The 144179-nt window shown below is 40.7% G+C and overlaps 3 protein-coding genes, 1 long non-coding RNA gene, 1 other non-coding gene and 4 pseudogenes across 9 annotated transcripts in view; 4 read left to right on the forward strand and 5 right to left on the reverse strand.

Moving 5' to 3' along the window:
- Positions 1-19040: 19040 nt before the first annotated feature.
- On the reverse strand, positions 19041-66300 carry KLHDC10 (kelch domain containing 10). Of its 2 annotated transcripts, XM_039860848.1 has the most exons (10): positions 65999-66300; positions 41484-41570; positions 28610-28831; positions 27020-27174; positions 25732-25880; positions 24054-24138; positions 23170-23236; positions 22573-22620; positions 20597-20736; positions 19041-20023 (listed from the first exon to the last, which is right to left on the reverse strand). In XM_039860848.1, the coding sequence occupies exons 1-10, from the start codon at positions 66168-66170 to the stop codon at positions 19814-19816; spliced, it is 1335 nt and encodes a 444-aa protein (XP_039716782.1). In that variant the 5' UTR covers positions 66171-66300; the 3' UTR covers positions 19041-19813. The 2 variants fall into 2 exon arrangements, with proteins under 2 accessions (XP_039716782.1, XP_039716784.1); XM_039860850.1 differs by lacking the exon at positions 41484-41570 and having other exon boundaries at positions 65999-66279.
- Positions 38797-38915, forward strand: LOC120601271 (5S ribosomal RNA). Its single transcript, XR_005652415.1, has one exon. It is a non-coding gene; the product is annotated as a 5S ribosomal RNA (ribosomal RNA).
- On the forward strand, positions 49226-49344 carry LOC120601441 (uncharacterized; annotated as a pseudogene).
- A 1431-nt stretch (positions 66301-67731) lies between the features above and the next one.
- Positions 67732-67850, reverse strand: LOC120601352 (uncharacterized; annotated as a pseudogene).
- A 6023-nt stretch (positions 67851-73873) lies between these two features.
- LOC120601164 (60S ribosomal protein L32-like) lies at positions 73874-81033 on the reverse strand (annotated as a pseudogene).
- Positions 81034-81073: 40 nt separating this feature from the next.
- ZC3HC1 (zinc finger C3HC-type containing 1) lies at positions 81074-94477 on the forward strand. Of its 2 annotated transcripts, none has more exons than XM_039860846.1 (10): positions 81074-81260; positions 83017-83128; positions 84437-84587; positions 85123-85206; positions 88454-88581; positions 89582-89736; positions 90487-90730; positions 91087-91299; positions 91728-91934; positions 94046-94477. In XM_039860846.1, the coding sequence occupies exons 1-10, from the start codon at positions 81115-81117 to the stop codon at positions 94112-94114; spliced, it is 1509 nt and encodes a 502-aa protein (XP_039716780.1). In that variant the 5' UTR covers positions 81074-81114; the 3' UTR covers positions 94115-94477. The 2 variants fall into 2 exon arrangements, with proteins under 2 accessions (XP_039716780.1, XP_039716781.1); XM_039860847.1 differs by having other exon boundaries at positions 84437-84452.
- A 5847-nt stretch (positions 94478-100324) lies between these two features.
- On the reverse strand, positions 100325-100443 carry LOC120601300 (uncharacterized; annotated as a pseudogene).
- Positions 100444-123222: 22779 nt separating this feature from the next.
- On the reverse strand, positions 123223-127922 carry LOC120601138 (uncharacterized). Of its 2 annotated transcripts, none has more exons than XR_005652369.1 (3): positions 127848-127922; positions 127290-127490; positions 123223-123494 (listed from the first exon to the last, which is right to left on the reverse strand). It is a non-coding gene; the product is annotated as an uncharacterized LOC120601138 (long non-coding RNA). The 2 variants fall into 2 exon arrangements; XR_005652368.1 differs by having other exon boundaries at positions 127698-127906.
- Positions 127923-131062: 3140 nt separating this feature from the next.
- UBE2H (ubiquitin conjugating enzyme E2 H) overlaps positions 131063-144179 on the forward strand; it is a 90603-nt gene continuing 77486 nt past the window's right edge. Inside the window, exon 1 of one of the 2 annotated variants that reach the window (XM_039860866.1) lies at positions 131063-131565. In XM_039860866.1, coding sequence (XP_039716800.1) covers positions 131513-131565 — 53 coding nt within the window. In that variant the 5' untranslated portion in view covers positions 131063-131512. The remainder of the gene's footprint in view (positions 131566-144179) is intronic. The other variant, XM_039860865.1, reaches the window with a different exon arrangement.

The raw sequence follows: 144179 nt of genomic DNA on the forward strand, positions 1-144179 counted from the left end.
TCAGGCTGGCTCTGGGGTGCCAGCTCAGGGGCATCCTTGACACTCCTGGGACCTCTCATTACCTACTTGGGTTAGTCTCTTCTTCCAGCCTCTGGTCAAAGCAGAGACAAAACCAGGAGCCACCCTGTTCTTGGCCACTGGTCTTGGAAAGGCCGAATGGCGGCCTGATCAGAGAGCACTTGGCCACTGTGCTCTGATACTCCGCCTCCACAGACACCTCCAGTCCATGCCCGTCAATGTGGAGGTGAGCGGGAGGGAGGACTGCTGGACACACAGCCTGCCTGCTAGGTGCCGAGCTCACGCTGACAGCGCTGGATGGGGCGGGGAACAGGCACAAGGGGACAGTCGTCCTGGTGGCGGTACTGGAGCAGGAGACAGCGGGGACGGGGAGGAGTGGGTGGGAGGCTACACAGAGCAGGGGCAGCAGCAAGCAAGGACAGACGAATGTGTCACAGGGAGCAGGCAGGCGAGGTGTCAGATGGGCACGCTTTTCTCCCGGGGAAGGAAGGCTGTGCGAGATGCCAGGCGGAGGAGAGGGGAGTGATTAGCAAGCAGAGAGTGAGTCATGCATCCAGTCCCCTGGGCAGCCTGTGCGCCACGGGCTCTCCTGGGTGCTGGACTTGATGCCAGCCTACGCAGCTGGCGTTGGGAGAGGTGCCAGATTTCCTGCAGGGGCCTCACGAGGTAGGGGCTGGGAGCCTGGGATCTAATGGCCACCTGCTCCTGGCCTGAATCCAGAGGCCGCTGGCATGTCTGCCTCTGGGCCTTCCTACCTCAGATATCTTCCAGGCAGGCCCTGACTTAGCAGGCCTGACTCCTCCCCTGGTCCCCTCAGTCCCTTACCTGTCCCGATCCCCCTCCTCCTCCATTCCCCGCATCACGCACCGAAGAATTCAGGTTTCCAAAGAGCTTCGAGCTGTGAGAAAAGCAGAAGCAGCCAGGGTGTACCCTTCTCTCCCTGTCTCCCTCCCAGCACTGGGGGGTGGCCTTTAGCCGGTAGACAAACCTGGGCCCCCATGGGCACAGAAATTCAAGCACCTTTAGGTTGTTCCCAGCAATCCAGAGGAGCTCTCAGCTGTGACAGCTGCTGTTCCTGCCTCTCCATGACTTCTAGGCTGGTGACCACTACTTTCCGGTGACATGGGGAGTTGTCGGCAAAAGAAACTCAACTGTTTTTCGCCCTCTACTGTAGTAGGCTCAAGAGTTGTGAGTGTGTTTTCCCCTCTCCTGCCAGAAGCTTCTCTGAGGAGCATGGGGGACACTGACAAGTGTCCAAGAAGCTGGAGGCCACTCCTCGTTTTGACCAGCCCTGGGAGAGGAAAGGGCCGGACCAGTCTTGCCCTGACCTCTGTCCCCTGTCTGACCACCACTCAGGGCCTCGGAAGAAGGGGTCTGGCTACAACCCTTCTGTGCTAATTTCCTCCTCCTCCATCCATCAGCGAACTCATCGAATCCTTAACACGCTCAGGGCCTAGCTGCTTTCAAGCCTTTGGCTAATCACTTTCCTTCCCTGTATCTATTTTCTCCATCTGCACAGTGAGATCAATAAAACTCAGCACTGAGGTGAGAGAGCTGGTGAAGGAACAATAGCCAGGGGCTGTCACCTTCCTGCGCAGCAGCCATGGCCAGCATGAGGCAATGACACAGCTTGTCTCTAATGGTAGAAGTGTGCAGTGAGCCATCGTCCCTCACCTGCTCGCTGCCTCGCTGCCTTACAGCACGGATTATAGGTCCCTTCCATGAATCCTGGCCCAAGACAGGGGTGAATGGGCCCCTGTACGTGTGTGTGTGTGTGTGTGTGTGGTGTGGGGGTTTGTGTGGCTCGTCTGTGTGCTGCGGTGTGGTGTGTATATGTGGTGTGTTGTGGGGGTGGTACTGGGGGTGAAGGGTGCTGCCCTGCGGAGGAATCTTCAACAGTGAAAACTCCCCTCCTTAATGTTCCCTTCCTGAGGTTTACACGGAAGGGCCTTGGTTTGAGCTCCTGAAAGTGTGGGTCACTCCAAAGTGTGGGGGCGGAGCAGCTCTTACAGCAGAACCGACTGTGGATCTTACTGAAAAATGCAGATTTGGGCTCATCCCAGTTTACTGAAGCAGAGCCTCTAGGGTTAGAGCCTCATAATCTGTAATTTTAAACAAGTCCACAGATAATTCTGCACACTCGAGTCTGAGAGCCCCTGATCTGGCCAGGTGCGTATACCCCAATACCCCACCCGTAGGGAGTGCTGTGTGCTCAGGCTTCCTTCATACTTGCTGAGGGCCCTGGAAGGGGTGGCCCATCTTTAGCTTAGTAGCAAATATCTCCCTGGGTCACAGTCATCCCTTGCGTGCTAGTGTCCTTGAACTTTTAACGTCACCTCTGCTTAGCTTTGTCTGCCCCATCTTTTGAAACCTCTTGGTTTATGCACCATAAATATGCACTGTCGCTAGGCTGGTTTTGTTCTGAGGTCATTTTGTGGGTAGATTCCTGTTTCCTGACCATTTTAGAATATCCATGAGAGCTGACATGTTTCCTGTTTCCTTTGTTTCCTTTTGGCTCCCCAGGGTCTCATGCGGGTTTCTGTGCATAGCTGGTGCTGAACTGCTTGCTAAATGAAACGGGGACAACTTAGAGACTCTGAGAGGCCCCATGGGAGGTACTGGAGTTGTGGCGGGCCCCTCTTTTCAAAGCCCACATACCTGCGGCTGCCTCCTCAGCACCCACACCCGCCTGGAGTGACCTGCCTGGCCCGGCCCACCCTCCCTCGCCCCCTTCACTAGATGGCGTGAGAACGAGGCAACTCCTAGCAGACCCAGAGCAGATGTGGGTGCAGCTGAGGTGCTGCAGTAGGAGGCCATCCCAAGTCCGCTTGGCTGAGAGCAGGTAGGGCGGGGCAGGCCGATCCAGCCATTAGAACCGGGAGGGCCCCTCCGCTGTTAGGCTGCTCAAAGCTCCTTCTCGGGGAGCAGGACCTGAAGCTGCACCTCATCATTATTCCCCAGGCAGCAGGGCCCAGGGGAGGGCGCAGCACATCTTCAGGGCCCCTCCTACACTCATGAGGGCCCCTCCTACACTCATGAGCCTCACAGTCCTCCGGTGGAGCAGGAGGACTTGGGGACTTTCAGGGTCAAATGTCTCGACAGGCCTCTTAGCCGCCCCACCCCACAAGCTAGGTCAAATTTTTAATGGAAGCCTGTGGAGTGCAAAGTCCTACAGAAACCATTACGAGAGTCTTCTGGAAAATAGGGACTGACGACACTCCCTGCAGGGAAGAGAATGGAAGTAATTCAAGGGTCACCAAGCCCTCTGGTCAACCGGTACCCAGCTGGGCTTCCCATCTCTGTGGTATCTGAGACCTCTCTCAATCCTGATCTCACTAAAAAGACACCAAAAAGGCTATATTATTTGGCTTCTTTCTGGCCTCTGGAGATTTAAGGACTTTAATCAGTAGAATGGTAAAGAATAAAATAACTCTACAATAACAAGGAAGCTGCCAGCTGGCCCTTCCAGTGACCTCGCCACAGTGCATGGGACCATCTGGGTGTGACTTCCCTCCGAGGGAAGAGTGAGAGATTATACCATTTTAGGAATCAAGTTTACAAAAACTTTACTTCCCAGATTCATAAAAGTCGTGCCCCGAAACAGCTTATATCTAAAATATTCACTTCCTGCATCCCACTGCCCCACCCCAAACGGGCCCTCCTCTGTTCCCTACTCCCAATCAAAAATCCCAACATGGAATTGGAGGGCTCCCGGTGAAGAAATGTGGAAAAGCCTAAAAGCAGGAACTAAATTACACTGGTCAAAAAGACGAGAAAAGTGGTCAAATTCCTTCTTCAAACTCAAGCCTAGGATTTACCAGCCCTCTTCCTGGGGCCATCTTGCTCTCACGAGGGGAGATCCTAATCTCAGTCTGCAAAAGGCAGATGGAGAGCAGGCAAACTGCTCAGCGGGCGACAGTGGAGGAGGGAGGGGAGAGGAACGTGGGTGGGTCATGGCGACCTTCTTGTTTTCCAGGAGCCACTGAGAAGGAGCCTGAGCAGGCAACATCTACATTCCCACACACCCTCCTCTGGCCCCAGCCCCACCTGCTGTGTCCCTGGAAAAGGAGGCGGGACCGAAGCCGGAGCTGGGGCGAGGAGGGGGCTGGGGCTCTTCTTCCCTAAGAAGGATGGGAGGAAGAGGCAGTCTGAAGTGAGCCTCCCACTGAAGGATCCACTAGTGACCGTGAGCCACTCGGCTGGCTCCCCCTCTCACCTCCCTGGCCCTTCTCAGACTCCTTCTCCTCAGCCCGTGGAAGTCTGTAGAAGCGTCGCCCCCTTGTACTGGTCAGGCATCAGTGTCTTGGCCGTTGGTGCCCTTTCTGAAGGCACCAGCTGTTATCCTCCCAGAGGACACCCCAGTCTACAAAGGTGGGGGGAAGCAGACCCCAGAGAGAGACCCTCATAAAGTCAGCAAGGGTTTGAGGTGGGAAGCGGGCGGGTGGGTGGCACGCGGGCGGGTGGCGTAGCTCCCATCGCTAGGGCTGCAGCTTCCCTCAGGCTCTTGAATGTGGCATCAATCGCCCAGGGAGCCTATAACCAGACACCTACCAATGTTCTGGCATGTTCCAGGTCACCCGATTTTCTTCTCGTGCTTGATCCTCTCATCCTTTCAAGAGCCGGTTTTCTCATTTCAGAGAGGAGGATGGCAAGGCCCAGAAGATCACATTCTAAGAATTGCAGAGCCCCAAAGCCATGTATTGTTTAAAGCTCACGTAACCAAAACACCTGGCCAGCTGGGTCCAGGTGCGCACACAGCACCAGAGCCCCTCGGCTGCTGACTCGTCCTCTTCAGGGCAGGCTCTCCCCACGCAGGGGCCACACGGCCCCGGCCAGCTCCAGCCTCAGAGCTCATCTAGTCAGCAGCCCTAGGAGGAAGCAGCTCAGTCTTTTAATTCTTTACAAGAATGTGTGGAGAATGCTCTTTTACTTACCACCCAGATTTGTCATATCTTTACATCTGTCCTGAGCCCGTAAAAAAAAAAAAAAAAGTTTTTTTTTTAAAGAAAATAATATCGAAAACTGAAAAAAAAAGAGAAAAAAAAAGAAATGGATAAACTGTGGTACATCTGGGCAATGGAATGTTATTCTTCACTAAAGAGAAATGAGCTATGAAACCGTGAAAAGACATGGAGGGAACTTAAATGCATATTATTAGTAAGCGAAAGAAGCCAACCTGAAAAGGCAACATACTATACGATCCCAACTGTAGGACATTCTGGAAAAGGCCCAACTAGTGGTCGCCAGAATTAGAGGGAGGGGAGATGAATAGAGAGATGAACAGAGGAATTTTAGGGCCGTGAAAATATGCCGTATGATACCAGAATGGTGGATACATACCCTTATATATTTGTCCAGCCCCATACGATGTATGACACCAAGAGTGGCCCCTAGTGTAAACTATGGACGCTGGGTGATGATAATGTGTCAATGCAACAAATGTACCACTCTGGTGCGGGACGTTGATGGTGGGGCAGGCTCTGTGTGTGTGTGTGTGTGTCGTGAGGGGGGCGGGCAGGGAGGATCATGGAGGCAGGGAAATCTCAATTTTCTGTGAACCTAAAACTGCTCTAAAACAGATGAAGTCTTTAAAAAAAACACACACACGCAACCACAGGAACATTATAAACAAGGACCCCCAAGTCTCAGTGACACCCAGTGCCTCACTGAATTAGTTTCCTAAGTCATCCATAACAAAGTACCATAAACCAGGTGGCTTAAAGCAGCGGTCCCCAACCTTTTTGGCACCAGGAACCAGTACTCCTATGAGAACCTAATGCCTGATGATCTGAGGTGCAGCCGAGGCCGTGATGGTGGTGCTGGGGAGCGGCTGCAAAAACAGATGAAGCTTCACTCACTGGCCCACTGCTCACCTCCTGCTGTGCAGCCCGGTTCCCAACAGGCCACAGACCAGTACCGGTCCACAGCCTGGGGGTTGGGGAATCCTTGGCTTAAACAACAGAAATTTATCGTCACACAGTTCCGGAGGCTAAAAGTCAGAGATCAAGGTGTAGGCAGGGTTGGTTCCTTTTGAGGGCTCTGAGGAGAACCTGTTCCACCTTGGAACAGCTCTGGTAGTTGGCTGGCAATCTTTGGTGTTCCTTGGCTTGGAGGAGCATCAACCCGATCTCTACCTTCATGTTCACCTCCCTGTGGGGGGCATGCGAATCTCCCCATTCTCTAAGGACACCAGTCATATTGAATTAGGCGTCATCCTAATGACCACATTTTAATTTGATTACCTCTGTAGAGACCCTATCTTTAAATAAGGTCACATTCTGAAGTGCTGGGGCTTATGACCACAACATATCTTTTTTCGGGGGGGGGGTGACACAACACAACTCATAACACCCACCGAGGACACAGCCTTGCCCCAACAAGGCTGAGGGCTACGTCGCTATGGAACCCTTCAGACTGCTTATAACCAGCCCCGGCCGAGCTGATTTTATTCCATCTCGGAGCTCTCACAGGTAATTTCACAAGCGCGCTGCACCTCACACCTGGCTCTCCCATCAGAGCCGCCTGTCAGCACGCAGCGCGGTTAGACACATTTTCCAGGTGTGGAAGGACAATTCAACACGTGGCAAGTCAGCCTTCACTCAGCGGGTGCAGGCAAGCCTCCGCCCGTCACATCCAAAGTGTCTCTGAGAAACGTGGGCGCTCCTGGAGCTTTTCATTTTCTTATTATTGTGTCTGTGCCACAGAACCCACGCCAGACATTCCACCGGGGTAATTCCAACAAGAATTCTCTCAAGATCTATTGCCCAAAACACACTTATTGTCTGACACAGCCATTTTTATACCTTTTAAGAGTCCCTTTTTGTATTGCTGACTCCAAGAAAGCTAATTAATTATTTTAGACACAGCTATTAAATTGACACAGTGATTAATCTGATAATCCTTTTTATGAAATTACCTCTGAAATGCTAACTTTTCATCTTTTGAAACTCACTGTGTAAATTACTCTGAAGATTACATTGTACTAGCTTTTGGCTCTGTAAATCTTAATGGCAGTTTTTTGCCAAAAGCAATAAAAGCTGTCCTGAATTTATCAGGACAATCAGGAAAGAGGCAGGCAGGCAGGAAATTGAAGGTGACTCACGCTGCAAGTGGGAGTTTTGACTGACTGACAGATTGTTAGAACTTGCTGTTGCGGTTAGCTACGGGGGACTTTATGCCAATGAGAGGAACGGTGGTAGCCTCATGAAGCAGAGGGACATGTGGAGCCCCTGGCTGCAGGTGTCAAGGCTCCCTGTCTGAGAAAAGAGCCAGTGTGGTTTTAAGAGGTCATCCCTGCCCCCTCCCCTCTCCTCCTCCCCACGACCATCCTGGCATCTAGCTGAGTGTCTCTGCGGCAGAGACCTCCCAGTAAGTCCCATCTGGGTTCAAAGCCCACTGAGTGCTGCCCCATAATCACCCACCGTGGGGAATCCCCAAAGTCCTTGGCATGGGGTAAGGGCAGGAGCACACCTTGGCTATTGCCCTCTATGCTGTTTTACCTGGATAAAACGGGGTGACTTTGGCAGGCTCCTGGCCCTCAGGGTGACTTTAGTTACTCTATTCAGGCTGTCCGTGCTGTTGCACAGAAGAAATCTTAAAGCCTGATGGAGCTACCAAACCTGGGAGAAATAGCAGTGTCCATAGTCGTTGTCTTTTTATTAAGCTAGTTTTTTTTTTTTTCTTTTTAGTAGTAAGTCTTGTGCATCCCATGTGTGCCTTACCAGGATAGTATGAGATCGCTTTGACAGCCTCTTCTAAGGCTGCAGAACACCTCTCATTTGTTTTGAGAACAGGTTAAGGACAAAATCTATTGAACCCATGGTCTCATTTATCCATGCATCCATCCATCCATCCATCCATCCATCCATCCATCCACAAATCCATCCATCTGCCCATCCAACCATCTACCTATCCATCCATTCAACAGTGTCTATTGAGCACCTAATATGTACCATGCTCTCTTCTAGGCTCTGGGGAAAACAGACAAAACAAGAACATAACAGATGATTCCTGCCCTCATGGTACCTCCATTCTAATAGAGGAAGTCAGACCAAAAAAAAAAAAAAAAAACAAGATAAATACTGAGATGGTGTTCCCTTGTTCCCTTCTTTGGCAAGAGAACAGGGAGCACGGGAAAGGGGAAAGGTGGAGTATACAATTTTAAATAAAGGGATCGGGGCAGGTCACATTGATCCACTGACATTACCCTAGCCCTGGTTCTGCCTCATTAAGAAGGTGACATTCGAATAAAGAACTGAAAGAGGTGAGAGATTGAGCCATATGGATACTGGACAAATAGCCTTCCAGACAGAGGGAACAGCCAGTCTGACGTGGGAGTATGCCTGACTGGTGGAGGAACAGCCAGGAGGTCCTGTGGCTGGAATAGAGCGAGCAAAGGAACAGTAGCAGGAGTAAGGGTGAGAGACGCTTGGAATCCAGGGTCTCTGGAAATAAATGAGTAAACTTGGCATTTCTGAGTGTTCTGCAAGGGAAAATTTGGTCTGTTTGCGTTGGTCCTGTCTTCCCCTGGCATGCCTTCCCATCCCTCAGTCCTGTTCTAAAGATGTTTCCCAGGACCACAGCACCTAAGGGCCCATGTGGAGAAGGGTGTGAGATGGAGATGTGTGATCCAACGTCTCCTGGGCCCTGAAGCCCCTCCCTCCTGCCAGGATTCTAAGGTCTGGGGAAACTGAGGTTCAAGGGCACCTCCTGCTTCCCTTGTAGTGTCACTGCTGCTGCTTCTCTGGGATGAAGCTGCCCAGGTTCTTCCTGTTTCGCTGAGGCAGGAAGCTTACCATCTCCTACCTCCCTCTGTCCAGAGTTTTCTCCCATCCCTGTGCACATAGGTGACAGGCAAACGGTAAATGGCCAGAGAAAGGCCCCTCCTAGGGGCTGCTGGGCTGATTCTTGTTGGGGAATGAGTTTCTAATGAAGCTTTGAAACCAGCGGAGGTTTCTGATACCCTCTCTGTTGCTCCTGAGAGAAGACCCCAGTGCGTGGGAGGTTTCTGGTCAGCAGGTGGAGAATGACAAGGTAAAAAAAAAAAAGACTGTCCTTGTCCTCTGGAGGGGTGAGGGGGCACGCCTTTGTCCTCCATACCCATAATCCAGTGCAGAAGTTATTGTTATTCCGTCACACTCACCCCTTCAGCAAAAGGGTCACAGTCATGTCACATTGAGGTGTCAGCCTTCCAGGAATCTAAAGAAGGGACAGAGAGAACCCAGGGGGCCTCAGAAGGGAGCACAGAAGAGGCAGCAGTGTCCCTAGTTCAGTGTCCCACAGCTGGAGACCAGTGGGCTTCTCGGTTTCAGACAAAACCTGTCTTTGGCCCTGGGGCTCTGGATCCATCCTCTGTGGCTGCCCCTGGGCTGAGCTGCCCCCTGGACGGATGTGCTGGAAAGGGAGAGCCAGGTGTGAGTTTGGGGAAGCCGAGAGCTCTGGTCTGTTTTCGCCTCCCTGGGTGTGAGGATTGAGCGACAAGTCGACAGTTCTCATAATAGCAGCGGCAGTTGCATTTTTGGTGTGTCCTGGGCCCTCCTGCTCATCTGCCATTCCACTGGGGGTGCCTGATTCCTCTCCGCCCCTCCCCCCCAATCCAGGCCCACAGCATGTTCCAGAACAACCCCCACCGTGTGCATGGTGAAGTGGCCTTCCTCCCTGTTGTTTTTCTAGTGAGCCTTTTCTTCTCCCCTGAAGTCACACTGACATTCGAGAACATATCGGCTGCCCTCAGGGTTACCATGGAAACCGAGCATTCTTTCCTCCTCCCTCCTCTCTGTTTACCTTGGTCAGGGACTGCGGCAAAAACCAGCCAGTCGCTGAGGAAGGGAGGGCGGTGGGAGGGGGAGAGGGAGGAAGGAAAGCCAGCCGCTCTAAACCAGATCATTCCTGTTCAGAGTGGCTCTCCGCCGCCCCCCCCCCACCCCATCCTGAGAGCCTCTCAAGCTAGGCGTGGAGGGCTGCGGAGAGAGACTCTGGCCAGCCCCTCTTCCCACACCAGCCTCCCCCTTTCTCCCTGCCAATGCGGGGTGTGAGCAAAGCTTTTGTGGTGCTACCCCAGGTTGCCCGGCCTCTGATCGGAATTGGGCAGTCGTCCACTACACAAGGGAGCCCTGCTGAGGGTGGGGAGTGATGGGAGCTGAAATCCAGCCCTGCTGTGTGCCTGGGCCCAAGGCGCCCTCACCCTGCCTGGTCCACCGAACCCTAACGGAGAGGCCGCTTCTCTTGCGCCCTCCCTGCGGCAGCCGGAGGGATCGCTTTGCGTTCTCTCTGGCTTCCAGCTCTCCCCACTGCCCTTAGAATAAACGCCAAACCGTCTGCCAGCTCTTCGTGATCTGGTAGGCCTGCCTCTCCGCCCGGCCGCCAGGCTGCTTTCCCCGGGCTCGCCTTGCTCCTGCCACATGGCTCCTTTCCCTTCCAGACCACACCAGGAGTTTTTGGAAGGCTTTGGTCCCTGATGTAATAACATTCTCCCTCGAGCGCCTTCTAGCTCCTCGTGCCCATTCACTGGGTCCTCAGAAAGGCTTTCCTTAGCTCGTCTTGGTAAAAGCGGCTCCTGGTTACTCCGGTCTCCTTCCCGGTGAGTTGGCTCCCCTGCTCCCCATCAGACGGAAGCTTCCTGAAGGCAGGGCCGCAACCTGCCACGTCCCCAGCACCCGCCGCGGCCCTGGGGCGCACCAGATGCCCGGTTACTGACTGGCCCCGAGGGCTGAGCGCCAGCCTTGGGCTTCCCAGCAGGCCCCCCACTTCTTCTCCAGGACAGGCGCAGCCCCGCGGGGGGTCGGCAACCCGGGACCCGGACGCAGTCGCCCCCTCCAGGCGGAGCTCGGTCGGCCCCACTACCCGCTAGGGGGAGGCAGAGAAGCCACCCGGCCGGCTGCACGCGTGGACACCTGGATGCATGCACCAGGCCATCTTGCTGCAGTCGAACAAAATCGACCCTGCCCGCCCAGCCCTGTGTGCAGCGGGCGTCTCGCCCGGGCCCAGTGGGGCCAACGGCGGGGCGGAGGGCAGAGCGCAGTGAGGTGCTCCCGGAGGGGAGCCGACGCTTCGGAAACGCTGCATCTCTGCAACTGTAGCCCCAGCGCTCCCCACACCCCACTGCACCCCAACCTCTGTCATGTGCTCCCAGCGCGGCCTTCCAGTCCCATTCTAGGGCGTCACAGCCCTAACCCCGCACCCCAGGGGCCAGAGTGGATGCGGTTCTCCAGATGGCCTTGGAGCTCTTCTGTCTCTTCTGTCGTTAACGGCCGGCCGCCTGCAGTCAGGCCCCGACCGGAGGGCGATGCGAGGGAAACCTCTCAAAACTGCCCGCGGGGCCACCCTTCTGTGGGCTTTGCAGATCTGGGTAACCACCTTGGCAAACCGCTTGGCTTGGCTTGGCTTGGCCTACCAACCTGTGAAATGGGGGTAAGACCTCCAGGCTTACACTCTACCACCAAGGTTTGCTAAGGAGAAAATGAACCATGCTTGTAGACACACAGGGAAGCAGAGACTGGCCTCTGCAGTTAGTTATGGGGAGGTCAAGCAGGGCTGGAGTTCCAGTCCTGATGCCCCAGTGTAACTGTTAGGTACCTGGCACTCTGAGCAACCTCCAAGACTGGCATTCTTATGGGTCGCATCTCTGTGGGTGGCCAGTCTGGCCTCCTACTTGCAAGGGAGTCTGGGCAGTGCGTGGGGGAGCAACGGGCAAGATGCTGTCATCCTGAACCGTGATCTGATCCTGGCTGTTTCCGTTCGCACGCTCTCTTTTCCTCCAGGGTGAGGCTTAGGAAATAAATAAGACCCCAGATGCCTAGATGTATTCCTTTGCAGTTGGCAGGGCAAGTTAGTTCCCTTAGAGTGGATGCGGGAGATTTTGAAAACACCCTTGGAGAGTCACGGGTACAGCCACCTCGTTTCCAAGAGCCAGGCAGTTTTAGGTAGAAGGTTCAAGAAGGATGAACTGACCAGTCTTTCTAAGGTGACACAGACTGAATGACAGTTGCTCCCTCTACTTTTCACAAGTGCCATTTGCAATACTGCTCTAGAGCTCCTGAAATAGTAAGTGGCCAGCGCCCCCACCCATCTCTGTCCTTCTCCCTAGCCCTGGCGTGGGCCTGGCGGGTGACTGCCATCCCTGAGTGAGCAGGGCTTGGCACCTCCCTTCCTACGCGAGCTGCTGAGGCCTTCCTGTTGAGCTGACTGCTGAAGAGGCCCTTGGACCACTCTGTACTTGAGAATCTGAGAAAAGTGTCTCACTTCTGCATGTGTGACTTTGAGGCCAGGTCCGAGGCCTGTGCGGGATGGTTAGATTTGTGGGGTGTGCTTTGTATGTCACTAAAAAACCCTCTATACCCTCTCGCCTCGCAGTGGAGTTTATAAAATAAAAGTCTGCCCTAGAATAATTTTCTTGCTTGATTTTATGAACGGACTGGATAGTGAGGAACAGGCTCTGGGTGACAGGATAAAACCACACTTAAACCTTGAGAGATTGTGTATTTTTAAAAAATTCCCTCTCTCCCTCTACTTTTCCCTCTATTAGCTTCCAATATTGGCTTTTAAATCGCAGATTCCCAAATCCCAGTCAGGCTACAGCTGAATCAATGAAGAACTTAAAAAATTCGAATCTAATCCTCCAGCTCCACCCTTTGAATCACCCAATCATTTACAACCTGACTTGTTCAGAAGGGACCCAGATGTACAGTATCCTGAAGAGGAGCTAAACTGAAAGAGCCATAAGGGGGGGGGGTATGCTTTATAAAGGAAGAAAAGGGGGCAAAAACAAATAAAACCAAGGAACATACTTAAAAAAACACAACAGTCCCTGATGCAGCCCTTGTCATCTCCCTGCCTGTGTCACTACTGTTAGCTATTGAGGCGAGTGTTTTTTTTTGGATACCTTCCTTTACATCTCTAATTAATACGCTTTCCTGATTAGTGCTTCAATTCGAGACATTCTATGTATTACCTGCCTGCTACGGAAGATGAGGATTTAGCTCACGTCGATCTACCTCCCCTGCCTCATCTTCTTATGTTTAAATTCTTTATTGGTTAACTCTGTGATTTCAAGTAAATTCTTTATTTCTTGTTCCATCCACTGTAGAGGGCAATAATAATAAATACCCAATAACGCTTACGACATGCCAGGCATCGTTCCAAGCACTTTACACGTATCTACTCATTTAAGCCACACAATAATTTCAAGAGACTGGTTACTATTATTAGCCCCACTGTAGGGAAAAGACCACGGCGGACATTTTACTATTAGTGGTTCTCCAAGAGGGAGGTAAATGTGGCTGGCTAGTCTGCCATCTTCACACTGAGTACTGACAGAACAAGGATTGGGGAGCGTTCATTCATTTGGGCCTCTGCTCTATTTCCCTGCTGGGCAATTAAGTGTGACAATGACAACTAAGGTAGTGAGGTCTCTAGGTGATCTCGGCCAGCACCAGGCAGTTAGCTTAGATGCAGGGCTTGGATTCCCATATGCTGCAAACCAGCTAAATTGGAATAAACTGAGGAGTTTGTTAAATAACTCACCTACTGAAACAGGATCTTTGGGATTTGGGCCCAGGAATCTGTATTTTTAAGAAGCATGGCTGATGCCTCATGGTTTGGAAACTAGTTGGGTCACAGGCGGGCCTGTGCTCAGGAGCCAGTGGCTACCACATATTAGACAGCGAAATTACAGAACATTTCCGTTACTGCAGAAAACTCTATGGCGTAGCGCTTGTCTGGAACCTGGGCCTTGCTCTGAAGGTAGTATGGGAACTGGGTGGTTTTATCAATGTCCTCTCCCTTCAAACAATGACCACAGAAGAATAACTGGAAGAGAACGTGGTTCTACTGTTGTAATAGCTTAGTATTAGCATTTGGACAAATGCGTCTCATACACGAACTGGAAGAACAAAACCACCCAAATCTACTAAGGCACTGAAACCCCTCCCCCCAGCTAAGATAGGCCGTAAGACCCAAATCAAAAACAAAGCTCTGGCTGGTCCAAAGTCTTAAAGGTGTAGGGTCCATTCCCTTTTCCTGGTACGTCTGAGGAGAGTATACTTTAGAAGAAGTAAGAGAAATAAACCAAAGGAAATAAAACCACTCTGCATCCTAAATGTATTAACTGTTAGTGGGGCTGAGAAGCCTTATAAATTAAATAGGAATTGTATCTTTTCCTCCTTGTAGATTTATCTTATAATATCTAAGATGATTTGTCCTGGGAAGATGTATTTGATCCAATAGTTAATGGAAACACTTAAAAATAAGAGTGCACGTGTGCATTTCTGGACAGGAGACCTTAAAAATGACCAGACTTGGAGTGTCCCCACCTATTACAGACTTTAGAGACTGAGAAAAGGTACTGCTGGGAGAAGGGATTCTCCTAGAGGGTGAAGTGACACAAAGCAGAGGTTTCGGAGAAGGAAGCATCTGGAAAACCAAGGCCAGAACTAGGAGCTGTGGCTTTATCCCCAGAGGGCCCCTGTGAAGGGCTCGGCTCCTCCTGGGGCTTTTCCCTTGAATCATGAGAGTCGTGACTCTGTATGAAAAGGTTCACATTTTCCCTCTGAATTCCCTGTAGCTCCTCCAACCCTTCAGAAAAGCGCTGACACATTCAGAGAAACTCGTCTAGTGGTAGTCTGGGGAATACGTGAGACGGGGCAGTAAAGGGGAGTGTGGCCTGCACCACAGTCACGCCTTTGCTGACGTCCTGGAGTGAGCGGCGTTCTGCTGAGGTGGCTATTGTGTGTGTCCCGGAGTTCCAGACGGCAAGCCGAGAGAAGGAGTGGATGGTGGATGACCCACAGATTAGGTACAGAGAAGAGTCGACCCTGCTGGGTGGTGGGACTGACGGTTAGGTCATATAGGTGCTCACATACACACAAATTACCATCAGACAATCAAGGTGGCCTTGAACCAAATAGATCTGGATAAGATTTATTGATCGGATTGTTTTAGAAAACCAACAACAAAACACTGACAAGGTACATAAATACAGATTGGACATTTTAGGGTAAATTCACTATATTTCCTACCTGCTTGTAGGAAACCAGGTAAGGTGGAAAAGCTGTCCTGATCACACGGCATGCACACCAGACTGCAAAAGGACTTCCACACTACTTAACAGGACTGTGGCGATAGCTTTATAGTAAGGCAAGCATCGTGTGTGGCCTTTGCACACCCTGCGCGGAGTCCAGGCCCGCCCTCAGAGACTACGCGTGAGAGAGGTTTCCCTTTCTTGCCGAGGTTCTTCCAGTAAAATCCTCATCGGCAGGGGCCTTTACAGGGAGAGGCCTGGCGCTGTCCCTGCTCAGACTATGTACAGGAAATGGCGTTAGAGAAAGCCCACCGGTGTGTTTCTGATGCCTCCTTTGTAGTTTAAATGTGCAACTAGTACAACAGCAATTACTAAGCTTGGTGAAACTGCCTCTGACTCACCCTGTACACTGACTAAGCAGGGCCTTTAAAAATCTTCTAAAAAGTGGAAAAAAAAAAAAAAAAAGACATGAAAAGTAGACTAAAAAGATGGCACCATTTTTGAAGCACAACTAAGAACCTCTCTTCGAAACACCGGACAGGGGAGGAGGTCGCTTTCCGCCAAATCTAAAGACCGCAGAGCGGGAATACCACTTCCGGGCAAGATCCCACGGTGATGCACGACACACGGGGAGGTTAGGGATTCCAGGGAGCCTCCCTCAGGCCTTGCCAACACTCCCGGAGTCCCAGGGTATTTGGGAACAAAGCAATTCAAGCTAGTGGTGACTAGTTTTGGGAGCTTATGATCATGAGACCATAAGCCCCCATCCATCCTGGAGCTCAATGCCAGAACGATGAAGAATAAGGAAAATGGCTTTTTGTGCTACATCAGAGTGCTGGCAGGTAGGCAATTCTGTGACCTGTGCCACTTTCTAAACATCTGTAAGACCACCTAAAAACAAAATGGTTTTACAGAATTAAGACCAATGTAGTCGTAGAGGATAATTCAACTTTTCCTACTTGCCAAGCTATATGGCTGGAAAAGGCATCTCCAAAGGAAAAAATGAGGCTCCTGCAAGAACAGCAAGTATCTGTCAAGAGCCAGAGAAATGTGTTCAAATGATGGGCTTCCCTCTGCATCCTACTCTGCTTTTCCTTCCCACAGGTGCTAAGAGTTCTTTGGTGGTTAGAGGACAGACAGCCTAGAACTCAGGGCAGGAAATTACGCCAAAGCAGAGGAGTGAAGAGTAACATCTAAACTCAAGATTACCACCCCTGGGTCCTAATGTAAGCATTCAACAGCTGTCAGCAGGTTGACCAGTTACAGCTAACCGGGCTGCTTATACGTCGCTGGTTTCTAGCTCCCCGTGATCCTTCCTTTATCATTTCTAATTGCTCATTAGCCTCACTCCATTAAAAAGGAGGTGCTTGTGGGAAAGGGGTAGGGAGGAAGAACTAAATATGAATCAGTTGTTTGACAGAAAATTGAAACACTGATTATCTATGGATTTCAATTATCTGTGCTTTACTCTTGCTATTCTGGGTAACCAAAGGTCACTGTTAATATACCTTCTTCTTAGAAATGTTAATGTTCATTATTATATTTTTAAAATCTAGCTATGTAATAGACATGAAGAGTTTAGAGCAAGTTTTTACATCATGTCACTAGGGCCCTGAAAAAAGAAGATTCTGCCAGTGGAAAAAGGTTCAGCTTGGCCCCTGAATTACAGTTAAAATTTCAATCTATTCTATATTGGTTTATAGATTTTCCAGGATGTGGAAAACACTTTATTAAATGAAGAAAGCATGATTTTCTTTATTTAATAAAGTATGACATTCACAGATAAATTAGTATATACATGGGAGAACTGATAGTATTAAATATTAGGTTTTAATTCTCCATTTAGGAAACTCTCACAGATAGACTTCCTTGTTCCTGGGCAAAGAAATGTAGAAAGATATGCGGACATGAGATCGTACGAAGATGACGGGAAAGTCTCAACTCTAAGAAACCCAAGGAACAAGAAATGGAGCAAGAAAACACGGACTTGAAAATCCAGCTCTACCAAGAGTTGGCTTAATTCAGCCGGTCACATCTCAAATTCTTGATATAGTCTGTCTCTAAAGTAATGAGCCGGCTTCCCCAAGACAGATACAAAAAAGTAGTCTCCCTGCTTTATAGTCACACCCTATATATAAATCTGTATATATCCATATGTGTTTCTATATATTGCACTTAAATTTACGGGACTGCAGTAAGATGGCTGGGAGTACCTCGAAGAGGCAGAGAAGCAGCAGGCATAAACTTTCCTAAATCAAGTAACAGTGTCAGGAATTCAGTTAAAGTTCAAGAATAACTTTAAAAGCTGGTTAGATACTAAAATGCCTGGTGACCCCTTATGAAAAATCCTAGTCATCTACATTTAAGTCATCATACATACAGTCTCATTTGGCATCCAGAACATGCGCATAATGTGTAGTTCTAAGCACTCACAGCTGGTCACACTACATCATCTTCACTAGTGTTAGATTAAAAGAAGACACTTCTGACTTGCGTATGAAAACGTCACACACAAGGTCTTGGATGTCAGGCCTCCAAAGTCTACCTCAAAGATGATCACCCTCAGAAGGCTTTAAAAAGGATGCTAGTGAGTGCAGATTGAACCAGCTCTCTTGTGACACAGAGCTAGAGACCTGCTTATATCCCAAGAACCATGGAAGGAGAAGCATGGAGGCTGAGCATTCAGTCTTTGGTCCCTGTGTAAGTCCACAATGAAAATCCCTTTGCCACCCTCGACAGCATGACTTGTTCAATTCTGGGTATACTTCCCCCAGTAATCCAGAGACCAGGCTGGAATCACGCAGCAAAGCTTTGTTTCGAACTAACAGGGCTGCTCATGCTGACTTGCTCTGGAGAGAGGTCCTCACCGGAGCAAGCCTGGCGGTGGGTAGTGAATAGTAAATGCCAGGTGGACCAGTCATGGCCAGATGGGGTGGGACCTCTAGAGGAGCTGCTCCTTTTCCTCTTCTCCTCCAAACCCCTCACTCTCCCCGCAAAGACCCAGACTCACGGATGAGTGGTTATTCTAAGACCTTACTGAATACAGCTCCGCGAACTGAGCCCGACATGGATGGGATGTTATGATGAGGCCTGGAAGTTGGGGGGTCCGAGTCTAGAGGCCACAGTTTTCTCTTCCCAGAACTAAGCACTGGATGGCAATTTTTTTTTAGCATAACTCAAAAGTGATTTTAAATCCCCACATGAGAAAAAGGAGAGTAACTTTAAAAGCTAAGTGAAAAAGAGGCACTTAAAGGAAAAATGTGTCCTAAACCTCCCATCAGAGTTGCCTGTTGTGAGGGGACCAATGGGACAATCAGCATTGTGTCCTCTTGGATGCCTTTAGCACCTTCTGTACAGCTAAGGCCTTCCAAATGCTCAGGTCTCAGAGACTTGCTGACCTACTCTAGCAGCCTGAAGGCAAAGCAAGTGACAATTTAGGTATTTCTCTTTTAGAATTAAAAAACAACACGAAACAAACCAGAACTAAAATTTCACGCCAGAATGATCCTCAGTTTCGTTCCTTCCTCATGCTAATTTTTAAAATGGTACTTAGTTCTTCAGGAAGGAGGACCTGTGACTTTTCCCCCCAAGACCTTTTATCCATTTACTACGCAGTTACAGCACCATGCACACTGAAGCAGAAAGAGAAGGAGGCAATAAGCTAAGAGAAAAATCAAGGGCCAATTGGCTTTCTAGAGATAAAACCCGTCACCTAAGAAAATGGCAGGTGTGTGGCCCAGAGTTAGAAAAGACACGAGCTCTGAAAGGAAACGGTCAACGTGACAGGCACAGCTCACACACGGCCCAGAGCAGAAGCCCTCCCCGCCCTGCTCCTCTCGGGCCTCTCAGGGGCTTACGTTTAAGTCCCATGGCATCTGTGCCATGTACTTAGGGTCTACAGTCCCCATGAAGAAGTAAGAAGTCAAAGAGATACTTGAAACCACTAACAGGCATGGGAGAATTTCAAAACTGCTCAGAACGAAGGACTCTGACCACCAAAAGTTTCTTGATTTGAAACGTTCTTGGTGTCATAATTTCTAAAAGCAACAATAAATAGCACAACTACGACACGCACATACGTCTTTTGACAAGCCAATTCTAACCACTGCTGGCACCATAAGGATGAGAACAGAAATCGCTAATTTAATTAAGAGTTGCTGAGCTGCTTAACTTTTTTGACTAAAGTCAAAAATCAGGTTTGTGTATCTATGCAGCAAGACGTCAATCACTGCTGCCATTAGATCCAGCGACTCGATTAGGTGTGTCTTTGAACACAGTTAAGTTAAACGTCTAGCTTTACATATAACCTGCAGGGTTCTCAAGGTTAGCCTTCTTGTCCTATCCCCAAACGTCTTGTTGGTGTGGGACTGAAACTTTTGTTTCTAATTTGGTTTTTGTTTCCATGGATGGTGTTGCTGTAATTTATAGAGCACTGGCTGACATGGTCATATGTTGAGTTCTTTCAAAAAATTCTTTATCTTGATCCATGACATTAGAGTGCTTTCAGACTTTCCCTCAACTCCATCGAGGAAGAGGGAGTATGTGAGCATGTGTGTGGGGTGGGGTGGGGCGGGTGGGAGAGAAGCAGAAAAAGAAGCACAAGGGAAAGTGAGATTCCATAAACTTAAAACCAGAGTACAGAAAGGCATCTGATGTATTTTCTGAATAAGGCCTTGAGCAGGGTAACCAATCCTCTCTGTGGCACATTCTACACTGCCCATAAATAAAGGAGTCTCTTTAAATTAACATTTCCAGTATCAATGAACAGTCTAGAAATCCTCATTTCAAGCGCTCGATGAGTCCCTGTGTGAGTCCAAGGTGCAGAAGCTGTGTTCGGGAGAGGTTGGCTAGGTTAGGGAAGGCCGCAAGCAGCTTCTCCCACGCCAGTTCCAGCAGGCTAGGTACCACCAGCCAGATCTTAAACAGTGACCCAGTCCGTTTGTTTTCGTGGATGTTCACCACTCCTCCGTGAATGTACATGCAACCAGCCTATGGACAAATGGCAGTCAAAGAGGATAAATTCAAATGGCTGAAGATTCGGCAAAAAAAATCCACAGTATGCTGAACCGAGATGAGGCGAGACAAAACTTCTCACCAATCCCAACACAGCACCTGGATCAAGACTGGTTTAAATAACTAGAAATGTTTTCTTATTTCAACAACTTAACAAACATTAGACTATTAAACTAAGTATCCATTGTGCCCCAAACTAGGAATACAGACATGAAAAATCAAGGTCTTTGCATTCCGAAAACTAGCAGGATCTTCAATGATGTAGCATCATGGGGTAGAACTGTTCTGCCACCCCAGGAAAGCCCCCTGGCATTGCCATTCGGGCCTGAATGCCATGCACAGCATTTCTTTTCCATTTATGCTTATAAAGTTGTATATGATGTTTTTTCTGTTCTCTTCACAAGAACTAGCTTTGGAAGAAAGTTTTAAAAACACATTCATAATGCAAGGTTTGCTAATTTCAGAATCATTTTTTCTTGCTAATGTCTCTAAAAAGATCTCCTTTATCATCTGCAACTGCATAAGGAAGATAGAAAAATAAAAACTTACTGGTGTAACAGCTGCACAGTGAAAATAAACGGGCTCTGGCATGGTAGCCGGGAGCTTTACCCACTGAAAAGTCTGCAGATTCAACTTCCAGATATCTCCCAGGATCACTTCTCCATTGTAGCCCCCACAAATAAACACATCTATCAAAAGAAAAGAAAGTCAAGATCACATGAAGGAAATGAGCCACAGCTACAGCACGTGTCGTAGGAGACCACATGGCTAGCTGACCTGGGACCAGTCATTTCCCCATGCCACAGACGACTTCAGCTGGGTGGGCCTCTCTTGCTGCCATCTTATCCCACAGTAGAGTTTGGACACTATTAGCTAGGAGTAAGAACACAAGCCTCTAGAGAGGCTTTACGCCCAAGTTCTCAAATTCAAACCCCTATAGTTGCCAGGCACAGAGAATGAATGATTGAGAAGGTCCAGGGAAAAGAAACAAACGGGCGGTCCAGGGAATACGCAGCAGTGCATGGGCCGGCCGAGAAGGGGGAGACGGCCATGCAGCCCTGGCCGATCGATGTCACTCAGGACTTAAGGTCAGCAACTGCCAGATCTTGCAATTTTTAAAGAGACGGTGGAAATCTGGATTTCTTTAAAAATGAAACATTTTGATTTTTAAATGTTAGCCACTAATTCAGAAATTTTTAACACACATATGAGCTCAACAAAACACATCTGCAGGCCACCAGTTTACAAACTCGTCTTTTAAATAATGTCCTGGAAAGCACAGACATTTATCTGCCCACAGAGACAAATGTTCTCCATGTAGACATTTCACCTGAGGAGAAACATTCGCTGCAACGTTCAGCCTGGAGGCACGAAAGACACTCTTCCAAGCTTTCTTCAGCCCAAAGAGGACAACTTGAAGCCCCATTTGATCTGTATGGCTATTTTTGTCAGGAATAAAACCTTTCCAAAATCAAAGGTTTTTGTTGTTGTTGTTTTTTGTTTTTGTTTTTTTCATCAATTAGTTATAAGTAATTAGAAAACTTGCAACAAAGGCTATGTGGATCTTCAAACTAAATGCCCAGAACTAAGGCTAAATTCCATTAGTATGGTGCCTGGCCTCAAAGAATCGAATGACTAGATAGAGGTCTTAATTCAGGTCTAGATCAAGTTCAAGTCAATACTTAATTAAACCATAAAATACACTGGAAAGCTTTTTGGCTAGGATTCAAAAAAAGTACTGCTCTATTCTTAGAGAGGCAAAGCTGAACAATGAATGCCACTATCTATAAATCTTATCCAAAAAGTAGAAGCATAATAAAAAGAACCTCTGTACTAGAAGCGGCAGCATAATCCTAGTAAAATCTGAACTGAGCTGCTGAAAGGATACAGGCTATCAAACTCATTTACACACAACTTCCTCCCGGAAAAAGATTTAAGGTACTCTATCAAACTATAAAATAAACTGTAAATTAAAAGACACAAAAGTTACCCAAAGAGGAGCCATTTATCACACTTAGATAAAGTAGCTGCAGCTGCTTTCTGAAGCCATACAAGTGCCTTTGTTGTAATATGGTCAAACAAAGAGCTAAGAGCTCCATTTGGTATCAGACAGAGAACAGAATAAACTATAAAATAACACGCTGAAGGAGTTAGTACAATTTTAGTGGTCACAGTACAATGTCCACTGAGGTCTCTATTATATGTCAAGATTATCAGTGTTCGCCACCATAACCACAAACATCTGTGGAGGTGGGGTGCTGAAAGATCAGGTGGTACAAGGAAAGCTTGTTTATCGCTGATTTTCGAGTTCTCTCCTAACCAAGGGAACCCAAACACCATACCAGTTTACTTTATGGAAACTGCTGGAAGAAGCATAACCTCATGAATTTCCTTCTAAGTTTAAACTCCTAGAAATAAACTCTTCCCAAAGTTATGTGTCTTTTAAAGAGCTATTATTAAGAAATAAGACATCCTCAGCATGTAACTTCCAAAAATGAAGCGAGAAAGTTATTCAGAATCCTTACCATTTTTTATTTGAACACAGCTGTGACATCTTCGGGCTGCAGGAAAACCTGCCAAACACATAAACACAGAAATTTCATTATTCACAGACAGACTGAAAATAACATTAAAGTGACATAGCAAAGACATACTATGAGTAACTCACTTAAAACAGTCCCTTTGTTGCATTAAGCAAACACTGAATAGTCCTTCCAATCCTCCCTTATTTTGCACTAGCAAAAAGCCAGCAGAAGCCATATCATAATGGTACCACGTTAAGGCGGCATAGAAACAAAGTGGGGTGGGCAGGGCAGGGGTTACTGTTGACTTTCCCAAGCCCCACTAGGAAAAAGGCAGATCTTGATTTCAGTGCCTACTTTTACCACCCGCCCTCCTCCCCCTTCATATTTCCCCACTTCCACGGAATTAAGCAATTCCCATTAATAGTCTCTGCTCAGTTGCTGAGGAACAATAATAATTGGGCTAAGGAATAAAAGTAGTTTCTAATACCAGTTCAAAAGATATTTTACTTGTTATATAACTCAATAAAATTAATTTTTCCCTTCCAAAACAAATATAAAATATATTTGTTAAAGATAAACAAATCGATATAAATTTACCTATTTTTTCGTGGGGTTTTGTTGCAATTTCCTCCCATGCATTTGTTTCAAGGTTGTATGCATGGATCTTGGAGAGAGAAGAAAATGAGATACACACAAATAATGTTAGCTGGCCAGAAAACTATATTTTTAACAACAGCCTGTACAAATATATATTCTTTGTTTTAAAGTCTTTTTTTCCTTTGCTTTTCTGCGATCCTTGCTAATTCTAATATAAGACAAAACATTAAATGAAGCAGTTGAAAATTAAGCATATACATGATCTCAATATTTAAAAATCACAGAGAAAAATGAAAAAAGTTGGGATTCTGCAACTTCCACATTGTCTACAATGAACATGTCTCACCTTTATAACAGAAAAAAGCAAGTGTTGGTCAGAGAACATGGGCATACAGTTTTGACAAAACTTGAAAAGCCCACTGAGGTTCCAGAGCAGACCAGGAGCTGCGCAGCCCCCTCTAACTTCCCCCGGACTGTGCACGTGGAGATGCCACAGGGGTGGATGAATAAGGGCCCCTCTGAGCCCAGCTTCCTGAAGTTAGTGATGTGTAGCTCTAAAAATGCCTGTCCTGACGAGAGGGACGAGACATTTTGAGAATCCTTGTTCCAATTCGAATTAGTCTCTCCATTCAAGCTACTATAGCTTCCTTTTAGTCACTTTCCTCATCCAGAGAAAGGGGATAATTCTTATAAAGTATTTTCGGTGTGTGACAATACAGCTGTCAACTGGAGAGTGTACCGGGGGCACAGAGTTCAGCCTTATATTATACAGAGCATTTAACATATAATGGATGTGGATGAAAAACCTTTTCAAAATTAAAGTACGTACAGTAACAGAATTATCTTGCTTGTCTCTATTCTCTCTCTCTCTTTTTAAAATATACCTTGTTTAAAGAATAAGCTGTCCAGGAAGTACCACCTCCTAAGATGTAAATCCTCTGCCCATCATGTGCAATTTCATGTCTGTATCTGAAATACACAATAAAATATGTTTATAATTAAGTGAAACATCATCTACCTAAGATTTAGCCACAAGGCTTTTTATTGCATCATTATTATAATAAATGATCAAAAATAACCTAAGTGTTTAATAATAGTGAATTGGTTAAATTACAGAATATACATTAAATGGATTATATGCAACCAGTAAGAATGTAGGCACAGAGAATGATTAATATATTGAGAACGTGGCTTCATGTCATTAACTGAAAGAAAAAACTGTTCTATAAAAGCAGATGGGCTACAGCCCCATTAAAAATGTACAGTTTCACAAACATGTGAAAAAAAATGACCATAAGGTTATATCCGAAATTTTAACCCTGGTTATTACTGAGTTTAGATTTTGTTTATTTTCCTCATTTTGCTTATTTGTATTTTCTACATTTGCTATAATCTTTTTGTGATAACTCTGTTATAAGGGGAGAAGTTAATAGAGATTTAAAAAGTGATCTGCCTACATTTAATTAGAAACCCTAGACTGTGGGCGGTCAAATTAAGATACTTATTTAACAGATACAAAGGTATCAGAAAAATTATGCTGCATAGAACTGTGAATACAATGTAAAACGCCTACCAGAACTTTTATCCAAGCAGTCTAGCTACAAGCTGGAACAATTTATAACATGTCCATAAAACGATTCAAAGAAGGCAACCATGTGAAAATGCTTTGAAAACTTAATCTATTTCCTCCCTTCCCTGAAGGCCCTGGTGCTGATAAAATAAATTACATCAAAATTATTCCAGTAACAGTCCATCTCCCTAGTCCCCTCACGGTAGCTCTGCAATAGTCAGCCAACTAACATATCATAATAAAGATAAATTCTTCCTTAGCACTTATATGCCATTTTGTTTAAAGGCAACGAAGAGATACTGGATAGTCTAAACAGAATGAATAAAAAACTATTTACTACTTTTGCTTTTAAACTAGAGAACAAAAGATGTCTTTAAGTTTTCCAGTGAATTTAATTCTAAGAAGAGAGAACTGCTATTAGGAAAGATCTAGAACTGCTACTAAAAGACAACTACAGAGAATCATGATATTTGGTTATTTAATAGAGCATTTATAAGGAAGGACTCACTCACCATGCTCCCTCCCTCCCTCTTTCCTTCCATCAGTCCATTCATCCATCTACCCAATCAACATTCACTGAGGACCACTACGGACAAGGCACTGAGCCCTGTACTGGAGATGCAGCTGTGAGCAAATGAGGCAGAGAGTCCTAATATGCAAGTTAAAAAGGGAAATAAAAAAATAACTAGAAAGTAATTGTTTTGCCTGTAATATGAAATTTTGTTAACGACTGTTACCATTGGTTTTCTCTTCAAAGTGTTACTATCTTCCTATTATAGGATAACTAAAGTATGAGAAGAATAACATGAAAAAAACTCTGTAGTTCAGAGGGAAAAATCATTCCCTTATTACGATGATGATGATGAACTGGAATCTAACAGGCAGTCAACTATTTTAACTGGGCCAAAGAGTTTTCTTTAAACCATATCACCAATGAAAAAAGTCAAATCGTAGTAAGAAAGAATAAACATGCTTTACTCCTAAAACCTCACCTCTCTTCCGGTAGATCACAGGACAAGTTGTTTGGTTTCAGTTGTGTCCACTCTCTGGTATTAAGGTCTAATTTGTGCAGGTCTGTGCTGTAGATATAGCCAGTTGTCCCTCCAAAGACATAAAGGGAGCCATTGATGATAGCCATGGCCTGGATAATGAAGAAAGGTGAATAAGACTGACTCATTAACACTTGATTAAAGACCATAAACTTATTAGATACCCCAAAATCAGGTTTTATGAAATTTTCTAGTTTTTTTTTTAACCTTCTAAAACACCACACACACCCTTAAAGGACTAAAGATTTTAGAGAACACGGAAACTGTTTTTAGAAAAGTAAACCTTTGCTCAACTGGAAAGCAAGCTCTAACTAGATAGGCAAGGGGTTTGGGTCTGTAGGGGTCCTGGCCAAGGAAGGAATTTATAGATCATGGACATGGGCATTCCCACTGAAAGCTCCTTCTCTTCTAAGCAGTCTGAAGAAAAATGCTCTCAGGAAGAAGGAGCAGACATGAAAATAAGCCACTGGAATCCCTCGGGTAAGATGTGGAGTTCGCAGTCCCCAAAACTTGATGTTTTCTACCAGACTCTTCTTTAGAGTAAGTGAGGCTAGTGTTATGGTCATTTCTTAGAGTTTACATGTATCTTGTGGTGGCATATAGAATTATCCAGCATGTACCTCTACACATAACTTAGAAGCGGTCAGTACTGATGCCAGCTAGTTGAGAAAGCAGCCAAAGAGTGTTTAAGCTTAGCCCATTACTCTCAAAGGGTCTCTGATACATGGTGAGTTGTACCCTATCTTTCTGGATATAACTTTTCAAATCTAGGTTTGAAGCACTGGAACCTAACTGGAAACTAATCTCTATGTAATCTGTGTTTCACCTCTTAACCAAGTGCAGGGGTCATCTACTTTGCTACTTAGGTCAAAAAGCTCTTCAAAGAATCATATCACTCTAAACTCAAGATTCAGACCCAGACCATATGTAGCCCAATATCTTTTGGGGAGTGGGAGCGGAGGTGGGGTAGGGTCCTGACATTTAAAGAACCTTTCACACATGTCTAGATCATAAACCTAAGCTGGATTAGAAATAGGGGGAGAAAAAGGAAAGCAGAAGGCAAGCAACCAGATTTACAAATTACAATTTCACACCAGAGCTGAAAAATCGTATGTTAACCACAGTGAATTTATTCTCCATTTAAAAAACTGATAGTAACATAAAGATTCTGTCCCCAGAACTAGAAAAATCAAAACAAGGAAATCCACCATGACCGGCCATGGATTGGTACCTGTCCGTATATACGACTGGGTTTCTTCCCCCGACAGCTGAGTAAGGCCCATCTCTTATACTTGACGTTACAGACATGGACATCATTGCCGTTGCTCTCACCAAACGGGATGCCTGTACCTCCAAAGACTAACAGGTTGTTTCCATGCAGCACGACTGGGGAAGGAGAAGCACAAATTCCATTTATGTACTAGTGACCTGAAATGTGTTCCCAGGTAAACCCAGAACATCTGGGAAACCGAAAAGTGTCTGCCTGAATGCTCTCACAGGTAGCTGACGCCACTGACATCTAACCACCACGAGTGCCGCAGGAAAAGGTCTAATTCACACTACATGGACTGTACTGCATACCTTGATGTTTGGTATGTGACATGTATTCAGGACATATTTGTGGAATTAATGAAATACTGTGTATAACGATAGTGAATGACATGAACTATAGTACACTCCTGCCACTCAAGACAGTACAAGTACGTGACAAAGCCGAGAAAGGAGAAGCATCACCTTCACCTCAGCAAAGACCTTACAGGGACTTGAAATAAAAAGTAAAAGGATTATCCTGGTTTTGCCAGCGGAATGATCTCTACATTTTAAATTATGACTTCTGCCATCTCGATCCTCCACTAGATTAAAAGAAATACCAATATCCTGCTGGTAACTGGTATTCTCTCTCTCTCTTATGTTCCTGTCGCCACACTCACACACACACTTTCACACATATACACACAGACACTAGCACGTACCTTCTTTCCCTCTCTGATGGCAAATACTATCAAAACAGTGCTACTGTATTATCTCAATGGCTTTTTTTTTTTTAACCAATCCTTCAACTGCTATGAGTCAACGGCATGGGCTCTGGAGCCAGTGAGAGCTGAGTTGAAATTCCCATGTGACCTCAGGAAAGTTATTTAATCTCTCTAAATTAATCTTCACAATAACCCTGTGAAGTAGGAACTTTTATCGTTTTCCCCACCTTTACAGACAGTGAAATAGAAGTGGCGAGTGAGTTAAATCATTTGTTGAAGGCCTCCTAAGAAGCACCTTGCCAAGCCAGGATTCAGGCCCCGGCAGCCTGGATCCAGGACCTGCTCCCTTAGCCACAGCTCTAGGGCTTCTCTAAAGCCTCAGTTTCCTCATTTGTACAACGGCAATAAATCCTATACCTGCACTACAGGGATGTTCTGAAGATTAAATAAATACCATGTGTGAAGTAGTCTGCTCAATAACTATTACCATTGTCATACACCCCGTTTGTTGATCTTCTACTACATTCTGCCTGGCATATCTGATACTTTACGCTGAACCCTCTGAGGTATTATTAACCCCATTTTATAGCTAAGGAACTTGAAGCTAAAAATCATCTGGCAAGTAAATGGTACACAGCTAAATTCAAACTCAGGCCCGTGCAACTCCCAAGTGATACTGAATCACCATGCCATATTATTACTGTAGTAAAGAGTCTATCCATTTAACAGGATTTAATCATATTACAGTATTATTACAAATTATTAGCAAAGAACATGTGACACTTATCCAGACCTCTCAGACACTTCGTTAATGAAGTCAAAAGTTCAGGACTGCTTGCACTCACGTGACATAGATGCCAACTCCCGTGGCATGTACCCATCTGTGCCCATCTGGTGCCATACTCCTGTAGCAAAATGATACCGCCAAAGCTCCCTGAAGAGAGGGTAGTCTTCATTATCGGGCCCTCCCGATTCATCATAATCTGGGTTATAACCTCCAAACACATACAGATTGGTATTATCTGCCACACAACGATGCCCACTTCGTGCTGGTGGAGGTCTGTGGCCTAGGAGAGAAGAGGACAGGTTTCCACAGATGGCTCAGCAGATTAAAAGCACAAACAAAACTTTATAACAATCATTTTAGCTTTAAAAGGGTATCTGGGAAGGTTTACAACATGGACGTACTTTTTATTTGCTTAGGTTATTTTAGACAGTCACACACACTACTTAAGATTTTAAGGAGCTGGTCTCCATTTCTATTTCATATGACTACTTTCAGATTTTGATAACAGTAAAAAGATTTTTCCCAAGGGAGGCGAAATAGCATTATAACTTAAGAAAATGGCTGATAACTTGGAATTTTCAAGGAGGAGGGGTTTAATAATCCAAAAGCTAAAAAGACAAATTTTCTTATTTCCTTAGAGAAGAAAAAAATACAAGCCAACTAAATTAAACTGAAAATATTAGAAAACTACATAAATATAATCACAAATGTGAATGAGTCATGTATAAATAAAAATACACACACATAAAATCTATGATTTGTCCACAATATATAATTATACACTTAAAAAGAAAACTGGCTTTCAAAGAGTTATAGCAAAACGTAGAATTTAAATACAACTCCTGACATTATGGAGTTAACAAAAAGCATCCATATATCTCAAAGAGCATCTTTCATCCTATTAAGAGCTTTACACTAAGAAAAGCTATTTCTGTAACTTATATTTGAAAGCTTTCTGAACTTTAAATTACGTCAACTAGTTCACTAAAAATTATTTCAGGATTATTTTAGAGTAAAAAAAAAAAAACCCTGAAACTTTATATTATTTCTATTATCCTTACAATTTTTTATATGAACCCTACACTGACCCTTATATAGCTGCAGAACCAAAGATGCTTAAATATATGTTGAATGAAATAAGAAGCTCCTACAGTTGCCTGTTTCCCTAAAGACTTATCTACTTTTGTATATGAGTAGATACTAGTATAATGTTAATTAATGTTAATGCTGGACACCTAATAAACATCTATTATATAAATAAACATTTATCACCAATCTAACGTGTATTTTTTAAATCATAATCCCATTTCCTAGAGTTTGCTTTTAAATAAGACCTGAAAAGAAATTACTCAGATCTAGAGAAACTGAAAAACCAACCAGCCAACCATGAATCACTGAATTGCTCAAGTCCAACCTGTCAGCCTTGTCTGAGTCTTTGACAGTTCCTTACTGCTTGAGAATGGAGCCCTCGACCAGCGTCTGAGCCTTTCACCACACAGCCTCGGCCTGACCTCTCACACTCCTGCCTGTTTAAGTTCGTCCCTCTGCTTGGGAGGCAGAGTCCTTCCCTTAGACCTTGGCCTGGTCTCCTGCCCTTCGATGCCTCGTTAAGGAAATGGCTCTGAGTCCAGCCCACACAGCTCCTTCTCATCAATAAAACTCTAGGCCCTTACAGTTTAGCGCCCTACTACTCAAACGTTAGGATGCACATGTACAATTAATACGGTTATTACACAATAACCATATAAATTCATGTATAAATACATCAGGCAAACTATAATCAGGTAGGAAACTTAACTCGTGGGCTATGATTTACCTCAAGTGAAGAACTCAATTTCTCTTTCTAGGAATCTTGAAACACAGAAAGTGTGGTGTGGAAGAAAGAGCAAGGGCTCCTACAAATATCTAGATTTGAATCCAGGTTCTTCCTAACTGCCGCCTGGAGCAAGCCACTGACCCTCACTGAGTCTCAGCATCCTCTTCTCTGTAAGGGAATACTATTCCTGTACCTTACAGATTAATTAATTAATTAATTAAATATGAAGATATATACACATCAATAAATATTTTAACATAGTACATATTATTTACATATATATAAATTTCCAGACAGCTGTGAGCTATTTGCAGGAAGAAGAATGTATTCATATTTACCTTTTCCACCACCACGCCTAAGGCACATGAACACTGAACAAATTTACAAACTTAATTTTTCTCTATTCATTTTGTTAATATTTATTTTTCTTTTCCAAATACATTATAAGCTTCTCAAGGGCAAAGATCATGTATAACAATTATCCTGTATCACCCACAACACCTAAAACAGTTGGAGATATATAACAGATAGTAGAAGTTTTGTTGATTTGAACTTCAAGTCAACGTAAACAGTGACAGGGATGATCAAAACAGTGTACAGCTCTCAGTGGACTTTAATATTGTTGCGTTTAATAGATATACAATTTTACGGACAGGGGCTAGATTATTCAATGGTCTTGTCCTCAAAACACAAATGCTTCTAAGAATTAGCAAGACAAATTTAAAGACAAATAGAGCTGCTATGGTCAACAGACAGGAACTCCAAGGATCTCTGTAATGCCATTTGCTTTATTACCTGGAGCCAACAGATAATTTTTAAAACTGCTTTTCAGCAAACATGAAAAGACAAACAGTCTATTCTAGGATTTTCTCTAAATGGCTGTACAGCAGAGAAGACATTCCATGATAAGTTTATTGCCATCTATTTTTGTGACAAATGTAACACACATGGATTAAAGGTTGAGGAGTCTGTGAAAAGATGGTTTTATATTTATCCATTCATTCATTAAACCAAAAATTTTATTGGACACCTGTTATGTACCTGGTACTGTGATAGGTGCTGGGGATACAATGTTCACACCATTACTATTCCTGGAGCTTATAGTTTAGTCCAATGCAGTGCCCACTGAGCACATGTGACTACTGAGCACTTGAAATGAGGCTGGTCCCAACTGAGAGTGGCTTTAAATGTAAAATACCCACTGAATTTCCAAGATTTAGTCTCCCAAAACAAATGTAAAATTACTTACTTTTATATTAAATATATGTCGAAATGATATTTTTGATATCCTGGGTTAAATAAACATATTATTAAAGTTAATGTCATCTGTCTTTTATTTTCTTAATATAGCTACAGAATTTTTTAAATTTGTGGATCACATAATATTTGTATCAAAGAGCACTGGTGTGGCTTCTGTAAATAATTTCATTATCTATGCAAATTAAATTGCTGGGTAAAGAGCATCTGATCAATGTTTGATAAATATTAAACATCCTGTCAAGGAGTCTTATAGCTCAGAGTAAAGAGGTAATTCTTTCTCTTTAGTCAGTAACTAGAGATTTCTTTGTACATACATATTTATAGCCCTAGAGTGACTAACGTATTAGAAAGCCAAATTTTACTTTAAATTAATCATGGGCATTTGTCAGGGCTAATGCCATAGAGACTATGAATTAATTTTCATTATGTGGGATATAGTATAGGCTCATCAACCTGGACCAAAATGAAAATGGGTTTCAGATTAAGTAGTTCTCTGAATCCTCCCCTAAATTCTCCATGTGCAAATCCCACCTTCTTAAAAATTACTTGCTCCTAATAAAATCATCCACAGAATTAGGTTACTTGATTCAGGAATTCCCATTAGAAAAATGTATAAGTTGAAAATTAAAACTGAACCAGTACTCAGAGGTGAACTCTGAATATCCAGAAGGGAGACTAGAGTGTTCCTGTGATGTCTGAGCCATCTTCCCTTCCATGTGCTCACCATGTCACCAATACTTGCTCTTTACCCGAGAATAAGCAAGAGCTTATGGTAACCAGGGAAGTGGGCTTTAGTTTCTAACCCAAAGGAAGAAAGAAGCTAGCTGTCTGAGATAAGGTAACAGATGACTAGGCTGCTGTTAACATTTTCACTATTACAAATAATATTGTAACAAAGCTTCCTTTACTAGATTCATACCCAAGTGTCTGAGTATCTCTGGAAATAGAGTTTTGGGTCAAAGGAATATTCACTTAAAATTGTTACAGATGCACTACTGTTATAGAGCCATGTCGCTCCACAAAAAGACTGGAATAATTTATACTCCCAGCAATGGTGTATGGAAGTGCCTATTTCTTCATGCCCTCTTGAACCTTTTTAATTTGTGCCAATGAATTCGGTATAAACTGGTGTCAGATTGATTTGCACTTCCCTGATTTTTACTAGCTCACATGTTTATTGGCCCATTTCTATTTCTTCTCTGGGGAACTGCCTGATCATATCCCTTACCCCCTTTTCTACCTATTGTAGAAATTACTTATTATATTTCTACCTATTGTAGAAATTACTTATTATATTTCTTCCATTCTACCTGTCTTTTAATTTTGTTTATGGTATCTTTTAACATATGGAAGTTTTTGTGTAACTGAATTTCTCAATCTTTTAGGGCTCCTGGGGGGCGGGGAAGGGCACTACATTTCACTGATTTCTACACCATTATAAAATTATAAAAATACTCATTTACTTCTAGTAATTTTATAGTTCTGATTTTTATGTATAGAACCTGAATACACCCAGAATTTATTTTATTTTTGTGTTTTGTATGAGGTAAGGCTCTAATTATTTTTAAAAAAAAAATGGATAGGCTATTGTCCCAAATCACTTATGGAGAGCTGTCTCTTCTACACTAAATTGAAATGCCACCTTCATCATCTACTAAATTAACATATTACAGAGTACAATCAGAAAAAAAAACAATATCCAGGTTTAAGTCACCTTTTGCACAAAATCTACTGTTCTTTAAGAATGCACACAATCAATAGAAAGTGACACCATGGAATCTTAAACACAAAAACTTGCAAAAAAGTAGCACAACACATTTTTGCTTAATAAGTCTATTATAAGATGTAGCCACCTCTAGATTGTGCTATCAAACATTTGTGGGGAGGCTCTTTTAAAATAAAATAAAAACCTCTATTGCTAAAAGTACTAACTAGTTATAAATAGCAAATAGCCTAAAGGATAAATTGAGTTTAATTTAAATTGGTCACTTATTTCTAAATCTAAAACCCACCATGACCTCTACCTGAGAAGACAGATCTTCTGTTGTACACCTGAGAGCCTGGATAGGAAGGCCAAGGAAGACTGAGCCAGCTGGCTTTAGCCCCTGACTAGCAGGCAGAACTTTTTACTACTCCCAAGCTGCTCAGGCCAAAATAATCCATTTACACCAGCACGCACTATTACTTCTTAGTTATGTAAGCATCTCCTACCACAGAGAATCTATACCATGTATGAGATGCATATGTAAGGATTTGGCTTCTCAGAGCAGAGCAATCTTACTGTCTACCATAGCAGCAATAAAAGAAACTTGCTTTGATAGACTGAATTCTTTTCAAGTGCTGAGCAAACTATGCTTGAGATAGCTGTTACACTCGACCTAGTCATACATCGTCATGAGCTTCTGGGCTCTGTTCAGCTCCACTGTCTACTGATTCCTCTACCACTGACTGCCACACTGTTTTAATTATGATGGCTTTAGTATCTATCAACATCTAGTAGGACAAATGCCCCTTTGTGCTATTCTTTTACAAAAACTTCTTAGTTATTTTGCTCCATTTATTCTTGCAGTGAATTTTAAAATCAGTTTATTAAAATCTATAAAAAGTCCCTTGGGCCGATACCTTCTCATCCAGGTGATCAAAGCTAACATCACCAGTAATGGGACAAATCAACACTGTGTGCAAAGAGATGAACACACTATTACTTCAGTAATATTGCTGCCAAAAATGCAAGTGTCGAATATAATCACGAAAAAACATGAGACAAACCCAAACCCACAATATAACTAGACTGTACTGTTCAAAAACGTCGAGGCTAAAGATACAGGAGAACTGACTGTAACACAGGATGTGGGATTTTCTTTTACTACATAGGACATTATTGGAATAATTGGTAAAATCTGAAATAAAGTCTATAAAATAGATACTAGTGTTAACTTTATCCATTATATATGGTGTTAATTGTATTAATTCCCTGATTTTGGTGCTAGTTCTGCAGTTACATAAAAAAAAAAATCTTTCTTTTTCAGAAACAGACCTAAAGTATTTAGGGGTAAAGGGGTAATGTCTGCAGCTTACCCTCAAATGGTTCAAACAGAAAACCAATATGTATATGCATATGTATATATGTACTATGTATAGAAAGTAGGGAAGGGAAGACAGAGGAGGAGGAGCAGGATAAAGCAAAGGTGATCGAATGTTAACATTTGGGGAGTCTGGGTGAAAGATACAGGAGAACTTTTTTACCATTCTTTTTATGGCAATCATAAAACTTGCTTCCTTTTAATAGGGTTTTTATACTTAAGTATACATCCCTAAACAATAGTTTATTTTGGCCTAGTTTTGAAGTGTATTTGTATAGAATGATATAGTATGTTTTCTTTCTGGGCTTTTTCATTCATAATGTTTCTGAGAGTCATACAGTTGCTGGAAGTAGAGGTGGTCTGTTCATTTCTATTACCGAATAGTATTTCTTTGTATAAATAAATACCACAATCTATTAGTGGCTCTTCGTGCTGCTAGAAACATTTTTGAACATGTTTTCAGGTATAAAGGGGCCCACATTTGTTCGCTATAAATCAACAAATGGAATTTCTGAGTTGTCATATATGCAAATCTTTATCTTTACTAGATAAGGCCTAACTATTGTTTACAAAATACTTAGTATTGGTATTGTCAATCTTTTTAATTTAATAATTCTGGTAAGTTTGTAGACCTACCTCACTGCGGTTTTAATATGCATCTCTCGTTACTAATGAAGTTTGGTACCTTTTCGTATTTACTGACCAATTGGATTGTTCCTTTTGGGAAGTGCCTGTTCAAGCCTTTGACACATTCTTCTATTGAGATGTCTTTTTCTCACTGATTTATATAAATTTGTATATATGCTTGATATACAAACATTTGCTTTTCACCTTATATATTTCCATATGATTTGAATTTTAATAAGCACATACTACATGTATAAATTCTAAAACAAAAAAGTAAAAGATCTTCAGCAGTTTTACTTTATCCCTACCCCCAATTCTGAAATGTTAGTTACAGAATGTTAAATCATCTGAAATGTTACAAAATGTTATATACATACATACACACATACATATACATATATATATTTATGTTATTCTATATATTTAGAAATCTTTTCTTAAAGATTATACTAAGTTTCACAGCCCCTTTATTTAGATACACCTCTACGTTTTATCGGTTTCTTTGTACACTACTGCCCTTACATCCAAACCTTCCTCTTAGATCTGTTTCAGACTTTACTGGGAGTACTTCAATTAATTTTTCTCAGAAAGGGTACATGTCATAAACTTTCAGAGTTCTTATGTCTTTTGACTCCCTTCTAAACATTTAAACATTAGTGAGGCTGGGGACGGTTCTGTCTTCAAAATAATTTTCGCTCAGAACACTGAAGGAAAACTAGGCTGCAGGTGAGAAATCCAACCAGTCTGATTCTTAGTCTTGAGCTTTTCATGTAATCTGCCTTTTTATCTCAGAAATCATAAGCAGTCAATAATAGACAGATAGATGCTTTTTGTTTGTGTTTTTATTTTTTAAACTTGTTCCTCAGTGGGCCTTTTAAACTTGAAAACTCAGAGTCTCTCTTCAACGCAGGGAAATATTCTTTATTTATTTTCTCCCTTCCACTGTCTTTCCCTCTGTAACTCTATAAAATGGATACTGGATCACTTAGATCAATGCTCAAAGTATAATTTTCCTCATGTACTTTCTTCCTTGGTCTTCTTGCTTTACAGTCTGTATAATTACTTTATTTTCATAAAAAATTGGTCTTTAACCTATTATTTAAGCCTCCAAATGCATTTTGATTTCAGCGATCAAGTCATCAATATAGAACTAGTTCTTTTAATCATTTCTTTTTCCCCGTGGCAGTTGGTTTTTTATTTATGAATCCAATTCTTGACTCTGAGAAAGTCTCCTATGATCAGAACTTCCTAAAGTTCCATTCTGCTTCCTCATTATCCCCATTTCCACCACTGTAAGCTGTTCTATTTGTTCATCTTAATCATCCTCTTTCAAGCCCAGTTTCCCTCAAATGCCTAGTGGGCTCTGATCACCTATTCACAGTAATAAATGAAGGACTACACTGATTAGTAATTTTAAGAGATATGGATTTCCCCAACAGTTGTCACTCAGTCTCTAAACCCACAAACGGGAGATCTGTCTGACCGTGGGTCTCTGCAGGTAAGTCGTACACTGACAGACAGGTTTCTCTTAAAAGTGGAGAAAAAGCAGTTTCGCCTCACAACTGCCAAGATAAGGCTGAATTTTGATGGTATGGTCTGGTTCTTTAATATATCGATCCTTGATGGAGCTCCCTTTCTTTTCCTCTCCCCTGTTCTGCACCCCACACTCATGCTATTGTTAGAGCTCCATGACCTAAAGCTCTGCTTTGGCCCCCACTTGCTCTCCAATCCAAGTCCACAAGAGCATTGCTTGTTTGACCCTCTCCAGAGCGAATCCCCAACTATGCTTGAAGAGCTGTTCTCATGGCTTTATCTTGGGAACTAATACCATGACCAGAGCTCTTTATATGAAGGGAGAGAGAGAAGTAGAGGAAATAACCATTTTGGAGACAGTCCCTTAATTATCTGCCCTGATGTTCTACCTTCCTCCAAGCTGCTCTGTCCGCTGACTCCAGGCTTAGAGTTTCAGAAAAGGGGCCCTGCTAAGAAATTCTCTTGACTCCAGCATGGAGCAGGAGCATCTATTTGCGGTTGCATTTTATTGTTCTGGTTTCTCAATTATTTAATTCTGCTTTCTAAAACCCCGAAATTCCTCCAATATTTTGGTATAATAGCAATCATAATAATGGCACCTAATATTAATTGGCTAAATGTAAAATATTGGCTAAATGTAAAAACTCTTTCTAAGTGCTTTGCTCATATAAATCTCTCTTGATCCTCACAACAACCCTTGGAGGCAGGTACTATTATCAGCATCCTAATTTTATAGATGAGGAAATTGAGGCCAAAAAAAATAAGCAACTGGCTCTAAGACACAAAGTTGGTAAATGGCAGAGCCTGGATTCAGAGCTAGGTAGGTAATCTCACTTCAAAGCCTCTCTTTTCCATTTTTCAATACAATTATTTTTTTTTTCATGTCTGTTTTGTCATTTTCAGTGATATCTGAGAAGAATGGAGAGGTAAATGTGTGTGTTAGGTCCATCGTTTTGTAATGGAAACTCACTGTTTTCACTACACCAGTACTGTTTTCAAACCACACAATTTTAATTGGTAGAAATGTCTTTTAGAGAAGATGCAGAATCTAGTGAAGGACTCTAGTGGCAGAAAACAAGCCCTATGTAACTGTGTTCAATCAGCATCAGCAGAGGTAATGGGTAGGATTCCCAAAATGAGAGGCTTGAAAGTGGAAATTTCAAAAGTATAGATAAGTTTTTTTTTAATCTAAGGACACATTAAACAACAGCATTTTCATGTTCTCGGCAAATTATTAGTTTACTGTCACCACCACCTGAGAGATGTTGAGAAGGTACTAAAATTTTAGCCCATCCTATTCCCTGACAGTGGCTTATAAATAATTCAGTTCAACTTGGATGCGTATGATATACCTATCACATGTACTGTGCTGCAAACTGGAAAAAAAGATACGAAAGGAACTATCCCACTGTCCCTGCCCTTGCAGAGCTTACAGTCTATGGCAGGCACAAACAAGTAAACAACTATAATTCAGTGTGATAAGTGCTATGATACAGGCAGGTACATAGAGGGTGCCATCAGGACAAAGAGATGGGCCTTCCAAGGTGGTTCCCCCAGAAATAACTCTTAGATTGAGTGTTCAAGAATATACTATTATTGGTTCGGGGAGATTAAACTTAATTTTTCATCTCCCTCAGTCTGTTCCTCCAACCATCTACGTAACACCTGGTGATGAGCACAATGGTCCACAAAGAGAGCTGGAAGCTTTCTCGATGCCCACCCTCCACCCTCTCAATCAGCTGTCAAGTCTCATCCAGTTCCACTTCCTCAGATCTCAAATCAATTCCCCACTCTCTGTTCCCACTACAATCGCCTCAGGTGCATTTTCCATCATTTCTCTCCTTGATGATCATAACAACCTCAGAACTTGTCTTTTAAATCTCTTCACTAATTTAAAAAACAACAACAACAATGACACAAAAACCAGTCTACGGCCATGCCACCCTGAACAAGCCTGATCCCATCTGATCTCAGAAGCTAAGCAGGGTCGGGCCTGGTTAGTACTTGGATGGGAGACCACCTAGGAAGACCAGGTGCTGTAGGCATAAAAAATAAAAAATTAAGGGATTGTAAGCTGACAAGGTCCTTGCAATCTGCAAGGTCAACCAAGGGTTGCCTCACCTAAAAATAAATAAATGAATGAATGAATGAATGAATAAATAAATAAATAAATAAATAAAAACACGAAACCCAGAAAACTCCCCTTGAGTGGTGTCCCACTTGAGCTGGGTCCTCTCCAGATTCTTCTCTCCACACTCTTTCCCACTAAGCTGAACTTCCTACAGTTCTCTGAAAGACCATGCCGTTTTGCCTAGTTGCCTGTACTCAAGTGGGCTAGTCCCCGTCATTTGAGATATTCCAACCCTCCCTTGCTAACACTCACTCAGTCCTTAAGTACATCTCTTCTGAAAAGTCATCCTGATAGTCACTCCTCTCTGTCCTCTCCACGAGCTGGGCCAGGTACCTCTTCAGTATGCTCCCATACCATGCCACCTCATTAGGACACTTATCACAAAGAATTACACGCAAATTATTCTGTAATTGTTTCTTTACCTGATTCTCTATTATCTAGATCACTGAGCTAGCACAGTGCCTATTACTTAGGAGGCAATCAAGAAATACTGAAAGAATGAAAGAATGAACGAACACGAACGAACGAAGATAGTTAAGTCTGTGAAGGCTGATGAGATAACCAAGGAGATAATGGAGAGGACAGAACGTTGAGCAATACCCACCACCTTTAGTGGGTAGAAAGAAAGAAGCTAGTGAAGAAAACAGAATGAACAATCAAAGAAGTAGGAAGAAAACATCTAGGATTGTACAGTAAAGTAACCCAAAAGAAGAGGAAAATTGAAGAAGGTGCAGGTGGTCAACAGCATCAAACACTACAAAACAAGTCAAAGAAAGTGAGAACTAAGACGAGGCCACTGATCTAGAGGCAGTCGCTGGTGATGTTGACACTGCTCGCTAGTGGTGCACTTAGTCCCGCCTCGCTCTTCTCAGCACTGCCAGAGACCATCTTCTTCAGCCATGGTTTGAGGCAGCTTAGGGCTTACCAGATAACCAAAGGTTATGACTTACCTGTGCTAATCTGTTTTCCATGATTAATAAAATTGAAAAACAGAGAATATACAAAGAAAACAAAATCCCACCAGCCAGATATAATATTATTTCACTATTTCCTTTGTTTTTTTTGGGTTTATATTTGTACGAAATTGATATTATATTGAATTATATATCCTAATTAAACGATTTCTTAATTATACTTAAATTTAGTCAGCCCGAATTAGCTTCCTCATTGTTAATCAATAAATGAACACTGCAATTTATAAACAGAAAAAAAAAGATGTTACAGAATTAAATGTGCCTGTTTGGCCACATGCGCACAATTATTTTTCTGCCACATAACGCTAAAATTACCTCTTAATTTGTATCAATAAAATTATTTATTGATGCTAAAAGGTGGCACACTGCCCTAAGTATCTTATCTTGGCCCATTTAAGCTAGATTTTATTCTTTTCATGCTCTGGAGCTTGGCTGCTAAAAATAGGTTAGGTACTAGATATAGAAACGTCTATAGCAACTGCAAGATGTTTTTCCTAGTTTTTTTTTTTTTTTAATAATCTCTTCAGTCAAAATTAGATATACTGGCTTATAAATAATTTAATAAAGTCTAAATTACAACATTAAGCATGCTTGTCTGATAATTTGTTTTATCTAGAAATAGTGGGAACCAGAGTTTTCAACCCTCTTCTAAGATTTTTTTTTTCCATGTGGAGTATGTTTTGTGGGAAAAAAATAAAAAATAGAAGAAAAGCAAAATTTCTAAAAGTAAGAATTACAAGGTCAAAGGATGTGAACATTTTTAAGGCTTTTGATACATATAGCCAAATTGAATCCAAAAAAGCTGTATGAATTTACACCTTCTTCAATACATGAGCTTCATTTCCCCATAACCTTGCCAACACTGAGTATTTTTATTTCTAGTCTTTGTGAATCTAATAGGTAAAAATATCTTGTTATTTTAATTATCATGAAAATAAATATTCATATTTATTGTTCTTTTTTATAAATTGATGTGTTTTTTTACCTATTCACGTTCTTTTACCTATTTTTTTAGTGGGTATTTGTTTTTAAACTATTGATTTATAAAAGCTCTTTATATATTCATGATATTAACCATTTGTTACAAATATTTCCCTTATATCTTTTTATAATTTTTTACATAAAATTTTTTAAATTTTATAGTCATATAAATTAATCTTTATTTCTTCCTTAGAATCATACTTAGAAAACTCTTTCCCATACCCATATTTTAGAAATTATTCAAACTTCTTTTTAATATGGTTACAGAGGAATAATAATGATACTAGTGAGATGATTTAGTGCTACTATCTAATTCACATTAAGTGATTCTAACTCCCTAAAACTTAAAATTACAATTCCAGGGTGGTCAATATGAAACACAGGCCTAAAATTAAGTTCTAGACTTTGCTTACTCCAATTTTAGCTGTTTAGACAATTTTTAAAAACCAGAGTTTGAGTTTAGAAAATTCATTCAAATTTCCCTTTAACCCATATGAAGCACAGATCTCTTGCTAGTTATCACCCACCTCTCAAAAACCTGTTAGGGATCCTTATGATGGGACAGGACTGAATGAAGCGCCTCCTAACTGGGTCCCATCGTATTTTCTTCTTACCTGTTACCACAATTATCAGCAATAAGTCAGACACATACAACACATGGCAAATAATACATAGTTACTGTAGTTATAAAGACAGAAAAACAGAAAACAAAACAATACTTGAATACAGAAAGAAGTGATGCAAAGTAGCATTTAACCCTGTTTTGGGAGTCAAAACAAAATTAAATTAATATATAAGCAGTGATGAAGCTTTTCAACTCATCCCCAAAGAATACAAACGATTATGTGCACCATTTTTCGGAATTCTGGGTCAATAGAACATGCATTTAATAATCACCAATGCCATCTTGTGGCAAAAATTCACCATGAGCTTTACCAATAGATTAGAAACTAAGACATTTTTAAAAGTCAGTGAATGTTAAAAAAAGAAAGCTGTGATTAAAATTAATTTGGCATAATGTAGACTCCTGGTCTCTTCCGGGTTTGGTATCCCTTTATAAATTATATGGTTAAGAAGATAAAGCAATGGGCACCATTCTTTAAACATGAAATAACATCTTGGCACTTCATTGGCCTGGTGTTGGGGAATATGGGATTCATCTGCCTTCCCAGGAAGCAAATTAGCTCCATACTAACCTCAATTAAAACTTGTTTTCTTATAAACTAAAAGGAAAACATGAGGCATTCTAGAACTGTTAAATGGGATAATTGTTTTTCTGCTCAAAGTTTTGATATCTCCAAAGATAGCTCTTTTTGGCAATAAAATCAATTAACGTTTGTATAGAGTTTAAAGTTTACAAAGATATCCACAAATATTACCTCACTTGATCCTCACAACAATCCTGTATGGATTCAATGGCCATTTCATTAAACACCTGCTATGCCTTGAGCCCCAGGCTAGGCTCTAGGATAGTGAAAGCAAGTTATGACTCTTACCCTCAAGAGCTCACGGTCTTGTGAGGAAGGCAGATGTCTAAACAAATAATTACGTTACAATGAAGTAACTGCTATAACTGGGGCTATAAAAACACTCCGAGGAAGATATAAATATGTGACTTAATGCCAGAGTCAGGATTCAAGCCTAGGCCATCTGACTCTAAAACCTGCCTTCTTTCCACTACATCAGACTTACCCTGTCTCAGTTCCTTAGAAAGAGTATGGTTTTGGGTTTTGACAATTGAAATATATTTCAGTGTTCATTAGCAAGGCCTGGTTTGTTTACTGTAGTCCTTGTACATAGAGATACACAAATTCTGTATAATTAAAAATAGGATTACCTGCACACGAGTACTTAATATTGTGGAGAAGACAGACTTGTGGTCAAAGGAAAGAACTATTTATTTTGCAAAAAGGCAAAAGGTTTACTTTTAAATCTTCTAAATGTTTTAAATTGGTAGTTTCTAAATGTTGGTCTACAGACCACCGCTAGGCTAAGGTGAAGATCCACCAGGCCAACACAAAATGAGAAAAATATGGACAAGGCAGTGAGTTTTTTAAAAAGCTAAACTGTTCCATTTAAAAGCCTGTCCTTTTTTCAGAGATTAGAAACTTTCTGTTATTAAACATTCTTTATTTTATGAGATGAAGGTGGTAGAAAATGGTAGTTGGTTTTGTTTTTTTAAATATTCTTTCTTGGAAAAATTGAACATTTGCAAGCCTATGGGTACCACCAAAATACATATATTTTTTAATTTACAGGTTTATGACATCCAAAAGCCTATAAAAACCACAGCTTTTAAATCAATACATTCGTTGATGACTCCTAAGTCCAACACTGTAAACCACACACTGTCAAAGGATACGTAAGGTGTATAAGAAACTTCCCTTGCCCTCAAGAAGCTTATTTTCTAATTAGGGAGACAAGACAGACACATAAAACAATTATATAGCAATACAAGACAGAATATAACAAGTGATTAGCTTAAAATTTGACATTTTTATGTACCAAAAGCATTAAAATGTACATACCCTTTGACCCAGTTATTCCACTTCTAGGAATTTATTCCTAAAGAAACAATCACAGATGCATGGAAAAATGTAGGGACAAAGATACTCACTACGATATTATTTATAATGGTAAAAAATCAGAAACACTTTCAATGTCCAATGATAGGGAGATGGTTAAGTAAGTATGCTAAATAAACATACTTAAATTTGTTCATATTCTATGTAACACTAAAAAGTATATACAAGAATATTTACTAACATGGGAAAACATTCACAATATATTGCAAGTGAAAAATGCAAGGTACAAAATAGTACTAGACTATGACACCATATTAATAAAGAAAAAAGTGTATATATTTATGAAAAATACAGGAAGGATATACGTCAAATTTTAATTGTGGTTATCTTTGGGTAGTTATTATGAGTGATTTTGTTTTTTTCTCCTTAGTGCTGGTCTTTATTTTCCAGGCTTTCTCATTGGGTAGGCATTACTTTTGGACTGGAAGAAAAACAATAGCATATTACTTTAATTTTGTTTTAAAGCTATGATTAAAATAAATACTGTAAAGAAACACACCAAAGTGTTAACAGTGGTTATGACTGGGGTTGAGGGTTATCATCTCTCTTATAATATCCAAAAATTCTATGACATATATTATTTTATAATGGAAAAATATAAAACAAATTAGAATAACACTGAGGGAATAACATTAAATATTATTGAACAAAAGTTATAATCAAAAATCCTTTTTAATGTTTTCTCAGAGCTCTGTGAAACATCTTTGGCCTATTTCTCTCTCAGCAACCAACATAAGTCTGTCACAGGCATAGGCTAATGTTGACTCTATGCAGATAATTCACGCAAGGTAGGCACTGACTTCAGAACCTGCATTTTCTTCATTCACCCCAAGAGCAGGAAAAAAGAGAAACCAGCAACATCACAAATATATGCCTTTCCAAGTTCATGCAAATATGTTTCTGAACTTGTGTTCACTGAAGCTTTAATTTTTACGCATTTGAACTGCCAATCTTCATTTGTGGTTGCATCTACCCTTCAAAACAAAAACAATTTCTTCGGTCATTTCACTGATTTGTTTTTTGCTAGATTTAACTTTTTTTCTCCTTTTTATTAAATTTATTTCACTACAAATATGGCATAGTCAGTGACTAAATCAAGATGGCAGGCTAAGCACACTGCAAGCAAACTCTTCCCAAAGCCCCGCGAATACATATGCCATTTTTTAAAAATCCATAATCACAAGAAATGTCCTCTGTGGACTAAAACTGTAAGGAATCCCTGAAAGATGAAAGAAAAGCTGATAGAATCGGTTTAAAGTAGGAAACCACAATCCTATATGCCCAGAGTACAGGGCTATTATTTCAAGGGGCCCAAGTGGCCTTCGGAGTAAACTAAGCCCAGAGGTGGAAGACAGCAGGAAGGAAGGAAACATTTCACAGAATCTACAGCATAGCTAGTTGGAGGGTAGCACAGAAGTTACAAAGCAGGTCAATCTCTCCCACCCGTTGACTTCTTTTGGGTCAAATAGCAGTATTTGCTCCCAGATGAGAACTGTGGCATCAAACACGAAAGGTGTCACTCCCCAGGGAAAAACAATGAGTATAAACACTTGGATTAGAGACAAGACAGAGCCCTGGGTGTATATTAACCTCCAGGCAGTAGTGGTATACACTCCATTTCACTGCACATTCCATCTCTACCCACAACCAGTAGAGATCTGCTTCAATAAACAGATGTAACATTCATAGGAAGGCTAACTAGGGCTCTCAAATAAAGATGAATGAGCACAAAACCAAGACTCAAACGTGAAAAAGAGGCATTTGTGCGACAAACATAAGAACTCACACCCAAAGAAAGAGAGTTAATAAATTAAACAGAATAACATCCTCAGAAATATGCAAGATAACATTTATTTTAAAAGAAATCAGTTGGAACTCTTGGAAATTAAATTTTGATCACTGAACTAAAAAACCTAATTAAGGACTGAAAAAATATACTTAAAGAGCAAATTAAATTAGTAATCCAAAAGATGGAGCCAAGAACTTCACCAGAATATAGTTTAGAAGGAAAAAGAAGTGGAAAACATGTTTCAAAGTTAAATATAAAAGAGAATCGAGCAAACTCTATCAAAATTCCAACTGCTTTTCTCGCAAACGTGGACAAGCTAGTCCTAAACTTCATATGGAAATGCAAGGAACCCAGAAAAACCAAAACCTTGAAAATGAACGAAATTGGAAGACTCACATTTCCTGATTTCAAAACTTACTACAAAGATACAGTATTCAAAACAATGTAATATTAACATAAGGATGGATATATATACACATGTGTGTGTATGTGTGTGTGTGTGTGTGTGTGTGTATGGAATAGAAGAGTGCACAAATAAACCCATATATCCAAGGTCAATTTACTTTGACAAGGGTGACAAGACTATGAAATGAGGAAAGAATAGTCTTTTCAACAGATGGTCCTGGGACAACTAGATATACTTCTAAACCCAGAATTCTATATCTACTCAAACTCTCGGTGTGAGTAAAAAAATAAGGCATTTTTGAAGTACAAGGACACACAAATTTTGCTTCCCTTAGACTTCTGAAAGAATTACTCAAAGACATATATCTGGAATTTTAAAAAATTTAATACCAGAATAATAAACAAGATACAAGAAACGAGTTTAAGGAGAGAAACCAGTAAGGCCTTTGAGTTTAAGTAAACATCAATTGGAAAACACATCCATAGAAGGTTACTAACATTCAAAACTACAATCTCAGATGATATCTACAGGAATAACTGTGAGGGTAAGAAGAGAAGTTGGGAGGGAAAAAGGAAAGCAGATGATTAGTAAAGTCCTTGTCTTGTTCAGAGGGAAGATACAGAAAGAGGTTAATATAGATATCAATAGAAAATATGAATTTCAGTATTGTGTAAAAAATTAAGAATACTAGATGGCTTCACTCCAAACATTTAAGGAAGATATACCTATCCTACACAAACATTTTCAGAGACTAGAGAACTCACTTAGGAGACTAGTAGAACCCTGATATCAAAACCTGATCAAGACATTAAAAACAATTACAGGTCAATATCCCTTATAGACATAGGCACAAAAATGCTGAACAAAATACTAACAAATCAAATCAAAGGATATAAAAAGGAGAATGCGTCATGTCCAAGTGAAGTTTATTCCAAGAAAGTAAGGCTGATTTACCATTCAAAAATCAATACAGTTCACCACATTAACAGAGCAAGGAGGAAAACCATATGATCATCTCAATAAATACAGAAAAAGTATTTGATGAAATTTAATACCAAGCAAACCGGGGAAAAAAAGAAACTTAGAGTCACAGAAAAACCTGTACACAAATGTGCATAGAAGCTTCATCTGTAATAGCCAAAAACCTAGAAACAACCTTCCAACAAATGAATGGTTAAACGAACTGTGGACTGTGGCAAACTACAGCATTAATGAACTACTGATATGTACGGCAACTTGGATGGCTCTCAAGGAAAAAAGCCAATATCAAAGGTCACATGTTGTATGATTCCATACGTATAACATTCTTGAAATAACAAAATTACCGAGATGGAGAATGGATTAGTGGTTGCTGGGGGTTGTCAGGGCAGGTGGCTGTGGCTATAAAAGGGTAACACGAGGGAGGAGAGAGGGAGTCTTGTGATAGACTGTTCTACGTCTTGACTAGGTGGTCACACAAATCTACACATGTGATAAAACTGTATACGACTCAATACAAACACACACACACACACACACACACACGAATGCATATAAAACTAATGAAATCTGAGGAAGGTCAGTGGTATCAGTGTTGATTTCCTGGTTGTGTTTATTGTACAACAGTAACAAGATGCTATCATTCAAGGACACTGGATGAAGCATATATAGATCTTTTTGTATTATTTCTTACAATTGCATACAAATCTATAATATTTAAAGCAAAACATAAAAAATTAAATAAATAAAAACCAAAATGAAGAAAAAAACTGATTATGCTGATATGGGGCAGACTGCATTCAAAATGATAAATCTGAAACAACAAAAAATATTTTAATAATGAGAACTATTGCTAGAGAATACCATCTAAGAATTCTGATTTAGGTGGCTATGCCATGTGGTATAATCCTAATGCTTTATACAATTCAGTATCTATAAAGAATTTCGGAAGAGAAGCAAATTAATACTGTATTTAGAATCTGCTCAGTTGTACAGATTGCTTACTGTACAAGAGCTCCAAACCAAGTGGCTAAATTGGGGTGGGGTCTAAAATCCAGCCTGAACTCTACTCCCCGATGCAACCATAGGACTATGCCTACCTGAAAGAGGCATTTTTTAAAAATTTTGCACAATGGCATACTTAAGGTTAGCAATGACCCACTTGTTAAGTAAATGACTTTCTTTTAAACGGAGGAGAAATAACGTTTATTTAGTATTTATTCCTAGCACTTGCATATACTCATTTTTAAATGTCTGTCTTTTGCCTTTCAAAACAAGATCTGAACCCCATATCTTAGTTCTGTTGTGCTGTTTGGGTACAGAATATTCCTTAGGTGGCTTCAGTTCTATCTCAAATCCTTTCTGAAACAAAGTGGTGTATAAATCAACATAATCTAAAATATGAGTTACAGAGCTATACTGCACTATATTATGGTTTAATTAGTCATGGTGGGGTGTGTGTGTGTGTGGTGAGAGAGAGAGAGAGGGGGGAGAGAGAGAGAGAGAGGAGACAGGAGAGAGAGAGAGAGAGCGCGCTCGCGCGCGCGCGCGGGGGATGGGGGAGGGAGAAACAAGTGTATTCCTTAATAACAATACCACTCCAAGAACCCATTTAATCCTCACCACAACTTATTAGATAGATACTATAATGATTCCCAATGTACAGATGAGGAAACTAAGACACAGAGAGGTTAAGTCATTTGCTCAAGGTCACTTAGCTAAGCGAGTGAAAAATTTGGGATTCAAACCCATGCAGTTTGGATACAAATCACTCTTAACCACTTTGCAATAATACTCTTGGTCACAATTCAAGTGGGCACCTGAAAAAGTGTGTCTGATCAGGGCACTGGATAATTACTTGTTAAATGAATGAATGGATGAATGACTACAAAGACAGTGATTCTCAGCCAAAAGTACACGCCCCCAACCCTCTGAAGAAGTTGCTCTCCTCTCCCAAGATCCTGGTATTATCCCCTATTATACTATCATACTGCCACTTCATTCAGAATAAAAACCAGAGCAAGTCATTGTAACTAATGGAATAACTAACATTTCTCATCCCTTAGGTTTTTAGGAGTCAAAAAAAAATGATTAAGAACTGTGCTGAAACAGAAACAAACTCACAGATACACTGAACAAACCCGATGGGACGTGGCATGGGGGCTGGGTGAAAAAGGTGAAGGGACTAAGAAGTACAAATCGGCAGTTACATAACAGTCATGGAGATGTGAAGCACAGCATAGGGAATATAGTCAATAATGTTGTAAGAACTATGAATGGTGCCAGGTGGGTACTAGACTTATGGGGGATCACTTCCTAAGTTACATAAATGTTTAACCACTATGCTTTACACCTGAAATATAATATTGAATGTCAATTGTAACTGAGAAATAAAAAAATATTTTTTAAATAATAAATTTTAAAAATCTCAGAAACTATCACAGTCTGGAGGAGCCTAAAGAGACATGATGACTAAATGTAATTACTGTGGTATCCTAAATGGGATCCTGGGTCTACGGCCATGCCACCCTGGACGTGCCCGATCCCGTCTGATCTCAGAACCTAAGTAGGATCGGGCCTGGTTAGTACTTGGATGGGAGACCACCTAGGACGACCAGGTGCTGTAGGCGTGAAATGAATGAATGAATGAATGAATGGGATCCTGGGACAGAAAAAGGATGTTCGGTAAAAACTAAATCTGAATGTAGACCTGAATTCATAAAAGAAAAGAAAAAAAGAGAACTGTGCTGACAACTTGAACTTGCACTCTGATTCTTTTAAAGGCCTTCAAACTATGGTTTGACTACTTATTGGTTTCCACTGTACTTCCCTAATACACACACAGGAAGTATATCTTTAGGGAGTTACAACATTGAGACAAAAGCAGCTATTTGCATCCCCAGATATCAGATATGCTATATCTTGTTTTTTAGCCGTACCCCATGTTTGTTTTTTTTGTTTTAAACATTCTATTTTCATATCTGTTTATTAGCCAACTCAAATATTTTTGGCAAGAAAGGAATAAATGGTAAGGGAATGAAATTCCTGGTTCTCTCACCTTCTCTGTTGTTCAAGAAAACATGTTCATTTCCCCCACCATATTTCATGTTTGTTTTCTTTCACTTTAGTCTCTTGTCTCGACATGTGTAGCAAAGAGTAGGCTTATCATAACTTCTTTCCTTCTATAAAAGTAAAGTAATCATAGCCTATTGAGAGGCATCTTCAAATCTTAAGCTGTTCTTCACCATTTTGGTTTACATTATTAGTTATCCAAGTATTATTTTACTGAAAAAACAGGCTTGCTGGTTGAGGAGTTTCATCTTTGGAGGACAAAGGAGGCACAGGAAGAGTTGAATCAGGCTTAAACTGTTTCAAAATGTTGATATGATATTTGAAACCAGTGGTCATAAATGACAATTCTAAGCTATACTCTCCTTCCTTAGAAATAATTTTAAAAAACAGGCTAAAAATTTTAGATTATAAATTAATCAAAATGCATTATAATTCATAAACCTGTTAGATTAAAATATTAAATCTGCATCTAACAAACAGAAATCCTGGGAACACTCCTGATTTAAAATAGTATTACCACATTCTTAATGTTTATGAATGGCTGTCAAGACCCTAAAATAAACTTTTAAATAAAATCCTACCCTTCGACCAGTTTAATCTTTTGATAAGAATTAACTATAAATACACCATAAATATATGTATACCAGATGGTCTCTAAAGCTCTAAAAAATCTGTAATTCTCAATGGAATCGGAACTGTTCCAAGAATCTTAGAACTTACCTAGTGCAGTGGTTCTAGAGATGCTGGACTAGCTGGCTCACTGCAAGCTTATTAAAAATAATAATTAAAAAAATAAAAAAGCAAAAACAAAAAGCAGATTACCAAGTCCATCCCAGTACGTCAGGCATATTAACTTTGGTGGGAAATCAGGTTCCACAGAGACTAATAAAAATTATTGGGTCTCTCCTCCACAAAATACACATATACTCATAATTTTACATATGATATAATTCCCCTGGAGACCAGCCACAGATTCATGAACTGATGGACCCGGGTTAAAAAAATGAAAAAAAAGAATTTAGACCCAGAGTGGTATTACCGTTTTCAAAAGGGCAGGTAAATGGCAGAATGAATAGACTTATTCCACATTCTACCAGGAGACAAAACTAAGAGAAACTCACAGAATTCGCAGCTGAATTTATGACAACTCTTTGTAATAATGAGAGCCAACAAATAATGTGACAATTCTCTTCACAAAGTAATAGGCAGCCGATTAATCGAAGAGGTTGAAATAAGTAGACCTCTTTAAAATAGAGCTTTAAAATAAAAAGATTAGAGCTATTGTGGAAAGGATTCCCACACGATAGAAAATAGGGCAAGGTGACTTCCAAGGTCTTTTTAATGTTCACATTTTATGATTCTAAGGAGTTTTAGAAGAAAGGGAAAAGGTAAAAGATGAAAAGTGAATTTTAAAACTTTTTTTACTGCTTATAGGTTGTTTTCTATGTTTAAGATTTTTAAAAAAGACTGCCTGCATTTGTACTGTATGTGGGTCTGTGTCAATGTGCCTGTCTTACAACGTAAACTATAGCTAGAGGATCTGTTTTTCTTAATACATGATCGCCTCCTTCCTTTTTATCTCCAGTAGAACTTTATTTTTTCAAAGAATGAGTACAGAATTCATCCTACAACCCTAGAAAATAACCCAGTTTCTTTACTAACAACTAAATTTTGTATCCCAATTATACTGAAATAAAAACTTATAGTGATAACCCACTCAAGAGTCGGACTACATTTGGTCTTTTCTTGCTTCTGGATTTCTTGCACTCTAACAAGCATCCAGAGAATAACCTCTCTCCTCAAGAACATCCTTGAGAGAGAGTGAAAGAAAGAGAGAGAGAAAAAAAAAAGACTATGTACAAGGTGAACGTAGATGTAGGAGACTATTGATTTTTAAATCAATACATTTTGACAATGCCTGGTGTACTAAGTTTGCAACTTCCCCCAACCCCTTAACGAGCACCAAAGATGGGTAGCTCTACTAGAGAGAGAGACACAGAGCCCTCTCTATTTCTGCAAGTAAAACTAAGGAACTAAACAAAAGGAAATTCTCAAATTCTAATAGTTAAATGACTGTATCCAGAAATGTCACTTATTATTTTAACTATTCGTTCTGTTCCTCGATTAAAACTAGAAAAAAATTCCATTTTGAATGTGAAAACACAATTGTTCTGTATAAACTCGCTTTCCCTCTTCTCAGGTCACCATTTTCTGTTGGCAAATGCAATGTCTTCTAAGGAAATACCTATAACCAAAGGCAATAAGAGCTTGTGTTGGACTAAATATGGCAAAAAGCAATAAAATATTCACTAAATAACAAATTTTTAATGTCTGATCATTTAAAAACTTTTAAAATACCTAATATATAAAAACAAGCTATTCTGAAAATTTGATAATTCCGTTATGTAACAAGCAGAGACTGAATATCTTAAATGCAAAACTAAAACATGTCAGGTATGAATACTGCCAAAATTGACACGATTTCTAGTAAGACATCTGCATAATGCATTATATTCAGAAAGAAAAGCTATTCTTTACTCAGAAATAAAAATGTCAAAGGATAACATTTCATAAGAACATCTGCATTGAAGCATTTTTTTTCTATAAATGCAGAGATAAGTTTTGGATTTAAAATCATAATTGAGCAGAAAGAAATGTGATGCAACTTTAAGAAGTTATTTCTCTCCCTGAAAGGTTTTCTCAATATTTTGTTTTGTATATGCACATGTATTTAAAGCTAAATATACTACCTCTTTCTAAGGTACCCAGTTTGGAGTGCGCATTACAACTTCATATTCCTCCATCAGGCTTGTGTATTTGCATGTGTTTTAAGGAATTTGTTTTATGTGCCACCAAGATGATTGTGGCTAGTGTTTGATCAATTACACATCTGATTTAAATTAACTGATTTGACAGTTTGTTGAAACCATATGGCAGGAGCTACTGTGGGTAAAAAGGGAAACAAAAAAAGCACCATTCAACTACAAAGACTACTTATCTCATTTTTTGCCAGTCATCATACTTCTAATTTCACTATCTAGTTCTTATAGACAACTTAATGATCGTATCTTAGTAAAGCTTAAAGCAAACTCCCTGACGCTACAGCAAATATAAAAGGTAAGGGCATGAGATCAGGCTGGATTCTAAACGCAGCAGGAAGCCACTTTTGTCTGGGAAGCAATAACCATAGTTGTGCTTTAGAAAGATTAATCTTGTTTTAGTAGATAGGATGAAATAGAAAGGAAGTCTGGGAATGACAAAAATATTATTAATGCAGTTCAGTTTAAGGCAATGAAGGCCTGAATTACAGTAGTAACAGAAAGAACTGGGAAGGACATGAAGCAAGAGAAGAGCACAGCACAGTGGTGACAAGTATGGACTTTAGAAACAGCCTGTGTCCAAGTCGGGCTCTGTCCCTTGCTAGCCCTATGGCCTCAGAAAGTCTTATCCTCTGGGCCTCAGCGTCCTTCTCTATGTAAAGGGCACAACAACAGTACCTGCTCCTTACAGGTTTATGAGTAAATGTTTGTAAAAATGCCTAGCTAGTGATGTTATTTTGGGGATAAAACATAAGGACTTAAAGACTAGCTAGATGGGAAAGTTGAGTAAAATAAAAGGATAAATATAAGCGTGAGTTTTTAAGTTCTGTAACTTGAAGAAAACTTTAAAAACAGATATTAAAGGGTAAGCTGGAAATATTTATCACTATGTATTGCAGCAATATTTTTAGAGTGTAGGAACAATTTCAACGACTATCATTTGCATAGATAGCTAATTATTGTACTTTCATACAACATAATACTTTCAGCCATGAAGAAAAATCAAATCTAAATGTACTAATATAGAACAATCCTTCAAATATATTTTTAGTAAAATAAACAAAATGAAAAGGACAGGGGCAGAAAGAATACTTTATGTTGTACTCTAATTTGTTTAAAATTAAAGGTAATATATACCTATATGCAAATCTTTTAACAGATAATACCTCTGCGGAGAGACTAGAAAAGTAGGAATCTAGGGTAGAAGGGATATTTTGTCTCTCTTGTACACTATTTGATTTTACCATGTTTATGTAGTATTTTTCAGTTTAAAAATTAATATTAAAAATGAGGGGTAGGAAAGGATGAGTTCAATGAAAGAAAATTAAATTTACATATTTAAGCGAGCATAACTTTATGTGTTCTAAAAGCTTGCCCAGTACAGATACTGGTAAGTCTAATTATCTGGAGGGTTCAAAAACACCAAAGAATGGCCTCAAAAAATTGTTCAGGGAGAATAAAAAAAGTGAACCTTAAAAAGTACACAGGCTATTAAAAGAAGTTCGGCTGCATTTCAAAATGCTAAATTTACATGTCAGTTGTGATGTGAAATTCTGAATATATATCCTCATGTTATTTATAGTTAACAGACCCCTAGGAAGGCCTACAAAAGCCTTCTATACCCACGATTACAACCTACAGTATTGCAGTAACAGCAGTACAGAGTCCATCACTTTTTAACCTTATCTTACTCAAGTTCTCGGGCACATCTGACAAGATCTCCCTCCTTTTACAAAATATTTTCTTCTCTTGGCCTCTGTGAAACCAAGCAGTCCTAGATGTCTTATTTTACTGACCTTTTTTGCTTGCTTCTCCTTCTCACCTTCAAGAGCTGTAGTCTTCTACCCTAACTTTTATTTAACCTTCCTTTGTAATCTCATCTAGCCCATTAGCTTCGAATACCATGTGTATGCTAATAATTCTTAAATTTCTATCTCGAGCCTCCATCTCTTCCTTGAGTTTGATTTATATTGAAGACCACCTACCCAATAGCCTCTACTTAGAGGTCAAATAGGCATCTCAAGTTTAACAGAGCCAAAACAGAATTCTTGATCCATTCCCACAACCCTGCTTCTTCCAGTCTGTTCCATCTCATTTAAGGACACCACCAACCATCTAGTTGCTTAAGACAAAAATGTAGGAGTCTTCCTGATTCCTCTATTTTTTTTATACCTCACAGTAAATTCTGTTAATGCAACTTTCAAAATATATCTCGTATTTAATCCCTTCTCAGTACCAACAGCACTGTACTCTAGTCCAAGTCACCATCATCTTGTTAGATTCCCGCAAGTCTTCTAAATGGCCTTTATGCTTCACTTGTACCATTTGCCACAATCCATTCTCCATCCAGCAGCTACAGGGAGTTTCAAAAAATACAAGTCACATCACATTACTCCCCATTCCTCTGCTTATAACTATCTAATATTGCTCCCCTTCACTTTTAGAATAATGAAAGGTCACAAATTCAGTTTTAGTCATGCTGAACTTGAGGGGTATAAGGCAGTGGAGACAATGGAGAAAGCAAGTATATGGCTCTCGAGAGAGATTTGGGCATAAGTTACAAAGTGGCCTTACTTATTTGCATGTGAGTGGAAAATGAAAACCATGGATTTGGAAAAGAATACCTAAAATGATTGAAAAAGAAGGGTGGAGGCATAGGATCAAGACTTGAGAACCCTAATATTTTAACGCCTTGTTGAAGAGGAAGAGCTGACAAAGGATACTAAGTATGAGAGGCCAGATACATAAAAAAGACAACCAGACCCAATGTCAAGGAAACAAGGGAAGAAAGATGTTTTAAAATGAAGAGAGATCAAGTAAGATGGAGACTGAAAAACATCCAGTTGATCCGACAACACAGAAGTCATCTGTGACTTTAGCAAGAGCTACTTTAAAGACATGACGGGGAGTCATGGCAATGAAGACAGCAACTCTGGTCAATGCTTTCACGAACTTGGCTGTAAAAGAAAAGGGGGAGATCGAAGAACTAAAACTTGAACAAGCTCAACTGCTACAGGAATGAGTCGGTGGAGAGAATGAAGTTAAGATACAGGGCAGAGAAGTGATAATAATGTAAATTTTATGAAAAGGCAAGAGGGGATAGAATCAAGGCATGGATGGAAGGATGCTATAACTGTTTCTGATAATATTCAACATAAAATTGCATGTGGGGAAAAAAAAGTATTTGGAAAAGCCATACAAAAATTGTATGCTGTAAATTCCTAGGTAAAAAAAAAAAAATGTGTTTAGACTTACATGATGTATAATAACTTATACTCAACTCTCTTGCATAAATGACTGTAGACACTGACAATTACTAACTCATTCATAAACATTTACTAAAAGCCTGCTATAAGCTGGGCAGTGTTCTAGTGTCTGTGGAAGGTGACAGAGAATAAGACATTATTTTTGCTTTTAAGGAGCCCATAGTTAATAAGCAGATAAATTCAAAACAAACAATTGCAATTCAGCATAAGCACTGTGAAGTTGGTGGCACAAAGAAGAGGCACAATGGGCTTTGACATCTAACAGACTGGGTCTGAATCCTAACTCTGACATTTATTAGTTATACAAACTTCGAGCAAGTTATGTAACTTCTATCTAAGCCTCAGTTCCTCAGTACAGAAGGGAATGAAAAAGTTATTTACCTCAGAAAGTTATGAAGATTTAATAAGTTAATGCTTGTTAAATGCCTTAAACAAGGTCAGACACACAGTAACTACTGAGTACAAGTAAGCTATTTGTATTACATGGGAGAATAGAAAAAAGGCCTATAAAATATACTTGGATGGGTCTGAGAAGACAATTAGGTGAATGGCATTATAAGAAGAAAAAATGGTATGTACAGAATCATGACACAGTGAAGTATTGCAGGAAATTACTTTTTTTTTTTTTTTAATCTCTTCCAACCTATCTTGTTCCAAGAATTCAGGCAACTGCAAATACATCTATATCGCTGAAATATGAAATGAAAGACAAATGATGGGGTTGGAGAGGTGGAAGGAGGAAAACGGGAGAGTTGGGGGGAGGAGGAAAACTGACAAGATAAGGGGTGAGCAAAAGTAAGAAATCTAATGTGATTCCCAGGTTTCTGGCTTGAGTCACTAAATTAATGAGACAGACATTAAATCAGGATAAGAAGCACAGAAGGAAGAGCAGGTTTGGCAGGAAAGATGATGAAACTGTTTTTGGACGTGTTGAATTTAAGGTACTCATCAGTCACTTGGGGGGGCAGTGTCTAGTAGCCATTGGCAAACAACAGGAAAAGAAGTCTGAGTTGGAGACAGATTTGGGTGTTGTCAGGATATTATGACAACACAGGGAAAATATAAGAGTAGAAAAGAAAAACAAACAGATATACTCTTGGACATCAATATGAAGAGGCAGATAAAGGAAAACTAATGAGAAGAAGTTCAAGAGATAAAAGGATAACTAAGAGCTCTTTAAAAATAGAGACTGTCTAATCATTTCATATTGCTAGTCAAAATCAAAATCTAGAGAAGTTGGGTGGAATGAAGACTAAGAGACAGCCAAAGGATTTAGCAATTAGGAAGTTATCACCTTAGCAAGAGCACCTGAGTAGAACGACGGGGGCAGAAGTGAGACTGCAACAGACTGAAGAGAAAAAAAAAGAGAAGAAATGTAACAAGAGAGTCTACTTTTTCTGAAAGTTTGGCTGTGAAGAAGTAAAATAGGACAACAGCTAGGAAAAAAAAAAAAAACCTAAAAGGTTATTCATATGATAAATTGAGGAGAAACAGATTCTACCTGAAAAATAACAGAAAACATAAACCAATGTTTATAAGTAAAACAGTGAAATACAGAATAGTTTTAAGAGAATCTCAAGTTGCTACTAGTGATCCGTAATTATTTACATAGTATTAAATAAAACATAATTCACTGATAAAGAACAAAAAGGAAAGCAAATCATCAAAATGTTGATACGTTGTCTTTAAGTGGAATTACTATGGATGAGTTTCTCCTTGTTTCAAGTTTTCAATGTTTTCCAAATTTTAATCACGAGCTTATATCCTTTTAGAGTGGTGGTGGTAGGAGGTGGAAGACACAAGCTATTTAAGAGATTCTAACTCAAGGAAGATAAACAATGGAGAGAGATGAAATGTAAGTAGTCAGAGAGCAGAAAAGAAATGGAAAGAAAAAATAAAACCAAGACAGAAATGAAATCTTCACTGCAAGTAGAGCAAAGGAGTACAAACACTGCTGAAACATAGCAAAGGACATGGACGACAGGACTGAGAAAGGCAAGCAAGGTATAATAACGAACTCTAAAAATCAATACATTATTGAAAGAATTAAAGAAGATCTAAATTAATGGAAAAATATCCCATGTTCAGGGACTGAAAGACTTAACATTATTAAGATGGTAATACTCCCTAAACAGACGTACAGATTCAACACAACCCCTGTGAGAATCCCAGCTGAGTTCTTCGTACAAATAGACAAGCTGATTCTCAAATTTATATGGAATTGCAAAGGATCCCGAATAGTGAAAATAATCCTGAAAATGAATAAAGAAGGATGCACACTTTCTGAATTCAAAACTTGCTACGAAGTACTGGTAATTGAGGCAGTATGGTATTGGCACATGGACAGACATACAGAGCAATGGAATAGAAACGCGAGTCCAGAAATAAACCTATTTGTTTATGGTCAACTGATTTTTGACAAGGATACTAAGATTATTCAATGGGAAAGAACAGTCTTTTCAACAAATGATGCTGGGACAACCGGACAGCCAGTTAAGATAACCCTTATCTCACATCAAACACAAAAACTAACTAAAATGAATCAAAGACATAAATGTAAGAGCATTACAAAACTCCTAGGAAAAAATACAGGGATAGATTTTCATGATCTTGGATTTGGCAAGGGTTCCTTCGATATGACACCAAAAGCAAGAGCAACGAAAGAACAGATAAACTGAACTTCCTCAAAACTTAAAATTTTGTGTTTCAAAGAACACAATTAAGAACATGAAAAGACAAGCACAGAATAAGAAATATATTTGCATGTATCTGATAAGGGACTTGTACCTAAATATATAAAAGACTTGTAGCTAGAATGTATAAAGAACTCTTACAGTGCAACAATAAAAAGACAAATAATCCAATTAAAAATTAAAGAATCTAACAGACATTTCTCCAAAGAAGACAAACAATTAGTCAACAAGCATATGAAAAGATGTTCGATGCCAATTATACCTCAAAAAAGCTGGAAAAGAAAGGAAGAAAAGGAAGAAAGAAAGAACAAAGAGAGAAAAGATGTCTGACATCATTAGTCATCAGGGAAATGCAAATCAGAAACCACAAAAAGATGCCACTTCATACCTACTAGGATGGTTAAAATCAAAGTCAGATAACAAGTGTTGACAAGGATGTGGAGAAATCAGAACCCTCATACACTGCTGATAAAAATGTAAAATTCCTGCTTTGGAAAAGTTTGGCAGATCTTCAAATGATTCAGCATAGAGCACAGAGTTACCATATGACCTAACAATTCTATTCCTAGGCATATACCTAAGAGAAATAAAAGCATATGTCCTCACAGAAATCTGTACACAAATGTTTATAACAGCATTATTCATTATAGCCAAATAGTGAAAACAATCTAAATGTCCATCAATAAATAAATAGTTAAGCAAATGTGGCATATCTATACAATGGAATATTATTTAACCATAAAAAAGAATGAAGTACTGACACCTGCTTCGACATGGATGAACTTTGAAAACATTATACAAAGTGAAAGGCAATCACAAAAGACCACATATTAAGATTCCACTCACACGAGAAAGGCCATAAGAGGGAAATCTACAGAGACAGAAAGAAGATTAGTGGTTACTTAGGGCTAAGGTAAGGGGTGGGATGGGATAGCAGAAAGAGGATAAAGGAGTGACAGCTAAAGCATATGGGGTTTCCTCATGAGATGATAAAAATGTTCTAAAATTGACTGTGGTAATAAGTGCACATATCTAAATATGCAAAAAGCCACTGCATTGTACACTTTAAATGGTAAGTTGTCTGGTATGTGAATTATATCTCAATAAAGCTATTAAAAACATAGAAAAGGAAATGTTAAGGAAGAGTTTTAAAGGATTAACTACTCATGTACTGAAGAAAATAAATCAAAAATGGAATTACAAGATATTTAGTAAACAACTGCAACAAGTAACCTATAACCTACAGGACACGACTAAAGCAATAGACAAAAGAAATCTTAACACTTAAACACTTGGTAAAAATAAAAAGAACATTAAACATCCAACATAAGATATAAAAACAACCACAAAGTAAACCTAAGGAAAACTAAAGAAAGGATTTAAAACAATGAAAGAAAAAAATTAATAAATAAGAAAAGAGAAAATAACAGAACTGATTTTTTAAAAAATCCAAAAGCTGGTTCTAAACAAGAAAAAAAGGGCAAGGCTTCACATGTAATGAGTAAAGTGATAATGCAGTCACATACACAGAAAAAAAATTTTAATCATAAAGAGGTATCTTGTTCAACTTCACACCAATATTTTGAAAACTTAGATGAAATGGATTATTTTCGAGGATAATATAAATTATCACAGCTTCTCCCCAAAAGATATAAACTGTAAGCAGTTAAATTATCATAGAAGTAGAGATAACCGCCAAAGAGCTGCTCTCTCCCCAAAATACTCAAGGTCCAAATGATTTCACAGGTAATTCAACCAAACCTTCAACTTCATTTAACCATTTAACCAGAGAAGGAAAAAAAAAGCATAGAAAAACCAAAATTATTATGAAAATGGCATAATTCAAAAAAGATAAAACACAGAAAACAACAAAACAATCTCACTTATAAAGAGTGATTCAAATTTCTAAATAAAGTTTAGCAAACAGAACCCAGCAGCATATTTGAAATAATACACAATGACAAAGTGAGTTGATTAAGGAATGCAAGCAAGGTCCAGTAACAGTAAATCTATTAGTACAATTCACCATAATAGTAGATCAAAGGAGAAAAATTACATAATTCTCATAGAGGCTGAAAAGGCATTTGACAAAATTTACTTCCATATTAAAAACTTATTAAAATTTAAGTAACAGCTGACGACTTTCCCATGATAAAACATGCACACTTCAATCTTAAGTCAGGTCTAATCTTAATAAGAAAGCACTAACAACACCCCACCAAAGTCAGGAGTAAGACAAAGATCCACTACTATCTTATCGTTTAATATTTTTGGAAAGTACTAGACAAATCAATCTAACAAAAGAAAGAAAGAAGTATAAAATCTGTAAAGGAGATGATAAAATTACCTTTATTTGGTAATGATATGATTAACTGCAAAACTCTAAGAAATACCTATCTTTTCAAAACCAATAAAAAAACTATTCACAGATACTATTAGAATTTCAAAGGTGGCTATGGACAAAATTAATACTCAGAAATTAATAGCATTCTCATATTCAAACAAGATAAAAGATAACAGAAGTAGAAACTCCATTTTCAATAGCAACAAAAAAGAGAAAATATCAAGGTATATACATAACAAGAAATGTGAAAGGTCCATACAAAAAAACTTTTAAAATTTTACTGAGGGATGCAAAAGAAAACCTGAACAACAAGAAATGAATATATACCCTGTTCTTGAACAGAAGACTGACCCTCAAATAGATGTCAATTCTCTCCAAATCAATCTATGAATACAATGCAACACCAATAAAAATACCAACAGGATGAGGAGGGTAGCTTGAAAAACTAATTTTAAGTTTTATGGGAAAATAAACAAGCAAAAATATCTAAGAAAAGTCTGGGAAGTAGAATGAGAGCACTATAATCAAAGGATGGAGTCATTATGTATAAATAGGTAAAATGATCAATGAAACAAAAATCCAGTAAGGACCCCAATTTATATGTAGGAACTAAGTATACCTACAGACAATATTTCAGTACTGGGATAACTGGGTTGCCGCCTGGAAAAAAAAAGTAAGGTTGGATTCCTACACCTCAATAATTTAAATTTTATATGGATAAGTGCATTTAACTTGAAAATAAAATTATAAAAGTACCAGGAAAAAAACATAAGAATTTTCATTTTCATTTTCATTAGAAATAATATTGAAATAGGGAAGACCTTTCATATGATACCAAACCTAAAATCCAAAAAAGACTGACAATTACAACTACAAAATTTTTTTAAATTTCTGCTAGAAAATATACTGTAAACAAGGTCTTTAAAAGCCAAACAATAAACTGTGAAAAATATCTGCAACACATATCACACAAAGAACTAATTTCCTAAAAACAGAGAATTCCTATAAACAATATTAAACATGCCAATAGAAAAATGAACAAATAACCAGGTGAATAGAAAATACAAGCAGCTGTTATAAAGGAAACAAATATGGTTCTCGTACCTACTGAAAAGATGAAGAAAAATATACCTATTAAATTGACAATTTAAAAAAGTTTGATAATCAACTGTTACCAAGGGTGTCAGGAAGCCAGCACTCCCAACACAGATAGTAGGACATAAACTGGTACAACCTCTGTGTGGGGCAGTTTGGCAATATTTATCAAAATTTAAATAGTATATATCTTTGACCCCGCATTTGTACTTCTGTGAATTTATTTATTCTAAAGACACAGACATACTTATGTGCAATATTGTACATGTACAGGGATATTCATTGTATCATCATGTGCATTAGTACAACTGTAAACATTTTAAATGCCTATCCAAATAAAGAAATGATACCATTTCCCTCCTTCCACACTCACCCACACACATCTTTCTGGAAAGGATACACAAGAAATTTATCATTGGTTGCTTCTAGGAAGGAAGTCAATTAGCTGGGGTCAAAGGTAAAAGGAAAACTTGCCTTTTATCATACGTCCTTTTGTATCATTTAAATTTCATGAATATATACGACATTTAAAATTTTTAGGTTAGGATTCCAGTATTATTTTCACCCAGTTTTACCAACTGTTTTATTTCTCCTCCTCTTTGCCAGGTTTCCAGTTCCTACCTTAACAACAATGTTTTAACTGTTTTCCCAGTTAATACTGTACATGGTATTTAATCAAACTCACACAGTTAAATCACAATAGCAACTTGGGTTCCTTTATCCCCATGACCTCCTTGGGGGATCTGCATACCTACTCTACAAAAAGAACCATTCTCCGTTCTTTACTGCGTATGGAGATTGTGAGTTAGTAAAAATCTAGGACCAAGTAGCTAGGAATTTTTTGGCCTATGGGGCAAACAGATAATCACTGTTGTATTTTAGGAGACAGCAAAAAGGCAAGAAGCTGCTCAAACAGGGTTTCGCAAAATATCACGTGTGCTGTCTCCGTGGATGCAGAGTATAGTCCACTATTTTTATATTTAAGAATTTGATTTTATCCATTTTTCCAGACTCAATGGGGCTGTAGGGGACTGAACCACAATCAAATTCACAAGAAACGAACTGCTTACATATAATGTCAATGTATTAATGTAGAATTTAAGAATTTAAGAATATATATGCATATGTGTATAAGCAGACATATGTATATATATCTCAAGAGCATCAAATCCTGCATATCAAGGAATCACACACAAATGGCAAGTATGCCCAGGAAAACCACATGGTGCTCTGAGTGTGTATAGGGAGAAGAGAACAAAGAGAAGGTCAGAGATGGCTTTCTGAAAAAGAGTGATCAAGCTGAGAGCCAATGGAAGAGCAGCTTTAAAAAAAGACTAGAATGGGGAGTAAGAGGGTTTCTGGATGATGCAATAGCATGTGCAATGGCCCAGTGGCAGAAAGGAGCATGACATGCCGAAGGAGGTGGAAAAGCTCCAAGAACAAAACCTATGATGTAGCATTAAACTGTAGCGTTAGAGAAGAGCCAGGCCATAGAGTGCCTTTTAGGTCTGTTAAGGATTTTTGCCTTATCCTAAGAACAATGAAAAGCTTGTAAAGGGCTGTAAGCAGAGATAGGAAAGGATTTGTGCTTACAAAAAGATCAGTATGCTGTAAGAATTATGGGCAAGAGTAGAAGCAGGTACACTGCTTAGAAAGCTATTGCAGGAGACCTAAGTGAGGGATGATGGTGGCATGGACTGGAGTCAGGGAAGAAATAAAATGGGACTTTGTGATTGACTACACCTAAAACACGAGGGAGAGGAAAACGTTAAGGAGGATGGCCAAGTTTCAGGTTTGCAAGACTGCATGCATAACGATGCTATCACTGAAAGAGAGCGAGAACACTCCAGGGAGACCAGGCTGTTTTGTTTTGTTTCACTGATCACTGGAGAGAGGGTAGACGTGCAAAAAGTAAGAAAAGAATCTGGGTGTTCAGTAACTGGAAGTATTGGTAGAAAAGAATGAAAAATAGGATTAGAGTTCAAAGGAGAGAGAACATTAGCTACACAAACTTATTATTTTTTTACCTCCAGGGTCAACCATAAAATAGGCCGAGACATTTCTATCCCTCCCCATCACCTAAAATCTTTTTAAACATCTCAGAATAAAACCTTTCAATCAAAGGGGGAAGGGAAGCTTGAAACGCAATACTTAAAAAAATAAAGCACTGGTGTAAAAAAATTTCAAAGTATATATATTGAGATATGAAATGTTCCCCATTCTGAGGGTGAAGAACAGAGGCTGCCTACTTGGGGAAGGAAGAATGAAGTGCCAGTCAAGGGGAGAAGAAAGCTGAAAGAAGACGCTGATGACCCCATAGCATGAATTTTCAGTTTAAACACGTTTATCTTTATCTCTAGACAAATGGCTGTTCTTGGCCTTGTGTGCTAAAGGAATGCAGAAATAATAGGTTCAAAACGGAGCCCCTTATCAGAAATCATGGCTTCCACTGCCATCAGGTGGTGGCAGCAAGGAAGTGCACCAACCAGGTTCTTGGAGCCTGGAAATGCCTCTATCAAGCCCATGGTATAATTAATCTAAGATCAAAGACTTAAATATTGCAGAGGTAGAGGGCAAGCTGGTGATAGTCTTTGGTAAGAGATTTACCTTCTAATCTGTCAATACACAAAAATATAAGTTTTTGCTGTTAATTTGGGGTAAGAATAAAAGACTTTTTCCTTTCCATGTTTAAGATCAGATACATATTTAGCAATTCTAGAATACCTAGTTTGATACTATCATCTCAAACCCAACTCCTGGAATATTATACATTTGACCGTTTAAAACCATTTCAATGTTAATTTTAATAGTACATAAAAGTGGGTTAATTTGCATTTCTAGCACACATCAATAACCTCATCACAAATATAAGCAATTGTTCCATTGGCTGTACAAAATTCCCTTTGTTATCTTCGAATTAATCAAATAACAATTTTTGACTTCGTAGAAGTACAAGGTTCGGTAGTAAACAATTCAAAACCCATGATGTTCTCAAAACTCATCGGCTCAACAAATATATCATTGATAAAATCAACATTATCACAAAAAAACATGGTGAATGATTAACATCATTCCTGGTACTTCTCTTCATGGTAAAAACAAGCTTGCCCAATTAACATCTGACATTCTGTGCAGTATTTACTTCCCTACCTTCCTTCTACTACACTGAATATTCACTTACAAATCTCTCTCTTTCCAATCGTCTGCACACATATCGATTTGTCTTTGTTTTTTAAGGCATCTGAACCGGAGGATAGGGAATTGTAGGCCAAAACGTGAAATAATCACATTGGATACATTTTTCCAATTCTCAACCAGCTGTTTTATATAGTGGACAGAGCATAATCTTGTCACCATGTATATTCTTGATCTTCGTTTTCTCTCCTCAAAATCCAGACACACTATCCATTCTGTCTCTGGACATTCCAAAATATTATTAATTCAACTAGCTTTCCCTAGTAATCTTGGATCCGTTTCCCACCCATCTCCCAACAACCCTCCCCCTCCCCAATCCTCCTTTCTTGTTTCAGCATGCCTAACTTTTACACACTTGAGGTGTTTTTTTCACAAAAATCACTCTTTGGAATGCTCTTCCCTCTTCTCTCCTCAATTTAGTACCCTTTTAAAAATAATTTCCACGGCTAGGCGCCAATGTCTTTCTTTTACAAGATCAAACTACGGAAGAGGACGAGACTGGGAACCGAGTAAGCGAAACATTTAGGAATGTCAATGAGACGGTGGCCTCTCCTTTGAAAACGCAACTCTCAGCACAGAGATTTCAACAGAACAAAAATACTTTTTTTTTTTTCACTGTTCCTGTTCCCCCCGCCCCCGGGACCCTCAAAGACACCTTCCTTTTCTAAGCCCCCAGTTCTGAGCTGTGTGTAAATTCGTCTTCCTCCACCCAAGGAAAAGAAAGCAAGAGAGAAAAGAAAAGACAGCAGTCACCTTCCCGCCGCGCCCGCAAGCTGTCAGGACCACGTCCCACGACTCACCTGGCAGGTGCGGCCGCCCGGAGAGTTGCACGAAGCGGTTGAGCTGGCCAGTTCCCCGACCCCCGCTGCCCCCACTGCCCCCGCCAGCCCCGCTACCTCCACCGCCGCCACAACTGCCCGCGGCACCTCCTCCCCTCCGGCGGTTCCTGTCCCAGCCCTGGGCGGCCGACATGACCCGCTAACGATTGCCGCAGCCCGGTCCCGGCAGCCCCTGGCCCGGCGGCACTAGCCGAGCCTCCTTCCTGGGCTCCTCTAGAGACCCGGGAGGCAGGGGAAGGGGGAGCGCCGGGCCTTCACCGGTGACCAATGACTGGCTGACTTGGTGACAGGCAGCCAATGGCCAGTCGTCTTCTTGGCTGGTAGAGGGAGGCGGGGAGAGACGTGGTAACCATAGCTATGGCTAAAAAAAAAAGTGGCGGGGGGGGAGAGGAAGGCAGAAGCAGCCACTCCTCACTCGCATCCACCGCGCTAAGCAAGCCCGCGTCGCGGCTGCTCCTGCGGGATCAGGCGGGCCAATCGAAGGCCGAGCGGGATCGGCCACGCCTGCAGAAGGAGCCCCGGCGGCTGCCCGTACTCCGGCACGTTCGGGGTTCAGGAACTCTTCCCCGTAGACACTGAAATCTGAAGTAGGATATGCACATAATAGGCGTAGTTGGGGACAATGCAGTGTCCCGCCAGCTTTACAGACTCAGATCGCTTTCCCTGACCGTTGACAGACACAAAGGGCTCCCTTGGAGGGGGTAAAATCCAGGGGCGGAGTCAAAGCTTAAATGTAAGCAGGAGGTATTTCTGGGTTTCATTTCTCTAGTCTTTCAGTCGACAAGCTGAACTCCCCAATTCAATATAAGCTACGTCCCAAGCAAACAGTTTTAGTTAACAAACATGGAAAAATGTTCAAGCTCACGAGTAATTATAGAAACACAAGACCCCTCCCCCATGAGAAACCATTTCTGGTTCATTACGTTAGTAAAGATTTTAAAAATAACACCCAGCAGCGACTAGAGTGCCAAGAAAAAGGTATTTTCATAGGTGACTGATGGCTATGCAAAATGTTTTTGTTCAGTCAAACCCCTTTGAATCGGCCTAAAGACAGGAACAGGTACGGAAGATCGATTGAGGGAAAATGCAGTTGTACAGATTAGAAATTCCTGTTGTTCCAAAATTAAACAGAAAATTTGTCTTTGAACTTACTGGGCGCGGTGCAAAGTGGGAAAATACAGATTGTTCACTGATGTCCATGAATAATAAGGGAAAAGCATATAAATTCCGCAAGGGAAACAAAACTTTACAAGGGTCTTAGATCTGGTGGTTTTATAGGTTGTTTTTTTTTTCCCGTGATGCTTCATATGGGAGAACCTTCTGTGATGCGGAGAAAAAAGAAAATCTGCTAGAGCAGAGGATTCATACCTCAGTTCAAATTTCCTGTCGCCACTGACCCCGCCTCCTTATTTTCCTACTTCAATCCCTGTGGGCAGGTGTTCTACCCGTTAAACACTATAACGCACTGCTTACGAAAATATCTGAGACGTGAAAAAAAGTCTATGGCTCTAAAATATAAAAATCAAAATTAATAAATGTTAATTTTCTAAACAATCTGTACCACTGTGTATGTAACCAAATAGTAGATAAAGGAAATTTTCTTTCTTTTTTTTTTAGACGAGGCAACCCTTGGTTCACCTCACAGATTGCAAGGACCTTGTCAGCTGACAATCCCTTATGTTTTTATTTTTTTACCCCTACAGCACCTGGTCTTCCTAGGTGGTCTCCCATCCAAGCACTAACCAGGCCCCACCCTGCTTAGCTTTCGAGATCAGACGGGATCCCCCTCGTTCAGAGTAGCATGGCTGTAGACAGGAAATTTTCTTTTACTAGGAGTAAGCTACGTATTCCAAGTAATAAATAAAAAGTGAATGATAGAATATCACCATTTTGCAACCCTTAATGAATTCAGAGACTAATCCATTGAGCATGAACCTCTGCTAGCATCACAAAATAAAAGATGAGATATATGTGTCTCTAAAACATAAACATGACTTGAAGTAGTCTTGTAGGAAAAAACTGAATCTGAACCTCATAAGACTTCTGTATCTAACTATAAATTTATAGAAAATATAGAATACAGAGGAACATATAATACCACAGAGATGCAAATAGCAAAATCCAGACTATGGAAACTCAAAGGATAAACAACCAAGTTTCTTCAACAAATAAATTGCATAGGAAAAAGATTTGGAGAGAGAAATCTACAGATTGAAGAGACTTGTAAAGGTTCTAAACTATGAATACACAAAAAAATCATTGAATAGAAATGGTTGCACAACTTTGTTAACGTTAAAAGCACTGAAGTCTACACTTGAAAAGGGTGAATTTTATGTATGTGAATTATATCTCATTTTAAAATGTTTTAATAATACAGGAAGGGAGAAGGAGATGGGGAGCTAGATGAAATAACATTAACCATAAGCTGAAGCTAGGTTCTGAGTACATGAGAACTATTCATTATATTGTTCTGCCTACTTTTGTATGTGTTAGAAGTTCCTTATAATACAAAGGAAAAAAAAAGTCTACAAAAATAAGATACATTAACCAATCAATTGAAAACATATTATAAATATATATAATCAATTTTAAATATATAAAATCAATTTTAAATTCCAAAAACAAAATGAAAGATTTATTCTTAACTAAATTTAAAGTTATTAAATTTTAAAAGCTTTTTTAAAAGGTTATAGCCAAATTTTTTTAATGTGGAATGCAGGTACACTTTAATGGTTATTAACATAATTTGGAGAGAGACCTTCAAAATAAGTGCATGCAGACAATATGTACCTGCCAATATAATGTAATATGAAGTATACAATGTCACCTATAAAGTACTAATGCTAAAAACATTAACTTGACTCTAATCAAGATTTAAGCTATAATATCCAGTTATGGGAACTTTCAGGGGACAAAGGAACATGTGAAACAAACACATGCAGGGGACAATCTCCACGATATCTAGCCTGGTCTTGTCAATAAGTCAATGTCATGAAAAACAAAATAGGAGGTTGGTAACCCCTAATGGAATAATAGATCTAAGTAATGACAATAAATGGTTCCTAGCATAACAAAAAGGAACAACCAGACATTACGTGTCTGCTGACAAAAGTACACAAACTCATCCATGAAGGAGTCTTACCAAAAAAAATGAATCTGAATAAAGTCAAACTTGTAGCTCTAACTACCAGTTTACAGGAAATAAAAGGAACAGAGAATGTGTTAAATGATATCTTGAAGATGTAATCTGAAAAATACATAATGTGGAAAACTATAGAATAAACAGCCTATTTTCTTCAATATTATCTTTCAAAGAGAAGGAAGAGGAAAAGAAAACTGACAGATTGTTAACAGAGTTTTAAGAGACATGTCAACCAAATGCTGTGTTTAGGCCTTGTTTGCATTTTGATAGAATGAAACAACTATTTTCTTAATGGAAAAATTTGATCGGATATTGGATTATATTCAGGAATCACTGTTAATTTTTTTAGATACTGTGGATATTTTTTTTTTAAAGAGCTCTTATCTTTTAGAGAATCATACTGAAATATTTACAGGTAAAATGCTGATATCTAAGATTTGCTTCAAAATAATCCAGGCAGCGGGACATGAGAGACAGGATGAGAATGTAGATTAAACAAGGATGACGATGAGTCGATGCTCAGTATAGCTGGATGATGGGTACTTGGCGTTCACTGCACTATTCTCTCACTTCTTTCATATACATTTGAATTTTTCCCACATAAAACGTTTTTAAAAAATAGTTCTTAAAAGAACAATTCCAGATTAAAGGAAATTTACAACAGAATGTATGTGATCCTCTTGAACAAATCAAATTTAAAAAATAATTTCATGACAAAGAAAGATTATTAGAGACTATTAAAGAATTAATGTAATATGATGATATCAAGGATATATTAGAAAATCTCTATTTTTTAGAGATGCATAATAAAATATGTAAGAATGGGCTATCATAATACTTGAGACAGCAGGACCATCTCTACCCTCCTGAAGCTAACCCATAAAGATAGCATGATAAGCAGGAAGAGCTCTCAATTCACATTAACTCAGAAAACAAGTTAGTCAAAATTAGCAAGAAGTCTGCATTGAGAATATTTTCCAGGAAATCTATTTTATAAATGTCGAATACATACAATGATTCAAACAAATTTCCACAACTATTTTCCAGAACTATTTTCCAGCAGAGGTCCTATAATGACAACTTTTAATGCGGTGTGAGAATAGAGGATTGGGGAAGTGGTAAAAAGTACTCGCTATATTATGAAATCTAGTTTTATTTCTCATATTGGTGTCTGAAATTCAACACTGTGTAACCCAGTGGCTCTCAACCCTGCCTGCACATTGGACTAACCTGAAGCCATTTTGTAAAATATATCCAGCTGTTTGGATCAGAATCTCTGGAGCACAGGCATTGGCCGTATTTTTGAAGTTCCCTGCGTTATTCTAATCTACAGGCAGGGTTGAAAACACAAGTGTAATTCTCTGTATCCCAGTTTTATCACATGCAAAATGGGAGTAATATCTCTTGCTTTAGCAGCATCTCAGAGTTATTGTGAGAGATCAATGAAATTGTATACGTGAATATACATAGAAAAGAATAATATTTTATGTAAATGTAAGGTCATATTCCCATATTAGCAATCAATGCATAGCAGCCCTTTAAAAATGTTTACTTCTTGGACTGTTGGTTAGTTCGTTATATATTAAATATGATCCAGGATCATATAAATTCCTTGGTAAATAGTCAAAGGTAATTAACTGCTTGTCATCAGCCCAGATCAAATTAGCATTGATATTGAGAAGCCAAAGTAATTAGTCTTTAATTTAGTTAATTACCAAAAAAAAAATTATAATCATTTACACATATAAGCATTACACACATATGCATTATACATAAGATGTCATAGAAACACAAAATATACATTGTAGCTAGGATTAAGTTTGTCTGCCCAAAGAAAAGGAGGACAAGGGCTCACATTTATTGGCCACCTTCTGTGAACTAGACACTTTCATGTATGTTATCTTTTTTAATGGGCAGATTCACCTACCACAGTGTTTTTGAAACATTAAGTCATGAGATCAGTTTAGCGGGTCATGACTAGTACTTTCTAAATGGAATACAGTGGGAAAAGAAAAATTAAAATATAAAAGTGCAAGAAAAAACGGAGAGTACAAAAGGACCAGGAGGTCCTGAAATACCTTACCTTTACGTATTCAAGTTGGAAGGACCTGCTCTGGAGGATGGATGAGCTATAGAAACTTTAAGGTTCCCTCTTAGAGTATTCAGGCAGGCATTTGATTAACATTAGGGCTGGTAACTAATGTGTTTACACAGGCCACAGCCTGGAAGAAAATATTTACAAAAGACATATCTTATAAAGAACTGTTAACCAAAATATGCAAAGATCTCTTAAAACTCAACAATAAGTAAAAAATAACTCTATTTAAAAATGGGAAGAAGAGCTAACAGATACCTCACCAAAAAAGATATGCAGATAGTACATAAGCATATGAAAAGATGTTCAACATTATATGTCATTAGGGAATTAAAAATTAAAACAATAGTCTATGGCCATGCTACCCTGAACAAGCCCGATCCCGTCTAATCTCGGAAGCTAAGCCTGGTTAGTACTTGGATGGGAGACCACCTAAGAAGACCAGGTGCTGCAGGCATAAAAGATAAAAAATAAAAATGAAAGAAAGAAAGAAAGAAAGAAAGAAAGAAAGAAAGAAAGAAAGAAAGAGAGAGAGAGAGAGAGCGAGCGAGCGAGCGAGCGAGAAGTAAGCAAGCAAGTAAGCAAGCAAGCAAGCAAGCAAGCAAGCAAGGCTTGTAAACTGACAAGGTCCTTGCAGTCTGTGAGGTCAACCAAGGGTTGCCTCATCTAAAAAAAAAAAAAAAAATTAAAAACAATAATGGAAAACTCCTACACACATTAAAATGGTTAAAATCCAAAACACTGACAACACCGAGTGCTGACAAGGATGTGGAGCAATAGCAGTATCATTGTTGGTGAGAATGCAAAATGGTACGTCTACTTTGAAAGACAGTTTGGCAGTTTCTTACAAAATTAAACATACTCTTACCATACAATGCAGCAATCATGTTCCTTGGTATTTACTCAAAGGAGCTGAAAACTTGTGTCCACACAAAAACCTGCACGCAGATATTTATAGCAGCTTTACTCGTAATTGCCAAAACTTTGAAGCAATCGAGATGCTCTACAATATATGAATGGGTAAATAAACTGTGGTGTAGCCATACAATGGAATATTATACAGCACTAATAGGAAATGAGCTATCAAACCATGAAAAGACATAGCGAAAATTTTAAAGTGTATTACTTACGATGCAATATGTAAATATGCCTTACTGCTGAATCGTACACCTGAATCTTACTGGATTTCGTTAAACAATGTCACCATAATAAAAATAAATTTAAAAAAATAAAATAAAATAAAATCTAAAAAAATAAATAAAAATATAAAAGCATATTACTAAATGAAAGAAGCCAACCTGAAAAGGCTACATACTGTTTAATTCCAACTATGTGACGGTCTGTGAAAGGCAAAGCTACAGAGACGGTAAAAAGATCAGTAGTTGCCAGGGGTTTGGGGGGAGAGAAGGGGTAAATTAGTGGAGCACGAACGATTTTTAAGGCAGTAAAACTATTCTGTATGATACTATAAGGGTGGATACGTGTCATTAGACATTTCTCCAAACCCATACAAGGTACAGCCTTAAGAGTAAACCCTAAGATAAACTATGAACTTTGAGCGATGATACAACTCTGCTGCAGGACACTGATAATGGGGAAGACTGGGTCGGGGGAAGGGTTACATGTCAGTTATGAAAACAAACTTTCTTGCACTGGTGTTTTATAACTGAAAGGCAAACAGAATTCAACTTTGTTTTATTGTTATTTAATAAGTTTAGTTTTATACTTGACATCAGGAAAACGTCAATGTGATGCAGTGATGCCGCTTTAGTTGCAGCAGGCTAATGAGAAGAGGACAAAGGCTGCCTCTTCATAACATGTAAATATGCGCTCCTACCAAATGAAGTCTGCATGATATCACAGCAGGAAATTCAAAGTAAATTTCACAGCGGTCCTAATGTTCCAAGTCCAGTAAAAAGTAGGAACTTATTTTTTAAAAAACTGAATAATGGTCCATCACTTTTAAAGTTATGTGAATGAGTTGTTTGAGGGTTTATTTATTTCCCCCAAAAATCTAATAGAAAGTTCTGGAATAAAACTAGATGATTTTTTTCAACATCTGCAATATTGAACTTGAAGTCCAGATATGATTTCCTGTCCCAAATTCCAGCAATAATTGATTTATATTCTTATTTGATACAGATTTAGGTAACACAACTACAAGGGAACAAGACAGTTTTATGAAGACATCAAGCGACATCTCATTAAATTGACATTAGAGGAATGGCAAAGATTTGTGAAGTATCACATCCAATTATCCCAAACAAGTAAACAAAGCCTTGAAATTATTAATATCACTTTGTATTTTGGGTGTAACAAGCTTAAATGAATAGGAACTCTCTGCATGTGTTAATATTATTGAAACTAAATTAAACAAGCAGCTTTAATAAAGAATCTAAACTGAGACATATTTTTTATACCTTGGTGATAGTTTGGCAAAGCAGCATCATTCATCAGAGTAAATTAATGTCACTAATAAATATTGTTTTGATTTTATGGTTATTTATAAGATTATCATTTTATTTTTATAAGCACTATAAGGAGCTTATAAAGAATTTATGCATTTAAGTAACATTTTTGATAAATATAACTTGTCAACATTGAAGAGGAGGCTTTCTGTTTAAAACAGGATAAACAAAATTAAAAGGCGGAATGAACATCACTCAATTTTAAGAAACACTGTTCTACCAAATTTTCCTTCTTGCTTATGTTAAATTGGTTTTGTTACCTGAAGCCAATAAAGTCCTAATTAATACCCTACCTCTAGAGTTATAATAGATGCAAACCAGTAAGTATAATGCAAATGTGAGATATTTACTAAGATATTTATTACATAAAATAGATTCTTAAGATATGCTTTTTATTCACTCAGCTGGGAGAGGTGAAATAAGATAATAATATATAAGTTGTAATAGTCCCAAGATTGGCCCAATAGCAATTTAGTAACTATACTATGTCTTTAATTTTTAAAATAACAAATACATCCTTATTGTGTAATCTACCATAAATAGAAGAATATATAGAAAAAGTAAAACTCTCCCCTTCACTCTCCTCCCAGTCCTAGTCCCCACTCCAAAAGACTGTTAACAGTTTGCTGTCTATCCTTCCAGATCTTTTTCTGTGTATTTACATACACATATGTGGATCCGTACAGGTATTCTGTTTTAGTTTGTACATAAATGGGATTATACAAAGTATATTCTGTAGGTGGTTTTTGCTCTTTTATACATTATGTCTTGGATATATTACTATTTTTTAACAGGACTTCATTATTCTTTCTTTCCCTCCGAGAGAGGAAATGCCAGATGGCAGAATTTTACGGTTTTATTAACCAAAATATAATGTGCACACAAGCTGCCTGTCCATTTTCTTCGCTGCGCAGCCTGGCATCGGGATTGGTGACTCCGATGGCCAGCGGGGCTGCTCTTCCCGCAGAGGCTTTGCCGTTCCTTAAGGAGACAATGTGCACAATCTCAGCACAGTAAGATTAGTTGCACATCAGCAGCACTTCAAGCTACTTCACATCGTGGACCAGGAACTTCCAAAGGCCACTGGGCGGCACGTGCTTTGTTTTCTTGTCACTCCCATAACCACGTTGGGCATGAAGATCCGGCCTCCAACCTTCTGCGCACCCTACTGTCAGCGCCTCTGGCTTTCCGCGCGTTACACTTAATTTTGACATATTGGCCTGACTGGTGCCGAATGAACTTCTTGGTCCTGTTTTTGATGATCTTGGGCTTCAGGAGGGATCTGAGGGCAGCCGTGATGCCGAATAGGAGATGGCTGCCACCTCCCGGAGGCAGCGCCGAGGACGTGAGCTTCATCATTCTTTTTAACGTGCAGCCATTTTCTGTTATCTTCGGTGGAAACGTTGAATGAAGACCTCTCGCCCCCCAAGACAGCACATTGTCTTTTGAATTGAAATTTACAAATATGGCCAAAACCAAAAAGGTGTTAAAGAAATCCAAGGACTCCAAATAAATTCGAGCAAAGTTGGAGTTGCCTTCAGCACCTGAACAATCTTTCACTTCAAAAAAACAAAAACAAAACAAAAAAAAGGAATAGGGTTTGGGAGGGAGGAATTTCTCTAAGTGTCAAGGTCCGAGTGGATCTGGGTATACCCTTGTCCACCACACTGCATAGCAGGTTGAAAAAGCCCCACTGACTTTCATTTCCCCTGAGACTTCAAAGGACAATATTCTCGTTTCTCCATTCACATTTCACTGCTTACATCGAGGGTTATGAACCTCTGAACTGGTGAAGTCTATGGATACTTTTTCAGAAAAATATGTTGAGTGCATAAAATAAAATACATAGGATTATCTAGGCGACCAATTATAATAAAACATAGCTATCAAAATAGTAAAACAATTAACTTTGTGATGTAGTAATTCATGTACCTTTTATATTAAACACATTAACTAACAAGGTCAAGTGGGAGTTTCATAACTACTATAGTTTAAAATAAACTAGAAACAATATTTTAAGGTATTTGTAGTAACTATAATGGGATATGCAAATACCTATTTCTACTGGTGACAAAGTCACAGTATAATTATACCACTGTGGTTGTTGCCTACCTAAATAATGGAAATGCTAAATTTCAGTTAGAGGATGGTGAAATAATGGTACTTTATGCCTTATCTATACTTGTTTCCTTGGTGTATTACTTTGCTAAGGCTGCCATAACAAAATACCATATACTGAGTGGTTCAAACAAAAGAAATTTATTTTCTCACAGTTCTGAAGGCCAGAAGTCCAAGACGAAGCTAACAGCAAGGTTGGTTCCTTCTGGAGGATCTGAGGGAGACTCCGTTCCGTGCTCGTTTCTTGACTTCCGGTGGCTTCTGGCAATCCTTGGCATTCCTTGGCTTGCAGCTGCATTGTTCCAGTCTCATCACAGGATGCTCTCTCTGTGCATCTCTGTGTCCAAATTTCCCTCTTCCTAAAAGGCCACCAGTCATGTGGGCTTTAGGACCTGCCCACATCCAATATGACTTCATCTTAATTATATCTGCAAAGACCCCATTTCCAAATAAGATCAAATTCATAGGCTCTAGGTAGACATAAACTTCAGGAGGACACTATTCAAGCCAAGTTCCCAGACCCCCTGGTTTAAGTGGAATTAGTACTAAGTCCAAAAGAGAGAAATGATAAAATGCTAAGGGTTATTGTGTTGAAGAGTGAAGTTATGGATTTTTTCTTATGCTTATTTTCAGAATGTTCTAAAATATAATTATATTTAAGAATAAAAAATTAATAAAGAAATGTTGATATGCTGTTGATTTTAAGCACTGGCAACATTTTAGATAATAATTTCCCTTTAATTTAGCCTTCGATGATTTCATCAGCACAAAAGCAAAGAGATCTGGTCAAGTAAAACAGGTCAGGCTACTGGTTTTATACATCTGTGAAGTTGCAGATTAACCTGAATAATCTCTGCCAAAGAAAAATGTAGAGTCATGCTTAGCTCTTTTAGTAAAAGAGGAACGTGATCAAAAAGTCTCATAGACATAAGGCATCGTTGGATAAATACAAACTACAAATGCAATTTAACAATGAAATTTAAAAACAGTAGTCAACATACCTGATTAAAAAGAGGTTAAGAACCCATATATTTATGGGCAATGAATATCTAACAAGACTGTCAAGCACATTCAATGGAGAAAGAATAGTCTCTTCAACAAATAGTGCTGGGACAACTAGATTTCCACAGAGAAAAAAATCAAGTTGGAGCCCTACCTCAGACCATATATAAAAATTAACCCTAAATGGATCAATGACCTAAATATAAGTGCTAAGACCATAAAATTATTAAAAGAACACATAAAAGTGAATCTTAAAGATCTTGGATTTGGCAATAGAACCTTAGATATGACACCAAAAGCATGGGCAAGAAAAGACAAGACAAATTGGATTTCACCAAAATTAAAAACATTTATGCATCTAAGGACATTATCGAGGAAGTGAAAAGGCAACCAACAGAATAGGAGAACATGTTTGCAAAATATTTGAGAGTTTCTCAAGATGTTAAACATAGAGTTACCAGGTGACTCAGAAATTTTGCACCTTGATATATGCCCAAGACAACCGAAAACACGTCCACATAAAAAAATTGTATACAAATATTCATAGCAGCATCATTCATAATAGCCCAAAAGTGTAAAAAACCCAAATGTCCATCAACGAATACATAGAAAAACAAAACATGGTACAGCCATACAAAAATGAAGTACTAATACATGCTACAACATGAATAAACCTCGAAAACATTATGCTAAGTGATAGAAGCCAGATGTAAAAAGCCACATATTTTATGACTCCACTTAAATGAAGTGACCAGAATAGGCAAATCCATTGTGACCAAAAATAGGTAAGTGGTTGCCAGGGGCTGAGGGAAGGGAAGAATGAAGAACAACTGCTAATGGCGTAATGAAAAGTTTTGGGATTAGATAGTGGCGATGGTTGCACAACTCTGTGAATACAATATAAAACCACTTCATTAAAGGGTGAAATTTGTTTTGAAAGTTACATATCAATAAAAAATAGCTCATGAGAAATCAAAATGTTTGATTAATGTGTATCCATTTAAAAACCTATTGTCAAGTTTTAAAGACATTAAATTTTCCCTAAAAATACAAATTTTGCTGTTTGACACATTTTTCTACTTCATGAAAGAATTATACTAGTGAACATAGTATGTTTGACTCATTCTTAAGAGAGGTCCTACATAGCACAAAAAGTTTATATACATCAATTTTTTGTATATCTCACATTAAAGAAAAACACATTTAATAAAGACAATGACGGTTGGAGCTAATAGCAGAGCTGTCTGCTTCTCTGGGATAAACAAAACGGATAAGCTGACCCTGAGAGGGAGATTAGCATGCCAGAGGGTTTGGGGGAGAGCACCTGGGATCAACTTCATGGGAAGAAGAGGAGGAAGCAGGAGTGGGAAGGAAGAGAAGCTGGACTGTGATGATGAAGTCTCAAGGTTGGCCCCAGAGGTCCCTACAGAAAACTAAAGCCGGACGGCCCTTTAGCATTGTCCTGAGTTGGAGCAAAAGGCCTGGGCCTTTTATATCTCCATCTTGATTCGTCTCTGGATGCAGGATGCTCTGGGGAAGGTAACCGGCTGCCTTCAGTCAAGTAACTCCAAAAAGGGCTGATAGCTGAGGGCTTCCTGCTGGTGGTACTCCCAGTGGCTGTGGGAATTAGTTCTTCATTCCTGAAGGGGGACCTAGGTGGTGCATCACTGCCTCCACCACCTACACTAAAATGCTTAGGAAGAAAACTAGCACTTACCGAGATTCTACCATGTACCAACCACTTTCGTAGACATTTTCCCATTTAATTTCATAATCAGAAGTTTCTCGACCCCAAGGCCACATAGTTAGTGATAGATGTGGGAGGAATGGCCATCTCTTTCCTCCCCATCACATCTGCCAAGTGACTCTTTGAAAATAAGAAATTTCAGAAGTATTTATTGATTCATGTCTTAAAACTGACATCTTCTGAACATCTGCTATGTGCCACACACTGGGAAATTATAGAAAAGAGACAAAATGTCTTTCACACACAAACATATGCACAAATATATACATATGTATGTAAATATGTAAACATATAATGTATGTACACATACATGGATGTATACATACATAGTTGTTCAGGCCAAAATCAGAGCATCCTGCTTAAAATCTATTCTCTTGCCTGCTATATGTAACCCATTACCAAGTCCTGTTGTTTTTAGCTCTAAAATGTATCTTGAATTTTCCAGCATCCAGCTATCGCCACCCCAATCTTAGCTCATCATCATCTTCTGCAGGGGCTTCTTTAGCAACCTCCTAATGGTCACTCTATGTCCTCTCTTGGCTCTAATCCACTCCACATAGTCTTCAGGGTGATTTTTCCCAAAATGCATAATTATTCATGTTACTGTGCTGCTTAAGGTGTTTCAATGGCTGTCTTTGTCTTTCAGGATAAAGTCTAAATTCTTTAGAAGGTTTACATACATTTATTTAAAAACTATTTATTGTCTGCTTTGTCCCAGGCACTATTGTAGACACTGGGGATACAGCAATGAAAAAAGACAAAGCTCTTACTCTTGTGAAGATTATACTCTAATGGGGACAGAGAGAAAAATAAACGTAATAAGAGAAGCATATATTATTCTACAAAAAGATAAGCACTATAGAGAACAACAAAGCAGAGTAAGTGGAAGGAGAATCTTTGAGTCTGTGTGGGAAGAGGGGGAGCGGCAAGTTAATATAGAATGGTCAGGGTAAGTCTCACAGAGGAGGTGACATTTGAACAAAGAAGTCACAAAAAACTGAAGGATGTGAGGGAAGGAGCCATAGGGGGTATACGGAAAGCCTTCCAGGCAGCGGGGGAGCAGGGGACGGAGAATGCAAATGGTGAACTTTGAGAGGTCTAAGTGTGTTGTGGGGGGCTGTGCATCCTAAAATGTTTAGCAGCATCACTGGCCACCCCAGTTTTAACAACCAAAAATGTCTCTAGAAATTGTTACAAAGCAAGAAAGATTCAAGGAAATTGAGAAGATATTTAAGAGAATATATTATTTTTAGCTTATTTCGTTTATTATGATGTTATCAAACATCTCAATAGTAAAAAGACTATAATGAACCTCTGTGAGTCTATCACCCAAATCTAACAATTAAAAACATTTTGCAATCTTCTTTCATCTATTCCTCCACATATTTTCTTTTCCTTGAGCATTTTAAAGCGAATCTGAGACATCAAACTGGTTCACCCATAAATACCTCAAGATGTATCTAAGGGCTTTAAAAAACCATAATCACAATGCCATTAACATATATAACAAAACTAACAACTCTTTAATATTAACTAATTCTCAATCCATATTCAAGTTTTGAAAAGGAAAGATGATAATGACTGGCCATAAACTTAAGCTGGCTAAGGACAGTGGGAACGTGGTTAGATTATTAGGTTAGAGATCCTGGTGGGTGAGGAGTTCATAGCAAGTAAGCTGGAAGGGTGATCCCACTTCCATCTTTGCTCACTGCTCAGTCACAAGTCTTTTTCAGTTTATAATGAGACGAACTCCTTCCAATCTGGGATGTCGTAAGATTCTGGGCAGATCTCTTTCCCACGATCTTATCCGTTTTAGCTCCAGCACCAGACTGTATCAGTGGAATATGCAGACTAAATTAGGTCCTCCTTTTAGACCCTTTGTGCTTCTTCTTTGGAGCACTTACAATCATAATTTCAAAACTATAGGAAAACGCATTTGTTTGATGTCTAAGTCCTCTAAAAACTACGTCTCCTTTGTTCACTGCTGTCATTGCTAGCCCCTAGGGCAGCGTCAGGACACAATAAATATTTGTTGGACAAAGGAGTGTTCAATAATGTCAATGCCACACACTTCTAAACCCACCCGCAACAAGGTTTCTAAGGATTCAAATTATTTACTCTCAAGCGACAGGTGCCAATTCCTCACTTGTAAAAAAGATATAATTTAGGAGGGCCATATAAGTTAATTACTTGAAGACTAAATTGGGCCCCTCATCCCTGCTGAATTTGGAGAGACAGCGCTCTGAAAACCTTTATCAACCCAAATATGCTCGTGTATAAAGGAAACCATTAATTTAGGTTCAATTCTAAACACCTGAGCCCTCCCGTGGTGGTTTACCTTGTTCTACAATAGCCAAGAAGGGGTGGGCCCCGAGTTCAGATTGGGCGTGCAGACTGCGTGAGCAAACGCGCGGGTCTCTGCCTGCCGAGGAGGATCTTAACCGCCCAGAACGGAAGTTCCTGAGCCTTCAAACCCGCGGGGAAGCAACTCGGCAACGGACCAACATGGCGGCGTCCAGTGAGGGACCTGCGTTTGCCGCGGGGGTTGAAAAGAATTGGGGTGCTGTTTCTCGCTCCCCAGAAGCGACTCCACAGAAAATCCGTCAGCTTATAGATGAGGGGATTGCTCCGGAAGAGGGAGGCGCTGAAGCGTGAGTTCGCGAGTCTACCCTGGGTCCGGCACCGGCAAACTGGGAACACAGGCCTGTAGGGGATCCCCTGGGTCGGCGACTCGGGTGATAAGGCTTTGTCCTGGGATCTGAAAGAGTCTGGGGTTACTACGCTTAGTCAGCCTTAATTTCCTTGGGCTGTACTGGATTTCGTATCAATGGGCGGAATTTTGCCATAAGTCAGGTTTTGGCGGGGAAGGAAAAAAATAGGACCTGTAACTATGCGCACCTGACTGACCTCTTAGTTGGGCTTCTTAATATTTTTTGAGCCCTAGACACCTTTGGCGGCCTGGTAAAGCTCATGGACCCCTTCTCAGAATAATATTTTTAAATGTATAAAGTAAATTATGTAGGAATACAGTTATCAAGGTAGTAAGAAAAAGTGATTCAGTAACATGATTCTTTATTAAAGTTAAATAAGATCTAGTCATAGATCTATTAGCTACCATAATTTTGAAGTAGTGATAAGCATACACGGTATTTCAAAACGTGTAACAACTATAATGCGCTGACAAAATATCTGTAATTTCCATTGGTGACAAATTCACAGGTACTGCTGATGCTAATACGGTTTTATTTATTACCCATAATTGAAGGAAATGCTAAATTTCAGTTAGAGGTTAGTAAAATGTCTTTTTTTGCCATCTCAGTGTATGAATCCTCTGAATTTTTCCAAGAATTACACCTCCCTGAGGCTCTCTATAACTCTTTGAGAGAGACTGTAACACAAATTTCTTTTGAGTTGTAATAGTTGTATTCCTGTTTCCAGGCACTATTGAAATGCCTTTCACTGAAAACAAGAGAATTGTTTTTTCTGTTTTTTTCTCTTTGAATTTTTTTCATGAAATTACCTAAAGATCTTTACTTTAATTAGAATTTTCAAATTATGACTTCTTTGGGGAGGAGTGGGTATCAAGGGTTGATCCAGGTAGAACTATCAAGGTTGTTTATTCTGCTTTTAAAAGAATTACATTTCTAAGATGGTTCATATTAAATAATGCATAGAAGCTGAAGTCATATTTTGTGTTTACTAAAGTTAGGCAAAATATTGTTGGTAAGCAGTGAGTGAACTAGAGGAACAGTTTGCCCATGTAGGTTCAGTAGAGTACTGTGGAGATAGAAGTTGCTTGTAACTTAGGTATGGCCAAACTGTAAAGAGATTTGAATGCCAGACTGAAGAGTTTGGTTTCTATTTAGTAAGCTCAGTTGTCCCTCAGTACCCGAGGGGGATTGGTTCCAGGATCACGTTCAGACATCAAAGTCCTTGCTTAGGTCTCTTACATAAAATGAGGTAGTATTTGCGTATGACTTATCTTCCTATATACTTTAAATCATCTCTAGAATTCTTGTAATAGCAAATACAATGTAAACAGTTGTTATACTGAATTCTTCAAGGAATAATGACAAAAAAAGTCTACATGTTTAGTATTGTGGCAACCATCATAGGCCTAACTACATAGTTCATGCCAGCAAAAACATAACATTTTTCCTCCCGAATATTTTATATCTGCAATTCGTTGACTCCACGGATGCAGAATCCATGGATACAGGGGGTCGACTGTATCGTGAACATTGAAAATGTTAAGCAGAGGCATAACATGACAAAAATGATTTTTAGAATGGTTAAAATCCAGTGTGATGTGATTGATGACATGAAGGGCAGAGAAGCTGGATACAAAGTGTTTAGGCAGAGTGATGCCATGAAAGGATTACTAACAGCTCTGCCACTTTATTTTAGGAAGGACACATCTTCCACATTCCATTCAGTTAATGGATCACCCCAAGCAGAACAACTTCCATTGGAATCTACAAGCAAAGAAGCCTTCTTCAGTAGAGTGGAAACATTTTCTATATCCTTTTTTAGTTCTTGGCACTCAAACTTAATGTTTTTTGAGACTATACTACACTTCCTGTCTCTTTCTAGATTTTCCTCTGTATATCAGTTATCTATTACTATAGTTATTACTTACCCTAAAACTTAATGACCTAAAAACAAGAATCACGTATCTCACAGTTCCTGTGCATCTGGAATCCAGCTACAACTTAACTGAGTTCTCTGGCTCAGGGTCTCTCGCAGGCTGCAAATAAGATGTGGGCTGGGACTGCACTCATCTTGGAAGGATCCACTTCCAAGGTCACGTGGTTGTTGGCAGGATTCATTTCCTTGTGGCTGTTGGATTGAGGGTTTCAGTTCTGTACTGACCGTTGGCTAGAGCCCTCCCTATGTTACTTGCTACATGGGCTTCTCCACTGAGATAGTTCACAACATGGCAGCTAGCTCCCCCTCAGAGTGAGTAAGCAAAACAGAACCAGACAGAAGCTAACCTCTTTGTAACCTAATCTCAGAAGTGACATCCATCACTTTCGCCATTTCCTGTTCACTAGAATGATTTTTTTTTTCTAATTTAAAACAATTGTAGACTTACAGAAAGGTCACAAAGGTTACAAAGAACTTTCTGAGTACTTGAAAGTTGCCAAAGTGATACCTCATTATCCCCAGATATATCCTCCAAACAAGGACTTTCTCCTATTAAACCATAATGTAACCATCAAAATCAGGGAATTCACATAAGAAATTACTACTTTCTAACTTTCATACCCCAATTATGTCAAGATGCTCTTGATGCTTTCAGCCTATTTAAAACACAGATTACACACACACATTAGTACATAACAATCAAATTTTGGGCAGAAGGGATAATGAAGAATATTTTTATTTTTATTATTCTTTGGAAGGTAAAAAGTAGATGTGGTACAATAGGAGAACATAGATGAGTGGTGGAAAATATTTCTGCTTATCTGGCTTTCACCATGCCTTATTACTTAGGCATTCCGCTAATGTTTTTAAATCCCTAGTGTTTCATCTTAGGTGGACGTGAATAGCTTCTATATGCCATTCCACACCAATATTGAAACATATAAAATACATAGGACATACTAGAGAAAATGTTTATAACTTTTTCCCTCTGCTTATTACTCAGATGACCTTCATCATTTTGTGATATGTGCTTTAAACCTAGTTTTAACACTTTTTCTTCTTGCTTCCCCCCTCAGTTTAATGTGTTTATTCTTATATGCATAAAGAATGAGTGCAAGCTTTAATTTCTGACTTAATCATTTTAACATACTTGCAGTGTTGTTTTTCTTAACATGAATACTCTTTGAAATGGGCAGGTAAGCCGCCCGAGCTGTCTCCACTTGTCTGTGCAAAATATGGCTGGGTCACAGTTGAGTGTGATATGCTCAAGTGCTCCAGCTGTCAAGCTTTTCTCTGTGCCAGTTTACATTCAGCTTTTGATTTTGACAGGTGTAAGTATAAAGTGTAAATTATATTTTTCTCCATATTCAAAGATTACTAGTTTTTCTAAAAAGACTTATTTGATCAAAAATGTGTACTACTATATATAACAAGGTGAACTTGTGATTGTCTTCACCCTAATTATTAGCTTTAGTCATTGCCTTTTTAAAAAACCTAAGCTACTTTAGAGTGAACCTGACTTCATGTGCTCTGGGAAATTAACAGTCTGTTTATTTACTTTATGGTTCCAAAATTTACACTTAGGCAAAGAGAGAGCTTTAGTGAGAGCTCACACTTCAGAATGCCCTTCTTATAGGATGCATAGTACCCTCCTGGTTATTGATCTTAGGACCTTGATTTAGAACTTGTTATGTAGGAAATATTAAGATGATGCAATTGCTAATATTTTTATGTATTTTTTAAATTCTCTTAGTTTTTTTTTATTTTTTTATTTTTAGTTGTATCTATACTCATAAAGGCTCTTTGCCTTTGGATTTAGCATCTATATAGTCTTTTTTAAGGCATTGCTACCTTTGTGGGTTTCAGATAAGGAACGATGTGCCGAGCTGAAGAAAGCCTTGTGTGCTGCCCACGAGAAGTTCTGTTTCTGGCCAGACAGCCCCTCTCCAGGTACTCATTTCCGAGATTTCTCATTTATCCTCTCTTCTTGGTCATTGCATTTCTAATGTTTATTTCTTTGTGAAAGTCTAATCTTTGAGGTTCTTGTATTTCCTTTCTATTTGTGCTTTTCAAGAAGAACTGACTTGCATTCATTCACGTTATGTTACTGCTTAACTTTATTAAGTTCATTTGACATGCCAGAGGGTTAGCCTTGCATGCATTATCCCATTTAATCCTCACTGGAGCCCTGGGAGGTAAACATTATCAACCTAATTTTGCGGGGTGAGGAGACTAAGAATCAGAAGTCTTAAAAACAACTAGTGAGGAGCCATAACTAGGGTTTTATCTGATTTCAAACTCTCTGCTTTTTCTATCATAGCAGGCAGCCCCGTGTTCTACCCTCGCTTCCTTTGGTGCAATAATGGCACTAGTAGCAGTTAAACGGTTGCTAAAGAGTCACGGAACCTCAAATAACAGTAATTACAGATCTGCAGTTTATTACAGTAAAACGACACACTATAACAACATCTGAGTAAAGGTGTCATCGCAGTCAAAGACTGCCCCACAGTGGTCTGCATCAGCCAGACTGTACAGGGCACTCTCTTGAATCAAGAACCATTGATGTGTGCATGAAACGCTGTAGAACAAGGGAGCCGAAAATGTAGTCTCAAGTGAGATCTTTTTATATTTTGCTGGTCACATAGGGATATTCCTGCTCTGTAACCAGCCTCAGCAGCAGAGTCCTCTGCGAGGCTCACTAAGACCAGGCACAGAGCTCTTGGGGCTCATGGTTACAAAGCAACATTATCATTCCATATATTTCATGCTTGACCCCAGATCAGTGCCATGCAGGTATATTTTTTCAGTAGGACAGCTCAGGCTAGTTCCAGGGTCACTGATGCCCTGGAATATTCCATGAATGACCACTAAGAGGAAAAATTGGGTTGAAAGTGACCACAGAGCGCCATCTCCTAATAAATGTAAAGGTGATAGGAAAGAGATTATTAAGAAATAACATTTTTAAAGTGAAAATGACTGTATAACAGGATTTCCTACAGTCGGCTGAGCTATTTCATTGTGTAGTACAACAAAACTCAGTCCTATGAGGATATGAATTCATCTAGGGCCAGTGTGCTCAGCCTAAGTTTTTAAGAGTCTGCCTAGAGCTTCGTTGGTGGTTCTCAACACCACTTTCTTGACTCCGTTCATAACTGCAGCTACCACCTACTTGGAAACCTCCAACTCCTATCCAGATCTTTCTTTTGACCTTAATTTATATTTCGAACTACCTTCTACACATTTCTACTTAATATCTTGCAGGTACCTAGAACTCAACACAAAGAAAATGGAATTCTCCATCTGATACTTAAAACTTGTTTCTCTAACATTTTCTCCATCTTGGTAAATAGCGCTGACCTCCTCCAGTTATCCTAGCCAGAAACCTGGAAGTCAGCTTAGAAGTCTTTCCCTATTATCACCATCAGGTTCTATATCTTTCTGCTTTTTAAATAGATCAAATATGACCTTCCAGTTATACTATCCTTTGGTTTGGTTCTTTAACATTCAAGAGATTTGTGTGGAGAAAGGAACACTCACAAGTACTTATTAAATTTATTAAGCGTGCCTAATAAATACAATTCAAAGGTAATATTTTTCTAACATTAACCAATAATTACAAACTAAATTAAATCCCATTAAACATTTTAAATTACAATTACTAATTTACTACAACTAATTGTTTTGGCCAAATACTAAAATATACAAAATCTTCACATGTTAATTATAAAACATATTTAAACTTATGTTAAAACATTTTCATGAGTTTAATTTCTTCTCTGTGTACTCTTTTACCTGCATAAGTTTTTACTAGTACTTTCTTAAGATTGTGGCAATTAGGCCAAACTCCAAATTAGAAGATAATCAGAAAGGTGTCGGAACCTGATTTCTTCCAGGTTATGTCAAACTTGAGCCACTGGTCATCAGAACATAATTTTTTATTGTTAAACCTCACTTCGTTTTTTAAAGTCCATATCTTTCCCATTGATTTTAGATTTTTTTTTCTTTTTTTCTTTTTTTTTAGGTGAGGCAACCCTTGGTTGACCTCACAGATTGCAAAGACCTTGTCAGCTTACAATCCCTTATTTTTTATTTTATTTATTTTTCACGCCTACAGCACCTGGTCTTCCTAGGTGGTCTCCATCCAAGTACTAACCAAGCCTGACCCTGCTTAGCTTCCGAGATCAGATGGGGATTTTCGATTTTTATAACCCAACTTTTCTTGTATAATGGTGCATCTTTTTAAATTGGTGAAGTGTTTTGACATATTTGGTTGCTTGCAACAACTTTAAATAGTTTGATAATATTTAATGATATTACAGGTCAAAGTCTAGTCGCTAATGATACAATAAGTGGTAGATAAAAGTGCTGCTGTTACTGCTTTCAGGCCCCTTTTAATAACAAAAGTGGGAAAAATTTTTTAAGCAGCCTTATTGAGGTATAATTGACACAAAAATGCACATATTTAGGTATACAATGTCATAAGTTTTGACATATTTGTACACGTGAAGCCATATTTGTACTACATTTCTATTTAATATCATGAGTTTATATTCATTTTCTCTATTTAATGCTGTATATTATTCCACTCAATTTTTTTAAGGAGGTTTCATTGATAACTGAGTTTTGTGTGATCGATGCACCTAATCTCCGTCGTCATTCCGCTGGTGTTTTACAGAGATTATTACTTTATATCTCTTTAACGTCTGCCAAGCTTATTTCTTTGCATGCAGACTGACGCCTTACAGTCTCTACTCCAAACTGATGCATGTTATCTAGAATATCACTTTCTGCTTAAAAAAATTTTTTTCCAGCAGTTTCTCATCACATACATTAATAAAGTCATGGCCTGGCCGCTGCCTACACTTTGACTTGCTCTCCTGCCACTCCGCTTCCAGGCTTCCTGTGTCCCAGTCCTGTGAAACTAGAATTCCCCAAATGCACCATCCTTTGAGTCTTTGCTTTGACACTGTTGTTGATCTTTCAAATTCAGCTAAGACCTGACTGCTTCTGAGAAACCTTCCCTGAGACTCAGCTTTTTAGACATAATCACAAAAGTATCATCAAAGCCCCATCAAAAAGTCAGTAATTTCTTACTAGCATCAAATGTCTTATCAATCGCACATATCCCCTGTTGATTTAATACTTTTTTATTTAACAATTTACGCCAATATAATCTTCCAGTTTATTTTTTCCACAGATCGATTTGGGATGTTACCCTTGGATGAGCCTGCTGTTCTCATTAGCGAATTCCTAGATCGTTTTCAAAGCCTTTGTCACTTGGACCTCCAGCTTCCTTCCCTGAAGCCAGAGGACTTGAAAATTATGGTGAGTTTTTTTGACTAGCTCCTGTTATCACCAGCATTTGTATATGAAACATTTAATGACAAGAGGATGCAGATTTCTATGAAGAGAACTACTAGTTTGTCTCTCAACTGACCTTTTTCAGTTTCTGCCAGAAAGGTGACTGTTGAGGGTTTAATTTAAGGAAATGCATTGCAGTTAAACTTTCAGATATAATTCTCTAAATGGTGTAAGTTCAATTTTATCCTGATTTGTTATTTAAATATTTCACAGAAAATGCTAAAATGTCACTTCATGTGGTTTATTGCATACCATTTCCCAAAGAAGTGCTAGAGGTGAGAGTTATAAACTCCCTCTTCTTTTATGAATAGAAATTTTGAAATGCTCTGGCCCATCTGTACTTTGAGTGTTGACTGTCCCATTTCATCACCTAATAGGTACTTGTGAAAACAAGCTTTACTGTGTGAAATACAAGCTGTTATTTTGCTGCTTCAGGCCGAGAGGCAGTTATGGGTTTTAGCACCAAACTATTAACCTCTGATGCTTGTTATAAATTTCACCCGGTCCCTAGCCAAGGCAACTTTTTTTCACCCTTTCTTAGTTCTTTAATATTCTTAGATCAAAAATAAAGACTCTGGCAGGCTCTATTGTTTAATTAAAAAGTGAATTCAGTGTCAGGCCAAGATATAAACAATAACCTATTTTCATTATTTGGGTTTGAAGTTTACAATTTCAGAGAAAGTCTGCAATTGGTAAATTGAAAACAAGTTAGTACTAAGAAAAGGTATGGTAATTCCAGGAAAACTGCTACCTCTCTCAGTCAGCAGATCCAGGGCAATTCAGAAAGACTGTGTGATATCTTAGCTTAGGCCTAGAAGGAAGTGTTCTTTAATGAAGAAACTATTTTCATGCCTGTCATTTCTGTCATGATTTTTGCCTTGTATTATCTAGATACATAGGTATATATAACTTTTCTTTTCTTGGTGGTTGAAACTTTTAGCTTTTTACCTTGGTTCCTTTGTAGAGCTTGACAGAAGACAAGATCAGTCTTCTCCTGCACCTGCTTGAAGATGAACTTGATCACCAAACTGATGAAAGAAAAACTGCCACCAAATTAGGCGCAGATATTCAAGTCCACGTCACTGCCTGTATTCTCTCTGTTTGTGGCTGGGCGTGTAGGTTAGTCAGCAGATTTGCCTGGGGACATGAACTACGGTATTATACACCCATATATATTAGTCACTAATAGTATTTAGAGATCACATGGTGTTTCCTGTGAGACAAACAGAGACAAAGAGAAACTGAAGATGGAGTGTGGGCGGTAAGAATCAGTGACAAAACCAGAATTAGAACACAGGAATTCCTGAACACACTTGCACTTTGTTTCTTTTACTGTCGCTTCCTAGTTGGGAATTTGTGTTCCCATAAACAGTGAAGCCCCTTCCTATTCTCAGAAAGGAAGAAAAATCAGTTCAATTGATATAAACTACCAGAGGAAATGCCAGCTGGAGTCTTCTGGGCCCCCATGTTGGTGTTTCCATGCCAGGTGCTGGATTAGGCATAGAGCGCCTCTGAGATAGAAGGCTATCAGAACCAATCCTGATTTACTTTGTTTTTTATGGTAGATTAAGGAATAATTTTCATTTAAAAGGGAAAAAGTTTTAAGTGAGACAGGGAAATTTGTAAAATATAACCTTTGAATAGTCTTGCCACAGAAGAGCATACCAAGGCCCCTAGATATTTCTATAAAAATAAGTGACAGATGCTGAAGTTGGGGTCCTGAGATCAGAGGACAGCGTTCCTGAGAAGCTGCGGTTCCCAGTCACTGGGCTGTTGTAGAGATCTGTTTGGTGAGATAAAGCATTACACTTAGTTCCTTGGAAATGTTACCCTTTGAGAAAACGTACTTTCTTTTCTGTTCTTACCTAGTTCTTCCTTGGAGCCCATGCAGCTCTCTCTGATAACATGTTCACAGTGCATGAGGAAGGTTGGGCTCTGGGGCTTCCAGCAGCTTGAGTCATCCATGGCCGACCTGGATTCGTCCTTTGGCCTGACCAGCTCCCCCATCCCAGGCCCTGACGGGCGGCCAGAGCGCTTCCTTTTGGTGCCCGAGTCTCCTCGGAGGATGATGACTCGGAGCCAGGATGCCACGTTTTCCCCAGGCTCGGAGCAGGTATAGACTTAATTGGCTTGTTTGGAGTGGATGTTTTAAAAACCAGCATTCTTGCCAAAAGTGTTGTTGGTGGAAAAGTTGGAAACTAGCTTAGGTGGGTAGGCTTCGCTTCTAACCACATTGATCGGAATACCATGTAGTGGTTTTATTCACCAATTACAATGGAAAAGCTAAATTTATTATTTTGTATAGAAGTCTAATATTCTTTGAAGAGTTGAGTTATATAGATAGCTCAAAAACTAAATTATTAGAGTTTAAACTATGAAATACTGACTTTCACGTGCTTCTGGAACTATTTCTTCTGGCCACAGTCATTAATAACACTGCATACTTTTGTTACCTCTTCTTTCCTTCAGGCTGAGAGGAGCCCAGCTCCCATCTTCTCCCGAACCCGGAGCGGGGACTCTTCCAGTCCTGTTGACCGTCCTGAGCCAGAGGCTGCTAGTCCCACCACCAGAACCCGCCCGGTGACCCGAAGCATGGGAACAGGAGACACGGCCGGCCTGGAGGTGCCATCTAGTCCTCTCCGGAGAGCCAAACGAGCTCGCCTCTGCTCTTCCAGCAGCTCGGTGAGTCCGCCTGCACGTGTGGAAGTCACCGAGCCCACCGTGAAGGGTGGAGAAGCGGGCACGAGCCCGTCCCTGGGCCTGTGGCCATAAGTAGATTGTGTGTATAAATCTGAAGATGAGATGGTTGGGTGACCAAACGGAAAGCAGTGCAGGGTTTTGTCGTTCGTTTCTTCGGGATGGATCCTAGAGAGGCGATAAACACTTGAAGCACATAGGACAGCAATGAGATGGGAGGACAGACCTGAGAAGGTGGGGTTTGTTTGACATGAAGGGAGTGAATTTGAAAAGCAAGCAGGTAATGCATAGGCAAAGCTTAAAGGAGAGCGTAAAACTAGAAACAGGGGCGCTCTGAGTGTGGACTTGACGCCTCTCCGAAGTCACGGAGCGCCTGCCCTGCGTTAACACTCTTTCTCCCCCTCCTCCCTCAGGACACATCCTCCCGAAGCTTCTTCGATCCCACCTCTCAGCACAGAGACTGGTGCCCCTGGGTGAATATCACACTTGGCAAGGAAATCAGGGAGAATGGTGAAACTGAGGTAGCTGCCAGCACGCCTGCAGAAGCGGGCTGGAAGTCAGTGCTGAGCATCCTCTTGGCCCACAAACAGTCTAACCAGCCAGCGGAAACAGACTCCATGGTGAGATAAGCCGTCATCCTGATCGTGTGCAGCGCTTGCTGTTTATAGGATGAGGAGCAGGGCCCGGTCCTATAATTAGCGCCCTGCCTGCCCTCAGCTTTCACGAGTCAAGTTAGACTCAGTCCGATTTCATCCTAGAGAACAGGCCTGGAATTGGTTCAGTGTCTCTGCAGTTCAGCACATGACATTCCATCAAATTCTGATAAATCCTTTCTCTCTTCAACTAAAATGACTCAGAGAAAAAGGAGTAGAGAAATAGAAAGATGAATAGGCAGCTGTTCTGGCCTCATGTTGCAGAACAGCTGCTTTTTCCATCAGTTGTTGTAACTTACATTTGGAGTCTGGCCAGTTAACTGTCTGTGCTCTGACACCAACCTTACAACTTCATTCCTCACGGTGGGCTGCTCTGTGATGCAGCCCCAGACTTGTGCGTTGATCCTCAGCTAACTATTGCAGCGATGACCGCTGCTAGTTACAAATGTGGGGAAATGCCAATCCATCCTGACAGCTGAGAAAACAAGTCAAATGTTCTCTCTGTGTAAAGGCTAGAAGTGATAGGGTGAGCATTAAGGAGTCGTGAAAGCTGGGTTCTCTTTCTTTTGTTGGCTCATTCTCTAAGTTGCCTCATAGCCTGCCTGGTATAAATATAATCATTTTTGACCTCTGTTCCCTCCAAGGATAAAGTTAAAAAATACTCAACAGCAGATGTTTATAAGAAGCATTCCCAGATTCATGGAACTACAGTGATGCTAAAACCCCAAGAGTGTACATTCGTACTCTGAATAAATATATAGATAAAGGTTTTCCAAGATTTTTTGCAGAAAAAAATCTGCATTTTCCAACTTGAAAACTTGCAAATACATAAAACTATCTGAAGACAGATGTTTGACCCACCTCTCAAATTAGAGAGATTAGATCTATCTTTGCACATAAATCCTCTCTGCCTAGAGCCTCTTGAAATAGTGTACTGACAGTTTTTATTAACTCCTCTCTGTCACTGTCATCACTAACAAGAAACGCCACAGTACTTTTTTTTTTTTTTTGTAATGGGAAAAGTAGGTCTTATAATTAGCCCTGCATTCCAGGACTTTTAAAATCTTTTTTAGTAGCTTGTCTTTTAACCTTCCCACAGCTGCTATGACTGGGAAGTACAAAGCTTAATGAGGCTGTGGTAAAGGATCTTGATGTTAGAAAAAAGTTTATACTATTTTTCATCTTAAGTTTGTTTCAACTTTGTTACTTTACTAACTGAATTGCCCTCAGTCACTAGTAGGAGCTCAAATTTTTCCCTCCTGAGCCTTTATTTTATTGAGACATCCACAAAGAGGATAAGAAAACAGTGAAAATGTCGTCTTATGTCAGAAACGGAGGTAACTTAGTGAATTATCCTTTTGGATGTTATTTGTGCTCTCACTGAGACCCTGGGCTCTTTACTGTGACTCTCAAAGGCAGAGGAAACCAAGTGTTCTGACTTACTGAGAATGTTTATCTTTTAGTGAATTGTTTTGTCGCCCTGTAACACCATTTTTCAGAATCTCAGATCACTTCACAGGCATGATCAAGTGGCAGTGAGATTCTTCCTATTATTAGCTCGACTGGCTAATACATGAAGCTGAGAAGGCCAAGGTCATAATTTAAACTCTTAAGGGTCATTTAGTTTTATTTCTTGGCCTTGGATTATACTGTTAACCTCAGTGAGGCATCACATAAATGTGAGTCCTTGTTTACAAGAAATAATGAACCAGGGCCAATTCAGCATCACAGATGAGAAGCCAGCGTAAAATGTTGCCACACTATGGTGTGTCAGAAGTGTCATCCTCACATACAAAGGTAAGGACAGATACGGATACTTGGAGGGAGGACATGAGCCGGATTTTCGCGGCTCAGAGTGTACTAGCAGGAATCTAACAGTAGAACACAAGCTTCTTGATAGTTAGTCTGGCTTTAAGCATATTATGTATAGCACTATATAAAATTAACTTGTTTTACTCAATTCTAGACATATCTAGATCATTGTAGGAGAAATTTACAGACCAAGCCTTAAAGCTGTTATATATCTTTTGTCTATATAAAAGAATTTAATCTCTAATAATGAGCTTTTCTCCCTTTAGAGCCTGTCTGAGAAATCAAGGAAGGTATTCCGAATATTCCGGCAGTGGGAATCTTTATGCTCATCCTGAAGATACTTCAGCCTTTTCTGGAGAGAAGTAAAATGAGTGGCTTTGAAAAATAAAGTCCGAATTCCCTTTTGATCAGCTTATCTCCGTTCTGGCTTAATCATAAGGAGCCCCTGCGCTTTCAAAGGCAGTCAAAGGCAGTGAATGTCACCGTCTGCATCTGACAGAGGAGAAACCTGTTCCCACACAGGAATGGACAGGGTGAGACACAGCAAGCCTGGTTCTGTTAAAGGAGTGTCCGGTTATGAGACTAGACGGAGGACCAAGGACTTGAGCGCTTTTAGTGTCTTTAATGTGGAGAAGTGTTTTAAGGACTCATATCCCAGGAATATGACATGTGTTAATAAAATTTTTGTTAAAATTCTTGCTGCTGGAGAACTGTTTTCCCCCTTGCCTTCTGGGACTGAGACTGAGCAGAGACCAAGAAAACTTCAGTGGAGCAGCAGACAGTCAAAATTTTAGTTTTTCACTTGGCTACAAAGCTTAAAATTTATTTGTGTTTCTAGTCAAAGAGGTATTCCTAAGCCAGAGCCAAGATGGTGTTCATTATGTCAGCAGGAATCTTCTCATGTGTTGTAGTGAATGATAAGTTGATCATTTTCTCTCCTCACTTTGATAATAACAGAGTAAATGACTATCACAAGGGGAGGAAGGCCCTTCAGAAGAGACCCCTATCTGTGCATCGTCTAATGCACAGCTCCCCTGAGTGGGGCTCCCCTAGGCATTTGCCGCTGGTGGTGAGCATCAGTCTCCATGGTGAAGGTGACCTGACCCATCTAAACAAGACAGCCCGCTGATAAAGTGACCATGAAGGCTAGAAAGTAGTTACTCTCTGAAGTGGCATATTTTTGTAGTTGGTCGGTTTTATAACTCCATTTATACTGAACTATTTTAAAGAAAATAATAGACATAATATTCTACTCGTGCTAAACTTTAGTTTACATCTCTAAAAAATAGAACATTTTTTCTACATACTACACCCAACAAGAATTGATAATGCCTTAATATCATCTAATACCCAGTCCATGTCAAAAATGCCTGATTATTCCCAAACTGTTTTTTATATTCGATTCATCCAAACCAGGGCCCTCTTCAAGATCATGGGTTGCATAAATCTCTTCGGTCTGAAGAGTCACTTTTATTTTCACATGTCAGATTTAAAATTTTTCATTTCCAATCCTGACTTTTTAAAGGGTCGAGAGTGTTGCTCTCTCTCCTAAATCAAGCCTCTATCAGTGGATGAGGCCAGCCGAAGCTGCTTCCAGATGATTCTTCCAGAGGTTGCTCTTTTGCCTTTGGCAGTGGCAGTTGGCTTGGCTGTTCATTGCTGGTCTCCATGGTCCCTTAAGAAGTTGACTAATGGCAGTTCTCTAATGTTTACAGCGATGAGACCTTTTCAAGGATTGGGAAGCCATCTGGTGACTGAGTGAGTTTGAAGTCTGCCCTCTAGAGTTCATAGTCTCTAGTTCACAATCTTTTTAAGGGGTGGTGTAGGATCATTCACACAAGGTATTCGAATGGACTACAAGCCTAAGTTTCAGGTTATAATAATGTGGGTATGTCTTTAAGTCTTTCCACTACAATTTTTAATCTACATCTCTCCAAAAAAAAACTTCACGTTTCTTTAAAATAGGCAAAGCTCTACAAGTTTTTGTGTTTTTGTGTTTTTAAAACTATAAATGGAAGCAGATTTGGATAGACTTGCTGTAATTCAAGAAACAGTCTTCCAAAAAAAAAAAAGAAACAGTCTTCCAGATATGAGGCCCTGTGCAAGCCCTCACGCAATGCAAAGATAAGTGACCACCTGGTTTCGGCCCTCAAGAAGTTGATAGTCCAGGCTGGAAGACACAATTATACGCAAATGTTGCACAAGACAGAATGTTGAATACTCTAGGATAAAAGAAGGTAATTCTCATGTATGAGACTGGAGAGAATGTTGAGGAAGGTGTAGATATGAGCTTGGAGACATGGGAGATATGGGCTCCATGAAAACATGGACTTTCTGTCTCAACCCTTAAAACTGCCTGACACATGGTAGACACTTAATAAAAGAGAGGCATTTGGAGAGGATAGAAGTTGGGCCAGGTTGGAGTCTTGCATGTTATACTGAGGACTTTGGTCTTGATTCTGTGGGAAAAGGGAAGCTGTTGAAGAATTTTTGAGCAGGGAAATGACATTTGTGCTTAGGAAGATAATTCTGGTGTCTGTGCATAGCATGCATTGGGGAGGCTGGGAGGCTCTTAAGAGAGGTGTGATGGCAGGGAAGATAGATGATTGATAGAAATGTCAGTGACGACGTCAACATGATCTGTTTGGGCATGAGAAAGGGGAGGACTCCATGATGACCCTGAGGTTTGTGGCCTAAACAAGACAGAGAATCAGGTGGAGAATGAGGACAATAGTTATATTTTCAACACCTTGAGTTCAGTATCTGTCTAGAAGTGGAGTTCTAGAGGTCAGGAGAGGAGGAGTCAGTGTGTTGAAATCGAGGACTATTGTTTCAAATGTCAGAATCTATAGAGCCGCGTGGAGGGAACCCATCAACAATGCTGTCTTCTCGCAAGGATCTTAACGCCAGCCTGCGTAATCGCATGCCTGAGGGCTTCAGGCTGCCTGTCAGTTTCTGGTGACAGCTATGAGGCTGGACTGAGTGTACCTTCAAACAGTAATGGTGTTCTCAGATGGGGATGCCAAGGGATGCCCAGGTAGCTGGTAAACATTTTTTCTGGATGTGCCTGTAAGGGTGTTTCAGGAAGAAGTTAGCATTTGAATAGATGAACTGGGTAAAGAAGATGGCCCTCACACATGTGAGCCAGCATCACGCAATCCAATGAAGGCCTGAATAGAACAAGATGAAGGAAGTGCAAGTTTGCTCTTTGCTTGAGCTGGGATATCCGTCCTTAGACATCGGAGCTCCTGGTTCCCAGGCCTTCAGACTTGGACTGGAACTATATACCTCTAGCTTCCCTCGGACTTCAACGTGCATAAGGCAGATAATGGGACCTCTCAGACTCCAATTATGTAAGCCAATTCCCGTGATAAATCTTTCTGTGTGTCTATCCATAGTCTATTGTTCTATTTCTCTGGAGAATCCTGACACTACAGATAGGATTGAGCTCATGAACTTTGTTCCCAGCGCATCTGTTCTTTTCCACGTACTGGGACATCATTTCAGCCCTAGGCTATTATTCATTCCAAAGTTTTTGGTTTGGCCTTTCTAAGAACCCACTTTTCCTACTTTATTCTTTATTTGAAAAAAAAAAAATTGGTTTTTTTTTTGGGTCTTTTTAAAAAATGCCTAAAATTTCACTTTTGCTACTTTAGTATTCACAAAGATAGTGTTATAAATCATCACCCTAAAGAATTTTCCCACTTGCATAGGGATAAATCATCACCCTAAAGAATTTTCCCACTTGCATAGGGATATAGGGATAAAATATAACATCTGTGTTAATTCTCTCTTGCCGGTAAATAGAACTTTCAACACCTTCCTCTTTACCACCTACATCAGAATCTTCTTTTGCAGTCTCGGTCCCAGTGTCAGGGCAGGTGGTGGTATCTCGAAGACCCCTGCTCTTCAAGACTGTTAAGACTCCCTAGGCTGGCCAGTCTTCCCACCCTTCAGATTCTCCTTTTACTGTTTTTCTCTACTAAGGCCTCTGGGATTCTGTATTTTGTTTTTACAAAGGTTGCATTTTTCATCTAAGTCAATTTTGTTTTTACAGAGGGAAAGACTGAAGCTCAAAGACACTTAATAATGAGCTCCGTCACAGATAGAATGTGGCCGAGCTACACTTAATCCATGTTTCTCAGCCTTCTGGTTTTTCCATTATAATGCAGCTGGGAATATCTTTCAACGTGGTGATTCTACGATCTTCCTTTCCTAAGCACAAAGTCAAAATCTGCCTCTCACAGCAGAAATACCTTGTAGTTGCTCATGGAATACTGGTATCCAGAAATGAGTCTTTTGCCTGGCTCTTTTTAAAATGTAGCCAACTTTAATAGACTTAGCAGCTAGAATATTCTCTTTGGGGGCTTTCCTCATTTACTCATCAAATTTTCAAAACAGTTATGGCTGCCTCAGAGCCAGCTTTTAAATCCTTTCCACCCTCTTTCATCTCAGCTACAGAAACAGCTGCGTGTACAGCTTGACCAACAGCAAAAGTACAAACACTTCCTCCTCCTCAGTTTTCCTTGCTATTTTTAGTTTTATTCCTATTCTGGGTTTTCTTTGGCTTTATGTAGCTGTTATCTGGGTCGGTTGACCCATGCCCTCAGAAGTGAAGGCTTCATCTGAGCCCTTTAATTAGAGACCATTTATTCCAGCTTTATCCTCTGCTCTCTTTTCTCTCATTGCTCTTTGGCTAACGTGGTGGTGGTGGTGGTTATGACTTTCTTTCCACAGTACCTCTCTGGTTGAACCGACCATCACGTAGCTGTAGCTAATTAGGAAGAGAGGGAAAGGGGAACAAAGTTTGTACAAAGGTCTCTGGGGAGGACTGGTAGGCCATGGAGACTTGGCGCTTTCTCCAGAGATTACCCAAAGATTTAGGCCATTTTAATAAAATACTTTTCAGCTTTCAGTCCTCATTCTACCAGCTACCTATCACTACCCCAGTAGGTAGACGTGGAATAAAATGGACCGTTTCCCACAGTAGGTCAGTAACAGCCCTCAAGAGGGTATAAGTAAGAACAAAATGTCAGACTTGGAAGGAATCCCAGATTCACCAACAGGGCCCTCATCGTTCTCATGAGGAAACCAAGGTCACAGAAGCAAGACAATCATTTTTAGCCTCCATGTCCATTTCCTAGCCGGTCTTGTCCAGCCTAACTAGAACCAAAGGAGAAAGAAACACACATAAGAGGACCTGGGTGGCGGGGTGGATTTCAAGCCATTTTGAAGGGACAGTGAAGCAAAGGCTGCAGTGGGAGTCTGTCTCTTAGACATGAGGGAGAGGAGGGACAATTCTTCACAGGAGAACCCCTGAAAATTGCTTTTGCCACTACTACAAATAGCTGCCATTGCAAGTACACACTATTGACCAAGGACTATTCTAAACATTATGTATTTTACCTCACTTAAGCCTCTTGACAATCCTGTGATGTAGGTAAAATTACTATCTCTTTTACAAATGATAAAACTAAGGCCTAAGATGAATATTTTGCTCAGGGTCATGCAACTGGCACGCAAGAAGGCCAGCATTCAAAACTCAGGCCGTCTGCCTCCAAACCTGTGCTCCTAGCACTATACTGACTGCCTCCTAACTAAGAATAGAGTTCAAAAGAGGAGAAGATATACATGAAGATGTTTAATACATGGATACTTAAATCGAAAATAACCTAAACATTAACAATTGGAGAGTGATTAACGACATAGAATATAAACTAGTGGACTATAAACACTTAAAACAATAAATGTAATGATTCTGTCACATTGTGGAAAGTTGTGACATACATGAAAAACAATGTGAGGGCATAATACCTCCTCCGTGATTTACATACCTGTGACTAGAAGGAAGCAAAAAGTCGAGGTATCAATATGAGGATATATAATTTTCTTTGGAGTTTTTTATTGTCTCTACTGTTTGTGCAATGAAATTTTTAAAATTGTCTCTTTAGTCTTTATAATTCTATAACCAGTAGTCTGTGGCCTAGCAAAGTTCTGGTAACTACTTTCCTTCCATCCCCAGTATTTAAAAGTTTTATACTTCATTGTTTCTCCTACTCTTTTTGTATGCCTTTGGTGTAAGGTAAATGAGAAACGATGAAAGTAACAGCACTGAGTGACATTAAGATAGAATAATAATAAAGTTTTACCTTGAAAGTTGCCAAATAATGTATTGCCTAGTTTGGGCGAATATTTCATATGCAAACAAATATATAAGAAAACACTCTTTGTAGCTGACTAGTTCATACGGGCTATCATTTTTCACAGTTTATAGAGCCGAAGTCACTAGCCTGCTTGAGAGTCAAGAATCCGGTGTGGCCTTATTTGTGGTCAAGCAGTAATGCGGTAGTGCCTGCTAGAGCCACTAGGTGGCTGCCATGCTCCACATCTGACTTCCTTACTTTGCTGGAATTGCAGGGCCAAGACAAACCTCTCCTACTCATTTTATTTTATTTTTTTTATTTTTCAGGCAAGGCAACCCTTGGTTGACCTCACAGATTGCAAGGACCTTGTGAACTTACAATCCCTTATTTTTTTATTTTTTACGACTACAGCACCTAGTCTTCCTAGGTGGTCTCCCATCCAAGTCCTAGCCAGGCCTGACCCTGCTTAGCTTCTGAGATCAGATGAGATCGGGCTTGTTCAGGGTAGCATGGCTGCAGACCTGCCTCCTCGTTTTATACTAATCTCTAGCAGATCAACATTGGCGGACAGTACAGCACTTACTTTTTCAGGTGGTTCATTCTCATTTTCAGCATCATTATTATTTTGTCCTTATATTGTTACAGGTCTGCTCTCCCAACCAAATTTACCATTCCTTGAAGGCTGAAGCCACCTTGTTTCTACCATAGGTTCTTGAGCTAGACTGAAAGCACTGAGGCAGTCAGTAGGGAGAGAAATGGAGAGAATAGATGTTTGTTGAGGTTTCCATCAAAGGCGGAAAAAAAATAGGTCTGGGTTAGAACCCTGTGTCCGGGATCAGAGGCAAGGGTAGCAAGGACAAGAAACAGACTGAATGGGAATTCAGCTGCAAGAGGAAACCCAGGGGACAGTAAGCCATTGGCAGCCACAAGGGCACACACGTGGCAGCCCTTCTGAGGTGTCACACTCATGCTGTCACAGCACCAGTACTGGGGACTGGGTCACTCCAGAGCCAACCCACAAAGTTAGGAAGCCACTAATGAAGCTTTGAAGACATATTCACAGGGACACTCACCAGAGTGGTGTGTCATCGTGGCCACAAGTGCAACCCAGACCCAGAAGATGACTCTTCTCTTGTGAGGATTCCAAAGTCTGTGACTAATGCTAATTAACCCTGACTCACTGTAGCACGGAGCTCAGAGAGGTCATTGTTTCCGCTGAATCGAGTGGGGAAACTGAGGCGTGGAGTGGGGAAGCAGCTTTGCTCTATTAGTCAGTGGCATCAGGCCACAAGTTTATCATTGTCCTGCTCAAATGCCCATGAAACTGCCCTTGATAATCAGGCGTAAACACTTCCAACAGAGCTGCCCAGAGGAGGAGGAGAGAGGGACCCTCCCTCAGAGCTGTTTCCATGCCGGGTAGAGCCGTGGAACTAAGGACTCTCAGCTGCGAAGATACTTAACAACACCCATCTCCTTTCCCACTTCCGTAATGAGGAATCCGAAGGCCAGAATCGGAAGCAACAGCCAAGGTCGCAACAGTGCTCAGTCCTCTTGCACTACAGCGCCAATGACAGCGGAAGAGACTGTCACGTGAGAGTTACGGGCACTGGCTCCACATCTGGTAGTCTGGGTTCGGATCCTGGATTCATTGGTTACCAGCTTTGTGCTTCTGAGCCAGCAACTCCATGCTTCAGTTTCTCCATCTGTAAAATGAGGGTAATGCTAGTAAGCTATGTCATAGGAAAATTTCGGGAAGTAAATGAGATATACGAAGTGCTTGAAACAGTGTCTGGCACATAGTAAGCGCTCAGTAAATAGTGTTCTTTGGGTTTCTTTTTAATGCCTACGGCACCTGGTATTTCTAGGCTGTCATCCATCTAAGTACTAACCAGGCCCAACCAGTAAATAGATATTTTTAAAGTATTTTTTAAATTAGGCAGTCCTTAGCTGCACACCTGACCATTCAGCCACTATATTGGCTTCAGCCCAGTCATCACTGTGGCCAAGTTGTTCCAGTTTACCTGGTCTTTGGGTCTTCTGAGGGAAGGGAGCACATACCAGAGTTTCTTCCCCACATTGCCCTCACTCTGAGTTGGGCTCTTTTTAGCCCAGCAGCCTCCGTGACATCATCAGACAATGCAGGTACTGTGGGCTCGGCTCCAAGCCCAGCTCGAGAAGCATCGGGAAGCATCTCGGGCAACAAGACACAGACCAAGATAACCACATTCCTGCCAGTCTCTTCGTGCCCTGGCTCCAGGCCTGGCAAGCCCACCTTCAGAAGGTGGTGGTACAATGACGACAGAAAAGCTAATTACAGTCATCACCCTGCTGGGACGAGAATACCAGCTTGTTTGTCCAGCACGGCTTACCTGAGTCATCCGTCCTTTAGCCTGTAGCCACCGGGCCTGGAGTTGGACCAGCAGGCTGCCAGGAGTCTGGAACACCTTCTGCATGCTGGACCTGGCAAGTGGCAGCACCTCCTGCTTGTCCTCCCCTCAGAAAGCAAGTCGAGGCAGTTTGGCTCCAGAGACATAGCTCCAAAGTGAGTGAAGCCTGGCTGGAGACTGACAACAGACCCAAAGCCCCAGGTCCCATTCTGGGCTGAGCGGAACCAGAGTTGACCCTTTGGAAAATCACTTCCATGGATCAGAGATGAAATGAGGAGATAGCGAAAGGACAGAGTGGCAGCTTCCTCCCCCTCCATGCCACCTACCACACCACTAAGCTGGTTCCTGTGCCCCACTCAGGCACCATGCCCTACACCCACCCTCTTGGCACTCCCCAGGCCCACCCTGTGGTTCTGCAGTAATCCAGGCTCAACTCCCACTAGCCCAACCTGGGGGTTTTCCAAAGTAAAATAAGGAAGAAAATAGGTGCTATATTTTACAAAAAAAAAAAAAAAGACTTTTAAAATTAGAATAGAATTAGAAAACAATTTTTTTAAAGGTATAAACAATGAGAAAGTCCCCTACACCCTCTCTGACTCACTGTGTGGGAGAAACAAGAAGCATATGACAGAGGCGAAAAGCTTGGGCTCCCTCCGTGGGACCAGGCGGAATTGAGGTGATTTCCACGGTAGGGACCATCTGTGGCACAGCTGATAAAGAGGAACCTGCGAAGGCCAAATGGGGACACCTGTGGGTGGGACAGGAGACATAGGCAGGAGTATTTTAAGGCAGTAAGCCTGTAGGCCTAGGAATGCGGCTCTCTCTCTCTTCAAGAAAGAGAGCAAAAGATCCCCATAAAACAAAGGACCGGCCAAGACGCCAGCTTCCCAGGGTCTAGGGGACCTAAGAGGGGATGGCGTCAGGCCCTGCCTCCCCACAGCTGTGACCATCTCCCTCTCCCTCTCCCTCTCCCCGCTGCAGCTCCCCAAGTAATTAGAGGCTTGTAGGTGGCACCCCCTGCCATGCAATCTGTGCCCCATTAAAATTTTCAGCATTCCTGTTGCCACCCATCACCCCTCATGCTTTCAAGTTTGGCGGGAAGTGAGGCTGACGACAGACTATCCCCCGAGGAAAGGGAGAGGCAGAGGGGTGGAGGGAAACCCAGTTCTGGCCTTGCTGACTAGAATAGTGACCTCATATTCATATGACCGGCTTTCTAGTTAACCTGCCAACCTAGGGTGACTCCCAACCCTGACCTTTACACCGGCCTCGTAAAGGATATCGTGGGTCCTGGTGCACAGGGGGCAACGACGGGCTTCACACAGCAGAGGTCACCTCAGGGTGGTGACCCACTGAAGAAGACCTGTGGCTTGACTTCCCCAGGACGGGCCCTGGATCCTGTGACTCCAGAAGACTCCTTCATCGCCACACTTTCTGAGGGAAAAACTGGGACATGCTGTCTAACGAGTAGGACCAAGTTCATGAAAATGATATGAACATTTAAAAGCAAGCCTGTGCCAGAAAAGTTGGGGCACACGGTCTTCACGTGCCCAGTGCTCGGCACGCAGAGGGCACCGGGGGTGCTGACTGGGTTGGGGAGCCCGGCCATCCCAGTGCCCCAACTCTGGCCTTCACCCTGGTGACCCTGGGCAAGCCAGTCTCCATTTCATTCCCTATCTGTCCAGTTGGGATAGTAACACCTATCTTATTTGTTCACAAACAACTTACTAATGATGCCAGGAAGCCTTTGGAAAAAGTTCGAAAGTCGATCATAGACACACATACACTCACACCACATGAGGCGGACAGGTTACATAAGGACTTGATTTGGGGATTGGAGGTGTTGCTGCAGGGTGCGGGCGTTGAATAGGGGTGGTGATAGTGGTATCTGAGTCAAGAACGGGGAAAGAACAAAAGTGAGAGATGGTGGTGGAAAGTCAAGGACCAAGGAGAAAATCCTGAGAAATCAGCCTGAGATGTCCCAGGGCTGTGGTTTGGAAGAAAGTGGGGAATGAGGTGGTGACCAGGGCAGAGGACATCCTTTCTCTCAATGGCCTACGTTTCCCCTTCCAGGATGCCGGCAGGCCTGCAGTCTGTGCCCGGCCTGCCAACTGAGGAAGAGGATGTTTAGGCCCAGGGCCTGCACCCTGTTTTTGAGCTGCCGCCCGTTGAGACAGAAGCAAGCAGCAGAGGCCTACGTACTGTAGTGATGCCAGAACTGACACCAACTCTGCGGAACAGGTCACCACATCAAGGTTTTGGGCCATCTGAGGCAAGTAAGACAAGCCTTTGAGAATTCTATCTGATTTTTGCTCCCTTGACTCCCCAAACGGGAAGTTAGTGCTGCCCAGGGTCCCCAGATCTTTTGGGGAGTCCCAAAGGGGTGCTCCATACGTGTCCACGAGCCAGTCTGTCACAAGGCATCTTACATTAGGTTCTTTGTCATACTCTGGGTGCCCTGAGAAGTTGGTTTACCTGTCTATGTGAGGACAATAACCCCCTCCCCAATTCAGTGCTAAATATCGTTAGTGCACCCCAAAGCTGCAGTGCATGCTCCAAGTCTCCCAACGTCATTTGCGGATGGTTTGGTTAGCTTCTTGCCTTTACCTTCAAACCATGGGGGCCTGAACCTAGACCAAGGATCTGATAGGAAAGGGACACCTATTGGTCAGCCCTCCTCTCCTTGGAGATCGTCCCTCTGCCTTTTCCTTCGGCACCCTAAGGCCACCCTAGCTTCTTGGAGCCAGGACACATCTGGCATTTTCGTTTCCTTTCCTTAACATTGCCATATGCACAATATCAAGTTCAGTGCTCTTTCCTAAAACAAAGGAACAGGGAGCTCTTAGCTATTCTGAAGTTTTATACAGGACAAGCTTTCCGAGGAGAAGCTGCTTTGGATCATCCCCTTGGACTCTGAAAAATCTTAGGACTGAGTTTCAGCAGAGCGCAAAAGGGTATGAGGAGTAAACAAGAGGAAGTGCGCCACTGAGCACCAAAAAAAATGTGAAATCCTGGGTAAGATAACCTGTGATCTCTCAGAGCATCTCAACTGCTCCATCCACCCTCTGCTCCGTGGCTCCACCGATGGACTGTCTCTCCAGGACTCAGCACAGTGCCCGGCGCAGACAAAGCGCTCAGGAAATATCTGTTGCTCAAATGAACAAGCAGATGTTTATGGTTGGTGTAGGTGTTTGGAGGTAGAGCTCACTTTATCTTGCAACCCTGGTGTGGGGACGAGGGGTTCTGTTCTGCCACCTCGAAGAACCTACTTTGATTGAGATCTGGAGGGTGTGATTTGCCCTCCTCTTGATGAGAATAGGGCAGAGCAGTGTGGGAAGAAGAAGAGGAAATTATCTAACAGCTGAAAAGGGGAAATTTGGGGCTACGTTTAGGTTGAGAAATTGAGAGGTGGGCCGTGTGCCCCAGTAAGTATGTGAACTGACTGGTAACTTTAGGAAAGTTTTGACATAACATACCCTTCTTTAGCTCCTCTCTATCTCATTTGATAATCTCGACATGGGACGGGTAAATGAGAGCACTTACATATGTGGAAGCTCTAGAGTTTGTTTTTTATTAAAAGAGAGGTAATTAACCTTGTGAGGAGCTTTATCATAGAAAACCCTCACACGTGCATTGTCTCCTCTGATCCTATCACAACACCACAGAAGTAAATAAATAGGCATTAATCTCAACTTCCTTTTATAGATGAGAAAAGTGAGACTTGCAGAGTCAATGAATGGAGTAAAGACTTTAACTCAGGTCTTTCCAACTCTTTCTACTGTATTTTATGTGTTATCAATTGCATTACAACAGGGAATTAAAGAAAAAGATAGTTTGAAAGCACCTCATAAAACATAAACCTTTACAGCTACATAAAATATTTTTTAAATTGTGATGCAGCTTATGGGCACGGCTAGTGTTGATCCATATGAATCTTTCTAGCAGAGAGTGAGCTGTTTGTATGACGAACAACCTCTGGGGGACGGGGAACGGTAGCAACAGATTTGAAGTAACAAAATCTGGGATTTAATCCCAATTCTGCCCCTATTAGCTTTGCAACAGTAAGCATGTCCTTTTGCCTCTCTGAACTTCAGTTTTCACATGTATAAAACTTAGATATTAATTATGCTGTTACCTTTATCATAACATTATAAGATTTAGAGTGAGGTGAGATACTAATCAAATGAATATATATAAATATATAAAAATATATAATTTAGATGTATAAATTATAACTGTTATTTTGCCTTTGTTTTTATCTTGTTTTATGGTGGCGGGATGTTGGCGATGGGCATATTTCCCTAAGAGTTTCTAAGGTAGTGGACCAGTCATCATCCACCTACCCTCTTCTTTCCTAAAAGGACGTAGTTTTTCTTAGATTTGTGGGTAGGATTCTGTGTCTACTCTCCAGCATGGGAAGGTAAGAGATCTACAGCCCCATATCTGTTGAGGATATGTGTTTCCCCGTGGGCAGAAATGGATGTGAAGCCCTTGTCGGCTTCAGGATGGGGATTTTGCAGGTTAGGTATCCAAGGACCTTCGTGGTCTGGGCTTTGCTTACCCTTCATGCAACAAAGAATGACTGTCAGGGTTTGGGAATGAGCTCATAGAGAGAGGCTTCTTAGAAAACGTTTGGTATGAAAAATACAACCTGGTCCTTTTGAACTAAAGGAAAAAGGAAATTTTTGCATCCTACGTCAGGCTGGGAAGGGGCTCAGCCCTCCAAGTGGGTGGCAGCGTGAGAGTGTCAGTTTTTCTCTAGCTGAAGGCCTGCGACCCTCTGGCAGACAGGGGTCAGAGAGCCTTGGAGCCGTGAGTGGTGCTCCAAGGTGCCTCCCCCTGACAAACTCTTTTTCTTTATAAGAATATTTCTCATTTTTTCCCCTAGCCCAGACTTTTGCCCAGCTCTTCTCCCACATGACCCCAACCTCCCGGATGTTTCTATTTGGATGTCCTGCTGTCACTTCAAACTCAATTTGACCAAAAGTCACCTCTTGTCTTCTACTAGTGTCATCATAGTTACCCCAGTCACTCAGGCTGGAAACCTCATGGCCAGCTTTAATGTCTTCTTCTCTCTTGCCACCATCGATCGGTCTCCAAACCCTGTTGCCTGGAACCTCTTGCATCTCTCAGAGCCTCGTGGATTTCCTTTCCCGCTTGTACTGCCCTTTCCTGTCCCAGATCCTCTTGTCGTCCTGTCTAAATTGCTGTCCAGGATGGCTCTGCCTCCAGACTTAACTCAGTCTGACCTATCTTGCATACATTCCTGCCAGACAAATCACTCCAAAATGCTGTTTTTCCAAGCCACCGTTATTCTCAAATTCCTTCAGCGATTCCCCACTACCTGTAGAACTGGGGCCTTCCCAGTCTGATTTCAACAACCAGTGTAAATTTAAATTCCAGGAGAAGAGTCTGCTGTAGCCATGCTGGCCTATGTGTATACTTCCCGAACAAGCCCTACTCAGCCTCCGTGCGTGTGCCTTCCTTTCTCCCAGGAGTGAAATGCCCTTCCCTGCGTCTCTCTCCTTGTCCACTCACCCTTTAAGACTCAGCTCTAATTCCAGCTTCACACCAGCTCACACGATTCATTGTCCGAACCCCTGTAGTATTCACTGCCTGTAACACACACATTTATTTCTTGCTCACTTATCTTGTAACATCTTTGCTCCACTGTAGTAATTGAGAATGTTAGCTCTCGATAAAAATGAACAAATAAATAAAAAATAACGTGGGTTCTAGAGTGAGATTCCCTGAGTTGAAATCTTGATTTTGCCATTTTTTAACAGCGTGACCTCAAGTAAGTTACTTAGCTTCTCTGTGCCTCATCTGTAAGTTAAAAATGCTAATATTATTTACTTTATAAGGTTTGATGTGATGATTAAATATCTTAGTACACAAAATGTACTTTAATCATAGAATTATCATGTAATCCAGCAATACTGGGTATATGCCCCAAAGAATTAAAAGCCGGGACTTAAACGGACACTTGTACATCGGTATCCATAGCAGCATTATTTACAATGATCAAAAGGCGGTAACAACACAAATGTCCATCGACGGATGGATGGATAAACAAAACGTGGTCTATCCATGCAATGGAGTACCGTTTGGCCTTAAAAAGGAGCAAAATTCTGATGTATGAGCGTGTATACTATCACATGCTATAACATGTATGAACCTTGAAAACACAAAAAGAGAAATACCGAATGATTCCTCCTATTGCAAGTACCTGGAATAGATAGAGAATTCATAGAGATAGAAAGTAGAATAGAGGTCACCAGGGCCTGGGGGAAGGAGAAATGGGGAGTTACTGTTCAGTGGGTACGGAGTTTCTACTTGGGATGATGAGAAACTTCTGGAAGTGAATATTGCTGATAGTTGTACAACTCTGTGAATGCACTTAATGTCACTAAATCATACACTGAAAAATGATTAAAATGGTAACTTTTATGCTATGTACATTTTACCATAATTTAAGCCTCTTCCTCACCCCCAAATGCTTAGAACAATAGTTGGCATATAGTAAATATTCAATAGTTATTAGCTATTATTATCATATCTTTGTTAAAGCTTAATAGATGTCGGAAGGAGAAGGTGGCAGTGGTTTGAGATCTCTGTGATGCAATGCTAGACCACACGATATTGTCAGTGCATCTGGAGTTGACCACGCTCAGGAGAATTGACCGGTATAAGTCAAATCCCCTGGAAACTGATCAACCAGCTCTCCAAATACACATTTTTGAAAGCTTTGGAGGAACAAACTGTTGTCTAAAGTTCTCTTAGCATGAGGAATCAGAGGCCAAGGGTCAAGGGATTTTAACCGCTGCTGGCATTGGGGACTGGTCTCTTAGGGTCCCCTCACCCTCCGCAGGATGGCTTTTGCCAGCTCATACACTGCTCAAGGCACCCTCTCCCCCAGATCTCTCACACCAACTAGTTTTCGCTCTTCAACGTTTTTTCAGAATCGCAGGTAAATTTCCCCATGCCTACACCCTGATAGAACATTCTGTCTTTGGGCAAGTTACAAAAGCATTAATTCACATATAAGCCCTTTTAGTTCTAGATTTAACTGTACACCTTTGAGTGGTCTTCAGGGGGCACCCAAGCCTTCATCAGCAGCACATTTACAAACCTCTTTCAAGAGGGAATACTTTTGCATCTGGCCGAATTGTTCATTTTCATTTCTCTGGGATGGTCCCTATTTCCACCTTCTGAGGATACCCCATGGGTACACTCCACCTACAGTCCTCCTTTACTGGTCATCGCTCCTAATACTACTTGGTGTATTCACTCATTTGACAAGCATTTATTGAGTACCTACCTGGGTCAGACATCGTACTAGGGGCTGGGGAATACAACGGCGGGCAAAACCCACATCTGCCCTTCGGAGCGTACAAGCTAGTGGACCAAAGATGACCATTAGGCAGTGAGATTGATTTTCTTACAAACGTGTGGAATTAAGGCATCCAAATGAGTCCTCCCCTCTAAAAGTCACAAGGGATGATCCCCTCCCTTCCTGCCTCTAACAAAGCTGCCACTGCTTAGAGGTTTTGTATGTTTTTATTTGTTTGTTCTGGTTTTTAGCTTTTCTCATGAAATAGTTTTGAGAGCCTCTGGTGTATTCTTTGGAATAACCTCAGCGGTGGCAAAGCCGCAAGTAGTTTGTAGTAGATCTGACTTTTAAAAATAGTTAAAAGGCCTTTCAGAGTTAAGTCTGGCAAATAATTACTGTAATAAAGCTAGGCAATAACATCGTGAGTAGAAAAATAAGAAAATAAATGTGACTCTCTGGAGACTGATTCCTGTTGTGCTCAAAAAACTGTCTCTGGAAGTGACTCCAAAACTGGAGAGCCAAGAATTTTTGGAGCCACAACGGCATCACTGTTTAGCCTTCCAAAGGTGAAAAGGGCGACACGTATTTGGATGTGAAGCTCCAGAGAATGGCTGGGTTGTTACACTCCACAGCCCTTGTGTTCCTTTTAAAATGGAGAGCTCCTAGTTCTATTATTTGTATAAAAAACAATCATTATTATGAACTCCCAAGAAGAGGAAGGGGCCTTAGGCAGCATCTTCCCAGCCCCCAGTCTGTGGCCAGCCTCACTGAGGACAGTTTAGTGCCAGGGTGGCAGCCCAGCCTCAGGTGCTTGGGCCTGGATTCAAATCTCAAGTCTGTCCCTCACTAGCTGTGACCTAGGGCAAATTGTTTAGCCTCTGCCTCAGTGTCCTCATCTTTATAATAATGATAATAATAATTGTGACTACCTGGTAACCACTGCATAAGGTAGCTGTGAAAATTAAACGAGTTAGGACATTGTAAGGCTTTGAGAACAGCACTGGCATGTGATCAGGCTCAGTAAGTAAATGAGTAATTTCCAATGACATTGTTAGTTCCTCTGCATGGGGGACCAGGCACACTCTTTTGTTTCTCATGGTTCCTAGCATGGAGCTATCGACATGGTACTTACTCAATAAAAACATTCCAGAATAAAGCATCACCCCCAAGAGCTCTGTGTCCCAACACACACCTCTGCTTAAACAGACACCAGCCCCTTGCCCACTCCTTCTTGGGTACTTTCACTGTGACAATGTCTCCCCTCTGCCTTAGTTCCCAGTGGTGTGCAGTTCTCTGCTCTTTGGCAGGCAGACAGCAGTGGGGTCTGGGAAGCAGGGTGAGTCAGGGGTGGGGTAGGAGCAGGAAACAGAGGGCCCTCTATTTTAAGCACTTGCCTCAGCTGTTCCATGGGGACCATCCTATCATGATTTAAAATAGAGCCCTCCTGGTGACCAGGGCAGGCTAGCAAGGCTCACTGGGGCCCAACTGACCCAATGCAGCAGTGGGGCTGAATCCTGCAGCCTGCTGGCCTGGCTGGCTGCTCCAGAGAAGAGTGGCTTTGTTTTGGGGTCAAATGGTAGCTACCTGACTCGGTGGGAGCTGCCAAGGGCGGTGCTGAAAAGAAGGCTGTGGTTCCCACAGGGCTGCAATGCCTCAGAGGCCTCTCCATCACCCAGGAGGGCCTCAGGATCCCTAACCAGCTGGCTTCTCACTGGCTTGGTTCTATTTTTAGACACCTGTGGTAGGTTGGATTACCTCCAGTCCTGAACACACTCCCAAGCCACAAGCAGCATTTTCAGCAACTCAGGCCATGTCTGTCCCCTCCCCAGAACTGATCAGAAAGCAGAAAACATAAAAGGCACATTAAAGAGTGGAAGGTCGAATGTCCAGCTGCCTCTTGGAGGAGGCAGGTCTTGCCCCGAGGTGACTGCCTGCTCCTCATGCTTGATCTGGTCCAAACGGTTCTAGGCCTAACTGTATCTAAACAGAGAGATGCTCAGTCTCCAAGCTTTCTGCCCCTCTCCGGCCTGGCTCAAGGCCTCGCCATAGCCCTGGTTGGAGGGTGGCGGGTAATGGGGCCTGAGAGCAGCTGCATCCCTTTCCTTCCCCAGCCTTCCTCAGTCCATACTTCTTTTTCAGCAGGCCCCGGTCATGCAGGTCTCAAGACACGGGTGGCTTATTAAAATTACCTGGCTGGCCTGTTAATAATACAGATGCCTGGGCCCACTTTAAACTCATTAAATCAGAGTCTAAGCGGTGAAGCCAGGCGTCTGGATTATGTAAACAAGGATCCAGGTGATTCTGCTTCACACCAAAGTCAAAGTTGAGGCTCTCATCAGCCAGGTTCTCTTTGATCTTCACTTCCTTGTTTGATTGAAACAGGAAAGCCCTGAGGCTCAGAGGGGTGCCATACATAATTCTTCCTCTCTCAAAAGTAAAGTGCCCTTTGAGATTATGCAGACACAATGTCTCCAAAATGAGGAACTTCCTATTTGCTTAAAATTAGTGTTTCTTGCCTATCAAACTCTGCTTTTTAAGTATAAAATGTGAGGATAATGAGCAAAAGTAACAGGGTGGCCTGGTATAGTTCATTGAGGCAAGAAGCATCTCTTGAGCCGCTAGTCTAAGCCAGACATGATTCTAGTCAATAGGATACAGCACTGAATAGATCAGAGTGGGTCCCAGCCCTCAGAAAGCTGACATTCTGATGAGAGAGACAGTCAATACATGAGCAAATAAGTAAATAAGATCACTTTAGACAGTAATTGAATCAGAACATTCTCAAACACAAGTAACAAAAGATCCCAACTGAACCGACGTACATGATCAGGGTACTTCTTACTTCGCTGGTGTGAACTGAATTGTCCACACCATCCCCCAAATTTATATGTTGAAGTACTAACCCCCAGTACCTCAGAATATGACTATATTTGAAGATAGAGCCTTTAAAGAGGTGATTAGGTCGAAATGAGGTCATTAGGGTGGGCTCGGATCCAATAAGATGTCCTTATAAGAAGAGGAGTTTAGGACACAGACAAGTTCAGAGGACCATGTGAGGACAAAGGGAGGAGACCCCATCTGCAAGCTAAGGAGAGAGGCCCCAGGAGAAATCAGTCCTGCTAACACCTTGATCCCAGACTTCTAGTTCCCAGAGCTGTCAGAAAATTAATTTCTGTCGTTTAGCCACCCAGTCTGTGGGACCTGATTACGGTGGCCCTAGCAGGTGAGAACACCCAGCCAACAAGTACTCCTGTGTGCAGACAGCTCCAGATTTGATTAACTCAGGGACTCGGTGCTTCCTCAAAGACCCAAGTCCCCTTCATCCTCCCGCTCTGTCATCTTCCGCCTGGTTCTCAGCTCCTCGAGTGGCTGTAAACTGGCTCCTAACGTTCCAGGCATTGCCTTCAGACAGAACAGCAGTCTCTGGAAGGAAATAGGGACTGTTTCAGGCCATGTATCTCCTTTTCAGAAAAACAAAGCTTTTCCTAACAGCCCCCCAGTGGATTCCCCTCACATTTCATTGGCCAGAATGCCATCGCATTGGCCAGAATGCCATCGCATGCTTCAAAGCACCTGCTGGCAAGGGGATGGGGAACCCTACAATTGGCTTAGACAAATTGGGATTCACTCCTGAAATGAGGGGGTAGAGGGAACAGTAACCTGAACAAAATGGGGTTCTGTCAGCAAGGCGGAAGGGGAAATGGCCTTTGAGGAGGCACGCCAACGTTGTCTGCTACGAAGTGCTCTGCAGAAAATAAAAGTAGGCTAATGTGATAAAGACTGATGAAAGTGGGGAAGGCAGCAGTATTAGTGAGGGAGTTTGGGAACGCCATCTGCAAGGCAAGGAGAGAGGCCTCAAAGGAAACCAGCCCTGCCCACACATTGATCTTGGACTTCCGGCCTGCAGAACTGTGAGAAAATAAATTCATCTTGTTTAAGTCACTCAGCCTGATATTTTGTTATGGCAGACCTAGCAAACAAATATAGTGATGGACCATGGAATCTAAGTGGATAAGAGGGACATAAAGACATGAGGAAAGTGTGGGTTGTGACGCTGGACTATTGTTCTGAAGAGATCGACGGGTCAATGGAGTGGCAGTTCCCCAAGTAAGTGAGCCGGAAAAGAGGAAGTGATGACTAGAGTGAAGGATTCTCAGACCCTCAATGTGTCAGCTCGTCCCTCAGCTGGCTTTTTAAATGGCCTCCATGGTGGGTGACCCAGTTCCAGAGTCATAGGCAGACTCAGCAACATCTCACAAAAGAGGAGGCGTTATTTCTTCCAGTGTGTTTTAAGAATAAAGAAATCTTTTCCCAGTGGCCTGCAGTTGTCTTTCCTTCATGTCTCAGAGGTCAGAAATTGTATCACATTTCCATTCTTAAACAAGTCTCTAGCATGGAATAAAGATGATCGTGATTGTTTAGTGAAGCACATACCTGTGTGAAGGAAGATGAATTGCCCAAAGTTGGAGTTACTCTTGCTAGAAGAGAGATTCTGTGCTCAATATTCTCTGCTACCAAGGGATGGCAGCTGTCATTGGCCAATGGCTTATGCTTTGAGATGGGGGTTCTGAGGAAGGAGGAAGGAGAAGAGGTTTGGGAAATATTCTGAGGTTACCTAACCTACCTCCAGACTCTACTGTATACAGGATGTCGAATCTCTTCTCTCCTTCCTCCCTCCCTGCATTCCAGCAACATGGAACTACCAGGAGTTCACTGAACACGTTATGCTGTGCTCTGTCCAAGCATACCATTGTCTCCCCTTTAATTGTACATCTTTTTCTTCCCCAAATAACTCTTCCACCCACTCCAAATCCTGCCCTAGCCTGGCTCACTTAGCTGTTCTTAGGTCTCAGCTAAAGGGTCACCTTCTTCAGGAAGTCTTCCCTGAATTCCTCACTTTGGGGTAGGAATCCAGACTGAGCATCCCATGCATGTAGGAGGTATGAAATGTTCAACAACAATGAGGTTGCAAATGAGTTACTTTTAAAAAGATGTTCTTGGCATTAATTAGAACCACTTCAAGCCCACCCACTTGGATTGGAGAGAAGTCTCATATCAATTGTTCCAGAGATGGAGTCCATGCCCTCGGATCATCACTCAACCCTGGAGTGTTTAGAAGGGGTCCCCCAGATTCCTAATTCTCCAGCAGGAAGAGGCCCTGGTTGGCTCTGCTCTTTCTGCTCTGTGAGCCAGAATCAGGCCCAGTTCCCGACTGTTTCTCTGTCACTGCTATCCCAGGGGATCCTATAGCCTCTTGGTCCAGGGTCCTGCTCAGAGCTTGAGCATCTCCACCCGTCCTCTAAGCCCCAAGGCCTCTACCAGCCTAGTTCTTCTTCCCGGTCCTTGGATGCTCCTGGGATTTGGCTGTTGTTCCTTTCCAATCTTCTGAACAACTCTTTCTTAGACAATAAAATCTAATCTCACTGATAGGAGATTACACTAAAGACCCTCTCCATCTCCTATTATCATCTCCTGGAGGTAAAATAGGAATAAAGCCCTGTTTGCCAGACAGGGAGGGGTAAATGCCTTTCATTCCCTCCTCAGGCATCTGGAGCCACAAAAACAAACATACATTGATTCTCAATAGCAATATATACATCTACATACATCACGCTATGTGTATCATGCATTTATATCTCATCCTAACCAAGAAAAAAAAAAGAAAAAAAAAAGATTCACCTGTACTGCAATTATGTATATCTCAGTCTCCCTAATAGCCTTAAAAATATCTTGAGGACAGATCTCCCATCTTACAAATCTTGTATTTCCAAGATGCATGCGTAATAAATGATGGACGAATGAATGAATTGCCTGTGGAATTTAGAACCCTCAGTACAGTATTGTGCTTACTGGCCACTTGATCAGACTTAAATACCAAGACCCTCGTTTGGCATTCTCTTTTACCAACAGAGAGCTCCTGATTTTAGAACATGATAGCAGCTTGTCTTCCTAGACTGGGGACAAGTTTATATAAGGCAGAATATTCGTACTAGAATTTTCTATCATATTTGGCCAAATCTTTGCCAGCTTGTGAAGATCAGTTCCCTGGTCAGTCAGTAGAACTGACCTTCCTGATTCCAGGTAGTTAATAATCAAAGTGTTAATAATTTAGCAAATACAGACTTATTTGTGAAAATTTTCACCCAAGGAACACATTGGAAGACTGTGTGAATGGGCAGGGTGTTCATTTATCTGCTTAAATGTGTGTGGTGGGAGGAGGGAGGTGTTTTGTTTTGTTTTGTGTTTGCTCCATCAAAACCTTGACTTCAAGGCGTTAATAAAACTGACCAAATAATAAACAGCTGAATCAACACTGCCCAGAAACTGAGGTATCATGGGATAAAATGAAAATCATGATTAGCACGAGTAGGGGTATTCCGTTTCGAAGGCAGGTGGCCAAAGGAGGGCTCTTTGGCATAATCTTCTTAGCACTTCTGACTCGAGAGCTCCTTCCCCTCCCCTAGAAATGGAGGAAGGCTTGAGAACACACTTAGTTATCTTAACAGCAGACACATTGCTATCCCTTAGTGAGAGAAATTTAATTCCAATGATCTATGTGTGGGAGCTCAAGGGACACCAATCAAAACCCAGCAAGGTTTGAGGGAAAAATATCTCATAACCAACAAACACTTAGTTCTCCAAAACAAGTCGTACCAAACACATTTATAGATTTTTTTTTTTACCTCCCTGACTTATTACTCATCTGGTAGATAGCTGGAATGCTGTAGGGAACAAACCTTGGACTATTATCAGAAATATTCTCCCTTCGATATCAACACAGCCACGCTCAGGTTACACATGAGGTTGTCCTATCTGGGTGACTAGCGGGAAGATGAGCACCAGCAGGGGCCACGGAAGGAGCATTCGTGGTGTGGACACCGTGTATCTGACAGGCAAGGGAACGGGGCAGAAAGGGGAAGTGGAAAGCAGATGGGAACTAACATTGGTGGACTGGTGCCTCTGTGCCACAGGAATTCTCAGGAGCACCCTTAGATGGCAAGGAAGGCCGAGAGAAAATTCCCCACATAAACCTTTCTAGATAGAACTCTAGAAAGGGGCCTAGTGAAATGAAAAAGGAGGCGAGGGACTCCATCTAAACACCAATTAATATCGTTATTGATCACTTGACTGTATATGCCGGCGACTCTGGTGGGCACCAGGAATATTGTAAGAGAAGTCGGGCTTTCATTTTCATGGAGCTTCTGGCACTATGAGAAAGATGGACAGCAGTCCATTTATTCTACAAACAAAATCATGACCTTGGACATTCTTCAACGTGCCAGTCTCCTGGTACTAGCCAGGGCCTTGCCTCGGCCATACGCTGTGTCGTCCAGCCACGCCAAAGACAGATTCGGTTCTAACACAACAGAGGACATCTCCTTTCCACCCTCAACATCTCAGAAAGGCAAACTGTTAGAAATGAACAAAGTTAAGTTCATTTATGGAGAATAGGGTGTCAATGATTTTATTTAAATATTACTGCTGGTGGCTGTACGACCTTTCTGAAAAACTGAGAATCTTACAGCGTTCATATCCTTTGCCCAGAAATTCCATTTTCTTTGGAATATATCCTAAGAAAGTTTTAAAAATTAAAGTGTCGTATACAGTGTGCCATGTTAATTATAACAAGAAAAAAAGAGATGCCACAAGCGTCCATGAATCTATCAACTGTTATGTACATCATGGTACATCTATATGATGGGATAGTTCGCAATGGCTAAAAACAATGTTAGGAGCAGGTGCTCATGATTCAGTAAGGGAAAAAAGTTGACGAACTCAAATATACAATATAATTCAACTATGTAAAAAATATGTGACCATAAAAATGAAAATATGCCAAATATTAAGGAATTTTTCTCTGAGACATGGCATTATGGATGACTGTTATTTTCTTTACATGTTCTAAATTTTCCCCCTGGAAAGATATACTTTTTAAAATTGGAAAAGAATTACTACCAGTGAAAAATAATAAGTACAGGCCTACAAGCCGCTGTGGTTCAGTTTTGAATTCTAAACTTTTGTTTTCCTGCCCATCTCCCTATTCTCTTTGTTTCCATTTGAGGAACTAAAGGCCTACAAGATAGGGGTGTGCATTTGGTTCAATAAGCTTCGAGGGGCCTCCTGGCATCCTTAAAAAATAGACACTCGCCCAGCTTTGGCTACCCTCTGAAGGAGTAGCTGGCACACAGGTGAACTTCATACACGCACAGCCAGCAGAGGCCTGGCAAGAGGTGTTGGTTTGGGGCCTCAGGAGGAAGCAAATAGCTCTGAGATTAGTGGGGAGTTTGGGGGAGGGGGGCAGCTGAGCCAGGGGGAATGAAGTGTCTGCCAGGACAGGAGCAAGCTGAGGCCTCTGGGGACTTTGCCTGCCACCTTCGCTGTGCTGAAGACAGGTATTTCCAGCAGCTACTGCACCCCCTTTCCTCTCTTTCAAGGTTGGGGAGGAATATTTGAAAATTTAGAATAACCTAGAAGTCAGGAGTGTAACAAGGGAAATATCAGGGATGACAGACAAGTCCTGGCCTGGTTCCGGGCTGGGCCAAGTATTGTAACCAATAGGTCATCATCGGTAACCGGTATGTGGCCTCGGTAGGAAGAGGCCACACCAGTGGTTCTGAGCCCCTTCGTGTGTTTCAGAAGCTCCTGAGTAACAGCTGTTGAAGATTTAGCCCCTAATTTGTACACTGGTCAAAGATCCTGGGCAAGGAGATAGTTTAGATGATGGAGCACATGCTCAGATGATGGAGTGTTTCCTGTCTTTATTAGGTGCCAGCGAATACCAGAAAGAGTTTGCCTTTCGGGAGTTCCAAATTCTAGCATCCCGGGGGTGAGCAGAGCTGCAAACAAAGGCACAGTCACCTGTGCACCTGGCACAGCCCACGGCTGAGGAGGGGGAGAAAGGGGAGGAGGAGGGCCTCCAGGGGAACCCAGAGTTATCTATTTAGAGGTAGGAGGAGAAGGGACCTGGCCTCGGGAGACCGGAAAGTCTACCATTAACTTCAAGGGTGGTGGAGCCAGTCTACCTGTTACTTCTGAGGCAAGAGATACAAATAACAAAGCAAAGGAGAAAAGATCTTTTTAGGACTGGAGTGGAAAGGCCTGAGGGGAAAACTGGAGACATTCTGTTGTCCTTCTTCCTCAGGTATGTTCCAAATAGTCTCTCTACTCAGATAAATGGGGTTTATTTCCCATAAGGGACCACAGGAGGACACAGGCTGTCTTCATTTTGTTTCAATGATTCACTGATTCACTCAACAAATATCCCTCTGACTTTCTTCTTTTAGCAATAACTCCCAAACATTTTCAATTAGCAGGCTACTTCAGAGGACGCAAAATGTCCCTTCTTAAAAGCATGATTTCTATCAGTGCTTCCCAGGGCACACGTCATGGTGAACTGTAATATTTGTGTGACAAAGGATGAACTGATTGTGTAAGGCTGGAAGCAGTCACCAGCTGTGGCGTTTATCACTCCTCCGCACACCTGTAACCCACATTTGGCACACCGTTGGGTATTCCCAGTCTGACGCTTGGAGCCTAGCCACAAAAAAAAAAAAAAAAAAAATCCTTGGAATTAATAAGCGTCTTTAACAAAAGACATTTTATGAAATATCATTTTTAAATAAAAGAATTAATACATTCTTTAATAAGAGAAGGCACGTCTGTCACTGAGACAGGGGTCACCAAAGCTATAGTGTCTTAAATATTGTGAACACATTTTAAATTTGCCCAAAACCAAATGTGGACATGTTGATATGATGCTGTCAGCCCTATTGCCAGTGGTATTTCTACGAAGTCCTTGCCTGCCTGCCCGCCTGCTATGCCTGGACTGCACAGAAAGAGCCATTGGCTAGAGGCAGCCTGCTCTGGGCCAAAGAAGATTCGGTTGTCTCTGAATATCTATCCTAGCCCGTGGGGAGCATGAGGGCTCATTATCATTATTGTAATATTCAACAATATCCTCCCCAACTACCACAGGTGCTGAACTGAATGAGAACAGGGCTTAGGAATCAGTTAAATTGAGATGAAAATAGAGCTTTATTACTTAGAAAGCTGGATTGGAAAAAAATGTGGCTGGTACCTACATTCAAACAGGCTTCCTATTTTTTCCTCCCAGAATGAAACTTAGACACAGTCTTCAGCAAAGCAGCTGGATAACTGCAGGCAAACACCCCTATCCTTTCCTGCCAGGAACTGGGGGCTCACTCCACAGAGTGCAGGAGGTCAGGAAAAGGATTAAAACTATTTTTCCAGTACTGTTGCCTCCCAGAGAGGTGAGCAGAAGTTTCTATTTAATGGGGCAAGATAGGAATGCAGGGTGATGAAAATAGCCCAAAGAGCCTTTGAGGGTTTCTAAACCCTTTATCCTCAAGTAAATGCATAGTTTATCTGTCTTGGCTTCCTAGAAAACAGAGCTTGAGGCAAAGCGTAGGGGTTAATGTTTCACTGGAGACATTTGCAAGCCCAGGGCAGCAAGAGTGAGGAAAAAAGAGTAAGGGAGGCAGGGAAGGGAGGAAAGCAAATGTAAGCTAGCTAGGGCCTCACGAGAAAATCCACATGGTTGATGCTAGCTCACTTGGGATGTCTCCAAGGATTGGAAGAGTCGGTCGGGGAGAGAGAAGTTGGGTGATCAATTGGCAGCTCCTCCCAGGCCCTCCTCCGTTTTCGGTCAGTTTACCCCATGGGTGTTTCCTCCCATGTCTGGGTTGTAGGGGCCCCTCTGAGATCTGCTGCAAAGCCAGAGGCTCCTGGAGTTCAGCTGGGTTGGATTTGGGTGCTGGAGCTACTGTGCCCTCATTCCCAAGGGGAGGTTGAGACAGCGCCTGAGCAAGTTAGAGCAAGGACAGCAGCTGTGACTGCAGGGCCACAGAAAGAAGCGGGTGCTGCAGGGCAAGACCTGGCAAGGTCGCTTGGGAATGGGTGGGGCTTGGCCAATCTAGGAAGGTGTGTAAACTGGGACCAGAAAGAACATTAACTTAGAAAATCACTGTCTTGATTCTGAAATTGCTCAGGACCCTGATGACCTGGGCAGTCAGATGTCTTATGACGGCAACTTTGGTAAGCACTGGTTAAAAAAAAAAGAATGTGAATTGAGAGATTTCTTGTGTTCTTTCCTCATGATGAAATGATGCAATTGTCTGCAAGGGCCCAGAGGCCTCACAAGCTTGATCCGGGCCTGCACCTGTGCAGAAGGCCTGCCTCACTGAATGCCCGACCACTGACCAGGTAGCCAAAACATAGCATTTGGAAGAGCATCATCATTTTTATTTATTCTTAATTTTTTTCAAAATGTATTTGGTATCATTATTATTTTTTGAGATATAACTCGCATACCCTGAAATTCAATCTTTTAAACTGTACAATTAAGTACTTAGTATATATGCAAAGATGTACAACGAGCAGCACAATTAATTTTAGAACAATTATTCTTACCCCAAAAAGAAATCCCACACTCCTTAGCAGTCACTTCCCATTTCTTACACCCCCCAACCCAGGAAACCACTAATTTACTTTCAGTCTCTATGAATTTGCCTACTCTGGACGTTTCATGTAAGTGAAATCATATAATATGTGGCCTGTTGTGATTGGCTTCTTTCACTTAGCCTATTTTCAAGGTTCATCCATACTATAGCATGTATCAGAACTTTATTTCATTTTCATTGCATAAATATATCATATCTATTTTTCCACTCATCAATTAATGGACATTTGGGTTGTTTCAACTTTTTGGCTATTATGAATAATGCTCCTATAATCATGTACAAGTTTTGTGTCTTCATTTCTCTTGGGTACATACATACCTAGAAATGAAATTGCTGGGTCATCAACCAAGGGTTGCCTCGCCTAAAAAAAAAAAAAGAAAGAAAGAAAAAAAAAAGAAATTGCTAGGTCATACGTTAACTCTATGTTTAACTTTTTGAGGAACTGCCAGACTGTTTTCCAAAGTGGCTGCACCGTCCTACTTCCCACTAGTAATCTGGGAGGATTCTAATTTCCATGCATTCTCACCAACACTTATTGTCTGTCTTTTGATTATAGCCATCCTAGTGGGTGAGAAGTGGTACCTCACTGTGATTTTAATTTGCATTTCCCTAGAGTTAAATGATGTTGAACATCTTTTCATGTGCTTATTGGTCATGGAGAAATTTCTAATCGAATTCTTTGTCACGTTTTAATTGGGTTATTTGTCTTTTAATTGTTGAATTATAATAATTCTTTGTATATTCTGGACAGTAGAAACTTGTCAGATATATGTTTGCAAATACTTTTTCCACTGGGTTGTCTTTTCGCTTTCTCGATGTGTCCTTTGAAGTACAAAACTTTTTCATTAAAACTTTTTAATTCTTAAAAAGTACATATCTTTTTATTTATGTATGCATATATCAGTGTACTTTTATTGAGATATAATTGACATATAACATTATATTAGTTTCAGATGTATGACATAATGATTCGATAAATGTTTATACTGCAAAATGATCATTTTTAACCAAGAAGGAGATTGGATCAAACCAATCATCGCAGAATTTGGTGACAATCCTCTCCCTTCCCCCTGCCCACCATCATGGGCCAGTCAGCTGAGGGCACATTTCTTGGACTCTCTACCATTTGACCACTGGAATAAAGCCAAGGAAGCCAGTGTGCTCTGGGGAAAACCAGACTGCCAGAGAAAGTCAGAGGAGAGAAATTTAGGAAGGAAAAGGAACCAGGAGTCCTGGTTTCTCACTTCAGCTTTCTTTTTCTTTGGTCGACTAAGTAAATTCATACATCTCTATTTTCCCTAACGCAACTCCATTTCTCCTCCAGCAAAATTAGCAGAAGAGACCTGGCTGGCATAGAGAGGAATAAGAAAAATTTGGTTAAGTCTTTTCAGACTTAATAAAAAAAACTTTAAGTTCCTGATTCAATGTACACTTCCATAAGTGTGATCATCCTGGTATTAGCCAGCCCACCCCCACAATCTGTCAGGGTGAGCAGGTGAATTCCCCTGGTACCTTGTGACCGCTGGGATTGGAATTCAGGACCCCAGATGTTGAGGCCACAGAGCCTCCCTATTCCTTCCCAGAGAGTCAAATTAAAGTGCTGGATGTGGAAGCCCTGAGTCCACACATTCTGCCCTTCAAGTGCAAATGTCTGTTTTAGGCACAGAAAACACAAAGATGAATTAAACAATTCTCACTCACAGTGCAGTAGGGAAGCTGGACCGGAAACAAATAGCCACTCCAACCACTCAACACCCACAAAATAGGAGCGTCGTGTCCACACAGATCCTGGCAAGGCTGCGTTTGTCCATCAGTGTTTCCCCTGTGGAGGACCTTGACCTACAGCAGCCTCACAGGCTGGGGGAAAGGGCCAACCCCACCTTTGGTGGAACAAAAGGGGACTGTGCGCCAGAGAGGGCAAAGCAGTACGTTTAGTGGAAAGACAAGCTGTGGTTCTTCTCAGTCAGCAGACTGGAAGATAAAAGGCCTTTCCACTAACAGGTGAAGCTCCCTTCTCTGGGCACCTCAGCACCTCTGATGTGTTCAAAGAGGAGATGAGGACAGAGGAGGGGAGAGGAGCGAAGACAATATTTGGTCAATAGTTGTTCCTGCTATGATCCAGAGCAACAAGAAAGAGTAGGAATTTTTTTTTTTAAATAATGCATTTATTGAGCTATAATTCATATACCACACAACTCAAAGTGTATAATACAATTTTTAATATATTCACAGAGTTGTGCAATGATCACCACAATCAATTTTAGTACATTTTCATCACCTCAAAGAGAAACCCTTCATCTCTTAGTGGTCACCATACCCCTCCGTTCTTCCTATTCCCTGCAGCTGGAGGACGGTACCAATCTATCTTCTGTCTAGATGTTTGACATAAAAGGAATCATACAACATATATTTATTTGGTGACTGGCTTATTTCTCTTTGCATAATATTTTCAAGGCTCATCCTCGGTGTAGCATGTATGAATATCTCATTTCTTTTTATTGCTGAATAGTATTCCATTATATGGAATTACTACTTCTTATTTATCCATTTATCAATTGGCGGACATTTGGGTTGTTTCCACTTCTTGGTGTTATGAATGATGCTTCTAATAAATATTCGTGAATAAGTTTTTGTGTGGAGGAGTAAGACTTTTCGGTTAGTCAGTATTGATCATTTATTAAATAATTATTATTGTATACATAGCACAGAGCTAGGAGTAGGAGTGAGGGACGGGATGTCGGAGGGCCAAGACCCAAAAGAACTATGAATGTAAAATGTAATTTTTCAACTATTCTCTAACTAAGATATAAAATCAAAAAACATTATGTGACTCCTCAGGGATTTTGGCTCAAAAATTTAAAAAAGCGATGAAGGGGACAGTTATGAACATCTGATCACAGACTGTAAATTAGAAGATGTTAGGATGATATTAGGGAAATCATTGCTCATTTTCTCATGAGTGCTAATGATATGGGTATAAAAATGTCCTTATCTGTAGGGTATGAATGTCGAGGTATGTTGGGCTGAAGTGTTGTGGTATCTGAAAGTTATTTTCAAAAGGTTTAGAAAAAAAGTATACACACACGCACACACATGGCTACATGCAAGTAAAGCAGAAATGGCAAAATGTTAACAATTATTAAATCTGGATGGTGGATATTTGGGTGGTCATTGCACTATGCCCTGAACTTTTCAGCACATTCAAACATTTCTAATAATAAAAAAAGATAAATGATAAAATAAAAATTTAAAAACATTTACAGGAAAACCACAACATGGAGATTAAAAATAAGGGGTGTACCTTTTAAAACAGGGTAGTGAGAGAAGGCCTCTTTGAAGACAGGACATTTGAATAAAGACCCAAGTGTAGAAAGCAGGGAGTTGACGGTGAGGACCTAGGCAAAGGGCATTCCAGAAAGAGGGAACAGCCAGCTTAGAGGCCCTGAAGTGGAAACGAGCTTGGGGTGCTCAGGGACACAAGCACCTAGCGCAGCTGAGGGGATGTGAGGGGTTACAGGAAACGATGTTGAAAGCATAGCCTAAGCCCAAATTACCCAACATCACGGAGGCTACAGAATTGAGATTTTAGTTTGAGTTTTAAGGATGAACCACTGAAGGACTGTAAGTGAGGAGTGAATTGGGTTGAATTATGTTTTAAGACATGTCTCTGGCTCCTGGGTGGAGAATAGACTGTGAGGTGAGGGTGGGGGTCGTGCTGGGCAAGAATGAAGGAGAGATAAATGGATTTCTTGCCAATAAATGGATTTCTTGCAGAGACGGTAGAGTCCAGATGAGGTGGTGGACATTGGAAAAAGGCCTCAGTTTTGGCAAACATGTTGAAGGGAGTTCTCATGGAGAACTCTCGCTGATGGACTGGGTGTGAGGGTGAGAAAAAAAAATAAAACAGGCAAGGGAGACTCCAGGAACAGTCTGAGTGACTGACCAAATGGCGGGGCTGTTTGCCAAGAGGGGGACATGGGAGGGGAGGCACAGATTTTTCTTTTTCCATTGATTTAGTTTAGAATGGCCTAGAAGTCTTTCCAGTCATGAAGGAGGTGAAATTTACATCGGGACTTCAAAATAATGAGTTCATTATCGTCAACAAATTAAGTTTTTCATTTCACAAACAGGTTGGCTCAGCAGAGTGCAAGGGGCATGGGCTGTGAAGCTGGGGACTTGGAGTTGAATCCTGAGGCTGCCATTTGCTGGCTATGTGACCTTGGGCAAATTACTTAACTTCTTTGAATTTGAGGTTCTTCATCCATAAGATAGGCAAGACAATAGCTATTCTGCCATGTTGTTAGGTTGTGAGCAACACACCTTGGCACAGTGCCTGGTATAGAGGACGTACTCAATATATAAGGTTTTCTGCCACTCTATACAGACCATTAAGAGGAATTAACTGTGTGAGCGTCCAAGGAACTACTTTAAGCTGTTAACCTTTTGTTGTCTTTATAGCTAGTCCTCCTTTCTTCCTCTTATTCATTCAATATTTGAGCACATACTGTGCCCCGTATGCTGTTCTAGGCATTGGCTGGATAGCAGTAAATGAAACGGACAAAATTCCTACTCTCCTAGAGCTTATATTTTGGTAGAGAAAGAAGACAAACAGATAGCTAAGTAAAATACAGAATGTAGTGTGTGATATGCTGGTAAGTTCTAGGGAGAAAAGCTAAACAATGAAGGAAGAGAGGAGGTGCTGGGGTGAAGTTCGTACTGCAGTATGAGATGGGGTGATCAGAGTAGATTTTACAGAGAAGGTGACATTTCTGCAGACCTGAAGATGAGGGAGTAACCACACTTTTATCTAGTTGAAGAATGTTTCAGGCTGGGACAGTGGAAATGCAAAGACCCTGAGGCAGGAGCATACTTAGTATATTTGAAGAACAGCAAGGTCAGTGTGGCTGGAAAGGAATGAGAGAAATATGTAGGGGCAGCTCCTCTAAGGTCTAGGAGGCCTGTGATGGCTTCGGCTTTGACATAGAGTGAAATGAGAAGTCTTTGGAGGGTTTTGAAAAGTAGAGAGACAAGATCTGATTTACAGTTTAAAAGGATCACTGGCTTCTATCTGAGTGAATTTAAGGGTTGAAGAGAGGAGGCCAGTTGGGAAGCAACTGTAGTAATGACGATGGCTTGGTAGAGGTGTTGGGAAAAAGATTCTGGACACATCTGACAGTAGAGCAGATAGGATTTCCTGAGGGATTGCGTGTAAGGTATTGGAGAAAGAGAGGGGTCGAAGATCATGGTCCCAGGCCTTTGGCCTACAGAGCTAGAAGGATGTATTGGGTTGAACCAAATGAAGTTGACATATTTAACTGTTCTTAACTTTAAAAATGGCAATTTCACATATTTCAACTTAATAGCTGCCCTTTACTGTGAGGGGTAAAGCTACATGAAGAAGTGGGGAAGGTATCAGAAGTTTATTTTTGGACCTGAGAAGATGTCACATAGGCAGCTGAATGTACATATATGGAGTTCAGGGGCCAGGCCCCAATCAGAAAGGTACATTAAGGAGTCAGAGTGTAGATGGCAGTTTAAACTCTGAGACTGAATGAGGTCAGTAGGAATTAAATGTAGATGAAGGCCGGAGGACTGAGCCTGGGGCTTCCAGCATTTCCAGATCAGAGAGATGAGGAAGCAGCAAAGGAAACACAGGTGGCCACAACTGGCAAAACAAGGGCTCCAAACAGAGTTGTTGGCTCAGGGGAGGGCTCCTGGATGTAGGTATGAGTAATTTCCAACGTTGCTCCCTCCTTGAGCATTAGGAAGAATATGTGCGTGTGTGTGCGTAGGGGGGATGTGATAATATCTTTTATATGACTAGAGTTTGGAAGTTGCAACATTTCTTCTATTTGATCCAGGCAATGGCAGCGCAGGTGCTACCATCCCATCTTACAGGTGAGTAAACCGAGGAGCAAAGGTTAGGTTACTTGCCCAAATAACAGGCATATCTTATTTTATTGTGGTTTGCTTTATTGTGCTTCACAAATGTTGCATTTGTTACAAATTAAAGGCAAGATCCTCCACCAGCAAAAAAATTACAACTTGCTTTATTATGGAGGTCTGGAACAAAACCTACAATAGCTCCAAGGTACGCTTGTTTATCAATAAGCAATTAAATGATGAGTATAAATAAAATCTGAAGAAAAAAAAAATAGGTAGCAGACCTGGGATTGGAATGGGTTGTGTCTCTGAAGTTTCATACTCTCACTGAATCATGCTGCTTTTGGGGGTTGAAGTTTGCCCAAGGAGACTGTTGCAGAAGTACCCAGCGAAGACACCCATGGGAATGAGTGATACAGGAGATGAAGTCTTTCTGTCCTTCCCACTGTGTGGCTCACATGTTCCTGTGTTCCTACTGACTGCTTCTGCGGGAACAAATTGTGACAGGGTTACACGAAGATGAAATGAGTTTTAAACTTGCTGATGATCTTGCCCTTAGAGGGGTCTGGAACCATGATCTCAGATGCCAAGAATGCCAGCTCAAATGAATCTATTTCTTTCTAGAAGAAAACAAAATCAGAAGGCCTTATTTGGAAGATTTTCACATTGGGAGGGGATAGTGATAAACTCACTTGGATTTTAGCTCCACTGGTTAACAGGTACTTTCAGACATCGAGCAGCTTCTGGGTGCCTCCGCTCACTCCACCAATGATGAGTTTTGTCTTACCCCTTCTTAGTGTCTTGCTCAAAGTGTTTCATTCTCTCCAATCTTATTTTCTTACCTTGGAAAAGCTGCTCCTGAGATCGGAGGCTTCACTGGTCAAGCTTGGCCCTGCCCTGGGGAGAGATAAACAGACCCAAATACATTTCCCAGATTGCAACACTGGTGACTCAGGCAGGGTCAGAAGCTGCTCCCTCACGGCGCCCCTGGTTGTTCCTGATAAGAAAGAACATGGCTCATGCCAGCGTGCTGCCGTGTGTGTACACACATAAACAGACACTCCCAGGCCCCGGTGTTGTCTTAGAGTAAATTATTGACATTCTGAATGGCTAAACATTAGGAAAAAAGGTGAGCGCAAACTTATTCTGCTCGCAAGGAGCTCCAGGTTCCGTAAGTTGAAAATAAGTAAGACCAGGGCTGTCATTTGGCGCCATTTGGGAGCCACCTTTTGAACCTCCTTGGTCAAGGGCAGGTTCAGGAAGTCCTCTGAAGCTCTGGGAAGAGGAGGAAAGGGTTGCAATGGAGGATGGAGGAGAAAGTCAGAAGAGGAGAGATGAATGCCCAGAGGGAAAAGGCATATTATTAAAGTGTGAACATATCTTTACCACAAAGAGAAGGAATTGATGCTAAGACATCTTTTAAAAAATACCAAAAAAAAGGTCAATGCCCTTTCCTTTAATGACATACAGTATATAAGGTGTGGGGCAAATGGGGAGGTTGATATTAATGATACAATAATATGGCCACAACATCATTTTACACCTTGTAATGAACACTTCACGTTACCTTTATGAAAAGCAGTTTACAGTTTACAAGGGGCTTTCCCATTCATATTTTCCATTTACTCCATCAGCCCACTCAAGTTATGAGCCACATTTTACAGATGAGAAAATTGAGGCTCCAGGAGGATATATGCAATTAACTGAAGCATAATTAAGAGCTGGGGAGGGGCAGGTTTGTCCTAAGCAACCCAGAGCTAAGATATTTACTAGACACACTAGGAAGGGTGATTCCTTTTCAATGTCTGCTCAGAGGGCTAAATCTCCATTGCATTTCTCGATAGAGCAGACCTACCTTGTCCAGAACAAGCTTCTCCAACTAAACACCCTCTGATTAGTTTTGCTTAGCACTCAGATCACAGCAACATAGCATCCTTGAAGATTAAAGCACCGGGGAAGTTTTCTAGATCCACCCCAAGCTCATCTTTCTCCAGTGTCCCATCCTTCACTAGTTCTGACTGTTCTGGAAACAATACCTTTGGGGCTTTGAAACTTGCCACCTTGCTCTCAGGTGGGGAGGAAACACCCTCATTTGCGTAAGACATTATGGAAGCACAGGACCCACCTCGCAGGGTCATGCAGGTGTTTTCAAAGTGCTGATGCCTATTGGAATCTTCAAGCAGTGGCTCTCAAACTTTGGCCTGCATCACAACCATCTGGGTAAGTTGTTAAAGACACAGATGTCCAAGCCCCACCCAGACCTTCTGAATCAGAATCCCCAGGGGTGGGGCCTGGATACTTGTGAACTTAACAAGCTCCCCAGGTGATTCTAAAATATACCAAAGCTTGAGAGGCATTGTCTCAGGTGAAGGAGAGTGGGGAGCCTTACTGGGAGAGGAGGTAGCAGAAAGAGCCTAGAAGAGACACAATCAGGATTGATTTTCTGCTCCATCTTTATCTTCCTTCAACAAAGTGATCAAATAAAGGTTGTTAGAAATCCCTTACATTCAGGCATGTCCTCCTTCTGACAATTGCTATGCGTAGTACAAAAAAACAATGCACCTCCTTCTGACAATTACTATGCGTAGTACAAAAAAACAAAACAATTTCAGAAGCAGTTAAAATAGCTCATCTTTTTCGGAAAGTAGACTAGAGATTCTCAGAGGCTGGGGGGAGTAGGGAATGAATGAGGAGTTACTGTTTAATGGGTACGGAGTTTCTGTCTGGGGATGATGAAAAAGTTCTGGAAATGGATAGTAGTGATGGTTGTACAACATCGTGAATATCTTTAATACCACTGAACTGTACACTTTAAAAATGGTTAAAATGGCAAATTTTATGTATGTTAAACACACACACACACACACACCGGCCTTTTTGAGGAATAGAATGATAGGAGTAAACAACAGTCGACTTTAGCTGATTGCTGCTGATTACCTCAGGTGTGTGTTGTGTGTGTTTGGGAGGTTACATAAGGGGACTGATAAAGTGCAAGTGAATTCGTAGATAAAATTTTAAAAAAATGGATGGCAGCAAAAATATGACATAGAGATACCTAAAACACTCTTTCCTGCCCCTTTTGCCTGGTTGACTCCTGTGTTTTATATCACTTTTTTTGGAGCACCTTATAGAGCAGTGTCTCTCAAACTACACTGCATATAGAAATCACCTGGGGACCTTGTTAAACTGCAAATTCTAATTCAATAGGTCGGAGGTGAAGCTCTAGCCTGCATTTCTAACAAGTTCCCAGGTGATGCTGACACTCTAGATCCACAGACCACAAATTAGGGAGGGCTGTGTAAATGTAGTTCATCCTGATATCCTCATGTCTAGCAGAGTGATTGGTACACAGTAGGTGTTCAATAAATATTTGCTGAATGAATGACAGAGTATATGATATAGTGTTGTTATAGGAATTTGGAGGAGAGACAATCTTTCCTTTGCTACAAAATATTTAAGGTGTTTCTGCTTTTATCAGTTATTCCCTTTGAAAAATTACTTCATATTCTGTAGCATAAGGATGTGAGTACTAAATTATATTTGGCCTTGCTACCTTGCTGCCTCAACTCTAATCCTTGAGATAGTGGCCCTATCTATACACATGAAGGATAATGAACTGTGGTTTGCAAGCTTCTGAGGAAGCTTTACTATAGTCTATGATCGCTGCAAACAAATTATCTTCATCCAAGGAGGGAGCAGAGTGCAAGGAACCTGCTGACGTGGGAATTTCCAGATTTTGGTGCCTGAGCAATTGCCACTTTGACCTCCTCAAATCAAATAAACAGCCTTGTTAATAATGTGAAAGGAGGTTCATTACCCTAAAGCACATGAAAGTCATAACATTGCCATTATTTGGTATTATGGTTTACGATGATGATAACGACACTGGCAGTTGAGCGATTAAGTGTGTGGGGGAGTTGGGGGAGGGGGTAGAGGGCTGTGAAGATAGGAGAAAGAGGAACTACATCTCCCAGAATCCCCCGGAAAAGTCCACGCCGCGGCGGCAGCGGCGCCCCACCCCTTTTGCCCGCTGGACCCGCCCCTCCGATGACGTCACAGAGGTGACGTCACGGCGTCCAGAGCGAGGCTGGGGTAGAGAGGCCGACTGAGCTGGAGTCGTCCGCTTGTCGTGGAGGCTGCTAGGGAGCCGGCGAGGGGGTGAGCGGGCGAGCAGAGCAGCGAGCTACAGCAGGCAGGAGGGAGCGTCGCGCGGCACTGAGTAGCGCCAGGGCCGGGCCGCGGCGGAACCCACAGCCGGAGAGAGGCAGCCGGAGCCGGGCGCCGCGGGGTCCCCACCCCCACTCGGCCGGACAGTGCCCGGTGTTCCCCCGTGCGGGGGGCGGCGGCGGCTGACTGGACGGGACAGGACCGAGGGGGTGTTGCCACCTCCACCGAGGAGCCGGCGCGGCCGCGGGCTCCTCAGAGCCGGGGCCCGGGGCCCGTGACAGACGGGCCGAGGAAGGGAGAGCAGCGGCGGCGCAGGCGACGGGGAGGCAGCGGCGACACCATGTCATCCCCCAGTCCGGGCAAGAGGCGGATGGACACGGACGTGGTCAAGCTGTATCCTTCGCGGAGGGGGGATTCGAGCTGTATGTGGAAGGGGGGGCGGTGTGGGGATGCCTAGGGCACCCCCTGAAACCCAATCAGGGGCCCTAGGGCACTCCAGGCCACTGTTCGAGGCTCCCTCCCTTCTTTCCCTCCCCCCAGTGCCTACGGCGGCTCCTTGGCAGCTCCCAGGAATCGAGAGCCTTTTCAGCTCCCCCTTTATCTGCAGCACCCCGAAATGTGCGTTTTTTCCTCGCTCTTCCTGCACCCCCAGTGCCCGTGACTTTCCTCCACGACGTTTAGACTACCAATCCTTCCCTTTTTTTTTTGCAGGACCAGCTAGCCACCTCTCTTCACCAAGCCCACCTTCAAGATCTCTCTTTCCTGTTTGCTCGATCTTGATTTAGGTACTCGAGATAGAAATTCCCGAGTGAAGCCTTTCTTCTTTTCTTGAGATGCCTCCCTTCCCTCCACTCACAATGCCTCAAGAACTGGGGTAACTCAGGTGACCTCCTTTATCCCTAATTCCTTTCTATATTAGGAAGAGAGTAGTCTGCTCAGTGCCCCTTGCAAGTGATAAGGAGCTCTGAGTGTTTTAAATCAGAGACCCCTGTTAAGCTTCCTGGCCCCTAGAAGAACCCCACTATTTTTCTTACCACTGACAAAGCCTATGCTAAGCATAGTTGTATGTGGCGAGGACCCCCAGGCCCTCCAGCAAGCCACCCTCCATATTGTGGCTATGACAGCTAGGGGGAGGGGAAGGAAGAGGATTTCCTTGACAAAATAGCTTCTATACTGGCCACTTAAGCAAACACCCTCTATGAGTATAAGGTTCTTGGAGAATAATTGCCTTCATCTTGCCAAATGACACCTTTTATTTTCCTACCCTCCCTCCCCCAACTTTATGTACTCTGGGGGTAGCAGTAGGAAAGCTGTAACTGATAAGAGTCCTTCAGGCAGTGGTTTTGGTTGGAGTCCAGACTGATTATTTCATGACCAGCTAGAGAAATTCGCGAAGGTTCCTGTGACAAATTGAGAAATTTTTTGAGGAGTAATTTAGGGGGTGCTGGAGGGAGGAAATGAGCCCAGTGTTCTGAACAACTAATCACTGGGGAGAGGGGGAAACGGGTAGGGAGTGGTAGTGTGAAACGCAGTTGAAAAGTCCTGTCTCCTGCTTCTCTTTCTCCCTCACCCCCATCCCCCCACCATTTCCCCCTGTTGCAGGGTTTTGTTTATATAACTAAAGTTGTTTGGCTAGATTCTTCAGGTGAATTCCTTCTTTCTTCCTTGTATTTATTACTGTTTTTGACTGGACGTTTTACTTCTATGAAGAGATCGATGATTGTTGTCAAATACTCAGTTATGGAATTCGCCAAAGTTTTAAACAAGTAGTTTTTGCATTTAGTTTGTAAGTGGGGGATGGGGGAGGGGAGTTGACTGGGCAAGAGATTTTCTTTTCATAAACTTCTCAAGAATAAGGTGTTTTTCTCCTCTGGAAAACGTGGCTAGAAATTAGGAATGTAGATAAACTTCTAAGTTTATGGGTATTGAAGTTTAGAATCTGGGGAAGGTGGGAGTGGGGATTAGAGGAACAAGTAATGAAGTATGTATTATGTACCAAACATATGTCCAGGCACAAGTGAAATGGACTCTTTATGAGCTGTTGGTGGCTCTGATTGAGTTTTGTAAATGTGTGAATGATACCAGTAATGTTGGCTTTTCATAAGGTTGCAGGAAAACTTGTGTAACTATGGCTGTGTGTACATTTTACACAAAGCAGTTTTGGGTTTTATTTTTGTTTAGAAACTAGGAAATGACATGGAGGCAGAATCTGAGTTATTTTTATCTTGAATTGAGTGTTCCTGTCACACCTAATGCAAATTTCTACCCAGTATTTAATTGGGATAGGGGTAGGCAAGAGAATGCCAGCTGTTTTTGATCAATGTCAGGTTCTTATTATATACATATACCTTTTTAGAAGATTGAGGATAAAGGGTGAGGCCTAACTTGACCTGATGCCTTTTCCATACAGTGTCTTTTGTTCATTTAGTAGTTGTGGCATCTAGAATGATTCCCGCATTTAGAGTCAGGCGTGCAGGGGGGGGTGGAGAGGAGAGAAACAGACAAAGAACAGCAGGGTGTTCGTTCTTTTTTTCTTCCCCTAAGTGGCTTATTTCATAGCTTATTTTGAGTTAGAAGATGAAGAAAGGCAAAGATGCTTTGGCCTTCTGTTCTTTCCCTACCTTCCTCCTTCCTGACAAAAGAAAGCAGAGGCGCTTTAAAATCATAGATCCGAGATAGGACATAAGTCTCGGGATTTAAAAGGCAGAGGTTATCTTTGTTTCGTGTTTGTTATCATCTGGGCTAATGTAGTTTGAAAGTTAAAATTTTCGTGTTTCCTTTTGTGTGTGCATGTGTGTAGTGGGGTGAGAGATTTTTGTGGCCTCCTTTCTCTGTTGAATTCACATTAGTAGGCCCAAATGGAGCCAACAATCTCGAGCAAGGTATATTTAGCAAAAAAATTTAGGAGAAATTCCCCGACCCACTACTAAAATGAGCACAACTGTGTGAAAAGGCCGGGAGTCGAAAATGAAAGATGGTGGAGAGGAAGTGAAAAAGGTCTGAAGGAATGTACTTGCTTTTTGGCCCTCAGTGTCCCTTGATGATTTCTTTGGTGTGGAGGCCTATGGCTGGTTTCATTGCAATCTCCTGTTTTAGCCCATTTTTGGATGTCTCCTGAGTGTAATTATGCCACCACAATTTACAGCCTGGCAGGGAACCTGTATAGTAGGAAAGTAGCAGTGTGGGGGTAGGGAGAGAAGAGGATGTGTAACTAATTGGCCACTGCCTTCTTCCACCTCGCGAGGTTCTTTCAGTGTCTCTTTCGACTCTGGTGTTTTGGAGTTGGTGATATTTCTTTTGTGACGGGTCGGTAGGAGGAGAGCTGACTCCCAAGTTATGCAGGGAGTGAGTGTTTTGCACCGATGCACTTAATAATCTGGGCGATTATGTTCTGAAACTCTGACTCATTCATTGTTTCTCTTCTGATCCTTTGCTGAGGGTTGTGCAAACCTCTCCAGGAGCCTAGAAACTGATATACATGACTTTTGGGCCCTGTAGGAATGTGTCCCAATCAAGAAACTTGTAATTAGCCCAAATCCTGTGGAATGGTCGTGAATAGTGTGGCCCTTAGTCTGCAGAGTCAAGTAGATTGGTGAAACTGTGCTGTTTCCAGCCTGGCAGACTTTGAGGTTTCCATCTCAAACCAGGCTGATTATTTAGATTGTCTGAGAACTGGGACTCTAGTGACCTTAAAGCGTGATTTGCCCTAAAGGAATATCGGTTTAAGTTCTCCCTGGTGGAGGAACAAACAGCTCAGATTACACGGGTTTCCTTGTCGTTGGGGGTTACTTGTCTCACCCTGTTGCACAGCTTGGTGATCCTTTTATCTGTGAACCAGTGGCCCCTGCTGAAGGCTGGAGCTGCTTGTTTTGGAAAAGCGTATGCAGGCAAAAGGCCGCAGGCACAGCTCCTCACAACTCATTGGCTGCTCTGTTACTACCCGGAAAAGGAGGAGGGGAGGAGCTACCAAACAGCTGATGGAGTGTGTGGCCAGAGTGTGTTTATATACAAAAGAAGTAGGGGCTGGGGAGGCTTTGTGAGTGGTGTGACAAGATCAAGTGTATTTTCTAGGAGTAAAAGGAGAAGAAAACCTCACCTGCTAGAGTGCAAGAAATGTTCAAGGTTAAATCAGAAAAGTGGATCTGATAGTAACGGGTACTTTGCATACTCTATATTTGTGATTGGTGCGAGATTTTGGAACTAGTTTTATAACACCAAAAGTTTTCAGATTCCCTTTTTCAGAGGGAGTGCAGTAACTTAAAACAGGATATGTTGCTACTTTAAGTGTACTTGACTGACTCACGCAGGAATTCAGAAGTATGATAGAAATGAAAGCTTCCCTACAAAAGCTTTAAGAGGGCTGAAAAGGGGCCGTGACTTATACTAAATTCATTACCAGCATTAGCGAATCTTACAGAATGCTGGGTATCTGTTTAAGGGTTTCAGAAGCTTTCAGTAACAGTTCATTGCAGTTCATCCCCTCAGACAAACGTTTGAGTACCACCTTTGTGCCAGGCTTAGTGTTAGGCGTTGGAGGTTTAGTAGTGAAAAATTCAGTGTGGTCATGATGCTTATGTAACTTGTGAAACAGATTTTTTTTTTTTTTAAATCAAAGTACCAGCTGTGTACAGCAGGTCAGCACAGTATGTATCACCTTTTTGAATAACTTGTATTTACTTTCAGAATTGACTTTTCAAGGAATAGAAAGGTTAAAGTGTGAATTTTATGCGATGGCATGTATGCGAAATCAGTGTTCCTGTTATTTTAAACAGGGGTCCCCAAGCCCCGGGTACACACTGGTAATGGTCCATGGCCTGTTAGGAACCAGGCCGCATAGCAGGAGGTGAGCAGTGGGTGAGCGAACAAACTGGTCCCTGGTGCCGAAAAGGTTGGGGACCACAGATTTAAAAGATAGATGTTAAAAATGGAAACAAGAAACATTAAAATTTGTAGCCATTTGTCTGACATCAACTTTAGTATTTTGCTGTTAATCAGTAGTTATTCTATCCCTAAATTAGTAATCTTTAATGTTACTCTTTGATTTGTGCTCAAAGTGTAGACAATTGTGTAAAGTTTTAACTAGCTCCAGTGCCATTTGGAAACCTGTGTTTTGCCTTTTATTTCCTGTGGCCTCAGTGAGCTGATGAGGTAGCAAGCGGACCAGTTTAATGGTCTGTAAGCTAGAAGTTAAAAGTTTTGGAATCTCTCAGTGTTCTGAATTTGTCTTCTCTGCCTAGATTTTGGTGACAAATATAACATACTGGTACTTATTTTGGTTAATCAGAAACCTACATGAGTAAGCATTCACAGCTTTAGGACATCTGATTCCTGCAGTACGGTTCTCATAAGTTACATGAAAGCCTAAAAATTCAACTTTTGGGGACAAAAATCTTTTGCAGATGTGACCCATGAGAGTCCCTTACCCTGTTGTGTGTGCATGTGTTAGAAAAACGTGGATTTTTTGGTTTTTTAGTGTTGCACAATTTCCCCAAGCACCTTGACCTGCATTTATATAATGGTATATATAATTAGGTATCTTGTTTAGTCTTACCAGATTTAATGGTTCCAAGAATCATTGGATTTTAGGCACACGTCACATCTGCAAAAATACCTGTAGCTTTTCAACTGTAGACCCACAGTGTACATTTTAGTAAAATACTTTAATGAAAAAACTTAGTTGGATTATATAAGTACTAAGATAACTAAGGAGAATAGAAGTTACAGAAAGGCAAAGAAGTCACCCATAATCCTATCCTTTAAACAGTGGTTCTCAAATTTTAGTGTCATCTTAATTATCTGGAGGGTTTGCTAAAACAGGTAGCTGGGTCTCACTGCTGGAGTTGTCCCATTCAGTGGGTCTAGAGTGGGCCTGGGAACTTGCATTTCTAACAAGCTCCCAAATGATGGTAATGTTGGTCCAGGGATCACGATTTAATAACCAGTATCCTCGAATGTTAACATGGTGGTTTTTTCTTATGAGTTCTTTTTTTCTCCCAGAATATATTATTTTCAACCTGTTGATTATACTGCGTATGCCCTGTTTTTGCTTAATATTTTTGAAATAATTTTTCACAGTTAAAAATATCAGACTTAATGAGTAGCTTATGTAATATGCCATTCCGTGTATGTGCTGTTGGCTAATTCTTTGCCATTTTTCTGTGATAAGTAAAATCGAAATTAACCTCTTGTGCATAAGGCCTTTCCTGTATTTTTGGATTATTTTTGTTTTTCAGAAATGGGATTCTAGATCAAAGAAGATAAACATTTGAATGAAAATATTTAATTAAAAATCTTGCAGCTGGCACTCAGTGGGCTTTCATTTTGTTCTGTTGTGTTTTTATTGGTGTCATTTTGCCACTGAAGCAGTCAGCCTGACATAGTAATAAAAAATGAGTTCTGACCTCTTTGTTTAAACTTTCACGTTTTTTGTGGTAATGGTGATTCTCAAATTAGGGATACTTTTGTATTACTCAAAGTGCTCACTATGAGTTGGTGGGTTAAATATCTTACATTTATGAGCAGATAGAGAGGGACTGGCAAGAACTATAGAATTAGTTTTGATACCCTGAATTTTTTTCTTTTTTCTTTTACTGAAGTGTAATTGATACGAAACACTTGCATATTTAATTTTGATGTTTTGACATAAGTATCGCCCATGAAGTCTATCACCAATCAAGATAGCGGACATATGCATTTTCCCTAAAAGTTTCTTGTGCTCCTAGGTAGTCTCTCTTCTCCCTCCCTCCCAACCATTGATCTTATTTCTGTCACTATAATTATTTCGTATTTTATAGAATTTTATATAAATGGAATCATACAGTATATACTTTTTGTGTGAATTCTTTCACTATACTTTGAAATTCACCTATGTTATTACTATGTAGTTCTTTTTTACTGCTGAGTAATATTTCATTGTGTGGCTATAGTACAGTTTGTTTATGAATTCACCTCTTTATGGACATTTGGGTTATGATCAGTTTGAGGCTATTACAAATAAAGCTGTGCTGGACATATGCTTTCTTTCTTGGATAAATAATAGGAGTGGAATAGCTGAGTCATTTGGTGGGTATAGGTTTAACTTTTTAACAAGTAGCTTGAATTTAATTTTTACTGATGATAGTCTATATTTCTTACACAGATTGTGATTTTAAACTTTCAATTGTATTTTTTAAAGGAATTCCATTAAATAGCATGATCCTAAAGCACTGATTCTGTCAAAGTTAGTTTCGTAGCTGGTCTTCCTTCTCTCCCATTTAAAATTAGTGAATTAAATTTTCATTGTGAAATATTTTTGTTTTGTGGTCTTTCAGCAATTATGGTCACAAATAATTGTTATATTTTTGCATTTGCTGGTAATACTCGGTAAACTTTTTTGAAAAGAGGAGCACACTTTTTGTTGGTGGTACCCTTTTCTTTTTGTAAAGTACTGATAAAATTTTTTTTTAATGTTAGTTTTTAGTTAGCACCTCCAGATACCTTTATAGCAATTTACAAATATTTACATAGGATTCTCTTGAGATCTGACTAGTATCTTCAATTTTCATATGGACTAAACTCAAATAAAAGGAACCAATAGCAACTCAGTGGCAAAACTGGAAACAGATTCTCAGAGTTAGGATATCCCTTAATATGTTTTCCTGGAATCTTTTTTAAAATTAACTTTTAACAACTGATGGGGAGTTTTGTTACTTTATAGCATCCTATGTGAGTTATTTGATAGGCTAATTAATAAACATTGCCATAACAAAGAAGTACACGTTGCTTTGTAATAGTTGGTACCGTCATATTCTTTCTGAAAACTTAACATTAGAATTTATGTATAGGTGTGTACATATGTGTTGCTTAAAAAATTAACGTCTTTATTACTGATACCTGGAACTTTTAGCTTTGCTAACAAGAAAAATTCCTAGTTGATGCCTGTTTCAGGTTGGAGGCAGTGCTAATTTATTCAGTGGAAGACTTTGGTTCAGTCGTCAGATACAAGGATGGTGCTCTGAGCACGTATATCAGCGTATATCAGATTGCCAAAATGCAATTCAAGTGCAGTGTAGACACCTTTGAAAACACAGATAAGTCTATGTACTTTTAAGGTGCTGCTGTTACATTAGTGATTTTCAGGTGGGATTTGCATTTGAGAAGAATTGTTATATTTTTATGAGCAGGTGCTATGGTTATTGTAGTTGCTTTTCTCTACCTCACCAGATACTTGGGAAAGGTGACCTTTTGTTTGCAGACTGATGCTTATGGTGGTATCTGCCATGCCTGGCAGAACCCAAATCTTCTAGAGCCTGGTGGTGGAAATCCCTACAGGGTAGCTATATGCACATGAGAGAAGGAGGATCCTTTTTGTCTTCCTCCGTTTCTTAGGTATCTAGGGCATAGGTAGGTGGTTTGAATAGGTGCTACTAATCTTTTAACCTGGCCCTGCAAAGAAGTCAGGGAGAAATAGTAAATCCATGTGAAGGGGAGAGGCGTGGCTGGACTTTGTCAGCCTTGGGGAGACAGGCATGGCTGGTGGGTCTGTCTTTGGGCGCACAAAAGGTGCCTAGGCTATAGCACTTGTAGGAACCATATTTAGGGATTTAGAAAATTATTTAATTGGTTGGGAATGGAATCTTTATGTCTTTTGTTCCACTTCCTGGTTTCTAACTTTAAACCACTTTAGGGAGGCATTATGTATGAAAGTAAGAGATATTCTTTACATGTGAAATTGTTATTAATGTTGCAAATTATGCATTTTCTTTTTAGTGTTAGGCAAAATGTTTCTTTTTTCCATGTGTCATGTTTTTATCAGGTACACTTTTCAAGGTTTCTTGGATTATAAAATCTTACTCGAGGTAATATAAATAGAAAATTAGATACAGAGTGTGCCTGGTTCGTGTTACCTCAGAAGCAGTTGGGTTACTACTTAGCCTAGTGAAAATTAATTTTCTCTAAAAGATGTCAGTATAACTTTAGTTATCTGGATATTGCTTTTTCAATCAATTTACATTGCAAAGACAGTTTCTGAAAGGTTGATTTAAAAATTCGGGTAAACATTTCCATTGTAATGTCTATCTGTAGAAGGTTGATTTGGTTAGAATCATGTCCATAAGCGACTACCAGGTGTTACATAGTTGGATATGTTGCTTTATGGTCTTAGAGACTACTCAATGTTTAGTACCTCTTTGCTAATTATTTTTCTAAATCTGTGAATAAATTAGTAAATCTCCTTGGCAACAAAGCTTGAAACTACAAAAGGAAAGAAACTGGGATTGCTTTTTCTTATTAACAGATGGTAACTTATGTATGACTTTTAGGGGGACCCACAAATGTGAACTAGTACAGTAGTCCCCCCTTACCTGCAGGGTATACGTTCTAAGACCCCCACCGAAAGCCTGAAACCACAGGTAACACCAGATCCTACGTATATGTTTTTGCCTATACATACATACTGTCCAGCTTCTCTTTGGCATATCCAAATTGCCAGCTTCACTACTCTTGTGCTTTGGTGCTGTTATTAAGTAAAATAAGGGTAACTTGAACACAGTCACTGCAATACCTCGACAGGTGACCGGATAACCAAGATGTCTGCTAAATGACTAGAGGATAGGTAGCGTATACAGCATGGATACTCTGGATAAAGGGATGATTCACATCTGGGGTGGGATGGAGCGAGACTACGTGAGGTTTCATTACGATACTCAGAATGGCATGCAATTTAAAACTTATGAATTGTTTATTTCTGGAACTTTCCATTTAATATTTTTGGACCATGGTTGACCATGAGTAACTGAAACCATGGAAAGGGAAACTGTGGATAAGGGTGGACTACAGTACTTGGTCAGATCACTAATCCAAATTAAGTCTCCTGCAATGAAATCATCCCATGATGTAGATCTTGAACGTTTGGATTTTTATTACAAATTATATTTTCATTCAAAGGAAAAAACACAGAAGGGAAATGCATTTTAAATGCTTGTGGCTATTCTGACAAAAGGAGTTTTAGCTCTTTAACTTGATGGCTGATCTCAGTGTTGCTTTAAAATATATTTAAGTAGATTAAAATGTAGGACATAATACCTGTTTGATAACAGAATCATTAATCTTGGCAACACAATTTGACATTAGCATCTGTTAATTTTGCCAACTAATTCATTCAATTCATCATAGCCATCTTGATAATGAATGAAGGAAAACCTGTATTTTCCTTCTTTAGAGATTAAAGACAAAAAAGTTTTAAGTCACATTCGTTTTATGGGTGGAAGGAGAGGAAGTAGACCTTTGAGTGTGTTCCTTAGTCTGATTATCTGGATTGCTGCCCATTTCTCCTGGCACTAAAGAAAGGCAGCTCTTGAGTGCTGTGATTATCAAATGACATTTGAGTATACCTTTATTGAGTCATTCATGACCTTGTGAACACATTTGCTTTTTTCTTTCTATAGGCTCTTGGGTTAGGATAGTTAGGTACCAGATTCTATCTTTAATTAATGTGGCTTTTCCTTTGAGATTTAGCTAAGAGTTTTATAAGATGTAGACCGTGATATATCAGGAAGACTCCTGGTGACTCATAAAAACTATAATGTTTTATATATTTCAATCTATGTGCCTGTTTTAGTGTTCCTAGCTTATACCTTGACTAATTTCTAGGAATTGAACAAGACAGTTAAATTCACTGGCAGGAAAGTAAACAAATACACCTTTCGAGAGGTATTTCCAGACCCTTTATAGTAGCTTACATTCAGGCTTAATTAAGAATAGTGAAGCCGGGTCCTTTTTTCTGGGAGTTTGAAAATCAGAGCATACTTGGCCTATTTCATTTTGTGCAGCTTGGTAATTATTTATCAAACTCGAACTTATGCTAAAAATGTATAGTAGTTTACAACTTTGCTGTGTATCCTCTGTAAAAATAAGCTGCGCTTTAGTTTTGCTTTAACTTTGTTCCTCGAAGGCAGGCACAGTGGAACTTGGCACCTGAATTTTGTGTTCTTTAAAGGTTCTGGTCTCTCCTTGCCGCTGAAGAATTTGTTTTTTTCTAAGCTATTATTGTACAGTCTGGTTAGTGTTTCTGAGATTGAGAAGCTGCTATTTTAAGTCTAGAGGTCTCTGTCACCTAGCACCCTCCTGTGCTCTTCAGGCAAGCTAAATGGGAGTAGTCCCCTGACTCTGTGGGAGCTTGTTCCCAGGATTAAGTTTTGGCCCCTCTGCATCTCATAATTCCGTAACTAATGAAATACCATGTCTACTTGTGCTTATTCTCCATTTTGGGGGGTGACTTGATATGTGTCTATATACTCAAGCCTTTGAACTGGATTATCTTAATTGACAGAGATACATGTCTTTCTATTTGCTTAATGGGAAATAGAATTAGAAATTCTTTTTTTATAGAATCAGAAAATAGGATATGACTTGTGTGCTTTTCAATCGAGGTTTAATACTTATTTTAATGAATTGGATAAAACATAACGATTTTAGTCTGTCCTGGGTATTTTATTCTTAAATGTCATTCTTTTGTCAGCTCTGATGAAGTTCTGATGACATTTTATTTACAGTTAAATTTTACTAGATATTATACTCACATAGACTTTAGCATGTTTTTCTACTTGTAGAAAACCTGGAATACAAATAATAGTATTACAAAGCAATGGTCATTTATTGAATAGAGGGGCTCTTTGAGTTGAAATTGATAATTGTATTCTTTCTGGCAATATCATTTGTGCCCTTAAGTAACAGTTTGAGAAATACTGACGCTTGGCTGTACTGCTTCAGATTAGGAGAGTAAACTGTGGTAACTTTGTTTTTATTGTTGACAAAAAACCCAAAGTTGAAAGAAGTCTGCTTTTCATCTGTGACTTATGAAATCAGTTTGGCTACTTAGTATTCACCTTTATTATGTTAAAAATAGAATTAAAACAGTATAGCCTAATGCCTCAGTTAAACCTGTTTATGAATGTAAGAGTTAAAAAGAAAAAATAAAAATGACTTGGTAGATTTTAATATAAACGTTCTTGTATCTCTTTACAACAATAGGTTAGATGGCATTGCCTTTTGTATTCTTGAGGTGTCTGAATTGTGTGTGCCCTGTCAATTTAAAAATAAAATAAAGCCCCTAAGTGTGCCTGATTTATAGAAGCTTTTATCAGGCTAGAATTGCAGCATGCTGTTCCTTTCAAAAATTTATGTGTAAGTTAAATTATATTTTGTTTTTTAAAAGGTAAATTAGGGAATGGGAATATAATTGAGTAAAAGAATATGCCCAGAGCCAGGATAGGATCCCATCAGAATCTGAAACAGTTCAGTATCTAAGCATTTATGTATTTTGCTTTTATGTCTTTTAATACTCTCCAGATATTTTAAATATATCTTTCACAGAAAATTTACGTGCCAACATTTTTATTAATATTTAAACTCTGAGTGCCTATAGTGAATCAGTTTTGCTTCATGTTGTAATTTTAATTATTAGTCTCAACACAGCTAAGCATGTATAAAAACTTTAGATGCTTAATTTTTTAAAGGTTGGTATGAAATGAAAGCAAGCTTGGGATGTAAGCAGCCCTTCTCATTTTCTACTGTTTTGCCTTAATATTTGATAGTTTTTGACTTTTTAAAAATAAACTGTATTTTAGATTTATAGAAAAGTTGCAAAGATAGTACAGAGATTACCTCTATGTTTTCATTTTATATTATGGTGTCACATTTGTCAAAACTAAGGAAGCAGCGGTGGTACACTGCTATAAACTCCAGGCTTTAGTCAGATTTCACCAGTTTTTCCGTGGACATTCTTTTCTGCTGCAGGATTCAATCCAAGAGACCACATTACATATAGTGGTCATGTCTCCTTAGTGTTCCCTAGTCTGACAGTTTCTCACTCCTTCCTTGTTTTACATGACCTTGGCAGTTTGGGAGTACTGCACGTATTTTTTAGAGTGGCCTTCAATTTCAGTTTATGTGACTTTCTCCCCTCTTGATTAGGCCTCAATCATGAGGTATTAAAATTTGGCCAAATTCATTGTGGGTTTTTGGAAAGA

Source organism: Pteropus medius, unplaced genomic scaffold (assembly GCF_902729225.1).
Source record: "Pteropus medius unplaced genomic scaffold, Ma_sr-lr_union100, whole genome shotgun sequence".
NCBI lineage: Eukaryota > Metazoa > Chordata > Mammalia > Chiroptera > Pteropodidae > Pteropus > Pteropus medius.

Bases quoted from the DNA above. Each gene is read 5' to 3' on its own strand.
- KLHDC10 (XM_039860848.1), bottom strand. From the start codon at position 66,170: ATGTCGGCCGCCCAGGGCTGGGACAGGAACCGCCGGAGGGGAGGAGGT. The intron at 28,832-41,483 runs GTGGGTGATAAC...CTTCTCTCCTAG, and splicing joins CCCTAACAGGTTTTTGAGAG to GCCACAGACCTCCACCAGCA. The intron at 22,621-23,169 runs GTAAATTTATAT...TGTGTTTGGCAG, and splicing joins AAAACCCCACGAAAAAATAG to GTTTTCCTGCAGCCCGAAGA.
- ZC3HC1 (XM_039860846.1), top strand. From the start codon at position 81,115: ATGGCGGCGTCCAGTGAGGGACCTGCGTTTGCCGCGGGGGTTGAAAAG. The intron at 81,261-83,016 runs GTGAGTTCGCGA...ACTTTATTTTAG, and splicing joins GAAGAGGGAGGCGCTGAAGC to GAAGGACACATCTTCCACAT. The intron at 91,935-94,045 runs GTGAGATAAGCC...TTCTCCCTTTAG, and splicing joins CAGCGGAAACAGACTCCATG to AGCCTGTCTGAGAAATCAAG.